Source organism: Pseudorca crassidens, chromosome 5, assembly GCF_039906515.1.
Source record: "Pseudorca crassidens isolate mPseCra1 chromosome 5, mPseCra1.hap1, whole genome shotgun sequence".
Lineage (NCBI taxonomy): Eukaryota > Metazoa > Chordata > Mammalia > Artiodactyla > Delphinidae > Pseudorca > Pseudorca crassidens.
In genome coordinates, this window is record NC_090300.1 from 75,568,002 (window position 1) to 75,712,180 (window position 144,179).

The 144,179-nt window shown below is 39.5% G+C and overlaps 2 protein-coding genes across 7 annotated transcripts; both read right to left on the reverse strand.

The window, feature by feature from the left end:
- Positions 1-11,003: 11,003 nt before the first annotated feature.
- Positions 11,004-12,713, reverse strand: GP5 (glycoprotein V platelet). The gene has a single exon (XM_067737254.1). The coding sequence runs from the start codon at positions 12,711-12,713 to the stop codon at positions 11,004-11,006; it is 1,710 nt and encodes a 569-aa protein (XP_067593355.1).
- A 4,979-nt stretch (positions 12,714-17,692) lies between these two features.
- Positions 17,693-98,162, reverse strand: ATP13A3 (ATPase 13A3). Of its 6 annotated transcripts, none has more exons than XM_067738462.1 (34): positions 98,103-98,162; positions 97,284-97,327; positions 74,355-74,453; positions 73,740-73,913; positions 72,908-73,090; positions 72,536-72,606; positions 70,507-70,587; positions 69,286-69,355; positions 67,170-67,304; positions 66,620-66,692; positions 64,161-64,292; positions 62,689-62,868; positions 62,386-62,543; positions 61,462-61,650; positions 59,810-59,871; positions 56,152-56,302; positions 53,434-53,550; positions 52,807-52,824; positions 52,508-52,661; positions 52,291-52,411; positions 48,578-48,702; positions 46,715-46,890; positions 46,073-46,195; positions 45,915-45,994; positions 45,134-45,176; positions 44,936-45,045; positions 44,530-44,626; positions 43,578-43,650; positions 41,760-41,937; positions 40,914-41,110; positions 35,497-35,585; positions 29,647-29,727; positions 27,942-28,031; positions 17,693-21,166 (listed from the first exon to the last, which is right to left on the reverse strand). In XM_067738462.1, exons 3-34 carry the CDS (start codon positions 74,403-74,405, stop codon positions 20,969-20,971), a joined length of 3,780 nt encoding a protein of 1,259 aa, XP_067594563.1. In that variant the 5' UTR covers positions 74,406-74,453; positions 97,284-97,327; positions 98,103-98,162; the 3' UTR covers positions 17,693-20,968. The 6 variants fall into 6 exon arrangements, with proteins under 6 accessions (XP_067594563.1, XP_067594561.1, XP_067594560.1 ...); XM_067738460.1 differs by lacking the exon at positions 98,103-98,162 and adding an exon at positions 80,449-80,506; XM_067738459.1 differs by lacking the exon at positions 98,103-98,162 and adding an exon at positions 80,540-80,602.
- Between the last annotated feature and the right edge of the window lie 46,017 nt (positions 98,163-144,179).

The following is a 144,179-nucleotide window of genomic DNA, read 5'->3' on the forward strand; positions in this document are numbered from 1 at the left end:
CAGGGAGAACCCAAGTCCTGGGGAGGCCCTACCGCACTGTCCCATGGGTGCCCAGTGGACCTCCCAGATGTAGTCATTCCTCACATGGAGCTCTTCAAATCACAAAGCACTTTCTCACCCATGTCTCACCATGATGGTTCCAAGAACGTCTACTCCCAGCCGTCGGCGGCGGGCGTAGGAGCAGGGCCACGATAACCCAGGGGATGTCTGGCCGTCGCACGTAGCTGCTGCTGTGTTCCTAGTTAGCGGGGAGCCTTGGACTCCACCACAGCATGGACTGAACCTGGGGCTCGGAGGGGGCCTCGCCAGGGTGCCCTCCAACCACGAGTCATGAGCACCACCAGCCAAAATGCGTTCCTACAAAGTGCGGTGCCGGCAGTAGGAACAAACATGGGCACGGGGACACCTGGACAGGCACTTAGACTGGTTCTCCACTCGTTCTGGGAAAAGGCCCTTTCTGTAGCTGATTAAGTGTTAGGAGGGAGACGAGCAGGGTCAGTCATTCAAGGGCAGCCTGAGGTGGGCGGGGAGGAGGGGACAGGGATGTGTCTTTGAAAGGACAGAGGTAAATGTACAAGGAAGGGAAGTGATTTTTTTCAGGTCCTAGACTCTGGGTTTCTGTAGCATCAGAGTGGGAGTGACCTCCTGGTCCAGACCCCCATTTTACAGATGCGGACACTACAGTCCAAGGAGGGAAAAGAACTCACTTACAGTCACATAGCTGGTCAGTAGCAGAGTGAGGACCTGATCCCTAGGCGGGGGGGCTGGGTATCTAGAAGAGGCATAGAAAGAGGGGAGAAAAGCAGACACACACTTTGGCCGGGGACCAGCCCACTAAGGACTGTGTGGGAACCTAGGATTGAGCTTTTCCAAAGCAATCTGGGAATATAAACCCCTGGGAGGCCCTGCTGGCCAGTGAGAGGTCTCCTCCCCGGAAAGAGCAAACTGCAAAAAGCCTGCTGTTGGGATGGCTGGTTTTATGTTTGAGGATGTGGATTGACCCCAGGGCATTAAGGACCCGAGCTGACACAGAGCCTGCAAATTGCTCTTCCTCTCTGTGCAGATCAGCTCAACAAGGCCACGGCCAGTGTCTCCAGCGGCCAGAGTCTGGGCAGCAGGGTACACCCATATCCACCCCGTTCAACCCAGGGCAGGGTCGAGTACTCACAGGCCGTGTGAGGGAGAAGGGGCCTTAAAGGGCACGTAGCAGCCTCACATCCGTCTCCATCAAACACTGGAATTCCTTCCATCTCGGGGCTGCACGGGCACAGCTTGAGGAGTTCACAGAGACAGTTCGTGGTCCCACGTGATGGCCATGCCAACCCTGGGACCAAGCGTCTCCTCCACCACCCACCCTGTGTTTCCTGCCAAGTGGGCCTCGTTCTGTCTCTTGAGACCCCATGGAACAAATCCCTTCCTCTTCCCCATACCAACCCTTGAACTGGCTAAACACAGCGATCAACCCCCCAAATCCTCTCCTTTCCAGGCTGAACACCCCGGTTCTCTCAACCAGCTTCCCCGTGACTGGGTTCCAGCCCTTCATCAGCTCTCCCTCCCACACTTCACTCTAGTCATTTTCTTCTACACTCTCTCTACTAGGTTAATTATGAATCCTGGCTCCCCAGGATTGAACATAACATTCAAGGTGAAGGTCAACATCTCAAAGCACCCTCCTAGAGACCTCATCCACGTGCCCTTTCTCCTTCCTGTTACCTCGGGTTTAGACCCTCTGTTCCAAGCTTCAGAGAGACACACACGAAGGCCACACTTGCTCAGAGAACAGTTATGGGAACCTGCGCTCATAATTAAATGTGTGGCAAATCCCGACTTTACAAAACCTTAAAAAGGAAGAACATTGAACTCTCTAAAGGCAGTGGGGTCAAAGGTGAGCTCCCTTAATAGCACAGCATGGGCCGCGGCTGACCTCTGTCAGGTCTGATTCCGCGGGCCAGCGTAGATATGACATATTCATTCAGGAGAGCTAACTCTGAGCACAGTAGCACCATGACAGAGAGGCTACTTAATGTATAGCTTTGACCCCAAGGAGCCCAGTTGAGCAGATCCATACACGTAGAATTATAGTAAAATGTGCTAGATGCTGGAATTGAGGCATGGAAGTGGGAAAAGTTGGTTTCCTGTTGCTCTTATACCAAATGACCACCAACCCAAAATGGGTCTCACTGGACTAAAATCAAGGTGTCAGCAGGGCTGGGTTCCTTCAGGAGGAACTAGGAGAGGATCCACTTCCTCGCCTTTTCCAACTTCTGAAGGCTGCCCGCATTCCTTGGCTCATGGCCCCCTTTCTCCATCTTCAAAGCCAATAGCATCATTGTCACATCTTCAAATCTCTCTCCAGCCTCCTGCCTCTTTTCACTTATAAGAACCCTTGTGATTACATTGGGCTCACCTGGATAGTCTTCCCATCTCAAGGTCCTAAACCTAATCACTTCTGCAGAGTCCCTTTTGCCGTGGAAGGTAACCTATTCACACATTCATAGGGGACTAAAACATGGACATCTTTGGTGGCCGCTATTTGGGCCATTATGTTCCACAGAGAACAACTAACTCTGCCTGTGGGAGTGGGTCCTTTACGGCTTTGTAGTTTCGCAGGAGCACCCTGGCATAAAAGGGAAAAGAGATTTACAAAAATGTGCTTGCACAAGGCATGGGGACAGGATAGCCTGGCTAGTTTTTGTGCCCTTCCCCAACTTTTTTTAGATTGCTTTTCTTTTTTCTTTTCCAGAAAGAGCCTGATTGCCTCTAGGGTTGTGTGATACATTACCTGTCAAGGCAGCTTGTTTCTTCCTATTGACAGATCTGAACAGAGGACCCTGACATTTTCATCATCACTGGAAGTGTTAACAGATCTTATGGTGCCCAGGAGTTACTTTAATTGAACCAGAAAGGATGCTGGGCAGTGGGAGGGTCATGGCACACAGGGGTCTGAGGCAGCCAGGAGGTTCTCTGAGGTTCATCTTCAGATAGACTGTGTTCCACCTAAATATTCCTGGGCAGGTCATCGGGCCAATACCTTATTAGAATGATAGCATTCCCAGAGCTGGGTGGGCTGCAGAGTTTCACTGATGCCATCTACTCTACTCCTGTCCTACAAATCAACTCAAAAGAGTTTAAACTGAGGTTGACTTTGACCTTGAGCTTGAAGGGGGCAAAAACTCAGAAATAGCGACATTTTCTGTTTCTCTTTTGATGTCACTGTGGCCATGAATTGCTAGGGGATTGGAGCCAGGGAAGAGGCCCAACTCTCTGCCTTCTGTCAAGCTGGGGTTCTGGCAGGCCTCAATCTGACAGCTCCTGCTGTGGCGGTTAAGGGGAGAGCGTGGGAGCTCTGGGCTGCGGGGCCTGTGGAGGGAAGACAGGACCATGGGAAAGGCTTGTGCAGAAAACACATCCTGCATCCCTTTATCTCTTTGCACCTTCTGTTGATGTTTTGCATTTGTGGGTCTTCTTTGTGCCAAGTGGGACTGTTCTGGGTTTGGCTCCGGGATGCGGAGGTGGTAGATCGAGAACCACCCTGCCCCCACGGTGTGCCAAAAACAGGGGACCCTTCGGGACAGAGCTCCAGCGTACAGTGCACTTTTACATCCATTTGACTCCTACACCACCCCAGGAGGATGCGGAAACTCAGTCAGTGGCATTGCTCAGACCCATATCTCAGACCAACTCTCTGTCTTTCCCACCACACAACGGTGCCTCCCGTGGGCTCTGGACAGCTCCTGCTGGGTCAGGGCCATGCTCACAGCCACTGTCAGAATGACCTGCCCTTGGATTTCTACCTCCTTCCTCTCGTTCCCTTCCCCTCTCAACTACCTCTCTCCCAGCCTTTTTTCTTCCCTCTTTCTCTCTCTTTATTCTCTCTTCTTTTCTCCTTCTTAGCAACCAAAGCCCCTACAAATAACTCTCAGCTCTCGGTAGCCCTTAATAGGCTTAAGGGACTAGAATGCTGAGGTCAGGATGTCTACCACCACGAATGAGTGTCCTCCTGGTGCTTGCCTCCCCCGATCAGTAGGTCCTGGTTTGAGCAGGTAACCCGTCCACACCAGGAGAAGCAGTGGGGGAGGGGGCTTGGAATAGTCTAGGCCAGAAGCCAGGAGCCAGCTCTGGCTTGAGCTCACAGACAGCTCTGCCGATCATAACCTTAGGTACATTACTGCTCCACTCTGGACCTCAGTTTTCTCATTGATAAAATGGGATAATAAATGCTACCTCCCAGGACAGTTGTAAAGGTTAGGAAAATTGATTTCATGGTACCAGGCATGTATTATATATTTAATAAAGTTTGGTTGAATGCGGCAGCAGCTGGAACACAAAACCATCCCAAGCAGTGGACTTGAAAATATCAGTATCTGTGTTGGGGTAATAAAAGCCAGGAAGCACCTGGAAGCATCAACAGAGAGGTGGAAGGGAATGGAGGAAGAGTGTCACTGGGAAGAAGCTGTTCATTGTCTTTCCCCCTGGGCATCTCAGCCTCCCCAGTACCCTGGATCCAGCCACTGAATTCAATTAATGCTTGTCTCTTCATGATGCGATGAAATCATCTTGTAACATTCCAGATGCCTAATGAGGGTGGGCACAGCTACTGCACAGCCAGTCCTGGAGTCTCCCTGCCTTCGGCACGCCCTGGTAGTAATGGTGATTTTTAAAAGCTGGGAAGCCCAAAGTGACTTCTCCCAAAACAAACTTGGTCAGTCCCCATGTCAGCAGAGATTCAGAGCCCAACCTGCAGTTGTTCCAGAAAGAGAAGCCAATTACAACATGCTGGGGTGGGGTGGGGGGGTTGGTGGTGCAGAGAGACTGGAAACTTGGAGAATAGAAATGGAAAGACTTGCAGTTAAACATGCAAATTGCTTGTCCCCAATTATCTCCTCTCCCTCCAAGGACCCCACTTAGATGGTAACAAAGGAATTGAAATGATAAGCCCACTACATCACAGGGAAGGGAAGAGGATTATCACTGGACTAGAGATTTCAACATATTTATGGAACAGAACAGTTGAAGGTAGCTGAGCAGAGAGATCTCATTTTCTTAACAGAGCCCCAGAGAGGTTTGAAAATTGATTACACCAGGTACAATGCAGGACAGGCGTGTGTGAGACGGGGAGTAAAAACCAGGGCGTCATTTGAAAGCTACTATATAGAACATTTGCCTTTGCTCCCACACCTAGGAAAACAAACAAGTTATTTTTTTAAATTACAATGTTCTAGAGAAAACAACCCTCCATGAACATTCTGGCTTGTAGAGGTTCCCAGTATAATACTCAGCCTGCTACCCCAGAACCCAAACATGAAACTTGCCATGTGTACAGAGCTCTCTGATAGTGACTTTTATTGCCTCCCTTTTAAAATATGAGCCAACAACCATGGATTTAAGGGAAGCAAACAACAATCAACGACAAATCCCAGAGAAAATAGACATAGCTCAGAAAGGAAAAGGTAACTTTAAAAACTACAAAATTTTAAACCCTAGCATCCTAAGAGAAATCCAAAAGAGACTGCATCTATTAAACAAGAGTAAGAATCTATAAAAAGGAACAAGTAAAGAACAGGCACCACAGAAATTAAAAATACAACGGCAGAAATTAAAATGTTAATTAAAGTGTTGGCAGACAGAGTTGAGAAGTCTCCGGAAAGTAGGAGAGATTTCAAAGACAAGACACAAGAGAAGATAAAAATAAATAAATAAATAAATAAATAAAGGATTAAAAGAGAGGCAAAAAATTATCAAGGAAGTAGTGTATGATAATTTCACAAAACTTAAGGACATAAGTCTCCAGAGGACCCTGGATGTTTCCAGCTGTGTGAATGAAATAAAGAGGAATACATAGCACATCATAGTGACAGCAGAACACAAAAGACATAGAGAAGATCTTAAAGGCTCCCAAAAAGAAAAAAATGAGTCAGCTGTAAATAATGACAATGAATTCTTACCAGTAATCTTGGTGCAAAAGACAATTTGAATGTAGAATTCTATTCCCAGCTAAACTAGCAACCAAGTATGAGGGGAGAATAAAGAAAATTTCAGGTAAGGACTCAGAAAAAAGGATACCCTCTGTATCCCTTCTCCTAGAAAGTTGTAAGATGGGAGAGCACACTAGAAAGAGGAAGACATGGAATTTAGGAGATAGTGGATGCAACCAATGAAAGCCATGGAGAGGAGTTCCCAGAGGCAGCTGGGTAGAGGTCCAGGGCGGTTTCCACAAATTCTAGAAAGATGAAGGAAGTGTTAGAAAGGAAATGTAGTTACAATGTACTACTTGACGCTATAGTAAACCATATTTCCAAAGAAACAATAACATCAACTCCTTTTTATTCATTTTCAGCAACCACCAAAATGTTAATTACAGTAAGAGAACATAAAAGTCATCAACCTCGACACAGTCCTTAAGGGAAATTTACACCCCGAAAAAGAAGAAAGAGTGAAAATTAATGGGCTAAGTATCTGACCTAAGAAGTCATGCAGAGAAAAACAACTAAATAGACTCAAAGGAAATGGAGGAAGGAAATAATAAAGCCAACAATGAATGAAATAGAAAACAATGATACAGTAGAGAGGAGCAGCAAAACCCCAAGTCTGTTCTCAGTAAAAGTAGGAAAATAGAAAAAACACTCGTGAAGTTTATCTAGAAAAAAAAGAAGATGGATATAAACAATATTAAGAATGAATAAAAGGGGGACGACAACAACAGATACAACAGAGAAATTAAATATTATGGAAAATGTTAGGCTAACAAATTTGAAAATGTGGGGACAAAATGAACAATTTCCTTAAAAATATATAATGTGGGCTTCCCTGGTGGCGCAGTGGTTGAGAGTCCGCCTGCCGATGCAGGGGACACGGGTTCGTGCCCCGGTCTGGGAGGATCCCACATGCCGCGGAGCGGCTGGGCCCGTGGACCATGGCCGCTGAGCCTGCACGTCCGGAGCCTGTGCTCCGCAACGGGAGAGGCCACGACAGTGAGAGGCCCGCGTACCACAAAAAACAAAAAACAAAAAAAATATAATGTAACAAAAGTGAGGAAACAGAAAATTGAACAGATTTATGACCATTGAAATTAAATCAGTAGTTAAGAGTAAACCACACAAACTTACACACCCATGGTAGCCAGGCTCCAACATGGCCCCGGTGATCCCTGCCTCCGGGTGTTCTCACTCCAGCTGGTGCCCTGACGAGGCTGACCTGCGTATACCAGTAGGTTACTGAGGAACTGACGAAATGTGGCTAGCAAGGCTAAGCTATAAAAGACACTGGCTTCTGTCTTGATATCTCTCTCTTGAACACTCGATCTGGGGGATGCCAGTTGCCTATCAGAATTCCAGCAGGGTTTCTCAGTGGAGCTTGACATGCTGACCTTAAAATATGCATAGAACTGCCAAGGGCCCAGAATAGATGAAACTTTTCTGATGATAAACAAGGTGGGGTGGTGATTCTACCGAGAATTATCAGAGCTACAACAATGAAGACAGTGAGTATAAGACTAGATACATAGGCCAATGGTTTAGGCTACAGGACCCAGAAACCAACCCATGCATATAAGGAAACTTGATAAATGACAGCTTTGCAAACCAGCGGGGAGAGAATGGACTGTGTGATTAATGGTCTGGGACAATAGGATGTATGTTTGCAAAAAATACAGTCGGCTCCCTACATCTCACCGTATACTAAAATAAATGCCATGTGGACTAAAGATCTAAATGCGAAAAACTTTACAACTTTTAGAAGAAAATAAAGGAGAGTAGTTTCATGGCTTGAGAGTAGGAAGATTTTCTTTTTTTATATATAAATTGATCCATTTTATTTACTTATTTTTGGCTGCGTTGGGTCTTCATTGCCGCGCACAGGCTTTCTCTAGCTGCAGCGAGCGGGGGCTACTCTTCCTTGAGGTGTGAAGTCTTCTCAATTCTCATTGCGGTGGCTTCTCTTGTTGTGGAGCATGGGCTCTAGTCTTGCAGGCTTCAGTAGTTGTGGCTCGCAGGCTCTAGAGTGCAGGCTCAGTAGCTCTGGCACCCGGGCTTAGTTGCTCCTTGGCACGTGGGATCTTCCCAGACAAGGGCTCGAACCCAGGTCCCCTGCACTAGCAGCAGGATTCTTAACCACTGCGCCACCAGGGAAGCCCCAGGAAGATTTTCTTAAGACAAGAGTTTTTTTTCAAAAGCCCAAACTATAAAGTTTTATTGTTAAACTTGACTAAATTAAAATTAAAGTTTCTGCTCCCCAAAAGATAGTATGAATAAAGTGAAATAAGAACAGAAAAAAGGTACCTGCAAAGCATATAATTTACAGAAGATTAGTGTCCAGGATATGTAAAGAGTTCCTAGAAATCAATACCAAAACGACAAAATGCCCCATTATAAGTTGGTTGACAGATATGCACAGATAATTCTAAGAATAAATCTGAACGTTCAATAGACATTTAAAAATAAGTTCAACTTCACTAGTTATCAGGGAACTATAAGATAAAACAACAATGAAATACAATTTCCTACCTATCAGATTGACAAAAATTAAAAATTCTGACATTATCAAGAGGTGGTAAGGATGTAGAGTAATGGGCCATAAAAAGAAAAGAAAAAACACTGGGAGTAAATGTCCATCAACAAGAGAACAGATAAACTGTGGTATATTCATTCAATAGAATATTATGTAGCTACTAAAATGAATGAACTAGAGCCACATGCTTCATGTGGCCAAATCTCAAAAATGTGTTAGCCCAGAAGAGTTGAAGAATGCTATAGGCAGAGGATGAGCTTCATGCTGTAGGTAGTTTCAAAATTTGCAGCAATGTAAATAAATAAGCCAAGGAGGCACATAAACACACACGCAACCCCTGGAGCGAAGGGTGAGCAGAACCAGTTGGAGTGGGAGGGTGCCTAGTGCCAGAGAGCCTGAGACGGGGGCCCACAGAAGGGAACGCTTTAATCTGCTAGGACAGTCAGGGAAGACTTCACCAGGAGGAGACGTGTGAACTTGGCCTTGAAAGAGAAGTGCACCTACAATGCCAGGAGCCCAGCTCTTTCTGCTCCACATCCAGTGGTTGTTGGAGGACCTATTTCTCTGGACCCTGAGCACAGAGCCTGACCACACAGGGCTGAGACCACCCACAAGTGAAGACTAACTTGAATGTTACCTCCAGTTTGAGGATGTTTGCTCTCATCTTTATATACATGGTGGGCGGGGGAACAGCTCAAAGCTCTTCTTTTGAAATGATGACAGCAGTAATAATTGCTTGCCCTTTAATAATAAGAGCTACCATTTACTGAGCATTTACTGTATGCAGGGCACTGGGCTGTCATCAGATGCTTTATTGCCTTTAGTTCTCACAACAACTCTAAGAGGCACGTACTATTTATACCTTTGAGGAAACCAAGGCTTTGAGAATTCAGGTGCCTTGCCCACAGTCCTATGGAGTTAGTTAGGTGGGATCTGAACCCTTCCGACTCTCCAGCCTGCGTTTTAACCACTGCTTCTCACAAGCAGACACCCAATGAAAGCAACAAGAGTTTTACTGCCTTCAATTGTAATAAATGAGAACGTGATCCGAGCATAATAAACTAAAACCCAAGCTTATCATTACATTCATGAACACCTGTCACTGTCAGGTGCTCCGTAAATGCTTGTGAAATGAGGTAGCGTTTAGTTTCAGGAAATGAAAACCAACCCAGTGTCAAAATGACAGTCTTCACCCCTGTAGGAAGCAAGTAGTAACTCACAGGCCCCGTGAACAAGCAGAGCAGCGCTTCACGGGCACGCATCCGTGGACACTGGGCGCTCCCAGCCCCACACTTAGACCTCCCGAACGTCCCCGCTCCTCCCCTAACCCCCGTCCCACCTGCTCTCATGCCCGCCCCTCCCCCGCTCCTCGGCGCTCAGCCCGGACCCTGCTGTAAGGGCTCTGCTCTGGGCACCGAGCTCCCAGAGGGAAGGCTGGGTTTTCTCTCTCTCAGCCTATCACACAGCGGACCTGCTCTGAAAATATACTTTTGTGTGGATGGAGTTCAGCGCTCTCCCCAAAACCCCACAGGTCAGACATACATAAAGTGAGAAGAAACAGGACAGAAAAAGAACTGGAAAAATTCTTTTTTTTGTTTTGAAAAGTTCTTTTAAGATAAATTTGTTTATTTATTTATTTTTGGCTGTGTTTGGTCTTCGTTGCTGCGTGCGGGTTTTCTCTAGTTGTGGCGAGCGGGGGCTACTCGTCCTTGCCGTGCGCAGGCTTCTCATTGTGGTGGCTTCTCTTGTTGTGGAGCACAGGCTCTAGGCGCGCGGGCTACAGTAGTTGTGGCTCACGGGCTCTAGAGCGCAGGCTCAGTAGTTGTGGCTCACGGGCTTAGTTGCTCCGCGGCATGTGGGATCTTCCCAGACCAGGGCTTGAACCCGTGTACCCTGCATTGGCAGGCGGATTCTTAACCACCGCGCCACCAGGGAAGTCCAAGAACTGGAAGAATTCTGCTTTTCAAATAAAAGTAGATAAAGCGAGCACTCCATCTTCTCCGCTAGGAAAAGCCATTATCACTGGATTCCCCTGTATTCATGTTATTCATTCATTTCACAAACATTTACCAGACACCTGCCAGGTGCGGGAGGCGGGCCCTAGACCGAAGGTGGCTGCCTCCTTTGCACCTTCCCTCCGAAAACAGTGGAGAGAACCCTCCTTCCTGCCGGCACGGCGGGCACTGGGAGGGGCCTTCACTGCCCGCGCGCCCTGATGCACACGACGGAGGAGACAAAGGCACAGCAGGCAGCCACAATTTCTGACTGTAAATGGTATGGGGCGGGGGCGGGAATGGGAGGTGAGACTGAAAGGGGAAGAGAGAGGGAGAGAGGGAGAGAGGAAGAGAGGGAGAGAGGGAGAGAGGGAGGGAGGGAGATGGGAGAAGAGGAAGAGGAAGCAGGAGGAAGACAGCGGCAGCCCGTCGGGACTCTCTCCAGAGCCACGTCTGACAATACCCTGGTCACGTTTTAATTAATTGCAAGGTTTTACCATTGCCTCAAACCAGAGCTCTCTCTCTGATTAATTTCCGAAAGAGCCTGCCGAGTCGAATCATCGCAAACACTATGATCCCGGTTATTATGGCCTGAGCAGCTAAAAGCAGAAAATAGAGACCCCAGAACAGGCTCTGGTCCTGACTTTTGCCTTCGGCCACCGGCCGGGCCCACGCCCAGGACTCGGAGCGCTTGGGTCCCAAGGAAGCGCGGGCAGGGGCGGCGGGCAGGGTGGGCTGCTGGGGGCCTTCGGAAGAGCCGAGGGCAAGGCGGCGGGAAGGCGTGCTCCCGGGGCGCGGGCAGCCGGGGTCGCCGAGGGGCAGGGCCCAGAGCGACAGGCCGGCGTGCGGCCCGGGGCCGTGACACAGCGGGGCCTCGGCTCGACCCACGAGGCCCGCGTGCCGCCGCAGCCACGCCAGGAACGGCCTCAGGCCACAGTCGCAGCGCCAGGGATTGTGCCCCAGCAGGACCTTCGCCAGCCGGGGCAGAGCCTCAAAAACGTCTCCGGGCAGTGTCTCAAGCTGATTGTGGTCAAGCTGGACCTCCTCCAGGCTGCTGAGGTTGCGGAAGAGCTCGCGGGGCAGGGTCCGCAGCCGGTTGCGGCGCAGCGACAAGTGGCGCAGCCCGCCGAGGCCGCGGAGCAAGCCGGCGGGGAGGGAAGCCAGGCCGGTGGAGCGCAGGGCGAGCACCCGCAGCTCGCCGAGGCCCCGAAAGGCGTCCTCCGGGAGCGCGCTCAGCCGCGGGCTCAGCGTCACCCCCAGGACCCGCAGGCCGCTCAGGTTGCGAAAGGCGGCGGCAGGCAGGGTGCGCAGCTGGGTGGCGTTCAGCCACAGCTCCTGCAGGCCGCCCATCACCCCGAAGAGCACCTCGGGGAGTTCCTCCAGCGGGTTCTCGAACAGTGTCAGGTAGGTCAAATTGTGCGAATGAAGAAAGAGGGCAGAGGGCAGAAACTCGAGGCGGTTTCTGGAAAGAGTCAAAGAGCTCAGGCTTCGCAGACGGTCGAAGGCGCCGGGTGCGACGGAACGGATGTGATTTCTGTCGAGCTGCAGCTCCATCAGGGCGCGCAGGCTATCCAACAGCCCCGAATCCAGAGACACGAGCTGGTTCGAGTGGAGCAGAAGCTTCTCAAGCTTAACCTGGACCCCAAACAATCCCTCGGGCAGGTGGGTCAAATTATTTCTCGATAAATCCAAAAATTTCAGGTTCCCCAGGTGTGTGAAGAGGCTAGCAGGGAGGAAAGCGAGTTGGTTTTGGTTCAAAAAGAGCTCCTGCAGGTTAACCAGTTTCTGAAACATGTTTTGGTCAAGGCTCTTTAGTTCATTGCCGTCCAGAAACAACTGTTCCAAGAGCACCAGCTTATCCAACAGCGCGCCTGGAAGATGAGTGATCTTGTTGTGCGATAACCTCAGGGTTTTAAGTTTTATCAGATCGTTGAAAGTGCCGGGAGCAATGGCCGAAACGTGGGTGTCGGACAGCATTAGGCGCTGCAGGACGGTCATGCCACTGAAGCTGCTGTTCAGCAAGGCGCCGGGGCCCATTCGGAAAAGCAGGATGTGCGTAAGGTTGGTGGGCAAGCCGAGCGCCGCGATGCGCGCCACGCTACCCTGCGAGCACTGCGCGGCGTCGCGGAAAATGCACCTGCAGGTGGGTGGGCAGGGGAAGGGCTGGGCGCGCAGGAGCCCGAGCGCGGCGCACAGCAGAGCGCTCCTCAGCATGTCTGGAAAGGCGACCGCGGCAGATCTGTGGGCAGCACACAAAGGACAAACGCTCGAATTTCAGTCTTGTAACCCTGCATGATCCTTTCGCCAGGATTACCACTGACTTTGAATGTTACCCAGGTACAAGTTAAGTCTCCCTCTTAGGAGTGCTGATTTTCCTGGGTGGTGAAAAGACGTCCATTCTACACTACGAGGCCTCGTTCGTTTTACTGATTTTCCACTCTTAGTTCAAATCGTTGAAATGAAAGCGTTTTCAAGCTATGGAAAAGTCAACACCTTTAAACCTTTACATAGAGAGAACTAATTAAAATAATCTTTCTCACAGTCAAGCTCACAGACATCACAGAGCAGTGTGCATTGTGAACATAGCCCTGCTCCTGACTTCATGACTTAGCCTGGGGTGGCTATGACCTACAGCCCTGAAGGGAACAGCAAAGTCTGTTAAAACAGCAGCGACCATCACCTGATTCCTTTTATCACAGTCATGCTGTATCTTCAGTGCCAACTTACTCTAAAACAGGACCACCCCATCATAGTGAACCACACTGAGAAAAGTAGGTAATAGTACCTATCACTTTACACCACGCATTGTTCTCAGCACTTTATTTAAATTAATTCACTTAATCCTTACAATAACCCTATGAGTTAGGTACTAATATTATCCCCAATTAAAGGATGACGCAACTAAGGCACAGAAAGGTTAAGTAACTTAACCAGGGTCCCAGAGCTAGAATTTGAGAGTAGTATCTCTGATTGAGCCATAAATAAGGAGCTATCACTTCTAAGATGCTTAAATAAAAATGAGTACTCGTGGCACTGAATTATCTGTGAAATACAGCAATACTAATCGGCCAAAACAATGTTTCCTACACGTAATTTTAAACGAATTGCTTCTTGTACTAAATTTTATTTCTTATCCGTACAGACTAACCGAGCCCTCCAGTTGCCCATACTAATTTTTAAAATATTTGGCCTTACCTGAAATGCTGCTGCACCCCAAAGCAACTGAAAGGCTTAGAGCTTTGCATGTGACCGGGCACTTTCCAGAGGAAGAGGGAAGTATCCTTGCATCCTGAGGATAAAGGCTTTCCCAGAATAAAAGTCACGTTAAGGACCCTATCTCAGAGGGCATATTCTGGTTTTTAATGACGAATCTCTTCAAACTTTGAAAAAGAGACCATATATCACCCAAGTCCTATGGCCAAAGCCGAATGATAAGAGCAGGAGGGAGAGCAGTTTCTCCCCAGAGGCACAATATGACTCTGTGATGTGTGTCCAGTAGTGACACAGCTGGGCCACTGCAGCAACCGCCCCCCTGGTTGGGCTACACTTCCTTTGGGTGTTCCTTTTTCTGCCGTTTCGCTCCAGTTCTACTCCAGTTCCCCTCTCCCCCTTTTAGGAATAAGGCTAAGGACATTCTCAAGTGCCCTACTCATTTTTTTTTTTTTTTTCATTTTAGGAGTAGTAAAGCTAAAAACATTCTCAAATATGTTCCATAATGGCCTTGCTGGGTTGAAGGAAGGGTGTCCACATGTTCAATTGAACATAGGGATGTCAAACTGCTTTGCAAAGTAGTTGTGCCAATGTATGCTGCCACCTGCTGTGTATGACAGTTCCCATACATCTCCACCCACGCCTTGGAATTGATTTTTTAAATTTAATTTTTGCCATTCGTGTGAAATAATTGTCTCGGTATGGTTTTAATTTTTCATTTCCCTATTGAATTATGAACTTGAGCATCTTTTCATATTTCTAAGGGACAGTTGTGCCTCATCTTCTGAGAAATTTGGGTTCTCTTGACCATTTTTCTATATGCAAAGTATGTATGATTGTGTCTTTAAGAAACTGAATTGTAGGCATTATTTATGTATTCTGGATACTAATCCTTTGTCAACTGTAGGTGTTACAGATATTTCCTCTAGTTTGTGCTTTGCCTTTCCACCTGCTTTCTGTCTTTTGATGGACAGAAGTCTTAATATAGGCAGAGTTATTAATCTTTAAGATTTGTTTTTTTATGTGTATTAAAATAATTCCTCCTCTCCTCTCAAGCCAAAAAATATTCTCCTATAACACCTTATTATTATATTTTAGAATTTTGTCCTTCGCATTTAGGTCTTTAATCTGTCTAGAATTGATTTTTGTGTATGATGTAAGTACAATTTTATTTTTTTCCATTAGGATAACCAGCTTTCCTATATATGTATATCCCTTCTTCCCTCAGAGCTACAATGTCAGCACTGTCATAAATCAACATCTGATGAGTGTTGTGTGGGTCTGTTTCTGGGCTATTTGATAATCCCTATACCAACACCACACTGAAATATAAAGTCTGAAAATATCCAGCGTTTTATGAAGTGTGAAGAAGTAGATATTCTTATACTACATTGGTGGGAATATAAATGGTAGCAAACTTTGGGGAGGAAAATTTAGTAGTATCAACCAAATTTTAAACATACATATTCTTTGTCCAGCAGTTCCACTGCTAAAAATATATCCTATGGGAATGCTCATTAAGACATGTACACAAAAACTTATTTGCAGGATTTTAATAGAAAAAAAAGAAAATCTAAATGACCATCAATAGGGAAGTAGTCGTTTAAATTATAGTATATCCATGCAATAGGATGCCTTGCAGACTTTGAAAAGAATGGATTTGAGCTGCAAGTACTGACATAACTTTTAAAAATTATTTTTGGCTGCGTTGGGTCTCTGTTGGTGCGCGTGGGCTTTAGTTGCGGCGAGCGGGGACTACGTTGCGGTGCGCGGGCTTCTCATTGCGGTGGCTTCTCTTGTTGTGGAGCACGGGCTCTAGGTACGCGGGTTTCAGTAGCTGTGGCACACGGGCTCAGTAGTTGTGGCTCGTGGGCTCTAGAGCCCAGGCTCAGTAGTTGTGGTGCACGGGCTTATTTGCTCCGCGGCATGTGGGATCTTCCCGGACCAGGGCTCGAAACCGGGTCCCCTGCATTGGCAGGCGGATTCTTAACCACTGTACCACCAGGGAAGTCCCTGACATAACTTTCTAAAACACACTGAATGACATAAATCAAGGGCAGCATAGCATATAACATGGGGTTCTATGTGTGTAGGATTTTTAAAAACATATGTGCATATATATTTCTTCTAGAACAATACACCCAAGAAACTTTAGTATTCCCCCTTCGGGGGAGAAACCAGGAAAAAGGTGACTTCCTTATATACCTTTCTGTGAGCTTTGAAATTTTATCAAATGTGCCTAATGTCACTTAAAATTTTTTTAATGCAAATGTAAAGTGATTTGGAAGGGAAAATGGCATTATTTAAGAAAAAAGGTAGGAATATAGGTATTTTAAAATACTGGGAAAAGTCAATGCTTGAATTGCAAAAGAATAAACATTAACCTCTGGAATCTGAGTGCAGTGGTACAACAGAAGTGGTTCTTAAATTATTTTATCGTTGGGAAAAAAGTCCCCCAAATCGACATTGTCAGGTGTTACAGAAAAGGAACTGAAATCTATTCAGCCTTTAGTGTAGCCAAATGCAGTCGAAGCCCATTAAATGCTGAAGGGACTGAAATGATCTTCTAAGCATATGCAGTCCTAAAACACAGGGAAAGCCACTGAGCGGTCTTTCCGCTTACATCAAGGGAAGACGCTCCAGAGCCTGGAACAGCTCCCCTGGTGACCAGTGAGCCAGTCACACAGGCAGACCAAGTGAAAGGCCCCTTGCCCATCAGATGCCAGAAGCCAGCATGACAGAGGCCTGGGAAAAGGCACTGTGGGATAATCAGAGTACGACTTCGAGTCAAGTTCGGGTGAAGCTTCTTTAGCCCATTTCCCCAGGAAGATCTCCTGTGAGAATTACCTCCAAGTTTTATTTTGAAGAGAGGACATTATGATGGGCCAAGAAGGGAACGCTGGGCACGGAAGTTGCAGACAGTGGAGGAGCAGAGTTGATCCAATGAGCAAACTGATGAGGTACTGAGAAGTACTTTGAGCACTGAAGTAATGACGGCACCAGTGTTTCAAGTCCTTTGGATTTTGGATCCATGAAACAAGTCGGGAATCTGCTGTCCTAAGTGGCAGCTTCTGTATCAGTCGCAGAACCCTGGCTTACAGGGTTTGGCCATTCAAAACCAGGTATCTACCGAAGGAGATATGCTTTTCTTCCTCCGTGGGAGAGACTCCAAGGCCAGGGCACAGCAGCGATCTCTCTGTACTTGTAGAGTAACCACAACCCCAACTTGGTACGGGGACAATCTCATTCAAACTCCTAGAACTCCCTCTGTCCTTCCCTGCAGTAAGTATATACCCAGAGTAAAGCACCTGGCAGTGATGGAGGGGGAAAAGGAAGGAGAGACATGCAGAACTGTATTGCCACCTGCAGGCTGTGGTGCAAGGGACACGATCATTTGCTACACAACCCACAGAGAATGGAAGGAACTTGGGCTCAAACTAGGTCTCACACCAGCCAACCATCCACATGGCCCACAGCAGAGGACACATGGCTCCTGCAGAACCTGTGACACAAGGAAAGCCCTCCCACCCAAGCACAAGGCCCAGCACATCCTGCCCTCTCCGGGATTCCTATGGCCAGTAGTCAGCTCCAAGGTCTCCTGTACCATGGAGCGCTCTTTTTGCATCCACGGATGCCGCTTCCCCTCAAACTTACATGGCTTACATGGCATTAGCTTTCCGTCTGATCTTCCCAACTACTAATAAATTCTAAGCCCCTAGTCTTCTATTTCACCATTTCCCTCAGACCTCCTGAGGCTTAACATTTGGCTCTACACTGTATCTGACTGATGGGTTTCCACGGGCCGGTCACAGACATGACGTGGTGTGTGGAAAGTTGCATTATTTTCTTGAAAAATTCAAAGTTAAAAAAAAAGAGAGAAATGGGGGAAGTATTAAGCAGGAAAATAAATCCAGAGTATTTGGGCAGTATTCATGCAACTAAAGAGCAAACAAACGTATATAAAGACACAGAAAAAAGAAATGTTATATATATTATTCAAATCTTTATTTGGAACAGCTTCAATCAAAAATTTTTCATAAGGTTATTTACAGTGCTGAATGTACAATTCTGAACGTATGCCTTTTTGACATCAGGGTACCATTCTTGAGCAGCAATACTATTTAAAAAATATAAAGATGCAGTATCATTTCTGATATAAAGTTACTTAAAAAAATCCAAAGTCTTAGGGAATTCACAAATCATAACAGGAAGTAATTATTTTATTAATTTAATGTGCACATAATTACCAAATCTTAATACATTAAAAATATGTGTAAATGCCTACAGACTGTACAAAAATTAACATTTTGTTAGAAGTTCCCAACCACCTCCCACCATAAATATACAAAAAGCCTATTTTCAGATATGTCAAAACTGCATGCATGAAATCTTAGAATGTTTTCTAAAGCTGGAATTTTGCTCTTCTCTGGACATTGGATCCATAGCCGTTTGGGGGAACAGAGTACACAAACACTGATATAATTTTCCATGCCTTTGAAACTGTGCAGTAGTTTCATAAACATGGGAAACAAAATGAATAGTAAAAACTGCAACAGTTTTATTTAAATGCAAGTACAATTTGGAAAGCTTTCGAATGTAGGGATTATAAAACTAATATAAAAAGGTTTTACTTTGTTGTTGGCTTAGCCACTTTTATTCAAGCATTATTTGCAGCATTGCTTTACAGCAGTTGGTGCTAGAAGATACAAAACATATAGTTACCACTATTTATATCTGAGGGAGGAAAAAAACCTTTAAACAACCCTGAGGGAGACACACATTAAAAATCTTGTTATTTATTTAAAAAGTTAAAAAGTTACATATTATTTAACAATTACTTTCCTGGACATTTCTGTCCTTTAGGTATGTGCATAAATAAAATTTAAATCAGCAATATTTATTCATCTTAATACGTCAAAATAACATATGTACAGATTTTAAAATTTAGATCTGTATACACTCAAATAATTTAATGTGAAATTCAGAATCAAGATTACTATGTAATGGTGACCTACAGAGAGAGGACTCATCTATCTATGGCACTAAGTAGGACCCACACCTGGACTCACAGGCGTTCTTCAAATCACATTCTGGAAGCCATCCATTTCAACCTGAACAACCCACCTTGTCTATGTTCAAATCTAACCTCCTACAAATGCTTTGTCCACCTACCTAAAAACCTCATTCCTTTGAAAACAATATGGACAGATGTGATATAAAACCCTTATAAAATCTAAATGTTAAAAAAGGGGGGAGGTTGTCAAAAATATAGCTCTTTATGATCATGCTCTTAAAGATGTTAAATACAATCTGACAGTTGGATTTTTAAGCTGCTACTTAGCAATTACTTTAATTATATGCTTCAGTATTTAAATCAGAGAATAAAATTTACAATTGTGGGAGATCACTGAAGACTATCACTCGTATGTATTGGAAGTGAACTGAATGTGGAAATTATAAAATGATAAAGAGAGTAAGTAACTATAAAAACAGTGCTAATCACAGCTCAAGAGGTCTAAGATGCATAGCTTCATAGAATCATTCATGGAATAATTGTTCTTATCATCTAATGTGTATTAATATAGTATCATACTTTTTTGATGGAAAACTTTGATTATATTTTTGTAAGAATCATCAGTGGCCACAGCAGTTAACAGTGATCCTGAGTGTAACATACATTTTTCTACAGTTAACCAAAAATCATCAGGTCTCTGCAGCATAAAAAATGAGAACCATTTGGTTTTATGGTTCTGGGTAACATTTGATCAAATTGGTAAATATGTATCAGGAAAATAATGATCAGCTAGAAGTAGAAAGCACAAGCATGCTACCGGTCAAGGAAGAGCACAGGATAAGATCACACAGTCTTAGTAGTTTAGTGTCCACTTTACAGCAGTATCAGTTTTCTTGTTTATCAGAACTTTGGTCTTTGCCAAACTGCTGGATCTTACCTATAAAGGCATTTTTAAATTACCTTAATTTTGTTTAGAATTTAAACATTAACCAGGCAAAACAGAAAGGTGAAAAATATCTTCCACATTTCTTTTGGCTCAATGAATGACTTTTCTTTTAAACTTTATTTCATTTTTTTTTTTCTCCCAGAAATTTCCACAACCGAATGTGCTCATTCGTAAACACCCAATCCAAAATAGGTAAACTCTGACCTCTGGCGCCACCTAATGGCATAGAGCAAACTCGCCAGGTTCATACAGCTTTGAAAAAATAGCAGTCATTCAAAACCACTCATTTTTTTAAGCCTCATTATTAACAGGAGAGACATACATCAAACCTTTAAAATTTTAGGAGGTAAAATTCTAACTCAAAAAACTAAAAAACAAAAAACTATTATCCTATGTCTTTAGGTAATTAAAGACGTAGGAGAAAATAAAAAGACATTTAAAATAATATAAAGCCTGAGAGGAAAAAAATAGGTATGAAGAGATATTAGAAAGGGAGATCTGCATCTACTGCCAAAAGAAATCAGCTTTTTTCCTACTGAAAAGGCTTCAACAACATTTAACTAAAGCAAATTATACTACTGACACCAGACGTAGCACAAGATCCATTTAATAGCTTTGAGGGACATCTCAAGAAGGCAGTGAAGCACCTTGCTGATTAGAAAAAATAAAACCCAGGCAGTTTGTACAGAAAATATAAAACCATAAATGGAAATTACCTGAGTTGCAACACCATAAAACTCACTCCTAACTCTATGCTATTAAAGGGAACTGGTGGTATGCATACTAAGTCTTCTTTGGGAGAAATACTGAAATCAAATAAAAACAGGCTTTGTACCTATTTTCATTGGAGGCTAATTAACACCCATTTTATTTATCAACCACAAATTTAGGGCCTGTAAATAAATGATGACTTTTTCTAATAAGGGGGCTGTGAAAATAAATTTAAAGGCATAAACTAAAGTCTTAGAAGCTAATATCTAAACACCTTCCAGATACCAACTTTCTTCTGTACCCTATAAAGAGTATCACTGAGGATAACAATCAAGCCAGTTCTGGAAATATATATAATATTTAGAGTTACTGAATGAAGGTATAGGACTTTGAAGTTTGATTATTAATTTAACTGACCGGCTAATCTCTTTTTGTTTGTTTTGTTTTTAAAAAACCCTCAAATCAGCTACTATATTGGAAGGGACATAAATTGAAGGGGTGCCATTCTGACACACAGGATCAGAGTAAGTCCTACATTTACATTCTCCTCAATGCTGCTACTAGAATGCCACTGAGACGGATTCACTGCTATGTTATGGTGATGATCTGACATGATCCATTCTCCTTTACTAAAGCTTTCGCTTCTGTTGTTGTCTGAGGTTTTGGTGGCCATTCCGGGTCAACCAAGAGCTCCTGGGCCAGACACATGTACTTGGCCTTTGGCATCTTCTTCCTACAGTTCAGGGCCCAGGACAAGCAGCATTTTCCCCACCAATCCACTGACTCCTAAGAAAATAAGGAAAAAGAGGAACACCCAGTAGATTAAGAGCTGTTGTTTTTAACAAGTTTGTTAAAGCACAGTTCATCAGCACAGAAAAATAAGAGGAAATTACTTCTGGGCACAACAAATACATGAAGGAAAGAAAAAAAAAATCCACGCTTAAAAAACAGCTTTCCATTATTTAGGAACATTATTTTTTTAAGATTATATTTCTAAAGTATCCATGTAATTTATACTTCATTTTATTTAGTTCTATGTTCCTACCTCCTCCTGTATGCAGATACATTTTAAAAATAACTTGTATATCTGGAGTCTGTGATTCCATAACATAAAACATCTGATGTATTAAGAATAACTTCGAACTATTCAGAGAAAAAATTTTTAATATTTAATATGAAAACCCTCGTTCTATCCTAAACTATCTTTTGGTACTACTGCTTCTAGCAACTTAACCACCTGATCATTTTTGAAAGAAAACACTGTAAAGATACCACTGCTACTGTTAATATCACCTTTCAAAGCATTATGTAAATACTGTTAGGTCAAAATCAGAACTTAGATCATGCTTAATGTCAATCACTTCTTTTAAAACCACATTCTCATTAACATAAAAACAATTTTATTTTATAATGATGGTTTCCCCTTGGTGCTCCACAACTGGAAAGAGGTACATACAAAACTATAAAGCAAGTACTAATTCTTAGTATTATTTCATTATAAAAAGCTCTGCTGTCACAGAATTCCTTCGGATCAATCCCAATGTTTTTACTGGATGTGATCTTAGATAAATAGTTCTTGAAGAACAAGAAAGCAGAGTCCCTGGTTATTGTACAAAAATGTAAATTCAATACAGGCCCTCAGAATTTGTCTTAATTGGAACCGGAAATAAATGAAATAAAACTAAATGACTATACTGAGACCTGTAGTTATATTCACCTCTGAAGAACAGTCAATTCTTAACTATTTTGGATGTTTCTTCTACAAAGCAAAATTTAAATCCCAGGTTGTTTTGTTTTGCCATCAACATATAACCTAGGCTACAACCAGGTCTAAGCTCAACTGAAGTAAAGATGACCCTTGAGCAACACCGGGTTTGAACTGTGCAGGTTCACTTACATGTGGGTTTTTTTAGCAAATACTACAGTACTACATGATCCACAGTTGGTTGAATCTGCAGATATGGAGGAACCCTGTATACAGAAGGCCTATAAACTATATAAATCATAGCAGATTCTTGGCTGTGGGGAGGGTCAGCAACCCTAACCCTGGCATTATTCAAGGGTCAGCTGTAATCTCACAAAATTCCGGAAGCATTCTAATGTTAACTCTCAAAATATCTTCATGATCAAGAAAGGCAAATTTGCTACAACACAGACCCTGAAACACAGGTTTCTAAATTGGCCAATGGAGAATAGCAAAAATACTTTAAAATGAAAACTCTTTAAAACTTTTTCATACTTTGACTTGGTAGGTCTCATCGTACTGAGACAACCACCAGGAACCTACTACTCTCTCCTTCTTCAAAACTGGGGGTGGGCATGCGGCAGAGAGCGTGATACACAATAACGACATGCTTTTGAAGGCCTTCTAGTTTACTCTGTCGACAAAACAGTGTAAGCTGCACCATTACCAAGAATTTAAAGGCAAAAACTGTGGTTTGTCACAAGTAAGCTATGTTAGATTAGGGGTGGGGTGGGTTAGTGGGGATACAGATCAGGGGTGGGGTGGGTTAGTGGGGATACAGATTAGGGGTGGGGTGGGTTAGTGGGGATGCAGATTTGAGGATTATTCATCTAGTAGCCTCTTTATTGTCATAGCTAAAAGCAGAGTTATTACCATCACCTCAAAGGAAGTCCACAAGAAAACATTTAGCATTAGAATATAGAAGAGGTTAGCTATAGGACTCTTCAGGTGATCCAAATAACAAAGAATTCCTTTTCGGTACAGGTGTATACATGACAAACCTTAATATTTAATCTGAGGCGACAGTTCACTACTTGGACCTATCTCTTCCCCAAGGTGTTTAAATTCTTCCGTCTAATTGCAGGGGAAAAAAAATTCATTGTTCCTAAATCAATGTGAAAGCTGTCACTTTTTATTTTACAGCAAGTAGCATTGTTAAAGGATCACAGAAAAGGGCGAATGGTGAATGCTGACTTTAAAAAAAAAAAAGGCAGAAACATATAAGCCTTGTCTGTCCAGATGAGCCAGCTGGGCTGAAAGCAATGCAAAACAGGCTGAGTTAAGGAAAGTCACAGCCAAGTGTATTCAAATGTAAGACACACACACACACACACACACACACACACACACACACACAAAATAATAAAATCCATCATTTCCCCACCTGTGGAAAATGAGGCAAGCAATAAAATTAAAATGAAATCCACTGCAAACAGAATCACAATTGAATCACAATTCTTTTCACATTAATGTGCATGCTTTTTTAAACAAAAATCCTCATGTCCCTATTAAAAGCAACATACACCTGTTATAATTTTAAAAATAAATTCAGTCACAAGGAACACTAGGGATCCCCCCCTCCACTACAATTAGACTCATATTTTGTTCTTGTACCCTCACCTCCCCCAAACAGCATACACAAAAAATACACTATAAGCAAGCATAGGCTTGTTCATTTACAAACACAAGCATACCACAGACATCCTTAAACAACATAATTCACTGGTACAGAAAACAAACAGTGCTACAGGCATGCTAGAATAGAACTAAATCGAGGGAGAAAAGACAGTGGCAACAGGACAAAGGCAAGCACTGCACAAGGAGAGGGAAGAGATGAAGCGTCACGGGGCTTAGAATGAGCACCAAGGCCTCGCCTAACATCTAGGGTAAGTCTCTGAAGCAGAACACAGGAGCCCCAGCAACTGGATCTTGTGATTTGCTCCTGAAAGGAGTGGTTAAATAACCAAGTGTATCCCTCAGAGAAGGCAAAGTGGCTACCACAGCCCAGCAGAAAAAACACAAAGAACTTTTAAAAAGATCTACAGCTAAAATTCTCCTGCTTTTTAGACCAGTCCAAGCTGCTCATTCCAGAACCCCAATGCCAGCTAACTCCTAGCAGTGTCTTTTAGGAAATGTTTTCATAGGTAGTATGTAAGATATAAAGCCATGCTTATGGGGAAAATGTCGTAATGGTGCTGTGGTTTTCATAAAACTCTTCTTCCATACCAATCCTGAATATAAGACAAACACAATCAGAATGAGCATTCTATCTAAATAAACTCGAATAATATCCTAAGTGGCATAAAGACTACAGCTAACATCTGGATTTTTCCCCCAAAAGGGAAACATAATCAGGACACATTCTCAGGCATTATCAAAATACATGACGGTATGACTCCAGTTCCACATCTAACCACTAAGCAGCCTCAGTTTACCAGACACAGGGTAGGCACAAACGCTTCTTCGAAAGAGAACATGAAGCACAGATCTCAAACACGGGTAAAGCTGTACAGAAAAACACAGGTGATGGGCCCCTCCACTGAAGACTTCTCATTCAGTAGATCAAAGGTGGAGCTCAAGGCATTTGTGATGAGTATCCTTACTTGAAAATCACTGCATCTCAAGAATGTTTTTTTTTTTTCTTTTCTTTTTTTGTCAGAGAATAAGTATTAACATCTGGAGCTGCTAAAGATCACTACAGAAAAAAAATAGTTACATAAAAGTTTTAACTTTGATTATTTACAAATGGTTTATTTAACCTGTTTTCAATTTGATTCAATGGACGTTTACTGAGGCCACTGTGCATTAGTAAGAAAAAGAACCACTGTAGGAAATAAGTGACTATTATATAAAAATCTTTCTGTATCTAAATTAGATCAGCTGTATGTATGTTCAGTGGGCCAAATAAACATAATATCTAAAATGTCTACTATTAAATAAAATGACACCTAAAGGTTTATTTCGTTTTTAAAGAACAGATGGAGGCTTTCTGTTACAGAAATATTATGTCCTGGGCCCAGATAAAACTGAACCTGAATTCCAGTTCTAATGCTGTTTCCTCATCTGTGAAGACAGGGATATCTTCGGTCTCTCTACCCTAACCTTTTAGGTGGTTGTAACAACTAGAGAGAATTTATACAAAATGCCTCACAGTATCTACCATAAAAAGTAGGTTTTGAAAACAGTAGCTGTTCTTTGTCTCCATTTTGTCACTTGATTGTTCTATTACTTTGCATCTCTGTGGCCTCATAATGTGAGACAGTGTGGCACAGTGGAAAAAACACTCCTCTTGAAATCAGAAACCTTGGCTTCAACTCCCAGCTCTGCCACTCATAAGCTGCATAACCACGGCAAGTTGACTGAATGCTGTTTCTTTATGTATAAAACGAAGTTAGAAACACCTTGAGATTGGAAGGATTCTGGAGGTGTTACATAGCTGTCTTGCAGATCACCAGATATTTTGGACGTGGTTACCTGAGATTTCTAGGTGAGGTTCTCGACTTCATAACTCAACTGCATTAAGACCTGGAGCCTAGTCCAGGGTCTTTAGCTGTGAAACTTCGAACCTTACTCAATGGTGTCTGGGTTTATATGGTAAGGAAGGAATGAAGAAATATGGCTGTTCTTCCCCCGACATTAACAGAGAAGGTTGAGAGCTGCGATCTTAGAAGACCTCATGGGACTCTTGGTAGGAAAGAGCACAGAATGGGCTCCTAGGTGTCAGGTCACTCTCATCTTCACTTGCTTTTTCACCTTATGGCAGGCTTTTTCAGCCTCGGCACTGCTGACATGTTGGCCCAGACAGTCTTTGTCGTGGGCGCTGCTGTAGGATGTTTACTCAGCAGCATCTTCAGGCTCCACCCACCACATGCTAGGAGCAACCTCACCCCCACCCCCCACCCCCCGCCAATTGTGACAAACAAAAATGTCTCCAGATACTGCCACGTGTCCCTGGGAGGATGGGGGCATTACCCCTAATTGAGAACTACAGCCTTACAGTAATCTGACTAACGGATGGGCTCTCCAAGGGTCACAAATATGAACAGTGAGAGCAAACTACAAACGGAAGTGTTGGAAGATGAAAGCACAGCATTCTGTGCTAAGAGGTTATAAGAACCCTCTTTTCTGAAGCCAATGATTTAAAAAATGCTTTCTTAAAACATGACCCTAGAAACTGAAGGCCAAACTTCTTGTCTACTCAGTGGTGCTCAGAACTGGTAAACACATGGGGCCGGTGGGAGCCTCCCTGCTCAGACCACTCTCTCCCCAGAACACTTCAGAGGTACAACCTCACATAAGAGGCACAAACTCTTAAAAATAATGAGGACACAATTTTAGAAAAAAGATGTAGCAAATTATAGAATTTTCTGCCATTTAATTTTGGTTGAAAAGTGAGGAAGGCTTTCCAATTCAAATGTTTTAAAGGAGCTTTATGATGCCCACTTTTGACTTAGGGTACAGCTCCTCTTCAGAACCTGCGTTTCCTGTTTAGACCAATAGTTGGAGATCTCTTTGGAAAAGCTAAAAACAATGGAAATGTTTTCCTTGGCCAAGGCCTTGCCAGTACAAATATTTTATATGAGGACTGATGATAGGACCCAAAGTTAACCCTTTGAAGCAATGTAGTGAGGTAACCAAGACACAGAGGAGATGTAGCTCAGGGACTTGAGCCTCTCTCTAATACAGCTCTGGTCATACTTACTAGGGACAACTGTGCCTTACACTGCTTTGAGAAAAAGAAACTAAAGCGGATTCCAGACTTATCACATTATTACAAAACTATCCTTACTCATCATCAAGCATTAGAAAAGGAAATGGTGCTCTACAGAACTTCTTATAAAGTGATCCTGTGACACTACTACACCAGGCATCAAGCCTGATGAATTACCAAAGCAAAGCTCAGGACATAGCTACTCAGGTACAAGAAGGCTAAAAATAAGCGAGTGACCCACGCCAGGGAATCCTCTTGAATTCGGAAAGCTGCTTTCTGGCTTGGGATGAGTGACAGGTTTAGAACTCATGTGTATAAAGCATATCGCCCACCTACAAACAGCAATGGGCACAATAATGAGGGAGTGGAACTTTATGCTGTCAAGTTCTCTATACTCAAAAAGCTGCTCAGAGCTGTGATTCAATGGTACTGGTTTAAAAAACAAGACTAACCTATATTTTCTATCAAGAATTTCAACATCCTAACACCAAAAAATGGGTTTTATTCATCTGCTTCTCTTTTCTTTTCACCACAAAGAAAGTCAAAAGTCCTTAAACCATGGTTTGTATAAAAACCATGGTTTGTATAAACCTTAAACCATGGTTTGTATCTCTCTGAAAATGTTTCTAAATGATGAGAGACATATGCTGGGGAAAACCAAAAAGTCACCCAAAATTAAGGCACAGTAACTGACAAGAAATCAGAAATAATTCCTCAGAATTTTGACCTTTGGACTCTGATCCATGAAGAAACAATTCCCATTCCATAACTTTATTTACATGAATCTCATTTAGCCTCTAATGGGACTCATAAAAACCGAAAACATAAAATTTAAGCCAGACAGAAATGGAAAAATTTACCACTGAGAACAAGACCTTCACACACGGAGAAGATACGGATTGGAATGGAAAAGAGACTTATGAAATTTCTGAAGTCCTAAAAAGACTGTAACAAATATTTGCCATGAATCTTCTAGGACTCCTTACAAAAAAATGAAATGCCAGGCATAGAGGAAAAGGTTGAGCAACACACAACAGAACACCACCCTACACAATGCAGAGTACACAACTGACGTGAAGAATTGAGAGTAAGGGCTGATTTCCAACCTGTGGTGGCTGTGTGGTGGTGAAGCGATATTCTCCTTGTTTGTCTCGATTGAACACAACTTTCCAAAGGACCATGTCAAGGAAGAAGTTCTGAGAGATAGTCCAGCGAGTTAAGAATTAAAAATGACTATGTCATTGTTTATTAATGCGTACATTTAAAAAGGCTCACACAATGCTGAGACATACGTGAAAAACATGATTTGGCTTTCATATAGCGGCTTTCAGTTTATATTGCAAAAGGACAAAGAATAACAACAGGACTTTTGTAACAAATATAAATCATCATAAAATTCTTGATAAATTTTCTACGAAGTATAGCTTTTATATGAATCCTCAGGGCTTTCCCATATTAAAATAATGCTTATAATCTGAAGTATTTTTCTTAAGAGTGAATTGAGTTATCTCTATCTATATACAACTATATCTATATGCATACGATGAAAAATAATTCTTTTGATAGTAAGCAAGAATAAATTAAGGGAGATTAAGAAAGGATTCCCTAGAAATTCTGTTTTATAAAAAGATTTTATCCTAAATAACATTTGAGTGAAAAGATGAACTTATACTATAGAAAAAGGAAAGCTTTTAAAGTACAGTATCTTGGACATGCTTTCTACTGTCCATAAAACAGCAAAAATACATTAAAATGGGCAACCTAAAAAGATCAGTACCGTAATAACCATGCTGTCCACTATGGCCCCAATTTAAATACCAAGTCATCTTTTAGAAAAATATCAAATTAAACATAATTTCCAAGTCTACAGCCATTATCTTTAAAGTATACATGTTTCCCACAAATTACCTAATTTTAATTCAAAAGCCTACTCTATGAAAGCCTTAACTTAAAAATCACAACTGTATCTCCTTCTTCATTTGGCATACTGCTACTGTAAGAGTGAATAATAGTAGCTCTGAGAACAGACCAAATTTTATTAATAAGCAGCAAGTGAGAACCTACTATCTCCTTTTAGAGAAGCTGACCTAAAGGAATCCTAGTAGGAGACTAACTATACAGTATAAAATGGACCAAAGAGTACTTAAGACCTCTTCCCTCTAAGGAAAACTTAGAAGTAAATACCAAGGAAGAAGTTCCAGCAATCAGGCTCAGACTGGGTAAGTTCATCATGGTCACTATTTTACAATTTCAATAAACTCTCTAATGATTAAGATTTACTATACTTCATGGAGAGAGCCCCCTCCCTTTCCTCCCTTAAATGGGAGATTTTACTGTACATCACAGGACTTGGGTGGTGCTCTGATTTCATGGCCACTGGTTTACCAGTTTATGGGCCACCTGAGCACCAATCTTCTCTCCTTTCTCTCAGTCACTAATTTTTGATTTATAACTGCTTATTTTCTCCCACCTATGACTTCAGCTAAATCATCTCTCTCTCTCTCTTTCTTTGGCCACGTCGCATGGCATGCGGGATCTTAGCTCCCCAACCAGGGATTAAACCCACACCCTCGAAGTGAAGGCACGGAGTCCTAACCACTGGACCATCAGGGAATTCCGTCCTATCTCTTAATATGACTATTATTAGCTCATGGAAAAGTTGAGAAGAGAAGGCTAAATGAATTTAACTGCAATGAAACTGAAATTCTTTATGGGCTTCCATAATGTTACCTATCCATTTCCCCCATTACCATTAAATCACCAAGAATTGCAAAGCAGCAAGGCAGCCACTTAATTATGTAAAGTGCTTACCTCTACCATGATTGAAACAAAGGCATTGACAAGAACAATGATGAGCATAGTTACACGCCACTGATATGGTACACACACTATCTGTAAGACAAAAATTGTGTTAATATAGTACGTAGTTGATATTATAGCATTATATCGTAATTTCCAAATTTATTTCATTCCTATTATATACCAAACACTTTCACATACACTATCTACTCAATCCTCAACAATGCCACAAGGTAGATACTATACCCACTTTTCAGATGATAAAACGCAAAGTAAAGTAACTCAAGGTTTAAAAGATACATTAAAGTGGTCGAACTTAAGAGACAAATCCTATTCAAACTCAAAAGCCCATGCTCTACTAGATCATGAATTTCTAACAAGTCTCTATTTTAAAAATAAAGTCCTATCTTTAAACAATGAAGTAGATACTGATCTAATAATGAAGTACTACTCAAAACTCTACACTGTTTAAAGACAAATTCATAAAAAGAACTGTGCAGATCAATTTAAGAAGGAAGTTTTCACTTTAAAACCTGTGATTAATTTCTAAGGCCTAAAAAAAAGAGAAGAAAGAAGGAAATAAATCTCCTCCATACATTCATCTCTTTAGTCAGCAAATATTTACTGAGTACCTAGGTACACACTAGTACCTGTGTCAAGTGCTGAGGAGTGGCATGATAAAGCATGTTTTAGAAAGACACTTACGGCTCAGCAAGGATTTGAGGGGTGGAGATTGCTATACTGATCCAGGCAAGAGACGATGGTAGCCTGAACTACAGTGGTGGCAGACACAATGAAAAATAAATATATCTGGTCTCAGATATATTTATATCTGAGAGTTGAGTTATATATAAATTGAGTTTATATATAAACTCAATTTCCTGAGTGGTGGGAGAGATAGGAATATCTTAAACAGAGCTTCTAAATCCCCTGGAATTTCCTGGGTATCAGGAATGTTTTCGTTCTAATAAGGCTATTTTTTTTTTTTTTTTTTTTGTGGTACGCGGGCCTCTCACTGTCGTGGCCTCTCCCGTTGTGGAGCACAGGCTCCAGACGCGCAGGCTCAGCGGCCATGGCTCATGGGCCCAGCCGCTCCGCGGCATGTGGGATCCTCCCGGACCGGGGCACGAACCCGTGTCCCCTGCATCGGCAGGCGGACTCTCCACCACTGCGCCACCAGGAAAGCCCTAATAAGGCTACTCTTGATGGGCTTTAGGATGTGGGCTGGTCACCAGAAAGACCAGGGAGAGGGGAGGGGCTAAAGATCGAGTTAATAATTGATCATGTCTATATGACGAAACCTCCATTTTAAAAAAATCCCTAAACTACAGAGTTTGGAGAGCCTCTGGGTTGGTCAACACATCCGTGTGCTGGGAGGGTGAAGCATCCCAATGGCATATGACAGAAGCTCCTGCGCTCGGGACCCTTCCAGACCTTGGCTGATGTACCTCTTCATCTGGCTGTATCCTGTACCTTTATTATATTCTTTATAATAAACCAATAAACGTAAGTGTTTCACTGAGCTGTTACAGCAAATTACCAAAGCTGAGAAGAGGGTTGTGGGGACCATGACTTATAGCTGGTTGGTCAGAAGAAGTACAGGTGACAATCTGCGACTTGCATCTGGTGCCTGGAGTGGGGGCAATCTGTGGGACCATGCCCTTAACTCGCAGGGTCTGTGCTCGCCCCAGGTAGTTAGTGTTAAAACTGAACTGCAAGACACCCAGTTGGTGTCCAGAGAACTGGCTGGTGTGAAACAACCCCACACATCTGGGGTCAGAAGTGTTTTGAGTAGGAAACAATAGTTTCCTTTTAGGTGGCAGATGGGATTGGAGTAAAGAGAGAGACAGGGATACAGAATAAGAAACCTGAGAAAATCTAGGACCAGACTGGCCATGAAAAGAGAAGGAAAAGACAAGTATACACACATACTTCTGCCTTGGATAAATGGGAGTATCAAGAAACAGAATCAAAAAAAAAAAAAAACAGAGTCGAAGCAGGGTTGAGGGAGAACATGATGAGCTTAGTTTTTTAAATGTTGACTGAGAGAACTGATGGGTGAACCATGCATATAATGTTCAGTATGTTAGTGGATATTCAGGTTAAAGCTCAGTTGTGAGACTAGGCTAAGGGTATAAAGTCAGGAGTTTTCGGGCTTCCCTGGTGGCGCAGTGGTTAAGAGTCCTCCTGCCGATGCAGGGGACACGGGTTTGTGCCCTGGTCCGGGAAGATCCCATATGCTGCGGAGCAGCTGGGCACGTAAGCCATGGCCGCTGAGCCTCCACGTCTGGAGCCTGTGCTCCGCAACGGGAGAGGCCACAACAGTGAGAGGCCCGCGTACTGCAAAAAAAAAAAAAAAGGAGTTTTCAACACATAGATGGCAACTACAGGGGAAGCCACAATTAAGGATGAGGTCACCTGAATGGATAGAGTAAGACAAGAACACAAATGTGTGGAACACTAACATTTAAGACACAGGCACAGGGTTTGGAACCACAATGGAGAATGAGGAGTCACAGAAGAAGTAGGAAAAGGTCAGAAGAAAGCAAAGCATCATAGAATTCCAGGGAGAATGTCTCAAGAACGATGGCATGGCTAACTTGTCAAATACTGCTGAGGAGACAAGTAAGACTGAGGGGAAAAAGAAAACCACACACACGTCAGGGGTACAAATCCACTGGACTTAACAAGAAGGTTGTTAATTGCCTTGGCAAGGGCCGTTTCAGTAGACTGGCAGGGGTAGTAGCCAGATTAGATTAGTTGATGAGTGTGTGAGAGGTGAGTTGCATGTAGCATTCTTTCAAAAAATTAATTGGCTGTGAAGTAGAAGGCATGCGGTGAGAGAGAAATATTATATAAATGTGTTTTATTTTCTTCTTTTGCCTAAAGTGCTTATCTAAATCCCTGAATGAAGTGTGTGGGGAAACAGATGCTCATACACTGTTGGTAGGACTATAAACTGTCAACCTTTTCAAAGTTCAATAACATAGTATTTATAAAAATTCAAATTCTAGATACCCTTGGGCCAAGCAATTCTACTTCTGACATTAACCTCTAAATATGCGTTTGTCCTTCTTAATGAAGTGTGCAAGAACCTGCAAATACAGCATTGTTTATAATAGCAAAACAGTGGAAACAACCTAAATATCCATTAAAGGGATTAGTTAAAATATGGAAAGTCCATGAAACGGAATGCTCATCCATAAAGTGCTTATAAGCTTGATGCCCAAACCTGTCAATACATCAAGAAAAGAAAACCAAGTTTGATCTCACTCATGCAACCACAAGCAAAAATCCTAAACAAAATCATAGTCAACCAAATCCAGCAGATATAAAAAAGGATGCATCATGACCAAGTTGGATTTATTCTAGGAATGGTGTTGGTTCAACATTTGAATATCAGTCAACTGTAATTCACCACATTCTCCTGGAAGAAACACTATGTGATCATTTCAACAGCTGTAGAAAGAGGATTAGATAAAATTAAACGTCTATTTATGTTAACAACACCATAGAAATAAGCTTCCTCAACCCGATAAAGAGTATATACCAGAAACCTACAGCCCACAATATATCCAGTGGTGAAATACTAGGAACACTCCCTGTAGAGTCAGGAACAGGACAAGTACATCACTATCACACCAACATTCGTGTGGTTAACAGACATGCAAAACACATAGAGGGAATAAGGACTGAAATGTCAGAAACAAAAAAAGTCACTATTTATAGATAACTGTCTAAAACAAAATCCTAGAGAATCTAAAAATTTTAAGAATAAAGTTTGACAAGGCTGATGGATACGAGATGAATATCCAAAATAACTGCACTGTTTCCACCAGCATAAAAGGACTATAAAATACAATTTTAAACAGATACTTATCAGAGGAACAAAAACCATAATACTACAGGAATAAATCTAACAAAAATGTGTATAAAAACCTTTAGGGAGGGCTTCCCTGGTGGCACAGTGGTTGAGAATCTGCCTGCTAATGCAGGGGACACGGGTTCGAGCCCTGGTCTGGGAGGATCCCACATGCCGCGGAGCAACTAGGCCCGTGAGCCGCAACTACTGAGCCTGTGCGTCTGGAGCCTGTGCTCCGCAACGAGAGGCCGCGATAGTGAGAGGCTCGCGCACTGCGATGAAGAGTGGCCCCCTCAAGCCACAACTAGAGAAAGCCCTCGCACAGAAACGAAGACCCAACACAGCAAAAATAAATAAATTAATAATCTCTTACCACCCAACATCTTCTTTAAAAAAAAAAAAAAACACCTTTAGGGAGAAAGATATTCTGAATAGAGATATTCTCCCCCTCAATTTTTTGATAAACCCAGTGTAATTCTAATAAAAATTCCAAGAGGGCTTATCCTGGTATAAACTTAAAATGTATACGGAGGAGGAAAAGCTCAGGAACAGCCAAAAAGATCATGATGAACAATGTGAGGTGGGGTAGGGGTCCTATCCAACCATATATCAAAATTACTTACAAAGTCATATCACACTTTACACCCACTAGACAAACATTGGCAAAGATGTGGAACAAAAGATCTCATACACTGATGGAAGTATAAATTGGTATAATCACTTTGGAAAACAACTGGAACCTCAGAAAGCTAAAGAGCACATGCTCAAACTTATACTAGAACACACCAGAAGACGGTCTGCCCTAGTGGTATGCCAAGGTAGGGCAGGTGGTAATGGAAGGAGTATTTTACCACTGACATTGTTTAGAATTCCCACGACAAGGTGATATTTCTAGCAGATGGACGTTTAGTGGGCTTTATTGCTGGTTTTAAATTCTCAACAGCATTGTACCACCCCCTTGCTGCTTGTACTTGGGATGAACTCTTTGATGTTACTCACTCCCTTACACTAAGAGACGTGTATAAGAATGTTTACATCAGGACCATTAATTCAGGAAAAGTCTATGAACAATCCAGTTATTTACCAGTGGAGAACTGAGAAGTGAATTATGGTATATTCCTATAACGGAATACTATATAGAATGAAAATGAAATGCATGCAGCATCATAATAAGGCTTTTGGGAAAAAGCAAGTCAGAGTAAAGCAGCAATCACCAGATACCATTTTCATAAAGTTCAAAAGTAAGCAAAACTATCTTTTAAGACTTCATACATATATGGTATAGTGAAAAGTAAGACAATGAGGTAGTGGTTCCCTCTGGGTGTTTGGAGAAAGGTGCACAATAGAGCCTTACTGGTGTTGGTAATGCTACCTTTTTTTTAGGTTACATGTTGGACTCCTAGGTATTATTTTATTGCTATTATGATTAACAACTTAAACGTGTATGCATATTCGTTTGTATAAAACAAGTATTTCATCTTTCATAAAGTTTTTAATGAGAACGAGAATAAGAACTCAATGGACAGCACGTGATGAGGCAGCACAGGCAGACTACTCAAGAAGTAGGTTGGTAAGGGACGGGTCAAATAATGGAATCAATGTTCTTTTATTTTTAAAGACCAAGGGACATTTAATTTGTTTGTGGACAAAGGGAAATGGAACTAGAAGCAAAGAATGAAGAAACAGGAAAGAAAAATATCAGGTAGTCAATAAAGGCTGCTGTTTTAATTATGCTCCCTTTGGGTTAATATAACTGGATCTTCAAAAATTAGGAAAGAAGAGATCCTGGAAAAAAGAAACAAAGACAGTTTAGTTTCTTTCCCCAGTAACATAAGAGCAGAGGAGGGGGACAGATCTTAAGCCCTAGCAATCATCCAGAAGTCTCATTTGGCTATGTGATACTAATGTGTCATTTTCCACTACTGTCTTATTTACCACTGCTATCCCAGATCCTATTACTCCTTAGACAATCAGTAATAATTGATGTGCTTAAGCCTTACCTGAAGAATCTGGTCAATAGAGGCAACTGGATGCAACATGATGAATAATATGAAAACATACAAAATAATCAGAGACACAACAAAAAAATCTGAAACAGAAAGTAAAACAATTAAATTAGGGAGTTCCTTTAAATAAAAAGGCACATACTGGTATACTGTCGATCTTAAATTTGGTTTTAAATACTTCTATTCAGGTTGATGAAGTATATAAAATGTGTGCTCTATGACATTTCCTAGAGTATGATACATCATGCAGGCCCAAAGGATTTATTTATGTAATGTGAAAATAATCAGCATTTATAAAAAATATGAGACAGACCTTTATGAATATTTATTTGTGTATCTCACAGATAGATAGCTACTTTATAAGACAACCAAGCCAATCTATAATTCATAAATAGGAGACTAGACTACGTATGGCAAAATTAGATTATCATTTAAAACATACATGCAAAGACAACTGATTGTAAAAATGCTGATAACATTTATTCTCAGTATTAGTTATGTTATAATCCTAAACAGAGGCACTCTAAGCTGAACGTAAGTATATTTCTGTTCAGTGAATCCCACTTTTTCATTAATTTCCTCCATGAAAATATTTCCACAGAAAACGCTAGCTAAAACCGAGAAACTGAGTTGATCTGCTACTTTAAATGTGGGCTAACCCTGTGACTTGCTGTGGTAGGTAGGGATGGTAAATTCCATCCATCAGCACTTTGTATCACTTTCCTAACTCAAAAATAAAACTCCCTGCTCATTTTGTTAACTGTGTACATACATGCATTCACATGCACGTATACAAGCACACCCTTATGTAACAAGCCATGGGAGTGGAGGGGCTCAGAAATAGTCTCAATTATATTGACAGACCCCAACTTTTCCCCCCTTTTTTCTTTGGTCTGGATATTTATTTCTAAGTTCCTATTTGAGGATGGCTTCAAAACTCAAACTTTACTATGACCACATATAACCAAAACTTTATCATGAAGCCTTCAGACTGAGTAAAGAAGTTTAATATACTATTTACAGATTGTAAATGAAGGAAGGGGTCTCAATATTTTTAAATGTGGGAGTCATCTGTAAATATGAAATTTGTTAATCCATCAGTTGAAAACTATAGGCCAACAGTTATTATTCTATAGAAACAATACTGTGTTATATATATATATATATATATGTTTACTGTTTTATATATATATTTATTGTTCTAGAAGCTTAGACTGAAAGTTATACTAACATTCATGCCAAAAGTGGGGAAACTCTTTTACTATGAGCCACTGACCAACAGGATGAAAAATTTGGAACCCACTTAGATAAAAAAGAAATTTTTTTCTAGATTTTTATCTTTTCCAACATTCTACTAAATTGCAAACAGGATGGGACTTCCCTGGCGGTCCAGTGGTTAAGACTGCGCTTCCAATGCAGGGGGCGTGGGTTTGATCCCTGGTCAGGGAACTAAGATCCCACATGCTGCGTGGGGTGGCCAAAAAATAAAAATAAAAATTTCACCAAATAATAAAAAATAAATTTCAAACCGGGGATACAACATTCTATTCAATAAATGCAGCAATGAAAGTAATGCATGTTATATAGCCATTCAAATATCTATATAGTCAGTTAAAGAAAAAGTGTTCGGAAAGTGCTAGTTGGAAGTACGTGAACACACACACACAAAGGCTAAATCAGAAAAAGGACCAAAAAAAAAAAAAAGTCAGAATATAAATCCCAAAGAAAGACAGAAAGGTTTTGTTTCAATAAAGTAATAGCCCATATTGAATGTTTTTCAACTCCTATTGCATTTTTATAACGATAAGCAAAAACAGACTTGCAATCTAGTCCTGACATGTTACCAGAAAAAAAATTTTTTTTTTACTCAAGCTCAAAAACTTCTTACATCTTACCTCAACAGTATTTCTCAACTCTTCATCTGTCCTTCTCCTATAACCACCCCCTTTGATCACACCTCTAAAAATCTGCCAAGATTTCCATTTGAAGGAAAAAATAAATAATTGAATCTTTCCTTTGTTTAGCTAGGGGAGAAAAAGAGGCACTATTCAAAGGAATCTGACAGGGGAGGTGGATGGCTAGCAGATTTAGATAACCACCAAAATGAAAAAAATCAATAAGGATTTCAACCAAGAATGGAAAACTCAGGGATTCATTTTGGAGAGGTATGAGTTTCTAGTAGACTGTGCTCTCAACTCTGGGATTCTCCTGGCATGGTCAGTGATTCCTTAGTGATCGTACTGAAGTGCAAGGAATGCTCTTCACCAGAAGACAGCTAGCTATCAAAACAAATTCTGTGTTGGTGGTGACTGGCGGCTGAGGGAGAATGTTCCACAAGTTAAAGAATTAGCTTCTATTTCAGATGCTGCCACAAAGCTATGTGAACATCGAGTCATTCAGAGTCAAATTATTTTAACTATAAAATGGGGATATGGTGATGATCCTGGAGGAAACAGTAGATTTAAGTTATTATTACATACATCCCAGCTATGGCATCACAGAATTGTTCTTCTAATGATACCAGTTCCTTTTGATGGAATATGGCATCAAAATAAGGCACCATAAAGGATTTCCTTCATATTCCCCTTAGCTAAGTGACTCAAAAATAAAAACCTACATGGAGTAAATAAATCCGCAATACTTGTCCATGGCTCTGATATATACCTCTCTTGTTCCTTCCTCAAAAATACTAACCAGGACTGCCTGATCTATAACACAGATTTCAAGTCTTTCGTACTTCTATTCCCTCCTTCCTTACTCAGTTACTTGTCTTTCAAAGGCCACCTTATTCTGCAGGGCCTCTAGGTATCTGCTCCAACCAATTCAGGCATGGCAGATGAACAGGCAAAAGATACATAGGCCTGGGCTTCCCTGGTGGCGCAGTGGTTGGGAGTCCGCCTGCCGATGCAGGGGACACAGGTTCGTGCCCCGGTCTGGGAAGATCCCACATGCCGCGGAGCGGCTGGGCCTGTGAGCCATGGCCACTGAGTCTGCGCGTCCGGAGCCTGTGCTCCGCAACGGGTGAGGCCACAGCAGTGAGAGGCCCGCGTACAGCCAAAAAAAAAGATACGTAGGCCTGAACAGGAAGGATACTGGCATGTCAGTAATAATGCCTTCATAAACTGAGAAAGAACCTGGATTTCACAAGCAGTAAATTATAGGGATCAAGTAAAAAAACTGTAGCAAAAATTGAAGCCAGATCTCAAGAAATCACATCTAGTTAAGAGAGAGTGTTAGAACTAAGTCCGTAAGATCATGGCCCCTGAAATGATAGCATAGTCAAACAAGAAAATATAACTGGGCTAAGCTAAAGTTAAAAATGGGTAACCACAGGCTGAAATAAGGTTTTACTTAGATTAATCTGAACCACTAGAAGACAGCAAAAAACTCTATAATGCCTTAAATGCCTAAGATTGAGGTTAATTCTTAAAAATAATCACCTCAAGATAGACTGAATACATTACACTGTTTAGATATTGAGAAGAGCAACTAGCAGGTCCCAGTGAAGACCTGTTAACTGTCTATTGTGCAGGACAAAAGGAAAGGCTAATTAATGTCAGCTCTAGGAAAGCCTTAACCTTTTCCCCACTCTTTTCCATCTATATTTATACTTTACATTGTATATCACTTTATACAGTAATACTTTATTTCTGTCATTTCTTACTTTCTTCTCTACTTTACTACATTCCTTCTTTACTACATTCCAAGATCAGGGGACGTCAATGACAGAAAGACAGACAGACAGACAGACAGGATGTGAAAATCACAAAGTATGTATATGTTGACTTTCCTGTTCCTATTGTATTTTCCGAGAGGCATGTTTTAATGACAGCATGCACTTCTGTATGCACTGACAGACATGCACAAGCTGCTTATAGTAAAGACAAAGGTTTTGTGGCTATATTTCTACTAAAATATAAGTTTTAACACGTTTAAAAAAAAAAAGTCCAGCCATCAACAACTGAGCTTATTTAAATCAATTTGAAATTAAATAGGAAATCAAAATATTTGAGCCTTTAATTTTTTTGGAAGTTTCCCAAAATAACTTAAAAGATGTGTTTAAAAACTAGGCAACTAATATTCTCTTTCTCTTTCTTAATTGGAGAAGTATGGATAGGGTGGATTTACTTAGACCTCTAAATTAACTTTCCTGGTGCAGCTTGTCTTACTTATTATCAACCAGTCTGAACACCAGTTTTCTTCATGTAAAGAAAGTTTTGTTCTTTGATAGATGTTTTAGCTACCCCTGGGCATGCTCAGTATTTCCTTAAAATTTAAAAATATTGAACTAAAAGTAATAATTAAGGTTGATATACATGTTTTAAGTTCACCTTATAATAAGGTAACTTAAGTTATGAAGTTCTCTTAAAAGTACAGTGATAAACCTTCTATGCAAGGCTTTTTGTCCCCCATGGTTTTAATATGACTCTCAGTCATACAGCCTCCATTTATTAGATAAGAAATATCAGTTCTTTTTAAAAAAGAGAAAAATCAGATTTCAATTATTATCAGCACTTACATTTTTAAACAGTCTTACCTGTCCAAAATATAAAGTAATAAAACCTTCCCTACAAATCAGAGGATAGAAGTAAAGACTAAATAAGAAAACATATGTGAATATGCTTTGTTAACTCTAACATGAGAGAGAGATGTGAGTAGCTATCACCCCTGTAACACACCAAAACCTGTGGCCTGACATTCTGCCAACTAGAACACTGGCATTTCTTTACAGCAAAAGAATAACTACTACTCATCCCAAGATACTGCAAAAGTCTACAGTTTTATGTGAAAAAAAATTTAAGTTATTCCATATATTAATTAGTACAGTCTCAAATTTTTAAAACTAGCAATTTACATATAGTGAATAATTTTTCCCCCCTAAAACCCTAATTGTAATCAATCAAAATATGCTATCTCCTATTGCCACAGGCAGACAAGCTTACATAGGCACAAGCCTCCATTCTACTGGCCCCTTAAGTGTGGTGGATGCAAAGGTGACAGAAATGAAGAATTCCAGGTGAACACTGGCTGGAACAGTGTCAAAAATGAGAAAAGACAGCTGGTGCTATGCAGACCACCCAGAAGGAAAGTATAATACCCACTGTTCCAACTGAGGAACCTCTGTTCCTGCTTCTAATTCTAACTCTCCTTGCAATGGGCTGTAAAAATAAAAGTTGGAGCCAGAAGTAATAGGATGTGAAAACCAGGAATGTTTAGAACTGCTGGCTTTAATTTTAAACTTAGGGTGGCAGCTACCATTAGAATAAAACAAGACAGTAAACATCTAAATCACTAGGTTCATTCTATTTGTGAAGATCTATTTTACTTTGAAAGGACAGTTTTAACTCTACTCTTGCATTACTTTTAAAGAAGGGAAGCAGGATGGGAATCACAATAAATGCCAAACTTACAATTCTTGTAGCAAGGTTGCCTGAAGGGTTTTCCTTTTGAAAAGGCAATTGCCACTATGAGGTACTGAAAACTGGAGATAAAAAACACTGTGGTATTTTCATAATTTTCTATATTATGTCTATCAGGATTGGTTTCATTGTACGAATGTGAAGAATTCCCATATAGGCTTCCTGTTGTATTAAAAGCTTCCTGTGTACTAAAACACACACAAAAGATTTTATATTAGTAAACACAATATGTTTCCCAAAGGAAACCAGTTTTTCTTTCTAGTCACATTCCAATCAATTAAAAAATTACAAGAAAGTAAGAAACTTCATTAATTAATAAGCCTCTCTTACTTAACCCTTTCCCCATTCTTTAAATTTGGGGAGTAATATTAGCATAGTAAAGGTAAACAGACCTTGTGTAATTGATTAAAATAATGTTATCATAACTTGTGAACTGGAAAACACTCTGCCCATAAACAAATAAAAGACCCACTTAATAGCTTTACTTAAATTTTTTTAGGTTTTAAATGTCGTTTCCCAAACTGGGGATAGAGAAGTTAGGAACACAAACATTCTGGGTTTAGAACAGACCCTAGTGATTAATTTCAACTTTCTTATTTTACAGATAAGGAAAGCAAGGCTCAGCAGCAAATTAAGAAACTGGTCCAATGTCCCCATCTTGGTAGTGATTAGGACCTGGCCTGACCACCTTCCTACAGATAAAGTCAAATACAGGCCAAATTATTTAAGTGCTTAGTCAAGCTGCATGCAATTTTTACATAAATTTTAAACTTATTTTTGCATGCATATATATTACATACACTTTACACATACTTTTTAATGGATTGACCAACTTACTCTGAATGTGGATGCGATTCCTTATACCACATCTGCTGCTTGACCCAAAAAAACCCCAAAGATTGAAATCCAATGCAGATGATAATCTGAGACAAGACGGAGAAGAGAAGAGCCCCAGATATAAGACCTGAAGGTGGTCTTTGTGCCACAAGTTCCTTCCAGGCAGGATTTAAACTCACTACATTGAGAAGAAAGAGAGGAAAGGTTTATATCTAAATTCATCTGTCAGATTCATTTGGGAACATTTAGGAAAAAAAAAACCTGTTTTTCTCTAACAAATATTTAGCATGAAAAATGTCCAAAAAACAAGCCAGATGCTATACATATCTAAATAATCTGTAAAAGTAAACAATTTAGGCTTTTTCAAAAATGGCTCAGGAGTACTTTTTACATTAGTCTATTGAAACTCAAAGGAAACACTAGTACAAGTAAAAAGAATAGTAAATATTAGCATATATCATCACCACCCTTGTATGTTTATTTCTGAATCTTTAATTGCAAAGCTACAGCTAAAATAATACATATTTCCTCCTCTTAAGAAGATATTAACGAAGGTTTGAAGCTATATAAACATAACAGTAACATAAAAAAAAAAGGCTCTGATCGCTTATTAAGGTGTTCCACCAAGTTTCTCCACTGTAGTGTTTCTAATTTTTCTCTTTGTAATTAATAAGTAATTTGTAGAAAGATACTAAGACTGTGTAAAAATCCTGTTCCTTATCAACTTTCATTCACTAGTTGTAGCATCCACTAAAGACTGTCAAACTCAGTGGTTCTCAACCAAAGTGATTTTGGCCCCCAGAGAACATATGGGAATGTCTGGAGATATTTCTGGGTGTCACAAATGGGGGAGTGTTACTGGCATCCAGTGGGTAGAGGCCAGAGATACTGGTAAGCATCCTATGACACACACAATAGTCCCCCACAGTGAAGACGCAGCCGGCCTAAGATGTCAGTAAGACAAGGGTCTTTCCATAGTATAAGCCAATCATTCCTTCTGTATTATTAGTTAGCATTTTACTGTAAGGAAGAGCTTTCCCTTCTCTCCCAATCACTTATTTATTTCCACTATGGACTTATGAATTTTCATTTGATTAAATAGATCATATCTCATTACCATTATCATTTATTTTGATGTTAACATCACCAATACTGAAACAAATCAACATCTTGTCTCCTTATATGATGTACTCAGGAGGACACAGCATCACTTCTTTGGTATTCCTGCCAAGAATGCATAGCCTGAGTCTAATGAGAATACATCAGACAAACTCGGGTAACTGGATTATCTTCTTTCATAAATGTCAACGTCAAGAAGCTCCCCCCACAAAAGGCTGACATACTATTCTGGATTAAAGATGACGAAAGAGATATGATAACTAAATGAAATTAATGAGCCTACACTAGATCCTGGACTAGGGGGGCGAAATAGGTATAAGGGACCTTACTGGAACACATAACAAAACCTGAATATGGGTATGGATTAGGTAAAATTCTATCAGTGTTAAATTTCTTGATCATTATAACTGTGTTTAGCTGTATAAGAAAATGACTTTGTTTAGGGCAATATATACTAAAACATTCAGAGGCAAAGGGTCATGATAACATAAACATATTCTCAAATATTTCAGAAAAAAATGGAGAAAGAATAAAACAAACGGGGCAAAATATAAATAACCACTAATTAAAGAACATACTTACAGGGAAAATGGAGAGATATGCACTGTGTTACAACTGTTCATGTAAATTTACCAAAGTTTAATAAGCCACATCAGAATTTCATATGCTTTAAAAACAATAACAAAGCAAAATACTCACTTGTAAATACCACTACCAAAATGATTGCCAGATCAATGAAGAGAAACTGGAAGTCTCCTAGGTTACTTAAGATCTAGAGAAGGGATTTTTTAAAAATAGTTAGTGTTCAGGAACTATTTTTATAGCACCACTTTTATACCATTTCCCCCTGGTTTTATTAGATTTTTCCTCCCTGGTTTTAAATGACAACTTCAAAATGACACTTGGACATGCTTAAAAATTGAACAGATTTGCCTTTAAATTAGTGAAATATAACATATTTGCAAAATTCAATTTAATATATTAGTATAAAAAGTAGCTCCAAAAAATTCATTCAATAAAAACTTTAAAAGTTTTTTGGCAAAAAGAAAACACAAACTTCTACTCACAAAATTTAGACATTCTTGAAAATTAGTATCCTGAAGCTTCCTTAATATCTAACACCACCCCGCCTGATACTTTCCACAAATGGTAAAAGGGGATAGTTTCACAAAGACTCCTTGGGATCTCACCAATGTTCATTTAGAGAAAAATCTAAAGTGAGATCACTTCAACTACAAAACCTATGGAGTACCTAGGGATATCACTTGTTTATACAAGTCCTAAAACTACAGCTGAAACATCTTTTCTCATTCTGGCCTTTCCTTATAAATGGATAGCAAAGTTAACTGCAATTCTAAAGTATGTCACACCTTGACATTTTGAAGAGTTCTTAAAAAGATGTCCAATCTGCACTAAAGGCAAAAAAAGAATACAATCATCTTTCATTCACAAGGCCGAATCCACAGTTAAGGAAAATGCTATTCCAGATTAATGAGATTTTCAATTTGCTACTCAAAATATAGTAAACTAAAGGAATATTTACAGATGCTAGTTATTTAAGTTCCACAATTAATGGATGCATTCAAACTGAAATATATATGCTCAATATCTTAATTTAAATACCATCTCTGTTAGCAATGTCAGTACTCACAGAATACAGTAGAGTAACACTGAAGTACTGTATAATGCTGTACAAAGCCATAAATTTAAACACACAGAAGGAAGTCATTAAAGCAGCACGGCCTTCCCTGTGAAAACAAATGTTGGCATGTGAACAGAAGTTTTCTAAATGCCTCCTCCAAACCACAATTATATCTTGACAGATGAACATCAACATTCAACCGTTACAACAAAGCACTTTTCTACCAAAAGAACTTAGCCAAAGCAGAACTGGAAGAAATGAGCAGTAGCAATCAATCTGTTGCTAGAGAGTTATAGATCAAATACACTAACATACCATTAAAACAAATTCAAATTACTTTCTATGACTTTTTTTTTTTCTATATTCTTAGAGCAAGCTACAAAAAGATAATGGGAAGTTTTTCAATGTATACTACCTGATAAGGTTTGGCACACAGGAAATACTAGGAGTTTTGGAGGTAAAGGGAGATGCCACCGAAGCCTCGAGCTCTGATAAGGAAATGCCTCCATGTGCCCTCTTCAGAGCCTAATGGTTTGAAGAATAAAATTACTTGCGTTTTGTGCATGTGATTTAGGCCACAGAAAGAACTACAAATCACAAAATCTATACTTACACCACAATCATTTGCCCCATCACCGCACATCCCAACAAAGTAACTAAGAAACAAAAATTATGTTAAGATTTTGATTAATTTCTAAAAACATACAACTTTTAACTTAAGATTTCCTCCAACACAGTATTTTGAAGAGCTGACAGACCCCGATTCCCCCAGTGGGACTAATGAATTTTTTCATTACAATGACCACAGGCATGCTGCTTTGCGAACAGCACCAGCCTGCAAGTCAAATGACCTGGGTCACTGCTCCAGTACTGTCACAAGATGGGCAACCATTAGTTTATCATTTTGGCATCTCAGTTTCCTAATGTTTAGAGCAAAGATTGGGCCTGCCTAGTCTTTAGTACGCTTACTTTTAAGGCTATCAGTAAAGATTTCTCCCTTAAAAACTTGAAACATAATTAGTTACTAAAAGTATAACATCACTTCTATCATTCAAGAGTGAAGGATATCCTCATGGATATCACCTAGAAAAGGAACGGTGGATATTGTACTTTACCTAAATAAATAAGCAGATGAGCCTCTTTTAAAGAGGCACTTACCTATCTTACAGGTGACAAGTTTATATACATGAAATATTAGTTACTTTTCTTGTTTTGAAAACAAAACTACGATTCAAAAAAAACAGGGAATTCCCTGGCGATCCAGTGGTTAGGACACTGTGCTTCCACTGCAGGGGGCACGGGTTCGATCCCTGGTCAGGGAACTGAGATCCTGCATGCCTCGCAGCAGGGCCCCCAAAAAAACCAAAACAAAAACAAAATCCACCAATACTTACTCTACATTTTGCAATGCTTCTACTAACTGTGTCTTCTGATCGGGTGCCATACGAGCAAACACAGTGCCATGTAGCATCAACTGGAAAAGATATAAATTTCTTTAAAATACTGTTCACAGTGTATTTGTATGAACACATACATAACCCAAATCACTAACCTTAGGAACAAGGTCTTGAAAATGTTCCAGTATCACCGAAAATGATTTTCCATTCATTGCAAAGTGATAACGAGTCACCTGAAGATCCTCTAAGTTATCATGGACCAATTTAACTGGAATAGCCTGTGTATAAGACATTCAGAACAATATTTAGTCAAACCAAGTAACACAATCCTATTTTAAATATATTTGATCCAAAACTAAATTCTTTCATTTGATGTTTTACACAAGACAACTGAATGTTTAACATTTATTGAAAGTAAAAGAAAATTCAGTTTTAAGGTAATCTGTCTATATTGTTTATTTAAAAAATAAAACTTAAGGAAGGCTAAATATCAGCTTCGGTTTGAAATGATCCATGAGCTAAACATTATGGATCACTTGCATCATTCACCACTACTTTTAAAATAGGATAAGTATCTGGGATTCTTATACTTTAAAACTGTGCTTCTCAACTTTGGCTAAATATCAAAATTTAAACACTGAGAGACCTACATCTGCCCCAGTCCTAATGAATCAGTCTCTGAGGAGATGGCCCAGGCTTCTGTTTTTGTTGAGTTTTTGTTGTGTTTTTAATGCACATTTTTTCAGAATAAATTAAAACAAGCAAGTTTTGTAAAAGAAAATTCTACTTGATATTACCTCTGAGTCAATTGCTGATGAATCACTACTCTGTGTTAGGGTGTCTGCATAATGCCAATTTATCTTGGCAACTTTCCCATCCTTTGGAGGTAATGCTTCAGCAATAATAACTTTATCCTGAGGTAGTATCATTCCACAGTCTCTGGCCACAGAGACAGCAGTCAACATGTTGTCACCTAATTTTCAAAATATTGAAAATACATTAACATTACAACAGAAACATGAATGCATTAAACAACAAGAATCTTACTGAGAATCTACTACAGTCCCCATTACTGGGCTGGGCAAAATGAAGTCAATGTATGGTCCTTACTCTTGGAGTTTAAAAATAATAAAATCAGGATATATATATATATCAAAAGAAGCCTCAAATAATTCAAAAGCACATAGATACTAAATATTCAGAACATTCTCACCCACAATTTTTAAAGACAAATACAGTCTCAATCTTTCTGAGTCATGGACTAGTGGTACCCATTCAACGCCTGGCACAGTGCTCAATAAATATTGTTGAAATAACCTGGGAGTGACTGGTAATCTGTTCAAGAATATGAGAGTAGCATCACAGAAAAAACTGAGTTACAAAAGTAAGATTACACAAAACAAAAAGATAAGCAAAGTAACAAGAATACAATCTTTATAAGATATAAAGAGAAGCAAGATAGACAACTTCTCAGTCACGAAAGGAAAGAACTAAAGACACTGTAAAGACAAGATCAAGAGAGGAAAATGCAGATGTACAGGAGAAGCAGGCAAAGGTCTGGGGAGCCCACTGCTACCAGAATGGAAGGGCACGATTGTCTCTTCCTTCAATTCCCACACACTATTTCCAAGCGTGTCTTCCTATGACCTGACAGATCCTTGAGACACAATGCCATATTCTGTCCGGGGCAGGAAAACAAGGGCCAGTGATACAGACAAAGTGCTCTGAAGCAGGATCATGAGAACCAAGAACTGCTGGGATGCTAATAAACTTGGTTACTTGAGCTATCTGGTAATAAGTATGGTATTAGATGGATCTCAGAGTCTAAAACATAAAAATGTACACAAGCTTTTTCCATATGTCTTACTGTACACGTAAATGCCATAAAGTGAATATCTTAAATGTGATTATTTGCTAAGAAAAAAACACTTTAAGAGCTGCCACAATTTCATATGACTAAGAAAGGAATTATCTAATATTATCCACAGTATGATAAACTGTTGATCATAACAGTATGATAAACACCAGGAGAATCATTTAGATGTAGCAGTCAAGAAAGAAACCAAAAAATGGCTCTTTTCACTGTTACACACAAACAATGATAAATGTACTATCTTATATATAAAAATATAATTATAACAAATATCTATTAATCATTTTCCATGTATGTGGCACAGTTCTAAAAATTACAGACAGTCTCAAAATAAGTAAATCATATTCTTAACCCTCAAGAATCTTATATTCTAATAGAGAAAACAAATCTACAAATAACTAACACAAGGCAGAGTAAAACAACTGCTATAAGAAATATATGATTAAAGAGAGATAACAAAAAAGAGCAGTTAAATATTTACAGTGTGCCTTTCACTACTGTATTATACTTATTATATACAGATTTGCTAGACCTCCAAAGTGTATTGTAAAGTTGTCCTCTATCTTGGAAAAGTATTCAGAGCTGAAATAGGGCAATGTAAGATGGAGCAACTATATAATAAATTTAATTACCTGAGTTATAGGATAATAGTGTGGTATTAGATGGAGCTATATATCAACAGTAATAAGTATGCTTTTATAACTAACTCATCATTCCTCAATATTAGATAACCTGAACTCTAAGAGTCATACTCGATTTTTTTCTGTGTCCTTTTATAAAGTCTAACCTGTGACCATGACAGTGCGAATGTTGGCTTTATGCAAATCTTCAAGTACTGCAGGGGTTTCTCGCTTTAATTTGTTCTGCATTATAATTAATCCCATAAAATCCATGTTGTTCTCAATGGCATCTCTGCAGAAAAAGAAATTTTAACATAATGATTTAGTCAAGAGAACAAGTATTTGTTCATTTTATGTTGATAAGGCAATTTAAAATAGCCAAAAATTATAAATTAAAACATTTTATATGCTGAATAAACCATAAATGTATAAGTTTATGAGTTCAATCTCAATGAACTTAAATCTGAAAAAACAATTCCCAAGAAATACATTTTGAAATTAAATTTTACCCTTGAAACATGGGCATATAAAGATCCTTAGGAAATGTATACCTTTGTCTAAGACACTAAATACTTCTAGTACTAAGGAATATTCATCTTGTATCCTACCTACAAAATGAATGACCATAAAATATATCTATTTTTTACCGTTCCCCATCGAATATACTCTAATTTAAATGTTAAGAGAAAAGGAAAAACTGTACACAGGCACATTCAATAGTTATACTGGATTCATTATCAAGTCTTTGAGGAATTTTATAAAACTCTTGATCAAATTCTTGATGCTGGAAGCGTGATACAAAAACTATTAGTAGTCCAACAATGAGATCTACTCAGGATCCAGAGATGGGTCTTTTAGAATATTAATATTCAATAGTTATCAAGATGCTATTTCTTCAAATAGTTGATCATCTACTGTGCACCGAGTAGTACACTCATCACTGGGAGGTCAAAGATGAAAAGGCATGATCTCTACTCTCAAGACCCTTTTGTGGGGAAACAGACATGCAAGCAAAGGGATTATGCAAAAATAATATGTGCTTCAGCACTACAATGGAGATGAAGTCTGTTCAGTGACAGCTGCATTCTTAAAAAATCTAAAGCTATCAAAATTATATCACAGAAATATTCTTTTCAATAGTGAAAATGGGGTTTGAAGATAGGGGCCAAAATTTCAGACTTGCAATAACCAAATGGTTTTTCTACACAAAATTCAAAATAAGGGTGCTTAAGTAAACAGCGACAAAATCTAAACATCTTTGAAATTATATAATTACACAATGAGTGGTAAAGATATTAAAAGAATAGTTAGAAAACTTAATATGAATTATCCTGCTGGTGGTAACAGGAGAAATAAGCCTTGAAGCCTGAAAATGCAATTCAAAGCACAAAGCTGTACCGATGTGAAAATACTGGGTCAAAGCTCTGTAACCATTTTCCTCTGAGGTTCTAGTTTCTGGCTGCAGCTGGTTTCCTAACTCTACTAGGAATGATACAGGTCATGGAAATCTTGCCCTCTAGTTAATGAACAGTACAATATTCATTTCAAGATATACAGGTTCAAGCTGTAAGAGAAATGCCAAAACCTCTTCCTACAGGTAGAATGGAAACACAGAGAAGATCCTGGTTGAAAGATGAGGAAGGGGAGTAGAGAGAGAGAAGGGTTGATAGGGAGGGTAGGGTATTCTGCACAGACGGAACAGCCTGTCCAAGGCACAGAAGGATGCCTGAAAGACAGGCTCAAGAACCATAGGCAACTCAGTTCTCAGTCTTTAAGGTGGGGGACGAGAGGTGGTAAAAGGCAAAACCGTAGAGAAAGACAACCCTTCATGTTCCCTTCGTAGGAATTAGGGTATGATATTTTACACGTGTGGCTCCCAATCACACGTATGCATGCATCAGATCATTTGGTTGCCGCTGTCTTTTTTTTTTTTTTTTTAAACGTCCCTGCTTAGACCAAATTCCCCCAGTATTCTGTTTTAATAGGTAGAATTCCTAAAGTTGTTTTTACTTTTAGTTATTATTTGGCTATCCACTCCACTCCTTTAGTCCTCATCCAGAAAAACAGGATTGTACTATAAACACTGTCCTACCCTTTTCACATAATGCGCTTAGAATAATTAACAGAAGTATTAATACTTCAGAATTTAACCACTATCATATCATGTTATTTATACTATTTAAATTTGAACCTTATGCTCACATAGAAATATTTCTTTAGGCTGGATTCCTAGAACTGCACTTGCTGGGTCAAATTGTATAAGCAAGTTGAGATTTTGATCGGTACTATGCATGTTATTTACAATAGTGCAGTAGCAGTATGTTGTTAAAATTTTCTCAAGCCTTCTCTAACACTTGATATCATCAATCTTTTCAATTCTGTAAACCTTAAGAAAGAAGTCATGTCTTGCTGTGGTTTAATTCTGTAGTTCCCCAAGACTGAAGTGTCTTATCACTTTCATGTGTTCAGTGGCCATTTGCATGTCTTTTTCTGATAATTAGCTGTTTGAATCATTTACTTTTTTTTTTTTTTAACTAAGTATGTATTCTGTTGTTTATTTCCTGATTCATATTCTTGCTTGTGAACTCCGCCAGTAGATGATGGGGAGCTATTTATAAGAATTCCAGGTAGAAGACTAGTATTAGATTTGAATGTTAAAGAGCTCTCTGTAGATATAGTGTGGTACACAGATTAGATATAGGAAAGACTGGACTAAAGAGCTGAGTCCCTGAATTAGAGACAATGGCAGCAGGGCAGGGATGTGAGAAGAAAAGTCTGTTTGATAGGCAGAATTAGCAGGATAGCCAATAAATATTTCTTTCTGCTTACAAAATGCTAGGTACCCCGTGAAATATTCCTAAACAAAAGTGTTATCTTCAAAAGGTCGGTCTGTTATCAGTTATAGTAAAAGTGACAATCCTTGAATGTGAAACCCATAGCTATAACTGGAAGTAAACGTGACACTGGTAATGGCCATCTGACCTTTGCGGGTGAGGGTGGGAGGGTGTGGTTATTGTGACTCATGATACTTGGTTTCAGCTACTGGGCAAAAGCAAGTACAGGTGACCCTTGAAAACACAAGTTTGAACTGTGTGGGTCCACTTACACATAGATTTTTTTCAATAAATACTACAGTACTACAAAATTCACAGTTGAATCCGTGAGGCAGGTCCTGGAGCCAATCCCCTACAAATACCAAGGAGTAACTGTAGATCACTGGGGAAAAATAAACTTCTGTAGAATTATGTTTACCAAAAACATAATTATGTTCCTAAAACATGCCTGACACATAGCAGGCACTCAATAAATATCTAACAAATAAACTAAAAGTAGTTCCAGAGGGACTTCCCTGGTAGCACAGTGGTTAAGAACCCGCCTGCCAATGCAGGAGACACAGGTTCAAGCCCTGGTCTGGGAAGATCCCACATGCCACAGAGTAACAAAGCCCGTTCTCACAACTACTGGGCCTGCGCTCTAGAGCCCGCAAGCCACAACTACTGAGCCCGTGTGCCTAGAGCCTGTGCTCCCCAACAAGAGAAGCCACCATGATGAGAAGCCTGCACACCACAACGAAGAGTAGCCCCCGTTCGCCACGACTAGAGAAAGCCCGCGCGCAGCAACGAAGACCCAACACGGCCAAAAAATAAATAAATAAATATTTTAAAGGTAAGGTAGCTTTAAAAAAATAAAAGTAGTTCCAGAGAGTTGTACTTTTATCTCAACTGCCTAAAACAAACATTGAACTGTTACATATTTGCATATATCCAATAAATATTTAATAAATAAATAGTAATTGAATATAAATTATTGTACAAGACTTTTATAAACATAAGTGATGCTTTATTGGAAAAGCTGTAGAAAAACCATTCACCAACCTTACCTGCTAATATTCTGCACTTTATGCCATGTCAGTTTTGACTCCAATTTTCTGTGTGCAAGAGCAATCACACGGAAGCCCTGTTTGGTGTAATTTTCTAAAACTTTTTCAAAATCAACAGGAACTTTTAAGAAGGAGAAAATAAAGGTCATTAGTAGGATTGTGACTACAAGCTTACACAAATAACAGAATCTCACTCAAAGCCTAGCTGCTTCCTTACCTGTTTCAGGTTTACAAAGACTGGCAATGACCTCCGGCGCCCCTTTCACGTAGGCGTCCATCTTCCTGTCCCCTAGCACCCTCGTAACCACACTCATACGTTGCAAAGCAGAAGAAAATGGGAACTGGCGAACAATTCCTATCTCATAAATAGCCTATGTAATTTCAAAAGATGCACAAACCATTTATTATTTTTTAAGAATTAAAACAGATACACAAGTATATCTACTATACCTCAATTTTAAAAAAAAATTTTTTTAAAAGATATACTTAGGTAACAAGTAAACATTCTTCACTTACTGGAAGTTCAAACAGCTCCTAAAAATAAAACAAGACGAAAAGAATAAAGTAATAGTATAAATTAAGTCCATTAACACACTCAAGCTAAAAAAATTTTAACTACACATCCACAAAACATTATTTGGAAAACAGTAAGGAATTCGGAGTATTTCAAAGTCAGGTTTTAAGATTGCTTCTTTACCACCTCCCATTTCTTAAAAAAGTATATTCTTGAGTATTTTAAAACATTCTGCTATCCTAGAAATATTAAAATATTAAGTTCTAACATAAACTAATAGGAACATATTTAAAAATTACCCTAAAAATAAAGCCTTTCACATATTATTTTTATTAAGTCCCAGGAATACAGATGCAATTTAAAAGTCTTAACCACCATGCATCTAAATCACAAGGCACTAAGCCACTCAGTATATAGGAAAAAAGTAATAGTACTGAGAATTGAATCTCAATGTTTTACACAGAAGGCCTGCAACACACCAGGTGTAGTTTCTGATAAATGCAGTAAACATATTCATATCTCTATTAGAGTTAGAAAAAGGACATGTGACTTCATCTTCCAGCAATATTTTAAAATGAGGACAAAATGTGAGCACCAACAGTATTATCTAGCTTAAAACAATTCTGCACCATTTCTTGGTTTCCTGCAGGTGTAGATTCAGGAAGCAGCTGTTTTGGGGGACGAACCACAGTGGGCATAATTCGATTATGAAGTGCTGTTTCCTCTTCAGTTGCTTCTTCCAGAATCTGAAAGGAAAATATTCAAAGTATTGATCCATGAAATGCATAAATTCAATTCACTGGTTCCATTTTAAAATGAAACATTACGGCTATCTTCAGTTAAGTTAAAAAAAAAAAAAGTAAAACAATATATAAACAAAGCTAGTTAGTTAAAGTCCTAGCAACTCATGGCAGAGGGGAGACAGAGATTAGTAAAGAAATAGAGAAAAACTTCTCTAATTTTGCTCCTACAACCAGTTGAGTTTAAAGACTACTTCTGCAAGATAAAGAAGGTCCTTGCAGTTCCAAAAATTGTCAGTCTATCATCCAGGGATTCCTTTCTGCCAACAGAAGAGGATTCAAAAATATGTGGAACTCAGATACGGTTAGCAGAACCACTGGGTCAAGAGCACTCTGAGGAACAAAGATGTGAATTTAGTTTCCCCACCTTGAATATGTCTAATTAAAGTACTACTATCCTAACTCCTTGAAATTTAATTTTAAAATATTTCTGGTGAAAAATTCTATCAAAAACTTGTATTAAATACACGCACATGACAATACAACTAATTTGGCTCTATAAGTGAAGGAATCATCAACGGGAAAATGAAGGGGAAGAGAGCTGTGTCCAATTTACACAGTTCTTAAGAAACATTTTAACACCTTACATGGTATTAATCACATAAAATAATAGTAGTGCCCAGTTATGTAAAAACATTCCATAGATACTCTGTGGTAAGATCAAGCATCTCAGAGTCAAAAAAGCATGCTATTATACAAACTTACTTATTTAAACCCACTTTTTGAAAGATTCACATACAGAACAAAAAATCTACTGAAAATCTATTCAGTTGGAGAACGGCTTTAGAGAATATCAGAGATGAATCAGCTGTACTTTGTTCTACTCCTTATAAATGAAGTGGGTCTCCTTTAAGGAATTAAATTTAATGAGTATTTACTGTGGGCTTTCAGAAAGTGGCAGAGTACTTCTTCACTCATCTCCCTCCCTTTCAAAATACTAACAAAACACACAAAAAGAAACAACCCTGTAAAAGTAAACAGAAAGCAAAGCAAGGAGACTGAAACATATTGATGGATACCGCAATGAAGGAAATAGTAGCCCAGAATAAACACAAAAGGACGTACAGGAGAGGTGGGAACATTTCTTATCAGCCAGAATAGCTGAGCAAAGCAAAAAGAAACAAAAAAAACCCCCAAAAAACCCAGGAGTCATGCTCTACAGATACGAACTACCTACCTGAGAGGAGGAAGGGCTGCTAATATGAGGGGCAGCATTCCAGAGTACTGCATGTGCAAGCATTGGGGGAGTGGGCGGGGAAAGCAACCTAAAGACTACTTCTGCTCCCCTGAAACTGAAGAATGCCTGCTGAAGGGGCCCCACCCTCAGTACACAACAGGCTCCCCCAGTCAGCCTTCCCATTCAGGGAAGACACTTCTCAGGCAAACAGACCAACATACATATGAACAAGGATGAAAACCTTGTTGCAGCTACCCAGAACTATCAAATCAGACCCTCATTCTTAAATATAAAAGTATCATCAAGATGCATAATGAAAACCAAAAGCATGAAGGAGATGTCAATGACACCTCAATTTTTTCTAAAAGCATAAAGGAGAAGATTAATATAGGAAGCGGGGGAAGAAAACCTGACCCAGAGAAAATTAAAAATTCAGAAGCAAGAAAGGAACTTTAAAAACAAACTATTATTACATCTATAAAAGAAGAAAAGAGAAAACAAACCAGAGAACACAAGCGAGCACTCAGAAATTAAAATAATCAAGGACAAAACAAACAGAAAGAAGTGAACAGACAGAAACCTCTGCGCAGGCGTGTGTGCGTGTGTGAGAGTAAGGACACAGGAAGTAGTACATGGATGGGGACAAAAGAGCACTGAAGACACATGCCCACTCTATACTTCTGCCCTATGCCCAACGAACTGTGTCACTGAGATCTTCTTACTGACTTAGACCTACTGCCTCAAGATACTGATACCTGCTTTCTCTTGTAAACATGAAGCGGGGCCCTGAGCAGGTCATCCTCTATTAAAGGTCGTTTGAATGAGTCAATTTTACTAAAACAGACTTTTTAGACAATTATAAATATCTCTCCAGCGATGTAACTTTAGAAATTACAGGGCTTCCCTGGTGGCGCAGTGGATGGGAATCTGCCTGCCAATGCAGGGGACACGGGTTCTATCCCTGGTCCGGGAAGATCCCACATGCCATGGAGCAACTAAGCCTGTGAGCCACAACTACTGAGCCTGCGCTGTGGAGCCCGCGAGCCACAACTACTGAAGCCCACGTGCCTGGAGCCTGTGCTCTGCAACAAGAGAAGCCGCCGCAATGAGAAGCCCGCACACCGCAATGAAGAGTGGCCCCCGCTCGCCGCAGCTGGAGAAAGCCCATGCGCAGCAACAAAGACCCAATGCAGCCAAAATAAAAAAATTTTTAAAAATAAATAAATTAATTAAAAAAAAGAAATTACATAGTTCCTTTTATGGTACAAGACAGACCACTGTCAAAACAATGTGAAGAAACAATTCTTTGCAAGTTAATTTTTACTATTTTCCTAAAGTTAATTAATTGTACTTTAAAACACTGAACTTACCCATCCAATGGCTTCAAACATCTTCAAATCAAGTGGATCGCCAGAAAGCACTCCTTCAATTTTTGTAAGTGAATGACAAGTAGCCATACAAGCGACAAACTGAGACTTTACCAACATCTCATTGCAAACCTTTTCTTCTGGCAAAAGAAAACTATATAGAAAATTCACTGAATTAGATTCATAAATCCCAAGACTGAAGACAATAGTCTAACAGGACTTTTCAGGTTTTATTATTTTAAAAAGTAGAAATAAAATGTTTGCATTTATGCATGTATTAATTTTCACTATAGATTTTGACATTCAAAAACATTTTCTTCCATGAAAATTATTATACATGACTAAAATACACTATTACCTTAGATTCTGAATAACTAGACCAGACATTAACAGTATAGAAAATGCTACATACTAAACAATAATTAAAACTCCTGCCTATGGACACATGGCAAATTAGAACACATAAAAACTCTCTTGTAAAAACATAAAATGAATGTGTAACGCCATTACCTTTCAAATGCAAAACTGGGCTCATAAGAAAGAAAAGGAAAATTTCAAGTGCCAGGAACAGTGAAAGGAAAACCAGAGGGGTGTGACCTTAAACAGATGCTGTGACTGTCTGGGGGAAAAGGAAGAGGGAGGAGAGCCATCTCAGTACGCTTAAGGCCTTGGGTTTTAATAACCACACGGGGAACAGGAGACAAAGTTGTGGCCACATACAAAGTGGGGAGTTGGAACAGAGAATATCCCTCTCACCTAAGACAGCCAGTGCTCTGGAAGAGCTACACCCTTGGAAAAAGAGTATACTAGAAAAAATTTACCCACAGACAAAGGCATAACTAAGAATAAGCTTACCTCTTTTCCCCCACCCAAAATTCAAGAAAACAGTTAATATCTATATAACATATTTACTATGCATTAGGCACTGTTCCGAGAACTTTAAATTTATTTGACTCCTCTCATCCTTATACCACAGGAAGGTGTTTTATTATCCCCATTTTACAGATGAGAAAACCGAAGCAGAGTGCTTAAGTGACTTGCCAAGTCACAGCATATAAGTGGCAAAGCAAGGATTCAAACACAAGAGGTCTGGTGTCAGTACGTAAACTCTAAACAATTACGCTACTCAGGATGGCATTTGGGCTTGAATGTATGTTACTGCCTGGCCTAGAAATCCCCAAGTTATGAAAGTAACATTACAGCTTGTCTGGCACCACTGACACTACTTTTGGCCAAAGTCTAAACTCTCTAGAGAGGAGCTCCCACAACACAGCCACAAAGGAGACTCACAGAAAAATCCTGCTAAGGATGAGTCCATAATTTAAAAATGAACCAGGAAACAATTCTCACGACTCAACAGACAAAACAAAGACCGAATTAGAATCCCATAAACTTGAGATAATAGAATGGCAATCTGAAAGAATGCAAAGAAGGCATTTTAAAATTACAGACTTAGAAAAAGAACAAGACACCATGGCGGGGAAAAGGGGAGAGGCAGATTTGGAAAGAACCAAATGAAATTTCTTGTCCAGGGTATGGTTAGGATTCCCAGATGGAGAGAAAACAAAGAATGGGGGAAAAGCCATAATGGAACAGAAAAAGGCTGCAAATTTTCCAGAATTTAGGAAAAGCATGAATCTTTGGAATCTAGAAGCAAAATGAGTACCGCACAAAGAAAAAGATCATGGTAAAACTGCAGAAATCAAGCATAAAGAAGTATTTTTTTAAATAAAGTAGAAAAAAAATTACTAAAGAAGACTAAGACTTCTCAGTAGCAATAACAGAAGAAGTTAGGAGAAATGGAATAACACCTCCAAGGTGCTGAGGGAACACAGCTGTCAACCTAGGAATCTATACAGTTACACCATCATTCACGAGAGAGAACGAAACAAAGAACTACTAATGAATGTGGTTACAGAAGATGGCAATTTAATCCAGAGGAATGGGATACATGAAGCAACGGTTAGCAAAGGTATCCGTAAACCTAGGTAAATCCTTGCATGCAGACTGTATAAAACCAAAATCATAATCATAAAATGTTATGCAACAAATACATATAAAAAGGGAGGTGAAAGTAAAAGTAGTGTACAGTGCATGGGTTTTGGGGGTTTAGAAACTAATAAAGACACCCATGGACTTTAGACTCTAAATATGAATATTAATAACTTAAGGACAAGTAGTAAAAGATTAGGATGTATAAATTCTGAGAAAATGAGAGAAATATGAGAAAATGTGTTTGGGAATTGGGGTGAGGGATGGTAGAAATAATTTCAAATATATCTGAAATCACAATAAATGTGAACACGATGGCAATAAATGTGAACGTAAAGACTGAAAAGTAAAGAGATAGAAAAAAAGATATAGGAGGCAAACATCAGGCAAGAGCAAGCTGGTGTAAAACTATACAAATATTAGATGAAACAGAATTTAAGGCATGATGCATCACTAGGGATAAGTAAGGTCACAATGTGACACGCTATTTACCAAGAAGATGTGACAGCTCTGACATGACATGAACCAAACAATAGTCTCTCAGACTGTATAAACCAAAATCCCACAGACTTTTGAGAGAGAAAAAATAAAAAGTGGCATAGACACAGCTATAGTAGTAAAACTTTTAAGCATCAAAGACAGCAAAAACAAAGTAAAAAGATGAAACAGAGACTGGTGAAATATTTTTAATGTATAGTACTGAAAAAGATGATCACCCAGAAAATACAAAGGACTTCTACCAAGTGAATAAGATAAAGACAAACAACACCATTAAAAAAATTATGATATAAACTGACAATACAGAGAATGCTAAATGACCCTCCTTCCAAAAATGTGAAAATACGCTTAAACTCCAAAGAAACTCTGAACAAAGCCACAATGAAATACCATTTCATATCTATCCATTTGGGAAAATTAGAAGTCTGACAATGGCAAGTTTAGCAAGGATATGGAGCAGCAGGGTCTCTTACCCACTGAGGGAGAGAGTGTAGGTTAGCACCATCACTTAGAGAGCAAGTAGACAGTACCTACTAGAGCTGTGGCCATGCATGTGCGGTATGACCCAGCAGTGAAACTTTTAAGAAGCTGGTTTACTGAAACTCAACCACATGCTCACAGAAGTTGTATGCCTAAGAATTTTAATTGCGACACTGTGAAAGTGGAAGGAAAAAGGGAGAAAAAGTTAAACTGTACCTTAGCTGAAGAACAAATATTATGGTTTAATCACATAACAGCATACTAAACAACAGTGAAGATTAATAAATTGGATCTATATATATCAACATGGATGAATCTTGAAAACAATGTTATGAGGCAAAAAAGCAGCAAAACACATACAGTACATAACAGTTGTGTATATTTATTTATAAACAGATCTTGTTTATGGGTAGATATATATGAAGTAAAAATATAAAAACATGCAAAGATAACAATACAACTTCAAAATGGTGGTAGGGATAGAAAAAGGGATAGGTTAAGACTTTAGCAATATCTGTAATGTTTTAAATCTTTTAGGAGATCTGAAGCAAATATGGCAAAATGTCAACTGTATAATCTTAGTGGTGGGTACATAGCTATAATATTACTTTCTATATGTTTGAATGTTTCATATATTAAAATATTTATTAAAATTAACTAAAATAAATGATCAAGTCTAGCTAATAATTACCGTGTATTTTCCACTCGTTGAATCCCCCAAAGATCTAAACCATCTTCAGTAAGAGTTCCAGTCTTAAAAAAAAAAAAAAGAGCACATTTACAAAATCATGAAAAGCTATGCTGCAACTACATAATGGAGTACAATACAGCTATAAGATGGGGAGGGGGATAAGTAAGATCTCTGTGCATGTACTAACAGAGTAACTTGCAGGACAAAAAGTGAGGAAAAGTGTGCAGAACACTCCGTATGGTGCGGTTCCTCTTTGTGGGTGGGGCGGGGTAGGGGGAGATATGTGTGGAATAGTATACTTATGTACTTATAGTATTAAATGGTGGAACAATGCACCAATCGACCTATCAATCAATGAAGGATGCCAACACAAGATGGGGAGATTAGGGCATAGGGAGCCAAAAAAGGGAAGAGGAACAAGTTAAATGACATCAAGAGGTGCAATTAGGCAAATTCAGGATATAAATAACCTGGTTTCCTCAATAAGATGACTGGGAAAGAGAGGCAAGAAAAGCAATGGTCACAGATTAATTATAACTAATGAAATCCTTATTTGGATTCTGGCTGAAAACACAAATTGTAAAAATTTGAGATATTTTTGAGAAAGGCAGAGCAACCTGAATATGAATTGGATATTAGGTAATACTAAGGAACTGTTAATTTTGTTAAGTGTAGTAAGCAGTGATAATGGTACTGTGGTAAGTTCTGTTAAAACATTATCTTCTAGAGCTATATACCGAAGTATATGGATGAAATAACATATCTGATGCTGCCACCTTCAAAATGAGGGGATAGTGAAATAAGACTGACAAAATGTTGGTAACTGTTTAAGTTGGATAATGGGCAAACGAGGATTTATTATACTTGCATCTTTTTCTCCACTTTTGTGTCTGCTTAAAAATTTTAAAAACATTTCCAAAAAAGATTAAGCAAAATTTTAAGTAAAATTTTCTGAACAGATTCATATAAAACACAGTCATGGGATATGACTTTTTTTTTCTCTTAATAAAATACATCTCATATTTTTTTCTTTAATAATGAAGATGCACAAAAATCAAATTCTTATCATGTTAGTCACCCAGAAGAGACAGATGGAAAGTTTTCTGACCAAGGTTTAATTCTCTAAACTTTTAGGAAAACTAATTTCAGGTGAGGAAAGAAGAACCCTTTGTAAGAGGCAAGGTATATTTCACACAGGTACAAAATTTGTCATTTTCACATAAAATCATATAATCAGTGTCTTTCATAATTTTGTAACACATTCAATGAAATCATAGAGCAAACACTAAATGTATATACTTTACAGCAATAACATTCCAGTAACTATATCTGTATAGAGCCTATTCTGTTAAAAAGGTGAAAGAGCAGATAAATTTTACTACTACTACTATAAGGCATAATTCTGGATATGAATGGTAGATCTGGGCAAATAAGCAATATCCAAAGTATTAAAAATTGAAAAAATAATGAGAAGAAATAATACAAAAATGATGCATGTGCCAAATAAGTTAAAAGAGAAAAATGAGAAGAACATTTCTTTTAAAACGTGTGCAAATTAGATGATAAAGAATACAGAAACCATTAATCTAAATACTTTAGACTTAAAAAGCTACAAAGTGACCTTTGACAATGATTATTGACATTGAACCAACCTTGTCAAAGCAAACAAGATTCAGTTGTCCACAGATGTTTATCCTTTGGGGACTGATACAGAAAATGCCCACTTTTTTCAGTCTTCTTTGGGCATACACAATGCCAGCAGTCATTGCGGCAGGAAGTGCAGGCGGCACAGTAATTGTAATGATATCAAGAGACTCGATAATTATATCCCCAACTTCTACCTACAGTTAACATAAAAATAAATGTCAGACCCCCAATATTAAATATTTATTAACCCAATGGGGGTATTTCTTTAGTGAAAAGTCTATAAACCATTTTTAATCTTATATATAATAAGTGTGTATGTATATTCATGTATTAACTATCTATAATTTTTTTCCCTTTAGACATTCTGCAAAATGGAAAGCTCAATGAATTGTCAGTGGACTGTGGGAATGAGCTATTTTTAAAGCTAATTCTTACTTTAATAGCCCCATATACTTCATACACTACATACTTCAAAGTCAACAAATATTATCAGATATTGACTCTTAACTACTATGCTAGTCTCTACAGGGGATAGAAAAAAGAAATTTGACAAGGTCCCTTAGAAATACCTTCAATTCAGTAATCACAAATAATTTTAATGCTGTATATACCAGAGGTTAAAAAAAGAAAAAATAAAGCTTTTGGTGAGTATGGGATCACTCCTCCCTCTTTTAAAGTAACCAGAGAGCAAATAAAAGATCATCTAAACCAGAGCTGATCAAAACTTTCTGCTTCTATGGTGATGTTCTAGATCTGTACCTTCTAACATAATAGCTACAAGTCTCATATGGCTTTTTTTTTAAGTTAAATTCATTTAAATTAAATTAAAATTTTAATTTTTCAGTCTCACTAGCTACATTTCAAATCTTCAAGAGCCACATGTGAATCAAACTAAGAATCAAACTCTATTAAGGGTCCCATGTACATACCTCATTTAAAATGCTATTGATAATAGTGTAGATAAACCCAATGCCAGCCACCGCCACAAGACACAGTAGAAATAAGTAGGCATCTCTGTAGAGTTTAAAATCAGTTGGTTTGGGATACAATATGGAGCGGACAAGCTGTCCTTTGGAAGTACTAAATCCTTTCAAAAAAATTAAAGAATAAAATGATTATATAGTATTTTTATAAGAAAATGAGAATTATCTCTCAAAACAGAATCTCTTATTAAGCATTCGATAGGCTTCAAATGTGCTAAACCATGCAAGACAAGATTAAATATTTTCTACCTGTTCTAACTACTATGGCTTTGACAAGCTCTCCAGTGTAGAAACGAGTTTGAATAACAGTTGTCCCACAAAACAAAGTGTGTCGTCTATGTGTTTCTGGACTATATAATTCATCTCCCATTCCTTTTACGTCCACTGAAGGATTTGGCAAATTAGTCTTTGTCACTGGAACACTCTCTCCTTTAAAAAAAAAATCCGTAAGTTAAAGCATAGAAATCAGTATCAAACACACAAATCTTGAGTTGTTAAATATCCTAAATGTTATCATACTGTTGACAACAGTTATTAACAGTTCTCACATGTGAATAACATAGCTTAATCAATTAGCTTTTGGTCTATCAATTTCCTTACCCAGAAATATCAAATTTTGTCTTCCACAATAATTCCTGAAAGTGATCTGTGACTCAAAGGTAATCAGTTGGAAATAACTGTGCCAAGTTTCAAATAAGAAGACGAGGTTGCTACCGTCGCCTCAGCACCTGTTCTGGTATCCCTGAGAACTAACCTAGGAAGTACTCTGCAACCCCAAGCACACACAACATGTGAAGATCCACTCCTAATCCCACCCACTCCCAGACCACAAGCGCGCGCGCGCGCACACACACACGCACACACACACACGAGTAAGAAGAGAACAAGCATCCGAGCAAGGCAGAGGAGTATGGTAATTCTCTAACAGTAAAAAAGAGCCAAATTCTTTTAACATTAAAATGTAGTGCTCTGTAGCATTCGCACTTCTTATGTCAAAGGTGACAGGTGTGTGGGGATATTTATGTGTATGAGTGTGTTTTAAGACTCTTAACAGTTCAAAAATGTATTATATAGGAATCACTTTCTTGCCAGGTTGACTATGACAATTAAAAAATAGTCATGATAAAAAGATATATACACATAGCTGATTCACTTTGTTATGCAGCAACTAACACAACAATGTAAAGCAATTATACTCCAATAAAGATGTTAAAAAAATGTTCAAAGAAAAAAAATTTTTTAATTAAATTAAATTAAATTAAAAAAAATAAAGATATAAAGCTCTACCTCCAGATTGTGAGTTTCCAAAGGGAAGCTATTTTAAAGTCTATTTCTCCCCAATTTAATAAAAATATCAACTCTTCTAGTCCCACTTTTTGCATATCAAAGTGAGAAGTAAATATGCTGTGGGCAAAGGATTTCTTTCCTCTTCCCTTACTATAAAGCATTTCCTCATGTCAAAAGAATGGACAGAAGAAGGACGAGATATCGTGAACAACAGCATTGTGCTTTAGTATCACAGCTGAGTATAATGCAGAATTTGGTTCCCTCAAAATAAAAAAAAAGAAAATCTTTTCACAAATATCTATCACATTCATGACATTCATAAGTAAAGGACACAAACAGCACAGTTAATTGTGACATAGCTTAATCAACAACTACTTAATCCTAGTATCATTATAAACAACTCATCTGGGTTTTACTCATTTAATTTAGTTTACCTGTTAACATGCTTTCATTTACAATACAAGTACCATTAATAAGTACTGCATCACAAGGCATGACTGTCCCATTTAATGGAATGACCATGACATCTCCTGGCACAAGATCTGTAGAAAAGATCTCTTCGATTTCTGAATTGAAAGAAAGAAAAGTCTGAAAAGAATATTCTTTAACTTGGAATAAGAATACAGCAAACAAAAGATCTATCCAAAGGTCACCTGATCTCAAAAATACATTAAAAATATAATGGAGTTAAATAGAAAAATCCCAATAGATGAAGAGTTTTGACAAATAAGATTATTATTCCTTAAGCTAACAAAGCATGGTGTCTAAATGTGTCAGCTAGTTTGTCCCTGGATAGGACGCCAACTGCACAGAGTTGATGCCAAGTCCCCTCTAAGCTAACAGGTAGGTGGGCTTCAACACTCATTACAACGGTGGATGCTCAATCTTAGCTATCAGCCCTATGAGTAAACAGATGATGAATCCACACAGGAGACCCCCTGCAACAGGTAAATAAACTCAGATTTCTGTAATCCCTTGGAAACAGATAAAAGCATTGAAATTTTAGCACTTTCTTTTTTAACAGCATTCTTTTTCTTGTTGCTACTATTTATAATCCATAATGTCTCATTGTTTTCTCAATATTCCTAAAATAGTCCCAAAATATCTTAGATATTATTTTAAATCAATTTATAAAATAAATTAAACTTTGTCATACCTAGTTCATTATTTCCTTAGAAGTTTATGTATTATATTCAAGTTAGTTAAACATTTCTTTAATGATCTTCCCAAGTAAAAGGTGGCCTTATATTTGGGCATTCTCTCTCTCTTCCCCTACCCCTAGATTTTATTAAACTATGCTTAGAAGAGACTTACACTGGTTTCTAAGCAAAGATGGGTGAGGAGAAAACTACTGTTTGTGATGTCAGTCTGCAGGACAAACACTCTTCCCTTTCTAAAAAAAGGTAGAAGTAGTTTACTAAGCTATGAGGAAACAACTTTTAAAGAATTCTGATGCTATTTTGCATGTAGTAAGTATAATAATCTTCATTTCTTAATAAGATCCCTTATTTTAAAAACGTGACTCAATGCCTTAATGCCACGTGAAATTCTAACCCTCTTAGGTGCACTGAGAAACTAAATATCAATGATCTGTTGGACTATACAAAGGGGATAAGGAAGCTAAACACTGAGCAGTGCATCTGTCCTAGCATCCCCAGGATCTTCAGCAGCAGCAGAGTGGGGAGAGGAGGAGCACCAATAAGCTACACATCTAAGACTGCAGCTAGGGAGGCAGAAACTATCAGCTAGTACTCTAGCAAGTGACCAGGAAGCGCAAGGAAGAAAGCAACCTGCCAGGCCAACTTGGGTTTACACCTGGATGTAGTATACTGAGCCAAGAGAATGCAGACTGATTTGGTTTTCCTGATCAATCAAAGCGGCTACTGTCTCCAAGGCCCATGATGCTGTGCTGCCTCCCCTTTATCTCCTTTACCTCTTCAATATCTCACCAAACTAACGTGTCCAAAACATTATCCTTCCCTACAATCCTGCTTCTCCTCCAGTGTTCCCTATTTAATTAAATGACACCAATATCCATGCCCCCAGCCTGACACCACTGTATCACCTTGCATCCAATGAATCATCAAATCTTCTTCAATGCCCACATTTAAGTATCTTTCAAACCCATCTCACCACTCTCCATCTCCACAACCTCACCCTGATTCATTTCATGCCTTTAATATTAATCCCCTCTAAATAAGTTCGAACATGGCAGCCAGAATGATTTTTTCAAATAGGCAAATATGATCATATCACTCTCCTACTTAAAACTCTTCAATGGCTTTCCACTGCCTTTTGGGAGAGTCCAAATCCCTTAACAAGCCTTAAAAGGCTGTCCACTATCTAGTTGCTGCCACTGAATTGCTTTCAGTTATTACAATGACAAAACTCTCTCTAATACCCAGGCCTCTGGGCACTTAGAACTCTCCTCTATCCCTCTCTCACCCCCACCTTACCACTTTCTCACCTACTTTTTATCTGTCTAATTCAATCACTTAAGAATACCTTTTCAAAGAAGGCATCCCTGACACCTACAGTAAATGAGCTCTAATATCTAACCCTGACTTCTCCCTATCATAGCATTTATCACACGTTACTGTTTCTGTTTATCATGTCTTTCCAACTAGACTGAAGTTCAATGATGGCAAGGACTATGTCCATCCACTGTATCCCAAGAGTCTAGTATAGTATGTGTCACATTATAGAAAAATACAATTTCACATAAATGAATGAATTTGATACAGAAACATGAGTACAAATCCAAACACACATTTTTATTTCTTATGGAAATAAGTGTATATGTATAATATATTGGGCTTGCTTCACACATTAGGGTTTAGTGGAAATCTTTTTAAATTTACTTTTCCAAGAGTAAACTGAAGTACTTACTTACCTTCATTTACTCTGCAAACTGAAACTCTCACAGTACTGTGAGCTGCCACCATGTCATGCAACATAATATATTGCTGAATCAGGGAAAAAAAAATTAACTTGTTAATATAAACTAACTCTTCAAGCTATTAGAAAGCAAGGGTAATATAAAATAAGGTAAGCTAAAATAATAAATTCATATCACTCTGCCTTTGAAAAGGTCAAGACCAAAAGATTCAAAGATCATTCAATATTTTAGCTCAAAACATTAGACAAAATAAGAAGCACTTTAATGAGACAGCCCTGAAAACAGCAGAATCAGCCCTCCAGTATTCCAGTCTTAGATAAGCAACTATAGATCCTACAGCCTCAAAGCAGTCAAGCGATACATTGACTCTTAAAAAGCAGCTGCCTTCCCCCACCTCAAAAAAGAGGGAAAGGGAGTACATATTCACATAACTAAAGAATAACTGTATGGAGTACTTACGTTATACCAAGCATCATTCTACACACCTTACGTGTTATTACAAAATACAAACACATTTGTGAAACCCATAATAAATTGGACTTACCTTTCTAATGGCATATAGGGAGCTTATAATTGATACTACAGACATAATCACAATGGCTATAGCATAGTAATAGTATTCATCTGTGCTCCACAGTATAACACTGAACAGCTGGAAAATGTAAAATGGGTTGAGAACCTAAAAAACAAGATTTTTAAGTCAAATTGAATGAGATATTTATAAGCATACAGATTTAAGAAATAACCAACAGGATACTTACAGGATAAGCTCTGTAGTATCCTACGGTAACAAGTAACTACCCAAAGAGCAGGGCAAGATATTACTTTTTTTTTTTTTTTTTTACCATCAAACTACTAGAGTTTGACTAAATAAGCTTAATTTATTTGCATCCATTTAGGTTCATACCAAACCCAAATACAGATTCAGCTAGAAACAGCTAACACGTGTGAATTTAGCTGTTCTTCATTCTGCTTTAGCAATAAAATACATTTACTTTCAATAATTACTGTGCTGCTAAAGGATACAAAAACTTTTAACCAACTGGAACAAACGTTTACTTATTATGAACTCGAAGCACTAATTTACTTATAAGTCAAAGGTTCACTGGAGTCCAAAGAGAAGACAAACATGAAATAAGTTACAGTTTTGCTTTCTCTAAGGAAATAATTAAGTATTAAAATCTGAATTAAAAAAAAGATAAGGAGTCCTGGCAATGGACTTTGTTTACCCAAATTTTATAGTATTTTACCAATTTCATTAATAACCCCCAATGTTTTAAAATTGATGCTTCTGTACTTTTTAAAGCACTTTCACATATATAGTCCCATTTTACTTCAATATCAAACGAGATGGGCTTCCCTGGTGGCCCAGTGGCTAAGAATCCGCCTGCCAATGCAGGGGGACACGGGTTTGAGCCCTGGTCCGGGAAGACCCTACATGCCACGGAGCAACTAAGCCCGTGCGCCACAACTACTCAGCCTGCACTCTAGAGCCCATGAGCCACAACTACTGAAGCCCATGTGTCTAGAGCCCATGCTCCGCAACAAAAGAATCCATTGCAATGAGAAACCCACACACCGCAATGAAGAGTAGCCCCCGCTCACTGCAACTAAAGAAAGCCCGCGCAGCAACGAAGACCCAAAGCAGCCATAAATAAATAAATCAAATAAATAAATAAATAAAAGTTCCCTTAAAAAAAAATCAAATGGATCATTAAAGGATTTCCTACAATTTTACCAATAAAGGAACAGCAGGGAGAAAGGTCTTCTAATGACCAAAGCTAGTTACTGATGAAGTCACATTATAAACCAGTGTTTCTAATTCCTAATCATTATTACACTTTGCTATGCTCTAAAGCAGATTATATGGCCACTCTCAGGAACTGACGGAAAACAATCTGTACCTTCTACTAAAAGTATTCACTCAATACAGCTAATTCTATACTTTAGCCCCAAACCAGAAAGACTGGAGAACCCACTCTCCTCGGCAAAACCACTTACTCCTTCCTTTACATGCCTGCAATCCCTCATTCCCCACCGCTTCTACGGCTCTTACAACTGAAGGGTCACCACAGTAACTACTGACATGTATTACTCCTGGGCTAAAGTGCAAGCTCCTCATTGTTACTCATCATGTCATGTTTTTAATTCCAAACTTCTGGCACAATGCCTAGTTCCTAAGAGTGTACCACCTGAAGAAAACATGATTAATCGCTTTTAAAATTAGAAGGAGGGACTTCCCTGGTCGTCCAGTGGTTAAGATTCCACGCTTCCACTGCAGAGGGCACAGGTTCGATCCCTGGTCAGGGAACTAAGATCCCACATGCCACACAGCGCGGCCAAAAAAATTAGCGGGAAAAAAGAAAAGACAGGTGTATACATCTGTAAAATAGGGCAAGGTTTAGATGTGCAACTTCCTGAGAGTAAAAAAACAAAAAACAACAGACTTCGAAAAGAAAAAAATTAGACAAAATAAAAAAGTAATCATGCTCCCAAATTACTGATCTATCAGAGGAATATCTTTCTGCCCTTCCAAGTAAAAAAATAAGCAAAGAGAAGTTAGGAAACAAAACACCAAGGATATCATTACTTAAATCCTGGCTCTTTTCAAATGGCAAACCTATTGATCACAAATGTTGAGACAAGTACAATTGTCTTACCTCCTTAATTAGAAGCTTAAAAACTGAAGGCACTTTCACAGCAATTTCATTTACTCCATAAAGCAATTTTCTATAACAGGAAAATACAATAATAATATTACATTATATTATATCATAATAACAATTTAGGGAAGGCATTGCGTTAGATAAGGCTCAAACCACCGACTGCTCCTTAAATCCAGGACTTAAACGTTCATGTTTCTAAACAGCTGTCTTCTACAATTTAAACTCTCTATCTACAGTATTTAAATCAATGTAGTCCATACTGGATAACTATACTGTTATCACTTTATCTTTTTGTGTGACAAGTACCTTTCCCACTAGTCTATAATAACCATATCAACAAAAGACTTTCTTTTCCACCCATGAACAAAATACATCTCAACAATTTTGAATTGCAATTAATTTTTGCAAGAGACTACGTAAGTAAATTTGAGGGGTCCTGTACTATTTTTCTAATAAGAATACTGTACTAAAAATGTTTATTTCAGAACATTATACATTTGGCTTTTTTTAATGCTTAAGTTGCTTAAAACCTTCCACTTAAATTCCTTATAATAGTACTTCCTATATGATACATTAATTCTTGCCTTTTATGAAGTAGAAGCCTGAATGAATGAATTTATATTCCAACCCTTTGAAAGAACATGCTATAGGAGTACAAGAAAATTTCTAGTGTAGTTGAAAAAGGCATTTATCTCTACGATATGTAATACACTGGTATACTTTTATACTTTAGCAAAGAATAACACTATAAGAAGGATTATGTCTCCCAATTTACAAATTTTCATTGTGGTAAATTTGAGCTCATGCTTACAATTCCCAACATTTCAGTAAATCTAAGATTTGAATTGTAAGACATTCCATGATTTTATGTACTATCAAGAAAGACAAAAATGCTGTCAAGTAAAGGATGACACTCCACCCACTGTATGACACACCCTCCTTATAGAGATGTTAAAATGCAGGGAAGTGTGCACCTTAGAACTGATGAAATACAGTACATTATCAGGGATATTCACTTCAAAATCAGCTTCAACATTTTTATAATTCTTAAACTGAGAGACAATGTTACCCAAATAAAATATCAATAAGTTGTCATCTACTATAACACTTAAATACCTGTTAATATTACAACTATATGGTAAAAGGGTAGACTATATATACTACTTTATTTAGGAATTTTGATAATAGGTCTAACTTTAGTTGGATAAAAATTACCTGTAGGCATGCATCCCCTTTGTCAGTCCTGCACTATGCTTTTCATAAATTGACGTACAAGAAACACCTTCATCCAGTCCCCTAAATAAATCCAAAGTTTTTACTTTAAACAAAGTTTAAAATATCCATATTTCTCAATGCCTCATTTTTCTATATTCCTGGTTTTAAAGTGTGACTTCCTTACAAATAGAAACCCCTAACAAAAACTGAGATATGGATGACAATTTTTAAATCTCCAATTCCTAAGATAAAACAATAATGAAAGGTCTAAGTCTCAAATATGGCAACTTCTAAATTATCCAACGTGTCACATAATAAGATGGCTCTCAATACTCAAGCTTATGTAACAATATTATTATCCTTTAAGTCTGTGCCAAAGTTTTAAGAGCAAATAATTAATAAAATTAAAGTATGACTAACTCAAGAATTCCAAACTAAAGATGAAAAAGTTTTTACTTTTTATCTAGTTTTCCCTCTTCAATTTTTAAGCTTCACTCTAAGAAGTCCTACTCATTTTTCTTTCTACAAAAGCATCCATCTAAATCCTTCCCTCATCTAATACATACTGAGAAGAGAAGTGCTGAATCTGTATGAGTCACAGGCAATGTCTAAAATCTGTAACTATTAAAACTGGGATTCAACTAGCATATCTACTTTCCACCACAAATGTCTTAATTATGCTTATTTTAACTGAGATGCTATTCAGAAAAACTCTAAAGAGAATATAACACATCATTTAACTCCAATCCTTTTCTACTTTTTTCGGATAGAAAAACCAAGCCCCATGATTAGCTGCTATCACTGGGATAAGTTTAAATTCTACAAGTTGGTATGGTTGGCAAAGGCTACACAGCAAATATATTTGACTCTTTTTTCCCACTGAGATGGATTACTTCTCCAAAGGTAGCAGGGATCAGCTCCAAGTCAAAATTTTTTTAAAAAACAAAATGACAATTTATAGGCAGTGTTCTATAAAGAAATCAATGGTTCTTAACTAGGAATGGTCTTCAGAAGTAGGCATGTGGAATTGCCCTGCTCCATTCCAGAATATACCAATTCTTTAGTGTCTGAGGAAAAAAATCCAGGCATGAACATTTTAAATGTTCACAAGGTGATTCTTTTTTTACTGCTAATATTAAGAATTCCTTTGCCACTCTCAAGCAACGATACTTAACAGTGTTTAATCACTTTAACAGCAATAAAAATAGAATCCTAGTTTAGTACTTATATCATTTGAAGCCTCCACAAAAAATAAATTTTAAAGGATTATTCCAATATGTCCTACCCAAGGCTTAACTTGTTTGATGATGTCCCATCTTTATCCACATATTAAAGTGAAATTTATGTTTGTCTATCACTCCATCCCTCAAGTACAAGTGGATGGAACTGTCAGGAAATTGAGAGGTGATAATTCAGATACGCTGACAGGCTAAAAGGTACACTCGAAATTCACTTTGAGGTGAACCCTCAAAAAGAAAAAGAACTGAAAGACTAAAAGGTATACTCAGGGCTTCCCTGGTGGCGCAGTGGTTGAGAGTCCACCTGCCAATGCAGGGGACACGGGTTCGTGCCCCGGTCCAGGAAGATCCCACATGCCGCGGAGTGGCTGGGCCCATGAGCCACGGCCGTGGAGCCTGCGCATCCGGAGCCTGTGCTCCGCAACGGGAAAGGCCACAACAGTGAGAGGCCCGCATACCACAAAAATATAAATAAATAAATAAATAATAAATAAAGGTATACTCAAAATTCACTTTAGATGAATCCTCAAAAAGAAAAGGACTCAGACTGGATTTTGGGAGCATACTGCTTCTAACTTTTATGTAAGTTTTGCCAAGGTACAAGCTGCAGATAGGATTTATTCTAAAATGGTTAGTAAGTATTCAAATAACACCAAGAAGTTATTAATGAACAAGTGAATGAAAGTTATGTAACAAAAACCTCTTCAATTTTATGTAACACTAAAATGAATTCTTTTCTAGTTAAAACATTATCAAGATACTCATAATCCAAACAAAAGAAAAGTACGTACTTTAAGAAAACAAAATTGTGAAGGGTATCATTCCAGAAGTATTTTACACTATGGTGGGTGAAATAACGAATCTGTAGAACATACATAAAGGTTATATCAAAAAGCATTATTATCACTTGTTAACAATTAAGTTTACTAACACAAATTTAGCATATAATGTAACAACTATTAAAATTAAAGCAATCACATGTGACATGTAATCTATTTCTTCTAGTAAATAACTAAAGTGTTATATACAATGATAAATAGGCATTTTATATGCATATAATCTCAAACAAAAAACTGCAAGTACAAAATTATAGACTATCCGTAATAGTATAAAATGTAACAATTCTGGTTCTTAAAGGAACTTTGAGACTAAGATCACAATACCTGTTGTGATTGAGGCTGTGAATATTTATTCATCTCAAGCCTATTCTCTTCAGCCAGATTTTCAGTTAAGTGAACTGCATGGCCATTTGAAACCTTATTAGCCATAGATTTGGGGCTTGAAAATGGGGGAGTTTCCAGAGAAAGCAAGCGAATTTTTGCACAAAACCACATTCTGAATTCATCCTTAGAAGAGAAAGGAATAAGGATAAAGAGTCAATTATGCATATTACATAACCATATATATTGGTTTCCATTCTTTACACGATATATTATTTACTTATCTCTAATTGAGAAAGTTCACTTTTCACTCACTAAATGTTAAACCATTTCGAATTACGAAGATGCATAAATTCAAACATGAAGTGCTTTCAACTGCTCACCATTTTATATGTCATACTTCACTGAGAGGATCTCATAAAAGATCATAATTTCTTAATTTATCCAACTATATACTGAGACTAGATATTAAAGCCTCTTATAAAATGTTTCCAATTAGGATTTTAAAACAAATCCTAGGGTGCAACAGCATTGCACAGTAGAAGAGATCTGGGATACAGTCCTGTCAAGAGACCTTGATAGACCAACCACTGATCCAATCTCTCAGTGCATCAAGAACTATAAAAAAGGGTAGATGTGATCATTTTTAAGATTCCTTTAAAGTCTAATCACTGGGATAATAGTCACTTCAAACACAGATGCTTTAGAAATACTAGGATTAGTATTCCTCATTGTATCCTAGCAGTGATGTTCTCTTCGTATTTTATTTTGAATACACACAAAGACATTATTTTACTCCTCAAATAATCAGCTACAAGTAAACACGTGGACTTACAGTAGTCCTCAGCAGCACCACTTCACAGTCTTTAACTGCAGCTCTAATACAGGTTGCCTTTACCCGCCACTCGGGCATCCAATAGAGGAGCAGGAGAAGAAAGCCGCCAGTACACACCACTCCGAGAGAAACTATGGCAAGCTTCCAGCGACACAAATTATAGCCATAAATCTCCTGCATGGACATAGTGATTACACATCAAGTGACATGAGAGGTAAATTTCAAAGTGAGAACCCTATCTTTCCCCCCACATACCACCAACAAAGACTTGAGTTTTATTAAGCTGACCTTAAACATTTTTTATAAATGGAAAATTAGAAAATTTGCATTTGGGATATATTTAAGCATTAGCTAATGTAACTTCTTAAATTATCAAATGAAAAAACATATCTCTTTCCTCTAAGTTTTAACAGTTCACAAGTGAAGCAGGAACTATACTGGAACCAGAGGTGTTACATAATCCCAACTCAAAAACACAGTCAGAAAGACGACAGCACACCGATTTAGCTGTTGTTTTACTGTATTTTAGTTTAGCAGTTTTTTAAATATACTTTTCTACTTCCCTAGAAATATAAATTCTTCATACTTTATAAGTATATTATAAAAGCTGGTTACCATTTCATCTTCTTGACCCTGGTTGATAGTCTTTCTTTCTTCTTTGTCCATATCTACAGTGGTTGGAAAGGTCTTGTGCTTCAGAACAATTGAAGATAACTGAGGGAAAGAGGAACAAATATTAGAACATTATCTTGTATCTTGGTAGACTATATCTGATACTAACTTCATACTACCAGATTTCTTGTTTTGATGCAAGTATAACTGATATATAAGTAGTCATTAAAGTGCTGATTCTCGTGACATTTTCAATGGTGTGCCAGTTCTTGAAACTGCCTGGCTTACTACTATCACAAAACTTGGCATATTTCATTAATTAATTTATACTAGCACTAGCCTTGCTACAAAGCCATTTAAATTCTGAGAGAAACTATTTCTACAGACTCTTCCTTTTTCATTCCCCAGACTCATCTACTGAGCACCTATCACATGTATGGCAATTGCTGGGTTAATCTCTAAGGCAGGTGTACCTCTATTGGAGACCACTCAACTGACTATGTCATTCTGATGCCAAGTCCACTGAGCAATCTTATTGTTCCTGACTACCCATAATGCTTGTGTAGGAAAAAATTCATTGAGCCCACTGACAAAAATCTTTTTCCTGTATTAAAAAAACAGATTAAATTCAAATATTAGACATTCAGCCACACATTAAAGAGAGTTGCAAAATGTAAAACAATGCCAGTTTTCTCGTTTTTTTTTTGCTTCTGGAAAATATATATATTTTTGGAAAATATGTTACTTAACATGTAGTATCTATAACTGTTCTATTAAATTAATATTCTTAAAGATCTATAAAAACTAATGTGGCGATAACAGGTATAACACATAAACAGAAGCTCCTTAGGGTTCACAACAGTTTTCAAGAATGTAAAAGGGTCTGAGCCCTGAGCCCAAAGAGTTTGAGAGCCACTGCTTTAGACTAGGCTGATCTCTGCAGAACACAGTGGGAATATTACCTCCCTCATTCCAGACGCCATACCTCCACTCATCTATATGGTGTATAGCACAAGTCTGACACATGGTAGGCACTCAAAAAATACTTGCTGAATGAATGACCTGATAAAGAATTTGTGCTAAGACAGCAATAGCCACATGTAATGTTTACATGATATGAATTAATAGCAAAGTAAAACCAACTGCAGGATTTCAAGTTAATCCCCCCCCCATAAGACTACTGAAATCTCCTGATTTATGTCATCAACAAAATGACCAATAAAAAATATTGATGCCTCCTGAATGGGCAAAGTTTCTCTACTTTCTGGTAGCCCTGAAGACGGGGTTAGGGCTAGGTAGAGTCAGGGCTTTCCACAGAAATAAAATGCAAGAGTTTGATTACAAACACACACATACACACACAATATATTGGACTCAGTGCCATCTTGGAAAAGAAGACTCAGAGATATCTTGTTTCTCAGAGGAAAACAAGACACATTATCATACAAAACCTTTTAGGCAATTTAGTAACAATTTCTTCTCAGTCTAGGGTACTGTTAGAGCCCTGAAAAGTATAGTACTAGAGTCATCCCACCATTGTAAGACTGTTCCATCAAACCAATACAACTTGAGGCAGCAGTTATTCTCAAGGGCTATACACCTGCTGCTACAGACTTTGGGGGAGAATTAGCAAGTCCAACCTCTTTCCCTGTAGAAAAGATCAGCTGTTGTTGCCTGAACCTGTAAGGTTTAGTCCAATCCTGCAAGGTTTCAAATGTGCACATGCCTACCTTCAAAGGGTAATAAGGCAAAGGAACTCTGCCCTGACACTGTCCCCACTAAAGAATCCAGTCTGGGGTTCTTAACCTTTAATCCGTGGTTCTTCCTTAAGCTCTGGACTGTGTCTCAGGATCATCACTCAGGATTTACCACTCATTTTTAACAACCAAAACATATAATTCTGATCCCCATTTCCCACCACCACCTAAAATATGTTTCTCGAGGGGAAGAACCTCTTCAAATTCTTAAGTGGAGAGACTTCTGCTTCCAACCAAGACTAGCCCTCCTAACTAAAACAACAAAATGAATAAAATATATAAAACTATATAGCCTTCAAGGAGCTGGACGTCAATGAAAGAAACTGATACAAAAATGGGTGAGCTCTACAATTGTCCCAGTTTACAAACTGAATAATTTACAGGATGCAAAAAAAAAAAAAAAATGTAGGACAGGAAACCCAGGGGGAGCCCAGCAATCTTCCTGAGTTGAAGAGATGAAGCTGGGAGTCTGGGGAGGCACCAAAGTGACTGGGTTTGCAGGGCAGATTACCAGAGAAGAGGTATGTACAGAGAAGGAACACTGAAAATCTGCAAAGTGGTCCCTTCTCAAGTCTTCAGCTGAATACTGATCAGCACTTGTGTGTGAGGAAACTACCAAGACCAGGGGAAAATCCACCCAAAAGGTTTAAGGGGAAAAATGCATCAGGGCTCACACAGGGCTGGGCAGAGTACCTGTTCCCACCAATCAGTGGGAAAACCTCATTAGCTGCATGAAATCAGGCGGAGTACTCAGAGGGTTTTGCTTCAGTAGTGGGTTCAAATTAACCTGAAACTAAAAGCTACTCTGTTCCTGCCTAACAAAACTTTTAAGACTTGAAAGAATAAAATTGTTTCCAAGTAACTTAACTGCTTCACAGAACACAGTCCAAGGAGATTTACAGGAATACAAAATATCCAGTTACAATGTCTGATATCCAATTAAAACTTAACAGGCTTGGGCTTCCCTGGTGGCGCAGTGGTTGAGAGTCCGCCTGCTGATGCAGGGGACACGGGTTCGTGCCCCGGTCCGGGAAGATCCCACATGCCGCGGAGCAGTTGGGCCTGTGAGCCATGGCTGCTGAGCCTGTGCGTCCAGAGCCTGTGCTCCGCAACGGGAAAGGCCACAACAGTGAGAGGCCCACGTACCGCAATAAATAAATAAATAAATAAAAACAAAAAAACTTAACAGGCTTGCAAAGAAGCAAGAAAATATGACCCACAATGAGAAAAATCAAAGGACAGAAGAGGACCTTGAACTGACAGAGATAATAGAACTGGTAGACAAGGACATTAAAATGACTGCAAAGGAACTCTGCCCTGACACTGTCCCCACTATAGTTCATATGTTCAAAAAGCAAGAGGAAAGACTGATCATGTGAAGCAGAGACATGAAAAATATAAAAAAGAACCAAATCAAACATAAAATAAAAAGTACAATGTCTGACATGAAAAACACACTAGATGGGATTAACAGCAGATTCGATATTACACAAAAATAATCAATGAACTTGAAGACATAGTAATAGAAATATCCAAAATGAAAAATGGAGAGAAAAAAGACTAGAGGGGGAAAAAAGCTAACATAACAGCATCAGTAAGCTGTGTGACAATCTCAAGCACCCTGATATACATGTAAGGCAGGAGGGAATAAAAAATATGTAATTCTATAATGGCCCCAAAATTTCCAGATTAGATGAAAAACTATAAACCCACGGATCCAAGAAGTCCAACTAACACTAACCAAAGAACATAAGAAATTAAACCAAGGCATACCATCATCAAAACCCATGATGAAAAATGGGTTATATATATAAATATATATAAATATACATACACACACACACACACACGTATATATATACATGTATATATATGTGTGTGTATATGTATATATATATGTGTGTGTATATGTGTGTGTGTGTGTGTGTGTGTGTGTGTGTGTGTGTATATATATATATCTTGAAAGAAGCCAGAGAAAAAAGACATGTCACATACAAAGGAAAATAAATAAAAATGACATTAAATTTCTTGCTTAAAAACAATGCAGGCGAAAAGACAGTAGGGCAACATCTCTGAAGTACTGAGAAAAAGAAACTATTCTGAGAATTCTATACCCAGCAAAAATATCTTCCCAAATCAAAGGTGAAATAAAAGTCTTTTTCAGATACAAAAGCTGGGAAAAATTCACCAGCAGTGAACCTACACTATTTAAAAAAAAAAAATTGTTAAGAGAATTCCTCAGATGGGGGAAAAAAAGATAACCAATGGTAATAAGGATCTCCACAAAGGATTGATGAGCACCAGAAATGGTAACTAAGAGGGTAACTATACACAGCAAAAGCACAAAGAACATGGAGAAATGAAAGTACACTCTTACAATGCTCTTAAGAAAGTAGAAAAAGAACAGCAAGTTATACCCAGTGTAGGCACTTAAGGGAAAGACTAAAACTCAGAGAAGAAATAAATGAAATTTTAAAAAACAGAAAAATGATGAAAAAATCAATGAAACCAAAATCTGGTTCTTTGACATTAATAAAATTGATCATTTCTAGTTAAACTCAAAGGGGGGGGGCACAAATTATCAATATCAGGAATAGAACAGGAGACATCGCTATAGATTATGCAGATATCAGAAGGATAATCAAGGAACCAACAAGCAACTTTATACAAACAAACCAACTTTTCTGCAGGTTTGAACTTACTTCCCAATAAAAAAACTTAAAAAAAAAACTTTATCAGTCAGGGGATGGCTGTGAGTTGATAACTGCTAAAGCTGACTTAAAAGCTGAGTGATGGAAAAAAATTAAAATGAAAAAAAAGAAAAAAAAAGCTGAGTGATGGTCCATGAGAGTTCATTATACTCATCTTTCTACTCTTTAATATGTATAAATTGTCCATAATGGAAAAGTTTTCTTAAATAAATAAAAGCCATCCATTTGCTAAAATATGACACAAATGAACTTATCTATGAAACAGATTCAGAGACACAGTGAATGGACTTGTGGTTGCCAAGGGGGAGAGGGTGTGTGGGAGGGATGGATTGGGAGTTTGGGATTAGCAGATGCAAACTATCATATATAGAATGGATAAACAAGGTCCTACTGTATAGCACAGGGAACTATATTCAATACCCTGTGATAAACCAAAATGGAAAAAATATGAAAAAGAATGTGTGTGTGTATATATATATATATATATGTGTGTATATATATATATACACACACACACACACAATTGAATCACTTTTTATACAGCAGAAATTAACCCAACACTGTAAATCAATATACTTGAATTAAAAAAAAAATTCACCCATCTGAAGTGAAAATAAAATTTTCAGAGGATAGTCATTCCTGGCACAAAGGGATATGAATCTTGAGGACTCTGAGTCCCAAATCTACCGACTCAACCTATTATGTTCAGGTATTATCCATAAACTCTTACCCCTGGGTTTTGAATCTAACTCTTCTTCACTCTTGTCTTTCATCCATTGCCTAGAAATATAGATGTACTTCCCCACTTCTGTAAATTCTAAGTTTTCAATGTAGAATATATTTGCAGATAAATAAGCATGCTTTTCATAATTTTAGAAAAAGAACTATCATTAAAATTCAATGTTTTCCTTAATTCCATATGCTCATAACTATTTAAAATCTTTTCCCCAAATATCTCTTGACAGAGTTCAAATTAGTCCAAGATAACTATATTTTCATCTCATCTTCTACAGGTAAAAACTGACCACAACAAAAAAATACTCAAATTATTTTTAAATGAGCCATTACACATGGTGCACTGCCTACAACAATCTATGTTCATACTTTTCTAAATACAATTCTTGACCGTATTATCTCATTACTCTTTTTATAAGTGTTATTTCTCTGAAATTTAACTTACTTTTTGAGGCAAAGTTCTACTTTTTAAGGCAAAGTTCTTAAGTCTTACCAAACTTTACCAAAGATGAAATGTTAAAAATAATTTAAGTAATTCAAATTAAAAGTTGCTCTAAAAGTCACCAATTATTGTTCTCTATAAACATATTATACTTCATAGGAAATTACTAAGAATTCACTCGTCACATAAACTTTTAGTAAAACCCAGTGAGACAACTGCAACAGCTTACATTTAAAACATATACATATCATAAATGTATAAATTTTAAAAACATGTACATATATAGAAAGCCCTTGACATTTTTATGACATCATGAAGATAAAAATCTATATAACATATTTCAAAATATATTACTTATCAAGATGAAAATACATATTAAATACTATCCTACCATTTACCCAATTAGATATTTAAAACATTAATATCGAACTTCTAAAATCCATTTAACTTACAGAAGTATAACTTCCGGTGGTTTGCTTGAGGGCATGTGCTTTTTAATCAAGTCAATTTCTAGATCATAAAAAACAAAGAAATTTTTCTTACCAATAGCACTGTATCATCATTCCTTCCAACTGTTGATATTAGCAGAGCTTTCAAAAGCCGGCTCTTAATAACAAAAATAAAATGAAACTAAGCATAAAAATCCATTCAAATGACAATTTTCTGCCACATACTTGTTTGGGTTCTTTTTGAACTGTTTTCAAAATGACTAAGACATTAAAATTTAGGATTTTTTAATGCTCCAATTTTAAATGGGTTTTCAGAAGACATACCTTCTGCCATCTGACTGTCACTGCAGAGCTCCTATTACGTGAATAAATCATATCTAGCTAGCATACTGAAGTCCCAATTCCACGGTGCATGACTGAGTCTTGATGTTATCTAAATAGCAAGCAGCTTATAGGCTATTGTGCTTAACCAAACCCTTCCTTGCATTTACAATGAACCTGATTTTTTTGTGTGAGTAAAAACAGCAGCACAGGACAAAGTGAAGCTATCAGGAATAAATCACACAAAATCTAATGCTAATTTTTGTGAAAGTTAACTCATTTTTTCATATTACGTAATTACTAAGAACCATTTAAGGTACAGTCTTAAACCTAGGGTTAAGAGTCAGATCTCATTTCCTAAAACAAGATGAGCTGGACTTAACAAGCATAGAATCCCCACACCTAAGGCATCTTTGCTTCAAACCTGAGTTTCGCACAAGCTGTAACAATATTATAGTATTATATGTGGAGGGTTTTCTTTGAGGATACTCAATGTATGTGCTTAGATTTCCAAAGTAGGTAATTTTATGAGGTGAATTAGGGAATGAATGATCTGCCACTCAAGTAAAACCTCAAGCAAATTCTGAATAAATATTTTTAATTTAATTTTTTACTTCTGTTGGTATTTGCCAACTTCAGGGAAACTGAAGTTAAAAAAATAAAATTAGGGCTTCCCTGGTGGCGCAGTGGTTGAGAGTCCGCCTGCCAATGCAGGGGACACGGGTTCGTGCCCTGGTCCGGGAAGATCCCACATGCCGCGGAGCGGCTGGGCCCGTGAGCTGTGGCCGCTGAGCCTGCGCGTCCGGAGCCTGTGCTCCGCAACGGGAGAGGCCACAGCAGTGAGAGGCCCGCGTACCACACACACACACACACACACAAAATTAAATTAAAAATGTACTATTCAATATTTGCAAAACTAAATAAGTATTAAAAATTCTCAAATGATATTTTTTGTAAGTTTGGAACATGCACTTCTTAAGTTTTAAAAATTAAAACTGCACTAAAACTTTTGGGCCACCTTGTATTGTTGAAAAACAAAATGAATCATCCCACTTTATTTTGTAGTTCTAGGTTTTTTCCTGAGAATTAAACATACCTATACATGTTAAATAAAGATTTGATAAACACATCTTTCAGAACCACAAAACAAAGGGTGTTTCAAAGATTCTGAAGTATAAACAGCAAAGCCAGCATTCTGTATTATTTCATCAATATTTCAATCAATATTATTTCATTGTCAAATTTGTAGCATCCACAGCAATTAAGATGACTTTCTGCAATTCAAAAGCGTTCTACCTTTACAACTGAAATATGCCCTATTAATATAAAATCCTAACTCTACTCACTGTCCAACCTTAATTTTAGTATCTATACAAATATTTGTGTAAAAAGAATGACAAAATCTCAATCTCCCAACAACAGTAACCAAATTGTGACAACTTTATGAGGGCAAAACTTAACACTTCAAGTCAGCTCCTAACAATAAGAATGACATAATATAATTTAATGAATACATGGAAATTTTACGAGGATACCAGCTAAATCTTAACAAAGCTCTACTCAATACCCATTTTATCACTTCCCATCTTGAACTTTCTCTTATAATACATGCTTTTGTTTCTGTGTTTAGGCTTAAGGAAGACCATTGTATCCAATATACACCAAACTAAAACTGTATTTACATTTGTAAAATGCAGTCTTTGTAAAATTATTTTTTTTGTAAGTTATAAAACAATGTGATAGCTGTAACAAAATAAGTTATAATTAGGAAAGATAATGCAATTTTCTGTCTTAGGGTCAATTCAAGAACATTAAGAGTCATAACCTAACCTACACTATAACATACATGCATACATTTTTATCACTTTTATTATATTCGCTATTTAAAGAAAGAAATCAACCCATTTATTCAGAGAAACCCCATGTGGTAAGACTATCATTAGACAAAATAATGGCTTTGAGTATTACAGTCAATTGTATAGTATTTAATCAGTAAAAACTGGGAGAAGGTACCTTTGGACTGACAAATGGTATCTATGCTTTATTCTCATTATTAAAAAAAGGAAATGAGTAAAATATATAATTTATATACAGCATAATTAAGTTTGTCTACTTAATATGAATGAGAGATTTTTTTCATTTATTCAACTTACTTTGAACTTAAAACTTTTATACTTCCCCTTAAACCTTCCTCATGTATGTGACTTTCTAAAACTCCATACTCAAGGACTGAGAGTTATGAAAGTATTATAATTGCTAGATTGATTTCAAAATCTTACCATCTATTATGAAAAATGCTACAGCAGACAACTGAAAGCAGTAGAAAGGCTCACTATGGTAAGACCAGTCCTAAAGAGTGAATATTCAAAACTGGCAGAACCAAAAAGGCCTCAAAAGAAAACTGGCACCCACCCCTAAGACAACCAAAGGATTAATATAGCTGTAAATTGGTGACGTAACTATCAGGGGTAACAGTGTGTCAGGATGGGAATGAGGGAGACTTTCGTGCTCTTTGAATGCTTTCACCATCTATGTGCAATAATATTTTTAAATAGTTAAAGAAGAAAGTAAAGGAAGAAGACTGAGCATATGTACAGAATTCTAATTCTACCACACGTGGCCAACTGTGGGCCTGAACTTGTAGGACCCTCCAGATGGTCTCTATCAGACCATTCCACTCTCTTTGCCTGGATGCACTCTTATTGTTATTTTACCCCAGACAAGGTAAAGTACCATTTTGAAGGCTCCTTTAACAAGCATATTTCAAGAAAGCTACAGTTAGCTATTTTTATTTTTCTGTCTCCTCCATATTTTGGCTCCACTGAGGAAAAGTACTAGCCAGTGATACAGCATAAGCAACAGCAAATTCTAAATTATTTTATCAAACTAATTCAACTATAAGTATTAAGTGAGCATATATGACATATTCACTACTATGTTAGGAACAGTAGGAGATATACAACTTTATCCCAAAATACAAAAAAACAAAACAAAAACAAATGAAAAGAGTACACAACTCAAGAATCAGCTTCAATTTGTTCTTAAATGTCAATTAATTCAACACGAACTATTTTGCAAGTTCCTTCACCCATCTTGGTTTCAACTTCTCCACTAAAATGAGACGGTTGTAATACTGAGTTGGCCAGAAAGTTTGTTTGGGTTTTTCTGTAACATTTTACAGAAAACCCGTACGAACTTTTTGGCCAACCCAATAACTCATGATTTACTCCAACCATGAAAGCTTCTGAGCTACACAAGTATCGCCTGTGTATACAGCCTTCTCTTGCACTCTTTCACCACTAGGTGACGTTCCAACATTGGTAAGAAAAGAGGCTGACAGTTTTCACAAGCCTTAGCAAGGCAATCACTGATCAAGAATGATTAAAGGTAAGAAATTTTATATAGTTTTTTTTAGTACCAATGGAAATACTAATAAGAGAAAGTAGGAGTTGCCTATAATAGATATTCTATTTCATGTGTCTCAATGGAAAAATAAGACATGGCAATAAACATAAAACATGATAATGGGAGGGAAAGGCAGGTATATTATTCCCTTTATAAAGATTACTGCCAAATTCACAATCATCTGAAACTAGAATTTAGGGATCTTACAATGCTATAGAACCAGGGAGGGGGAAAACAGTAACAATTAAAGAGCACATGATCCTATTAGAAAACAAGATGAGGTAAAGTATGAAATTACGTGATAAAACATTATTTGCCTATTAAATTGGCACACACACACAAAAAAGAGCACCTTTATACACTGCTGTTAAGAGTGCATCTGTACTAGCTTTTTGGAAAACCAACTGACAGTATACAAAAATTTAAACTTCCTATATACTTTGATCCAACAATCCCAATTAGAAATCCATGTCACATGTACCTATACATGTATGTTACTACTAACAGTTTCTTCAAATTCCTCTCTGCATTGTTAGACTTATGAAATAGACTATAAATGTTTTGTGCTTTTTTTTTTTCTTTAGGGGTGAAAGTGGGTACCTACAAACAACCAAGGCTAGCTGAAACAAATGAGAGTATTTTAAAACACGCACAAAAGAAATTGTGTGCCATGGGCATTTAATACAATAAGAATTGACAAATCAAGAGTTCTAGTAACAGGGTCCAGTGGTTAAGAATTCACCTTCCAATGCAGGGGACACGGGTTTCGATCCCTGGTCAACCCTGGTTGGGGAACTAAGATCCCACATGTCGCAGGGCAACTAAGCCCACGAGCCACAACTAGAGAGCCCATGTGCCACAACTACTGAGGCTGTGCGCTCTGCAACCCACGTGCCACAACAAAAAGCCCGTGCACCGCAACGAAGATCCCATGTGCCGCAACTAAGACCCAACGCAGCCTAATTTATTTATTTATTTTAAAAAAGAGTTCTAGTAACAACTGTATAAATAAACCAAATTGTTTGTGCCTAAGTCCCCAAACTAAAAGTTACACGTTTAGGGGTAAGGGATTAAGAGGTACAAATTATTACGTATAAAGTAAGTTACAAGGGTATATTGTATAACATGGGGAATATAGCCAATGTTTTATAATAACTATAAATGAAGTATAATCACTATATTGAATCACCATATTGTACATCTGTAACATATAATATTGTACATCAACTATACTTCAACTAAAAAAAAGTTACACTTTTCAGAGGTAAGGTAAGGGTTTTTGTTAAGCAACATATACATGAATGTTTCTTCCATTTTAATGCAAATTAGTGACTATTTCTTCTAAAATGTAATGCTATTAATCCAATCCCTAATAACTTGTTTGACATTTCAATCAGCAATTTAAAAGATGGTCTTTGAAATTTAAACATTCATTAATTCTAAGACTCGTATTTTCCACATTTTAGCATAGTTAAAATTGGGATATAACTTATAGATGAAATCTTACTGCTGCAGTTGACAGGTAACCATGGTGACGCAGTGATCAATGCATGCACACACTCAAAGTTGGTGTCAACTGGTTATAGCATTGTCATTTCAGTTGAGTAAAGTGCATTATTGGCAGTACAATGCTGAGTTTAAATTGATTATTAAAAATATTCAAAAAGATTACACTGTAGTTGCATACTGAAACAAGAAGTAATCATTTGCACAGAAAAGTATCAAAATAGAGCAGCAGAGTGAAAAGGAAGAACTAGGATCAGAAGGGGTGGGGGGATAGGGAAAGGTAGAGAAGGAAAAAGGAAGAACAGAAGAACTTTCCAGAGAATTATACTTCTAAATCTTCAGTATGTTAAGGAGTCACACATAGACTACAGATATGTTCATTTTTCTTATAACAACAAACTCCAAAATAATTTTTCTTCACTAACTCAGCATATGTCACTTCAGGATTATTGTATTATGCTTACAAAAAAACAAAATTAGTTTTACTCATGATCTATACTACAGTATGGTTCACATTTCATTTTTCCAAACATTATAAAGGCTCAACCTCAAAGAAGCACAAAATCACCAGGAAACCATTCTGTACAAAAAGTACAATCCTGCAAATTTCCACTTACAACTGATAGGCACTTGGATCAATTTTTTTCAGTTACGTGAATTTTTTTCCACTTTACTCCTTTTCCCCAATTTGAAACCTACTCATGCTGATTCAGCATAGAAAGGAAGTATAAAGGCCTTAACATTTTCATTCAGCAAATATTTCAATAATACAGAACTTTAAGTTACTACTGAAGAGGATAATGGCCTTACTCATGGTACAACCATCACAGAAATCTAAACTTCCTCATTTCCTATGGTCATTCTATAATCCACTATTCAGGATTAAAAAAAAAAAATCAATGTATTTGGGTACTATGTCAACCGTAATAATAGTGACTGACATTTGAAAAGGGATTTTTAGTTTACAAAATATTATCATTTACCAGTTTTCAATCTATACTGTCTTTTAAAAACAGGAAAAAAAATAATCTTCACTTAACTAAGATTAGCATTTTTCACCTTCCCTAGAAAGTCAAGCATGGGGTGACATTATACCGAAAAGCCTTGCCAACAAATTAATGTAGACAGCACCACCCATTTTCCACAACTTCATTTGAAAGCAGCGTGTACTTGAAATACACGCTTTCATACGGAAAACAGCGTAGGTTCCTAAGACAGCCCGCAAATGACCTTTTTACCTCTCACAATGCTGCTGATCTACTTCTTATTACACTAGCCTGGGTGTTGAGGCAGGTAGCCAGGTTACCAAGCCTCTACCTCCTCTGTCCACTTCTTAATTATTAATATTCCCCAAGCCTCTACTTCCTCTGCCTACTTCTTAACTATTAATTCCTCCATGCTCCTCTCTCTGTAACAATATCATGGGCAAAGGGTGGCACCACTGGCCCATCTACAGTGGCAACCACCAATCAGTATTGTCAGCACTGCTCTCTCAGGAGTTCCAGACTCACGGATTCAAACATCTACAGTCCATGTTTGCAGACAGCTAATTCAAATGGCTTGTTTCAACTTTCTTCCAAAAACCTGCCCTCTCACCTGCTGCTGCCACTACCAATTCCCTCTACTCCTTTAACGAATAGGACTTGCCTAAAAAGCCATGCTAGGAAATTGGAAGTCATCCTAGACTCCTTCCTATCCCACACCTTCTACATCCATCTGGGCACTAAGTCTTATCATTCCTACCTTTCTCAAACCCACCTCACCCCACCCTACCTGCACTGGCATGCCTCACCTTGGGTCCTGACCCCCTCTCCAGTCTCCCTCATTCTAATCAATATACGAACCTGATGTGATCGTTTCTCTCTGCTTAAAATTTCAAGGGCTTCCTATTGTCTGCAGCATCATTTCCCAACTGGTACAAGTCCCTCCAAAATAATTTTTTTTTTTGGCGGTACGTGGGCCTCTCACCGCCGTGGCCTCTCCCGCCGCGGAGCACAGGCCCCAGACGTGCAGGCCCAGCAGCCATGGCTCACGAGCCCAGCCGCTTCACAGCACGTGGGATTCTCCCGGACCGGGGCACAAACCCGCGTCCCCTGCATCAGCAGGCGGACTCCCAACCACTGCGCCACCAGGGAAGCCCCAAAATAAAAAAATTTTAAAGGCATTGACTGCTCATATAAATTGAAGAAAAGTACTGCATTAAACAAAGTTAAGTAGCCCTCTTACCAGGAAGACTTTGGAAAGTCTTACAACACACGATACTATTATGTGTTTGCCTACCATGGGAAACTGGTGCAAAAGACAGACCCAACTGGGCTCCAAGGACAAAGTCACAACTAACTGGGAGACATAAAATCCTTCAGAACCTGGCCCTGCCTAGTTGTCAACACCACCTTCCATTCATCAAAGGTTATTATTCACCTCCTACAAACCTTACATCCCATCTATACAGAACACAACTTGCAGTTTCTCAAAGAGTCCTACTGATTCCTGATTCCATTCTTTTACATACATCGTTCCTTCTGCTAAGAATGCCGTTCCCTAATTTAGGCTGGCTGAAGAGCTCCTGTGAGTCCTTCCAGCCCCTGGTCAGTTATTTTCTCTACTAAGCTTTGATTGTCCCTTCCACCCCGCAGCAGACTTGTCCCACCTCTGTCCCTCCTCTACACGTGTCAGAGCAGTCAGCACTTGTCTCACAATATTGGGCTTACAGACTAAAAACAGACTTAAAGTTGGGAAGCAGGCCAGCACCCAGCAACATAGCTGACTGAATCAGACAGGGCAAGACAGGAGGTGAGTGTGAGGAAGGGGTAAAATCTTTCCTTTTTCTGGGCAAAATTTCACAACAAAGTAAATTTTATTTTTGCCCCACTCCCACATCTCATCCTTATGCCCCTTTCGCTTTCCTGACTCTCCCAATACCCTCTCCCCAGGTCCTTAGTGACCTCACCTAACTCTATACAACCGCCGCCACAAGACTATGCTCATCAGTATCAACTACTTCCTCGTCCAGTTCATCAAGAGTTATTCTGTTCAGAAGTTAATACATAAATGGGTTACAGCTTCTCAAAGCTGGCAAATCCAAGATGAATCTCTAGGCAACAATTTATTTAGTTACTTATTTATTTTGGGCTGCACCATGAAGCATGCAGGATCTTAGTTCCCTGACCAGGGGTTGAACCCATGCCCCCCTGCAGTGGAAGCGTGGAGTCCTAACCACTGGACAGCCAGGGAAGTCCCCAAAATATTTTTTCTTTAAGCATGAAGGAGATACAGGGAGTGGGCATTACAGTTCTACCACTCAGAGAGGCTGGCCCATAAAAATCTGGGAGTCCTCCTGACTGAGTCTCCCTGCTTCCCAGGAGCAGCAGTGGGCACTACTAGCAGAGACAGATGGAGCTGGTGCTATGGCAATCCTACGGATCACCCATTCTTTTTGGGTTGAAAAGTTTTATTTGCTTTAGAGACCAGTGACGGTCAGTTTTTCATTATTATGGACAGAAAGTCTCACCAACACGGTCACCGATGAACTTAAAACAGTGCCTCTAGGGCTTCCCTGGTGGCACAGTGGTTCAGAGTCCACCTGCCAATGCAGGGGACACAGGTTTGTGCCCCGGTACGGGAAGATCCCACATGCCGCGGAGCGGCTGGGCCCGTGAGCCATGGCCGCTGAGCCTGCGCGTCCGGAGCCTCCGCAACGGGAGAAGCCACAACAGTGAGAGGCCCACGTACCGCAAAAACAAACAAACAAAAAAACAAAGCAAAAAAAAACAATGCCTCTATTCTAACCAAGTAATATCTTAAAATCCAACCCTAGACCATTGTTTGATTTAGGAAAAGGCAAATTAATTGAGAAAACCAAGATGTTGCCCAAGTACCCTTAATATTTCAAAATAAATCTGTAATTATTAAATTAGCATTCTAGAAAGAATCAGTATGGTTTATCACTACTTCCTATTTCATAAAAAATCATTTGTTACAATGTCATTGTCTACACGTGCCAAGTACGTGCTAAATGTTGGAGATTACAAAGATTAAATTTCTAACCTCAAGAAGCCAAACCTAGGCTAGACAAGTAAACAAACCTATCAAAGCGGTTGCACACTGCAGTAAAGTAAGTATCATGCGAGCACTGGGAGCACGGAGAGGCACAGGGAGGGAGGAAGAGGCAGGCAAGGGACAAAAGAGTCTTCAGAGAAGAACTCTCCCTTGATCTAAGACCTGACGGGTGTGAAGTTCATCAAGCAAACAAGCAGTAAAAAGGGGAAATAAGAGAGAGATGGAATCCAAGTAGAGGAATTACCATATGCAGAAGTGCTAAGGTGAGAAATCCCAGAAAATGTTAGGAATACAAGTTACTTGAACTAGCTGGAGCACAGGATGGCCTCTGGGGAGTGGCTGAAAATGGAGCTGAAAAAGATGGAACAGAATCAAGTTATGATGAAAGACCTTGTTTGATAAAGATATGGATTAACTTGTACGTGATGGAGATTCTGAACTTTTCTCTACTGAAAGAGACCCAAGGACGTGCCAAGAGGCCACATTCCCAAAGAATACAATGTGAATGGTGTGCAAAGCAGCAGTTCTGTGTTCCCTTGCTAGACTGTTTACCTCCAAGAAGGCAGAACTCACTCATCAACATATACCCAGCATCTAGCCCTGTGCTTGGCACAGACAGGAACTAAAAAAGTATCCAATAGTTAGATGTGCCAACACAATCTTAGGGCTCAACTAAGTGGCCCTAACCCAGCCTCCTTCCTTACTGCCTATAAAACTCACAACTCTTACGCACTACAACAATTGGTAATTGGCACAACTTTTAAAGTAACATGGGGAAAGGTATGGGCTGCACCAGAGATTAGAAAGGATTCTGAGAAAACACACATTAAGATGCTTTTGAACCTGACAAAATTAAGCAGTTTTTCTACTCTTCTCACCAAAAACTGAACAGAAAACAACTGTAGATTAGCTCAAAATTATTCAACAACTAACTCTAAGACAGTGGTGATAACTATAAAAAGTATATTTTTATATAGGACCCATGGAATAAAAATCTATTTTAACTAACAATTTGCTAGACTAGTGTTTCAAATAATTAAGTGCTACTCAGGTTACTTGCCTGCAGTACTTTACATTTCACTTAGTAAACTGAATTATATTATGATAATTAGCATGTAAGTAAGAACTCCATCTCAGGTGCTTGGGAAAACAATAAGGAAAAAATATTTGGTCTACAAAGAACCAGTGACTACATCTAATCAATCCAAAGGCCAGAGAAGTAAAACAAAATTTCAAGACTTCTTTTTAAAGAAAAGATGTAGACACATTTCACTAACCAGAATTTCTAAATGAAAATAAGGGAAAATAGGGCTTCCCTGGTGGCGCAGTGGTTGAGAGTCCACCTGCCAATGCAGGGGACACGGGTTTGTGCCCCGGTCTGGGAAGATCCCACATGCCGCGGAGCGGCTGGGTCCGTGAGCCATGGCCGCTGAGCCTGCGCATCCGGAGCCCATGCTCCGCAACGGGAGAGGCAACAACAGTGAGAGGCCCGCATACCGCAAAAAAAAAAAAAAAAAGGAAACATAAAATCCTATTAAATAAACATATTTTTAAATTTTATAATGCAGCCAGGGAGAGAGACAACAGGTAACATTAACACAGAGGATGGGGGAAAAAGAGACTGCAAACACACCCAGAAACATCAAGATAAAAATATACATCAAATGTACATTAGAGACCCATGAAATTAACATCTTGAGCTTTATAGGATGTCACTACCAAAGATGCAAAATCATGGTATTTTTGCTATAAAAGCCGGAATTAAACAGTATGTCATTATTGCCTGCTGCTCCAGTTGAGAAAAAGCAATCCTCAATCACAACCCACACACACACTCTCTCACGACACACAGATACACACAGGAGTGTGACTTGTTTTGAATACGTTAAATGTTATTAAACTAATAAATAATAGTAATTTACCAATTACTGAGCCTCTTATCCTCACAATTCTCTATGTTTTATTACCTCCATTCAGCCAATGAAGACGCTAAATAGGGTTAAGGGACTACAGAGCTAGTAAGTGATGAGGCTAGAATTCAAAATCACTTGTATATGGCTCTGAGGCCACATTTTAACCAATACACATGCCCTCTCCCAGGGCACAGGACTGTTAAATCTTTAGTCACCATAACATTTCTTTAACGACTGGTGTTTTCTTACTGTGCTATCCCCAGAGCGATATTTAAGTTCAAATACTTTAAATTTCATGGAAAACATTAACAACTTACAGAGTTGTTTTTAAATAAGGCAAATCTTGCTAGCAGTAAGGAGACATTAACTCTTAAAAACACTGATAGTCAGGGCTTCCCTGGTGGCGTAGTGGTTAAGAATCCACCTGCCAATACAGGGGACACGGGTTCGAGCCCTGGTCCAGGAAGATCCCACATGTCACGAAGCAACTAAGCCCATGTGCCACAACTACTGAAGCCCGCGCGCCTAGAGCCCGTGCTCCACAACAAGAGAAGCCACCGCAATGAGAAGCCTGCGCACCGCAACAAAGAATAGCCCCCACTCGCGGCAACTAGAGAGAGCCAGCGAGCAGCAACAGACACAACACAGCCAAAACAAAAAAAACAAAACAAACAGAAACAAAAAACACTGATAGTAGCTGAATATCCATCTAGAATTATAAAAAGTACCAACAGTGCCCCAATAATCCCAACTTTATTACTTAGCCCTTTAATTATGCTAGGTTTTTTGTGTGGTATAAAACACCCAGTATAACCCTAGGGAAATAGCAGATTTTCCTAAACACCTAATTTCTTTCTCCATTATTCACACTGTGGAATCACATCACATATGGATTTAATTACAATTCAACTATCTGTGCTGCAAGAAAAAAGAAAAACAAGAGAGAAAAATACTCTAAATAATGGCGGCAGGACGCTTGCCCTCACATCCTTGTCCCAGAGTGAGCAAGCAACGGAGACTAAATCTGGTGTTCCTTGGTCAATCCAAAGCACATAACCGATTATGATTCCAGAAAAAAGTAACCTATACTAATAGCTGAAGAAAAAACTAGCTGTGAGAATTGAAAAACCATATGTCAGTTAACCAGTTTTCAAACTGGTGCCTTCCTAAATGACTTTTTCATGGGTAATTTTGACTTCACAGGATTTTTATCTTAAATGAGAATGTAGGCCCAAAGCCCCTACATAAAAGGGGATTTCATTTTACTCAGCTGTTTAGATCAGACAGAATTAGGAACCAAAATACTTGTCTTTTATATATCAAAGTAAGTTACTAACATATTTTTCATCCTACTTTACAAATAGGAAAAAGAGAGCAATAGGGATGCTGTAAAGAAGCCATGCTAGACACATGTGGGAGCTGTTCCATGACTTATTTTAAAATAAACTAAAAATGTAATAGAAGTCTGTCAAGTGATCAAAATCAATCCTTTAAAGTTGGTTCTCAATAAGAAAAAAAAAAAACACCCCACAAAACATACATTGAGTTTTGAGATGTGCCATTACTACAGAGTACAAACTAAAGACAAGGGTGAAAAGAACACCCAACTAATAGAAAGCTTCTCCTTTACCAACATGCTGTCACTTACCTCTCCAGACATCAGTTTCCTTTTCTATAAAAAGAAGGGGCTAGTCTAAATAACCTACAACCACTCAGCATTATTATTTTCCAATCTCATACCTCCTTATTTCAATGTCCAACTCATAAACTCCTTTGTGAAAAAATTAAAAAACAACAAAAAAATAGCAGTCAATTAATCTAGCTTGCTATCACTGAGGCAGACCTGTCTTTCACCTCATCACCCAACAACAGATATAAATAAATTTTATTAATAATTTCTGAGGAAGATTATATAGATATCAGCGTGTTCCACATCATGTAATCAAGAAATTCTACTTTATAGTTAACTCACCTTTCCTGGAAATTATGCTTCTAATCTAACTAGTATCTGAGTGTCATTGGATATATATATATTTTTTTGGCCACGCTGTGCTGCTTGTGGGATCTTAGTTCCCCGACCAGGGATCGAACCCGGGCCCCGGGCAGTGGAAGCTCAGAGTCCTAACCACTGGACCTCCAGGGAATTCCCTCAACGGGTTATTTAAAAGCAAGATCCACAGCGAGTAAGTGAAAGAGTCAACAAGAGAGAAATTTTGATTAAGAGATTAATTACAAAAAAAAAAGATTAATTACAACTCACTTCATTCACCCCATCTTACATACAAAAAAACAGACTTCAAACACAGGGTACTAATTTCTTCCTGCATTCCCAGCTCATACTAGCATTAGTGGCCTTTGGTGATAGATAAGATAAAAGATGCATTTTCACCTGTAACTTCAAAGATACGTGCCTCTGAGAAGCTCCATTTTCATAAATCTATGTGGACCCTTCCCTTGGGGAGACACATACATAAGGTACATAAGTCCTTTTTTAATTTGGACAGCCTCAAAGTTTGCTATTTGAGTTAATATTTTACAATCTCAGACCTAGCAAAGGTCCCAATACAAGCCTGTGGGTTGAAGATATTATGAGGCCTGGTGTTGGGATAGCTCTCTGGAAACTCTTCAGCAATCCTCATCCTCAACTTTCCTCTGTCTCAGATATTTGATTATTTGGACAACTCTCCCTTTCCTTCATTCCACTTTTCTCCCTTCTTACTGAGGACCAAAAAATCATTTTCAACTCACCATTATAACAGTGATCGTTTTTTCCAGTTACCATTTATTCATAACATTTCACATTACCTCTATTTTTAATCTAATATGTTTTTAATGTTTTTAACTCAATTTTTATAATTACTAGTTACCATTAACTTCAGGACATTCTACCTTGTAATTGATATATACTTTTCTCCAGATTAAATAAGCCTAGAACCTTTTACTTTTTAACCTAAATCTTAAAATATGTAGCCCAATCCTGATCCTCTCTCATTTCTCTACTCTCAAAATATGAAGATCAACAACATTCAAGTAAGACTGTAATGATAATTTCCTTGCTTCTTGCTTGTTACCTGGACTAGTTCAGTGGGTTAATTAGAATACGGTTTTGATGACTACAGATTTACTCTCTCCAACAGGCCAGTTGGCTTCATTTCACACAGAAAAACTATGTTCTAAAACCAAAGACTAAATCCCATCAGCTAACTCTTAGATCCAGATTTAACCAGATGAGCTATACAGCACATTCAGAACACATTCCATCACTGGAACAAACCTTCTGGTTATGTACCAGGTAGACATCAGACACTAGATTATCTTCCTTTAGCATACCACTGTGAGTTGTTTTAAGAATGTTGTCCAGTTAGTGATAAGCTGCTAACTCCTATTCAACTTAGGGTCTGTTCACAAGGTCCCCTGCTTAGGTTACCCAGTATACCAGTGAACAAAAGCCAGCTTTAGATGAACCAAGTAATCAATATCATTTTGAAATTCTACTTCTGTCTTCTAAGATTTTAGAAACTACAACCACCACCTCATTGTCATTCACAAGCATGAAGTTCCTATTTCCACCATCACCTAGACCAGTGGGAAAAAATACAAAAACTAAAGACAAAACTCCACAGCATGCCCCATTATCATTCAGCATTGCCCACTTCCTAGGACTGCTATCCATTTCAGCAATAAAGTATATTCACATTTAAAACCTTATATTCACAGTGGTTACAAAACCACCATGCTAAACAAGCACAGCCCTGATTCAGTATATGGAATGGAAGGGGGAAAGGAATATTTACTATGTGCCAGGAAGAGTGCTCCTTTCTTTACATATGCTCTCAGCTAATCCTCAAAACTCTCTGACGTAAGTACTAGTATTCTCCTTTGTTAATTAAAAAAAAAAAAAAAGAAAGAAAAAGCAGAACAGGGAAGTTAAGCAACAGTATAAGGGACTTTCAACACAGCCAGAATCCTAGCTCTGTTACTGTATGTGACATAGAGGTTTCTATTTCTAGGTTTACCGGATTAGCTGCATGTGACTTTCAGCAACTTAACATCTCTGAACCTCAGTTTCCCCATCTGTAAAATGGGGTTTAAATGAGACAATTCACATCATGTTTAATTCAAAGCATAGTATACAGTAAGCTTACTCAATAACTATCAGCACTGGTCAAAGTCAATAGCTAGTTAAGAAAGTCAGATCAAACTCAGGTCTGATTCCCAAGTTCATGCTTCTTCTACTACAATATTCTGTAGCAGCAAACACACATTATTATCCACATAAGAATCCATACTCGAAATACAACAGATGGGAAACTGATGTTACCTAAATGAAATAACTATTTAGGGCTAACTAAACAGAAGGATTTTAGTTCCAATAACTAATAAGCAGAACCAAGTAGAAAACTCATCAGAAAATACTATTTAGACATTCAGGTTATAGAGTTTTGTTTTAACTACTGTGAAACTATTTTCCTATCTATATAGGAATTTATCCTATTTATCTCAAATCAGTTGTAAATTAAAACTTTAACAACCAAAGCTACCCCAAATAAAGCTTCCTGGTCAGCCTGGACGAAGAACTCTGCCCTCTTACTACATAATTTGAACACAGAGTCAAAGTGAAGCCTGTCAACTTTATTGCTACTTAATATTTTTATTTTTTTGTAATTGTACTACTTAGGAAATAACGCAACCAACCAATGTCAACATTCTTCCTATCCAATCCCCTGACCAAAAACAGGCTTTGCTGTTCTAATAATGTTCAAAAATCTCACTTAGCCGTCTCATCCTCATCTGCTTTAATGGTGGATAATGCAAAAACAAGGATAGCAGCAAAAGTAAACTTTCTTAACAATTATTAATAATAGGCTTACTATTTCAAGCAACTTCCAGGAACTGACTTGCCTTTAAAAAGGGTCGCTAAACCAGAATGGGATGCCCGCATACATTTATTTTGGCAACTGTAGCCTATTCAGCAAAGCAACAATCCTCCTAAGAAAAGAATACCACATATATTCCAGTGAAACAAAATTAATAAATGTGCCTTGGTACTAAAAGGCTGAATTCTAAGCAAAGGTAGAGCTTTTTTTTTTTTTTTTTCTGTGGTACGCGGGCCTCTCACTGTTGTGGCCTCTCCTGTTGAGGAGCACAGGCTCCAGACGCGCAGGCTCAGCGGCCACAGCTCACGGGCCCAGCTGCTCCACAGCATGTGGGATCTTCCCGGACCAGGGCATGAACCCGTGTCCCCTGCATCGGCAGGCGGACTCTCAACCGCTGCGCCACCAGGGAAGCCCGGTAGAGCATTTTTAACTAAGTAATCGCCCTTCAAAAGACAATCAAATCAGAACACCTTCACTTTAGCAACAAAGTCTTTAGAAAAGTATTCATTTTGCAATTATCTTAAACGTCCCTGCATTTCTTAGATTTTTGAAAAATTCTAACTTCCTGATTCATAGATCTAAAATAGTCATTACATACATAAACGTTCTACTCATTTCGTTTGGAATCATGTAGGAAACATAGGTTTCTGTTTCTAGGTTTACAACTCCATACCCATTCATTTTACACTAATGTAACCATTCAATACAGCTCTAAAACACTGATGAAAAAGTAGTTAATTATCTGAGTGATTCATACCTCCTATGTCCAGACACCAAGATCCAAGGATGTTTCTGTCAGATCTGTGGGAAGAGGAAATGATAAACACCTGTCACAAAAGCTTTCCAAACTGGGAAGCTCTGAATTACTACTGTCAATCCCCAGTCAGATTCCCTCCGCTCCCCCTCCTCCCGCCCCCCGCAAAAAAAAAAGAGGTCACATATCCACCAGAACCTAACTTTGCGAATGATGTGGGGAGAAGGAAAGGCTCTAATGAGAGCGGTCATGGAGGTACTGGAGAAAGGGCCCCGGGTTTTTCTAGAGTCAAAGTGAGAGGCCTTAAGCAAGTCATAAGTCACTTTTCCTCTCTGGGCCTCAATTAGCTTAATGCGGTGACTGGCCAGGAGCTCCACTACTCCGTGGCTAAGGACAAAATGAAGATTCCTCAGTCAGCACCCGCACAAACCCATCAAGCGCCCTGCCAATACCCCTACCTTCGATCTCACCATCTCCCGTACTTTCTGAAAGGGCTGGACCACCATCTCACTCTCAAACCCAACACACTCGCCTTCCCCCCAAGCGGCGTGTCCCAACCAGGCCTTCACACCCACAACGTGGTGCCCTCCTCCGCGCCTCACCTGTCCCAGATAGACATTCCGCAGTCTTAACGCTCCTCTCCCCACCCCACACACACCTTCCCCGAGAAGTGATGCCCAATTCCGGCTCGAGGAGGCCGACCACGAGCTCACCTGGTACCCGCCACCCCCGACAATACCATTCACCTCCTCCAACCTCCCACCGGCTCCACGCCCTGCTCACCCAGCCCTCCGACGCCTCGGGGAAGCTGGGGCCACTCACCCGGCACCGCCGCGCCGTCTCCTCGGCGGCCTCCCGGCCGGAGCAGCCGAGGGGCCGCGCAGGGCCGGGGCCCACCGCTGTCGCCGCCGCCGCCGCCGCCGCCGCCTCGCCTCAGCCCAGCCCCATCGCCCTCGGCCGGCGCTGGCGGCCGCGGGTCGCTCGAGCTCGAGGCGCCGCCGCCGCCGCACGCTGCGGCTCGGGGTGAGGGGAGGGAGGAGCCGCGGCGGGGCCCGGGCCGAGGCGGGCGCTGGAGCGTCCGCGCTCTCCTCCTCTGCGCCCGCGGCGGCGGCGTGTAGCCGGAGCAGGGCGAGAACAAGGGCGGGCAGCAGGGGGAGGTAGGCAGGGGAGGGGGGCGTTCTGCACTCCGAAACGGCCTTCCGCCGCCACCGACGTAGCGAACCCCCCCTCCCCTCCGCGGTGGCGCCTGGATCACGCTGCGGGGAGAGCCGGCGGGCTGCGGGTGAGCGCGCGCGGCGAGCTCGGGACTCCCGAGCCGGATGTGAGGTCACGTGATTGCCTCATCCAGCGCCGAAGGCGGAGGGGCGCAGAGGGGAAGTCGGGAGGGGAGGGGCGTTGTGGGCGGGGCGAGGGGCGGCCCCGCCCACCTCCTCCCGTTTGGTCCCGTCCCCCCGGGCAGGAGGAGAAAAAAAAGGGTGAGGGAGGGCACTACGGAGGAGCCGGCTGTTGGGGAGGGGATGTTCCTAATGGAGGACTTCATTTTTTGGGCGGGAGGAGGTGGAATTTGCCATCCTGGCCCTGCAGACCAGATCACAGTCCAAATCCCCATTTTATGAACAGGGAAACTGAGTCGCAGTGAAGGGCCTAGCTTAACTTGCGCCGAGTCAAGGTCACAGAGGTAGCTTGTACTAGAATGATGGAGAGGAGGTCAGATCCTGGCTCGCAATCCAGGTACCTTTCATTCCTTAACAGCAGACTCCCCCCTCCAAAAACAAACCAAAAACTATAAATTGCATTTAACAACCTGCTAGGCTCGCCCGACCTTGGGCTGAGGACTGGAAGACGTACCCAAGAGAAAGCTCCCACGTACCCACTACACCGCCTCCAGCGGTAAGGAGTTTCTTCCGACAGCGCTGGATGCAAATTAAATACTTCCCTCCGCAGAAGATTTATCTCGGAGAAGGGCCCCGGCCGGATGAACAAATCGCGAGTTTGGTTTTCGCGACGTCCCTTCGGTGGCTCGCGCGAGGAGCGCGCTCAGCCATCTGCCTCCTCTGGCTCCCGCCATCTGTCGGCCGTGAGACTACCTTGCCCGCGCCCTTAAGGCCCGGCTATCACTGTTACTGTCATTCACCTTACGGCTAACAGAACTCCCAGCTGCTGGAGCGTAAGAAAGGAGGAGACTCAACGACCTCTGGTGCACAGCACTTGGGCATATTTGCCGAGGGCAGGGAGCGTTCATGCTCCGGTTCATAGCACATGATAACACTAGGCGGGGGGCTGCCACCCTTGGTCCGTGACACGTATTGACACCTCATCTGGGGGCAGCACACATCCCCAAGTCCGCGGCACCGATGTCACCTCACCGGGAGCCAGGAACACGCTGCTCCTGGCCCGTAGGTTGTGTGGAGCTGGACGGTTTCCGCGCACTTCCTGGTACCACGTGGCATGGACTGCGCACTGGACCAGGATGGATCTACAGCTCTACTCCCCGATTCCTGGGCTCAGTCTCACCGTTTGTTTTCCCCCTCAAATGATTAAATGAGATAAGGAGCGTGGAAGCGTTGGGCAAACTCTAAGAAGCTGTCTTGGCGGCGTGGAGCCCTTAAAGCCTCCTTCCTCACCTCTCTGGGCTCCTTGGCTCGTCACTGTTTTCCCTCAGCCTTTAAACAAGCTTAGGTTCTAAAAACAAAACTATCTCTCTTCCTTTCATACAGACCTCTTAAACGGTGGTCTATCCTGCTGACTGCACTTCCTCCCTTCTCAGCACTAGGCACTCAAGCTTCCCCTCTTCTCCGCCCACCCCAACACCTTTCCTCACCCTGTTAGGGCAAGAGTAACCCATGACCTTCATTTTCCCAAATCTAGCAGGCATCCTGCAGACCCTTATCTTTCTGAATCTCTCTGCTACATTTGACAGCTCAGATGACTTCCACCTCTGGAATCTCAATACTGTCTTGGTTTTCAGAAGATGTGAGAACTCTTCCAGTTCTCACATCAGTAAATAAAGCCTCTTCCTCCTTGGGTGGCACCTTAAGTGCCACTGTTGCCCGTGAATTTAAGGTTCCTTCTTCATTGTGAAAGAATTCGGAGACGATGTGGTAGGTAAAAATCAGATTTATTTAGAGAGAAACGCACTCCACAGACAGAGTGTGGGCCATCTCGGAAGGCAAGAAGCAAGAGTCCTTGAAATATGGCATGGATTTCGTAAGCGAATGAGTGGGAAGATTATTTCAACTGTTTCGGGGAAGGGATGGGGATTTCCACTTTTTGACCTTTTATGGTTGGCCTCAAAACTGTCATGGGCCTGTGGGTGTGTCATTTAGCATGGTATTACAATGAGCGTATAATGAGGCGCAAGGTCTACTGGAAGTCGAATCCTCCACCATCTTGGACCTAGTTGCTTCTCAGTAGTTTTTGTCATGTACTATGGCTATGTCATTTTTTTAAAAAGTTGTGCCCTGCCCCTTTCTATCCTGTTTTACCACCAATTGTGAGTCTGCACCTTATATGGAAGACTCCACTGCAAGCCCACAGCTCGTCTCATTCCACTCTTAGGAAATCACCTCCATCCTCACAGTTTCGATTACCAAATCAGTGATCACCAGCCCAGACCTCTTCCACAAAAGTTAGACCCAAATATCCAACTGCCTACCGGGCAGCTCTATCTAGATATCACAGGGGCGCCCCGAACTCAGCTTGTCCAAAACCGAACTCATCCTCTGCCTTCATAGCAGCTCCTCCCTCAGCTGTTGGCACCACCATCCACAGCCATCAGAATTAGAAAGTTGGGAATGAGTGTGAGTCATTCTAGATTCAGCCTCTTGTGTTATCCAATCATCCAGTCATTTCTATTTCACCTCAGTAACCCTCAAATCTCTACCTCCATTCCCACTGGCAAAAGTTCCAGCCATCCTCTCCAGCCTGAACTATTACAGCAGCCTCCTAACAGTCTCCTTCAGACAAATTCATCCTCCACGCAGCCTCCAGAGTGAACTAAAACACATACCTATCTAAAATCCTGCAGGGGTTCCCCCGTGTTCTGGCTGTTGCTTGTATCTCCAAGGAACCCAGCATGAACTTATCAATGCACTCAGGCTTTTAAAAGACCACGCAAAGCTCCAGACTTCAAAAAGCAGCCAACATCCCCAAAATAAGTCAACACACAACCAAACAAGGGAAAACTATAGGAAGAACAAGAGCAATTGAAGATTTCATAAAGTTTCCTGTTACAGATGTTTTGGGTATGGAAAGAAGAGAATTTGGACAGTGATGAGAGGAGTTGCTGAGTCACTGGGTAAAGCTTGAGCATGTTTATAGGCTGAGGGGAAAGACAAGCCAGAAAAAAGAGAAGCCCAGGATGAAGAGAAAGGGAGTGGAGCAAGCCTTGAGAAGTTCTGGAAGCCTGGCTGGCTCTTGGCCCACAATGATTCTGTGCCCACACTTCTGTTCATACTGAGCCCAGCCCTTCCCTCCTCTGATCCTACTCGCTCTTTAAGACCCAACCCCTGATCACAACCCCAAATAGGTAACAGTCCTCTTACTAAGCTCTAACTTCACTTTCCACCCTTGTTCTCAATTGTCTTCCTCTCTCACCGTCACCTTACCTTCTAGTTCACTGAAAAAAATGCAGGCCATCAAGAGGGAACACCTGCAAGTCTACACATCAACCCACCTCTGCATCCAGTATCTCTCCCTCACTCCAGTTTTTGCAGAGGAGCAGGCAATGCCTCCTCCCGAGAGCTCTAACCCTTCATAAGTACAGTCCTGGGCCTCCCAAAGGTCACTGCTGTTGCCAACCTCCGTGGACACTTCTCAGTCTTTATCTCTCAGACCTCTCAGCAACACTTATCTCCCATTCTTGAAAGGCTTTTCTCTCAGTTTCAATAAGTCTCTTTTGGAATTGCTCCTCTGTCTTTGTCTGCGCCACCTCAGACTCTTGTGGATACTTCCTCTGTCTCACCTCTAAATGGTGCTGCTCTCCAGGGCTCAATCCAGGGCCTGTTTTTCTGTATATACAAGTCTTATTGCTTGGGTCTTTTTTTTTTTTTTCCCATTTGTCATCTATGGACCTTACAGGAGTTGTGGATGGGCTTCAGGGGGTCTATAAATTCCTTAAACTTGAATGAAAATACTTTAAACGAAGAAGTATAGTGTCTATCAGCTTTTCAAAGACATCTGGAACCTCAAAAAAGGATGAGAGCCCTGATCCACATTCACTCCCCGTGATGACCTCAAATACCATGGCTGTAGCTATTGTCTGCATGTACATTAATAACTCACAACCGTATATATATATACCTGCAGCCCAGGTCTCACTTCAGAGTCTCTGGGCCATACGTCCATATCATCTTCACATGTCTCACCGGTACCTCATAAATTCACTTATCCAAAACCCAGCTCTTCCCCTTCTTCTCCAAACCAGCTACGTTCTCAGACTTTCTCATCAGCAAAAGACACTGTCACCCACCCAGCTGCTCAAGCCAGAAACCTGGGTATCATTCTTTCCATTCCAATATCAAATCCACTTCAAATCCTTCCACCTCTCTCCATCTCTACTTCCACTAGAATAATCCAAGCCACCTCTCAAGTTTCTCTCTCACCTGGAACTACTACCTCAGCCCCCAACTGATTTCCCCACTTTCACACTTACCACCCTCCAATCCATTCTTACACAGCAGCCAGAGTGTATTACTGTGTGTGACTCCGAGCACAGCTTCTGATAAAAGTTTTCAACTGCTTCCCATTTCACTGAGATTAAAATGTGAACTTCTTTGACCTACAAAGTCCAGGGTTAGACGCGGCCTGCCCATCACTCCCCCTTCAGTGGCATTCCTGCACCCTCACCTTCCCCCCACCCTAGATCCTTTCCTACCTCACCTCATTCCAACCACAGTAAGCCTTCTTTCAGCTCTTCAAACATGCCACACTCTTTCCTGCCCCAGGGCCTTTGCACAACCTTTTCTTTCTCTCTTTCCCTTGTTTCCTTGCCTGGCTAACTCGTACAAGTTCAGCTCATGCCTTAAATACGTGTACCTCAGTTCTTGAAAAAGGCCTTCCCTGGCTATTTATTCTTTCCTTTATTTTCTGATGACCTCCATTTATTTTCTTTATAACCATTACCACAATTTTAATTACCTGTGAGTTTATGTACATATTTAACACCTGTCTCTCCCACCTGATTTCAATTCTGTGAAGATGAGGACTGATTACAACTCAAGAATTTTTCTAGAAGGGGCTTAAAAGTAGTGGTCTTTTTGGATGAAGGAATGAGGGTTTGTCTTGCGGCTATGCTTCCATGACACTTTATATAAAACTGAAAAAGGATCAGTTGTCCATGTTTGTAAATGGGGAAAGGATTTTTGGAATTAAGGGGAAGGGACACAGGAAGCACTTCCCCTGCCTTCCCCAGAAGCCATCTTTTGGTGCAGCTACTGGCAAAGACGGAATCGGTTTGGTTTATCACTATATATCAAGCACTAGATGAAGCCTGGCATATGGTAGACTCTCAAATGTTTGTTGTCAAATGAATGAATGAATGAATGAACTTACATTCCCAAACGTCATCTCTGTTAAATGCCTTTCCTGACTCTCAGGCTAAGCATCCCTATTCTGTGCATCTTTTTTACTGCATTTGCAACCTTGAACAAGTACCTGTTTAGCGTCTGTGTCTTCCATTAGTCTATGTTGAATTTGTGTTTTTGTTTCTACAGTTCTAAGTACTTTTGTGTGTTATTTGATCATCACAACAATGCCAATACTAAAAGCAGCAGTAGTTACTATTATCTGTATTTTTAAAGAGATTTTTATTTGTATTATCTGTATTTTTTAATAGATTTTATTATCTGTATTTTTTAAACTGAGGAAGTTTACATGTATTATCTCATTTAATCTTTGGAATAATCCAGGAAGTAGGTACTATTATCATCTCAATGTTTAAAGATGAAACTGAGGAGAGCTTAAAACTCCCTTTTACAGAATAGGAAAAGATACTAAATAACTCACTCAAAGTCACAGAGCTAATAAACAACACACAGCCAGGATTCAACACAGGCAACTTGGCTCCAGGGTCAAACTCTTCATCAGTACGACCAAATGAAGCCACAGGGATCCAGCCTCTGGGATCCAAACTCTTTGGATTATCTGTTTAAACACCCAGATTCTGACTTTCTCATGAGTAGGGACCCAACTCACCCATCTCTGGATCCTTACCACTTAGTGGAGGACCGGGCTAATGATGGTCCTCAGTAACAAGTATGTCGACTAAATGAATAACAAACTGTCATTGATTTTCACAACCACCATGTCAAACTAACAATGGCATGATTAAGCTTCCCATTTTATAGAGAAGAAAAATGAGATTCACAACTTCATAAGAGGAAGTGATTTGTCTTACTGTCCTTCTGACTGACTCCAGCCCTCTTTTGTATTTCTTCCGCTGCTCCCACAGTTTAGAGGACAGTGTTCAGGAAGACTTCACCTTAGAAAAGACTAGAAAAGGGGCTTCCCTGGTGGCGCAGTGGTTAAGAATCTGCCTGCCAATGCAGGGGACACGGGTTCGAGCTCTGGTCTGGGAATATCCCACATGCCGCGGAGCTACTGAGCCTGGGCTCTAGAGCCCGCAAACCGTAACTACCAAGCCCATGCGCTGCAACTACTGAAGCCTGCGCGCCTAGAGCCTGTGCTCCGCAGCAAGAGAAGCCACCACGATGAGACACCTGCACACCACAATGAAGAGCAGCCCCCGCTCACCACAACTAGAAGAAAACCTGTGCACAGCAACAAAGACCCAACACAGCCAAAAAAAAAAAAAGTAAAAAAAAAAATTTAGAAGACTAAAAACAAAATGCCACAGCACTCACTGCCTTTCCTATAAAAAGTGACCATTAAAAGTACTTTATGATGTTTGCCTAACAAGCTCTCTCTTTCCCTTAGCCCCTCTTAGGTCGTTTTGTCCCTATTTAGCTTGAACCACACAGGCCTCTGTGTGTGTGTGTGTGTGTGCATGCACACGAGTGTGTTGGAACAGGAATAAGAAGAGAGCTGTGAATCAGATGTATAGAAATCAGAGTCCAGGGGCCACCACTGACTCGTTTCTGTTGCTAAACAAAGCATGTAATCTTTTCTGTCTCTGCCACGAGACAGAAAGCCAGGGATGCGCATTCTTCTCAGGCCATGGTACACTAGGATATGGTGGGTCACATGCCGCTGAATATTGTTTACAAACTCGCTTAGATCATAGGACCCCTGCTTGGAGGGGTGCTCACTGCTGGCATGTAGCCACTCATGTGCTAGTGCTCCAGGCCTCCTGGAGGAAAAAAGCCCTGATTTGGAGCACCTGCCAGTTTCATGGTGTAAATACTCCCACCACGGCCATTTTCAAGCTACCAACAGTTTATACAGCTCACAGATTCCTGAAAATTTAGCAGTCTGCTCTAATGAGCCAACACAAATCAGCTCCAGCACACTACTGCCTATAGGGCCTCCTCCTGTGGACAGGGAGAGGAGAAATGCAAGCAGCTCTTTAAATGACGGTTTTAGGGACAAAGCCTGCCCCCTTAGGCTGTTCCCAGGATTTCTCTGTGTTTAGAGGTAATGATTTCACCTCTGATGAGAAAAGAACAATTGTACTGGAGATGGGAAAACTAGGTTCCAGTCTTAGCCTTCTTAGAAGTAACATATTTATTTCTTCAAATTTCAGTTTTAATAGGAATAATATTACCTACTTCACAGGATGGTTAATTATCTAACAAACACTTGTATAACACTTACTATCTGCTAGGCACTGTTTAAGTACTTTACACATTTACTTATTTAATCTTTATAACAACACTGTGGTGTAAGTACTATTATCAATTTAGAGATGCGAAAAGAGCAAAGCACAGAGAGGTTAATTAAGTTCTTTAAGGTCACACAGCTAGCAAGTAATAGTGCCAGGATTTGAACCTGACTCCAAAGTCTGTACTTTTACCCTTTAGGGCCCCAAGTCAAAGCCAGCTGCCTGATTTTAAAAACAGAGTTTTATTGGAACACAGCCATACTCATTCATTTACATATTGTCTATGGCTGCTTTTGTGTTACAACAGCAGAGTTGAGTAGTTGTGACAGAGACCATATGACCCACAAAGCCCCAGATATTTATAATATCTGGCCCTTTACAGAAAAAGTTGGCTGATCCCTACTCTATGGTATCCTGCCTCTTTATTCGGGGAGAGGCAATGGTTATTATTGAGCCTAGTAGTTCCCAGGGTCAAGCTGGTTCTGAAATTGTGTTCTTGGCCAATGAGACAAGTGAAAAGTAATGTCAAGATTGTAACTGTACCCTGACATTTGTACTATAACAATTTTCTCAGTGAAACAGCATTAAGGTATAAACTTCAGTAACAAATGATCCATGAAAACAAGTATTAGTAGAAACATATACCTGATGTCATGGGATCCCAACATCTCAGGGTTGGAATTAATTCAGAGATTGTTCATCGCAACCTTGACTCTCCACTTGGGGCTATTGTGTTGGGTTTCTGCAGTTAATGCCGTAAATCCTTCCTGATCATCCTTTGAGTCCTGAAAGATGATTTCCCTATACTGTATATAGTCATAGGCTTTTTGTACAACAGAGCAAAGGCACCTCCTTCATGGGGCTTAGGCACCAGGCTCACATCTCCACACCTGTCAGTCTGTCTCCGAGGCAGCTCCTCCACGTGGCTGTTCCAGATGCCAAGCAGAGAAACACCTGTAGGCCTGTCATTCACTGGCCTCTTAGATAATCTTTAAAAACCTCCCCTGACCTTTGCAGCTACTTCCTGTGAGCCTCTCAGGGACTGCTAGTCACTTGTGACCTATTTTCAGTGCTGGCAGTTTTGGCTTCTAGAGCAAACAAGGAACAAGCCCAGCTATAGGTGATTGTTTCCTTTAGGCTCCCGGCAACAAAAAAGAATTGCTCAGTAATGGTGAAAGGATTGCAGGCCAGTAGGTGGGTATGATTGTCTCACTCAAGTCGACAGATGTTCATCCCACTATAAACTACGGGTCCATATCTCAAGATCTCCAGGAGGTTGTTTGTTATCGTCTGTTTGCTGAAGGCTGTTGCTTCTTTATAGTAATAAAGAAAAAGAACCCATTTGTTCTTCTTGTTTTGTTTTTGTCAAAGGAAAAAATGCCTCACCAAAATTGGCAAATTAAGGCAATACTGATTGAGCTACTGTATGGAAGTCCCATTACCAAAGAATTTCTTTCAGAAACGTTTCAAAAGTAAGTTGATCCAAAATACACCTCCACCATGAGGTTACCTGTAATCTAATCCAGTCTAGAAAGCAGAGTCCAAACAGCTCAAGGTTCGGCAAATTGCACAACAGCTGCAGGCACAAAATGAAATAGAACCAGGTGTTCAAGTGGAGAACAACAGAAACGTCTCACTATTTGCACATTGTTCTTTGTCACTGGACTCTTCAAATACACTTAAATAGTTCATATTGCTCACAAAGAAAGCCAAAGTGAAACCTCTTGGGGCTTTACTAAAAATTCCCTTTATAATTTTTTTAAGCTTATGTGATTTTTTTAGGGTACATCTAAATACACTTATGAACTTAGTTTCATTTTTAAAATATAATTTTATTTGTTAAAGAAGTCTCAGGACCCTAAAGATCTCAAATATCCCTTCAAGAGGTACCTCATCGCTCCTCTGAAATACCTGATTTTATCTCTTCATTAGAAATTATGTGTTCCTACAATTAAAATTCATGTTCAGTGCCACGCTCCTTCATACCAATTCAAATATTCATGGACTAATTACAAGGTCCAAGAGAGAAGGTATAGTTCACCTTTTTATCCTCCACATGTGGATGCTGTAGCAGGTGGTCAATATTGTTACGGTTGCTATGTAACCTCCACGAAGACAGGCATTTTCTCTATTTTATTCATTCCTATAGTCCCAGCAACTAGAACAATAAACATTAGGTAGTAACCACTCAATAAATTTTGAATAAATTAGTCTACAGCCTTAATAAATGTAGTATAAGGAGGTTTAGAATTTTTAACTTTTTTCCATTAAATTTGGTCCTCCTTGTAAGAGTCAGTGATCAATCAGAGAAGCAGGATCAGCAGGATATATCTATTAAGAGGTTTAGTTCAAAGAACTGGCCTACATGATTGTGGAGGCTGACTAGGCAAGGCTGAAATCCATAGGGCAGACCATCAGGAAAGGTCGGCTGGAACACTCAGGTGGGTTTCTTCTTCTCCAGGAAAGAGTCAGCCCTGCTCTTAAGACCTGTCAGCTGATTGAACCAATTGATTGTCTAGGATAATCTCCCTTATTTAAAGTCAACTGATTAAGGACTTTAATCATATCTACAAAATACCTTCACAGCAACAGCTAGATCAGTGTTTGACTGAATAACTGGTCTAGCCAAGTTGACACATAGAAAAGACCATCACATCCCTCAGATACCTATCTTGGAACTTTGGAAGTGGCTCCTTCCATATCTGTATTTATTTCCTTTTCTTATTTCATATAAGAAGGAACAACAAAAAAGTATTCCTTTATGTATCAAGTTTTTTAAGAAATGTTCACATCCTCTGCCCAAGATATCTCAATCATAGAAACCTAATAACATTACCTAGGTGCCAAGAAAGGATTAACATCCTAAAGGGATGTTAATCTCTAAAGAAACCTAAACTTGAGTAAATTGTTCAATGTCAAATAGCTGGGTAAATTAAAGGACCAGCATGCCCCTCCAAAGCCATTTCTCCTCTATTAATGTATATAAGTATTTGAAACAGAGAAAATGCTTACACAGAAATGGTCACTCAGATATCATTTATAATGGGGGAAAAGGGAGGAAGAAAAAACTTAAAGCCCAAAGATGGTCAGCAAAATGAGAATGTAGTTTATAACACATTATGCAAACATTTAATAGTATATTTACCAAGGAGAAAATAATAAAGATTAGAGTGACAATAAATTGAAAAGAGAATAAGAAAGCATTACAGAAAACTGATGTCCCAAAACTTGATTCTTGGAAAATTTTGACAACGTTGACAAATCTTTATCCAGATAATCAAGAATAAAAGAGGGAAGACTCAAATTACCAAAGTCAAGAATAAAAGAGAGGACACCATTACCTACATTACAGAAATTAAAAGATTTATAAAGGAATACTATGAATAATTGTATGCCAACACATTAGATACCTAGACAAAATGGATACATTTCCAGAAAGATGCAAAGTATCAAAACTGACTCAAGCAGAAATAGAAATCTATATAGACCTATAACAAGTAAAGAAATTGAGTTAGTAATTTTTAAAAGTTCCCTCAAAGAAAAGCCTAGGACCAGATAGATGACTTCACCGATGAACTCTACAAACATTTAAAGAAGAGTACCAATTCTTCACAAATTCTTCCAAAAAATAAAATAGGAGGGAATATTTCCCAACTCAGTCTATGAGGCCAGTATGAACCTGATAATCAAAACTAGACAAAGACAATGCAAAAAAACTACAGACCAATATCCCTTATAACTATAGACACAAGTATCCTTAACAAACTAGAAAACCAAGTCCAGTAACATGTAAGAAGTGTTTTATACCATAACCAAGTGGGATTTATCCCAGGAATGTAAAGGTTGATCTCACATATGAAAATCAATAAATGCAATACACTATGTTAAAAGAATAAAGAACAAAAACCACATGATCGTCTCAATAGATGCAGAAGTATTTGACAAAATTCAATATCTTTTCAGGATAAAAAACATTCATGCCAAAGTTCATAGCAGCATTATTCATAATAACCAAAAAGTGAATAAGTGTATCCATATCATGGAATATTGATTGGCAATACAAAGAATGAAATATCAACACATGTGACAACATGGATGAACCTTGAAAACATTATGCTAAGTAAAAGAAGGCAGTCACAAAAGGCCACATCTTGTATGATTCCATTTATATGAAATGTCCAGAATAAGCAAATCCACAGAGACAGAAAGTAGACTAGTGTTTGCCAGGGATGGGGGAAGGAGGTTCAGGGGGATGAAGAGGGAGTAACTGCTAATGAGTACAGTGTTTCCTTTTGGGCTAATGAAAATATTCTGAAATTAGACAGCGGTGATGGTTGTACAACTCAGTGAAAATGCCATAAGACACTGACTTCTATGCTTTAAAAAGGTGATTTTTATGGTACATGAATAATATCTCAATAAAGTTATTTTTTAAAATAGTATATTTACAAAGTGTTTTTAAAAACATAATAAGGGCTCCAGGCCATGGTTCAGTTGTGCCTTTACTTAAACCTTATATTCCTCCAGGTACCATAATCCAATTCTTTAATCAAATTAGACCATCAGAAGGCTCCAAATGGAATCATATTAATCCAGTGCCTCACAGAATCACCCTAAAGGCATTTCATCTGAATATTTTCCCTATAGCTTCTATCTAAGTCGTTAAAATAAATAGCCATATGGAACTTACTTCTGCATTTTTTGCATGAGTACTGAGACTATTGCCCATCCCATCATCAGGTCACTCATTGCTCCCTGTATTATAAAACACTTTTTGAAAATTATATTTTATAATTTATTTTAGGAAAGTCAATGTCCTTTAGGAGTTACCCTTTTTAATAATCAAAATTATACAACTGATTGTGATTTCTTTTTAGTCTTGGAGGAAGCTCAGTTGAACTGTAGCAATTATGTTAACTGAAATGATTAACATATTTGCATCTCCATTTTTTTCTTTCTGTTTTTCTTCTTCTGTTCATAATTCGCTATTTCATGGCATGGAATTTCAAATTCCCAATACTTATTTGAAGGATTGGTCTAGGATTTTGGACTAAGGTTCAATATTTAATTGTGCCTTATATGAAATCAAGGTTTCTCTATATTGGCACTATTGACATTTTGAGCAGGATAATTCTTTGGCTGGGGGGTGAGGGGGACAGTCCTGTTTATTGTAGGATATTCAGCAGCATCTTGGCCTCCACCCACTAAACACCAGTAACTGCTCCCCAGTTAAACAACCAAAAGTGTATTCAGACATTGCCAAATATCCCCTGGAGGGCAACATTTCCCCTGATTAAAAACCACTGTCTTAAATCATCTTGAAAAACTGACCCCCACCACACTTTCTAGTCACTCTTGAGAAATATCAAAAATTCATTACTCTAGATGGATAGGTGGGTAGGTAGGTAGGTAGGTAGGTAGATAGATGATGATAGACAGATAGAGATAGATAGATAGATAGATAGATAGATAGATAGATAGATAGATAGATATAGATAGATAGATAGATAATAGATAGATGATAGATTGATTGATTCATACTTTGCTCACTTACTTGAGATGAATCAAGGATGTCTGTGAACTGGATGTCAGTCCCTGAAGCAGAGCTGCTTCCACATAGATCTTCTTATTTCACTAAAAAAAGACTTTTCTGATCTTTCATTTGAAACCAACAATCCATTAAAAAGAAACTTATTCTAAATTTTAGATGAGAAAACTGAGAAAGGGATATGATCAACTTCAGGGCTAAACTCCAAATTCAGTGCTCTTCCTCTTACTGCCAGGGAAATCTTCCTCTCTCTCTCCCTCTCTGTCTGTATATAACCATGCATCCCTCCCTAGGTGGGTAAAGGATAGGAATGAGTCCTATAAGGCTAAAGATGATCTTTTAAAGTACCAGCAACTTAAAATGGTATTTAATATTTATCATTTTTGGCTGCATTGGGTCTTAATTGTGGCTCAGGGGCTTAGTTGACCCGCAGCATGTGGGCTCTTAGTTCTCCCACCAGGGACCGAACCCACATCCCCTTCATTGGAAGGCGGACTCTTTACCACTGGACTATGAGGGAAGTCCCCCAAATGGTGTTTAATCCAGTCAATACCCAGAAAATGGATCACCACTTCCCAGATTACACTGTACTTTCATCTAATTAAAACTCACAAATTTCCATTAGATCTAACTTCCAGTTTACAGGGAATGCAGGGGATAGAGGAGTGAGTTAGACACTAGTAGTACTTTAATCTAATTAAAACTCACAAATTTCCATTAGATCTAACTTCCAGTTTACAGGGAATGCAGGGGATAGAGGAATGAGTTAGACACTAGTAGGAAACAATCAATCAAATCCAAAAGTGGGAGCATTCTGTAAGACAACTGGTCTGAACTCTTCCAAAATGTCAATGTCTTGAAAATAAACAATCAGAAAACAAAACCATGGATAGACTATTTTAGAATAAAACAGACCAGCACATCATAACAATCAAATGCAATGTATGAACCTTGATTGGAATCCTGGTAGTATGTAAAAGGATTCTTAGAAAGAAGGGAATTTTGAATTTAGATTTCATCAGTTTTAGTTTTCTGAGATGTGATATAATAGGAGATTATTTTTGAGGATAAAGTGCCATGATGTCTGCATCTTTCAAATGGGTTGACAACAACAAAACAACAAAGATAAATATATATACAGATAGATAGATAAAATAAATATAGTAAAATATTAACATTTTTAAAAGTTTAGAAGGTGGAGTCAAGATGGCAGTGTGGGAAGACGCAACGTTCATGTCTCCCCACAACTAGGGCACATGCCAGATGCTGGTGGGGACCCTTGATGCCCAAGAAGATGGAAGGAACCCCCAAGCAAACTGCCTACAAACCCCAGCATTGGAAGCCTCAGGCCAAACAACCAGTAAGACAGGAACACAATACCACTCACCAAAAAATAAATAATAATAATGAGACAGCAAAAAAATATGTCACAGAAGAAGGAGCAAGGTAAAATCCTACAAGACCAAACAAATGAAGAGGGAATAGGCAAGCTACCTGAAAAAGAATTCAGAGTAATGATAGTAAAGATGACCCAGAATCTCGGAAATAGAATGGAGGCATGGATAGAGAAAATACAAGAAATGTTTAAAAAAGATCTAGAAGAACTAAAGAACAAACAAACAGAGATGAACAACACAATAACTGAAATGAAAAATACACTAGAAGGAATGAATAACATAATAACTGAGGCAGAAGGACGAATAAGTGAGCTGGAAGACAGAATGGTGGAAATAAACTGCTGAGGAGCAGAACAAAGAAAAGGAATGAAAAGAATTGAAGACAATCTTGGAGACCTCTGGAACTACACTAAATGTACCAACATTTGAATTATAGGGGTCCCAGAAGGAGAAGAGAAAAAGAAAGGGGCTGAGACAATATTTGAAGAGATTATAGTGGAAAACTTCCCTAACATGGGAAAGGAAATAGTCAATCAAGTCCAGGAAGCACAGAGAGTCCCAAACAGGATAAATCCAAGGAGAAACACACCAAGACACATATTAATCAAACTAACAAAAATTAAAGTCAAAGAAAAAATATTAAAAGCAGCAAGCGAAAAACAAAAAATAAAATACAAAGGAACCCCATGAGGTTATCAGCTGATTTTTCAGCAGAAACTCTGCAGGCCAGAAGGGAGTAGCAGGATATACTTAAAGTGATGAAAGGGAAAAACCTAAAACCAAGATTACTCTACCCAGCAAGGATCTCATTCAGATTCAATGGAGAAATCAAAAGCTTTTCAGACAAGCAAAAGTTAAGAGAATTCAGCACCACCAAACCAGCTTTACAACAAATGCTAAAGAAACTTCTCCAGGCGGGAAACACAAGAGAAGAAAAAGACTCACGAAAACAAGCCCAGGGGCTTCCCTGGTGGCGCAGTGGTTGAGAGTCCGCCTGCCGATGCAGGGGACACGGGTTCGTGCCCTGGTCCGGGAAGATCTCACATGGCGCGGAGCGGCTGGGCCCCGTGAGCCATGGCTGCTGAGCCTGCGCGTCCAGAGCCTGTGCTCCGCAACAGAAGAGGCCACAGCATTGAAAGGCCCATGTACCGCAAAAAAAGGAAAAAAAAAAAAACAAGCCCAAAACAATTAAGAAAATGTTAATAGGAACATACATATCGATAATATGTATAGATAAATGCCCCAACCAAAAGACACAGACTGGCTGAATGGATACAAAAACAGGACCCATATATATGCTGTCTACAAGAGACCCACTTCAGACTAGGGACACATACAGACTGAAATTGAAGAGGTGGAAAAAGATATTCCATGCAAATGGAAATCAAAAGAAAGCTGGAGGGCTTCCCTGGTGGTGCAGTGGTTGAGAGTCCGCCTGCCAATGCAGGGGATACGGGTTCGTGCCCCAGTCCGGGAGGATCCCACATGCCGTGGAGCGGCTGGGCCCGTGAGCCATGGCCACTGAGCCTGCGCATCTGGAGCCTGTGCTCCACAACGGGAGAGGCCACAGCAGTGAGAGGCCCGCGTACCGCAAAAAAAAAAAAAAAAGAGAAAGCTGGAGTAGCAATACTCATATCAGATAAAATAAACTTTAAAATAAATACTGTTACAAGAGCTAAGGAAGGACACAACATAATGATCAAGGGATCAATCCAAGAAGAAGATATAACAATTATAAATGTTTATGCACCCAACATAGGAGCACCTTAATACATAAGGCAAATGCTAACAAACATGAAAGGGGAAATTGACAGTAACACAATAATAGTAGGAGACTTTAACACCCCACTTACACCAATGGACAGATCATCCAAACAGAAAATAAATCAGGAAACACAAGCTTTAAATGACACAATAGACCAGATAGATTTAATTGGTATTTATAGAACATTCCACCCAAAAGTGGCAGAATACACTTTCTTCTCAACTGCACACAGAACATTCTCCAGGATAGATCACATCATGGGTCACAAATCAAGCCTCAGAAAATTTAACAACATTGAAATCATATCAAGCATCTTTTCTGACCACAATGCTATGAGATTGGAAATCAATTACAGGAAAAAAAACCTGTAAAAAACACAAGTACATGGAGGCTAAATAGTGCGCTACTAAATAACCAAGAGGTCACTGAAGAAATCAAAACATACATAGAAACAAATGACAATGAAAACATGACCCAAAACCTATGGGACACAGCAAAAGCAGTTCTAAGAGGGAAGTTTACAGCAATTCAATCTCACCTCAAGAAACAAGAAAAATCTCAAATAAACAATCTAACCCTACGCCTAAAGCAACTAGAGAAAGAAGAACAAAGAAAACCCAAAGTCAGTAGAAGGAAAGAAATCATAAAGATCAAGCAGAAATGAATGAAATAGAAACGAAGAAAACAGTAGCAAAGATCAATAAAACTAAAAGCTGGTTCTTTGAGAAGAGAAACAAAATTGATAAACCCTTAGCCAGACTCATCAAGAAAAAAAGGGAGAAGACTCAAATCAACAGAATTAGAAATGAAAAAGGAGAAGTAACAACTGACATGCAGAAATACAAAGGATCATGAGAGATTACTACAGGAAACTATATGCCAATAAAATGGACAACCTGGAAGAAACGGACAAATTCTTAGAAAAGCACGACCTTCCGAGACTGAATCAGGAAGAAGTAGAAAACATAAACAGACCAATCACAAGCACTGAAATAGAACTGTGATTAAAAATCTTCCAACATGGGCTTCCCTGGTGGCTCAGTGGTTAAGAATCTGCCTGCCAATGCAGGGGACATGGGTTCAAGCCCTGATTGGGGAAGATCCCACATGCCACAGAGCAACTAGGCTCATGTGCCACAACTAGGACTTAATTTCAGCTTAAAGGGAACCACAAAGAAGGAAATAAGTAGGAAAGGTGAAGGAGGGAGGTTATACCGGATGTTTTTGTTATTTGAAAGGTGAGATTTGATGAAATATATGAACGGACATATGACCAGAAGCCCTGTCCTGGTTTGCACAATGTCAGTTAGCACCGCTCGGTACGTGGAACAGATTAGCAACATCTTTTCCTGCCTGAGGGTTTACATGTTGCAATTCTCTTGTAATAAGTTCCTAAATATTTAATGCTTGAATGACTTCCTAATAGGGTGTTGATTTACTACATCACAGGCATAATTAAGAAGCATCAATTCAGGTCTGACGGGATTAAGTTTAAAGCTCCAAAGCTTAGCTTTCAGAGCCAAGCAAATAAGAAAGCAGCATGGGCACGACAGAGAGAAACATTTACACACATGCTAACACTGGCAGCTGTGTTTTTCTAAGATCCCACCTTTGCTTCGGGCCCACTGAGTTTTCTCCTGTTTTGAGTGTGTGAGTGAAGCTAAGATGAACCCAGAGTGCTGAGCTCACAGTGGGGCTCTACGGTAAGTGCCACAAATAGTCACTCTGCTGTTTTTAAGCTTCAGAAGGAAACCTTGACCTAGTATTTATGAGAGAGGTCCACTCCCATCTACAAGTGTGGATGTAGATATTCATTATTAAATTTCACCAGAAACTGAGGCTAAACTTCAGAGAGCAAAAAGTGTTAGCTGTGGCAACTAGACACTCCATGTGTTTTGCTAGTAACTTTTCATTGTAAACACTCCTGTGTTATCTTACCATGACATCAAGTTTTAGATGAACAAAGTGACTGACTGGTAAGGGATTTTGAAGAAATCTGACAAAATATAGTCAGGTTTTCTTTCTCCACCCTCAGCATGTCGCACATCTGGGCCTTTCAGAAAGTTTTCCCAAATCACAAAACCCTTCTCTGCTCTGTGGACCCATTTTATCCCTTTTTTGGATGCAAGGTTACTTGAATCATTACTGGCCTCCATTCATAGTGAAAACTGTCATCTCTGCTCACATATTTCTGGATTGCCAGACATAAGAAAAAGAAGTTTAATGAGAGTTTCCTTAAAAACAACAACAAAAAACTTTCATTTTTGTGGTTGTTACTGCCATGATGCATTGAAGAATTATTTAGTGAATGACTAAATGTTTAGTGTTTAATACGATATGCCAAGCACCAGAGAAACCTTAGTACAAAAACGCTGCTCCGGTTGCAAGGAGTATATAATCTTGACTAGTAAAACGGTGGAATAAGAAACCAGAAAACTGAAATACAGGAGAGTTGCAACAAAGGAGGTAAGTACAGATTGACTTTCAATAGGAAATACCAGGAGTGCAAATTTCCAAAATAGGAAGCAAGAACTAAGGCAAATATCCATAACGCCACTACCCAGGTGAGGCACTAGGAATATTTTGCATAATTCCTTTGAGTTGCCTTTGATTCATTTTAATATAGTTGTGCCCATCCTGAAGGTAGAATCTCTTATCCTACCTTTTTTTCACTTACTATAAGAACATAAGCATTTCTCCCACATTATTAAAAATTGGTTGTAAGCATTGTTTTAGTCATATGAATGTAATTTGCGTATCCTGTTCCTCATTGTTCCTCATTTACATTGCATATTGTTTTCATTCAGAGGAATTAATTCATTCTGCATTTATTGAACCCTTGGCATTCAGGAGTCAAGCACTGGGCTTGGTTTGAAGATATAAAAGTGAGTAAGTCTAGACTTCCAGGAACTCAAAATGTGGAAGAAAAATGACTGGGAAGAGCAGACATATACAATTAAAGTAAGATGACAAGAGGAGGCACGAGGAGTGCCATTAACCCAAAGGGGAAAGGACCTACAAGTACCACAGACTGGGTGGCTCAAACAACAGAAACGTATTTTCTCACAGTTCTGGAGGCTAAAAATCCAAGATGAAGGTGTCAGTAGCTTTGGTTCCTTCTGTGGCCTCTCCTTACCTTGCATTTGGTGGCCTTCTCACTGTGTCCTCATGTGACCTTTCGTCTGTGTGTGTGCACCCCTGGTGTCCGTACGTCCAAATTTCCTCTTCTTATAAGGACACCGGTCAGATTGAGTCATCATACCCATACAGTCTCGTTTTAACTGAATCACCTCTTTAAAGGCCCTATCTCCAAACACAGTCACAGTCTGAGGCTTTGAGTGGGGTCAGGGCCTTAACACAGGAATTTTAAAGAGACACAATTTAGCCCCAAAAATTTAGCGACAAGAAAATGCTGGAAGGAGGTGACCCTTAGCTCATTCTAGAAGCGTGATAAAGAATAAAAAGTGAAAGGAGATAGAAATATTTTATATATATAAAGTAGGGATGTGAAAAAAAATGCAGCAAGTTCAGAGGAACTACAAGTATTTCAGTATGACTGGTGCAGGGAGTGGAGAGAGAAATAAGGAGAACAGAGGCAATTATAAATAATTCTGGAGTGTATAAAGCTTTGTCCATATTTCACTGAGACTATTTAACAGTGATTATTTCACTGAGATTGACTCCAGTGGAATGACTTAGCCAAAGGATGGGTTCTCGCCACAACATGCCCTACTTTCCCCATGGTTTCTCTGTTGATACTTAGCCAATAATTGAAGTCTCCTGCGGGTGCTGCTTAAAAACAGAGTGCCCCCCCACCCACCCCCCTGCCAGGCCTCTCCCTAGAGATCAGGCACTTGTCTCAGGGTGGTCACCAGCAGTCTTCAGCAGCCTGCCATCTCTCCAGGGGGCCATGGATATACTTCTAGTCACTTCTCTTTTAGGTTTCACTATGGTCTCTCCAAACTTGCATGGAAGATGCAGCCTCCTAGGTCTCTAGTTCACCCTCAGAAGCATTGGGCATTCTATTGGGCACAAACAAGGAATTAAACACCGTGGGTTCCATTTCTTAGTGCTATCTCTCTTGAGCTAGATTATCAATTACTTGCATGTCTCATCTCCTTAAATCCTCACAGCCTGGCACTATATTTAGAATAGGGAATGATCATCGGTAAGACTTTTTGCTTCCCAGAACCTCAGTTTCTCTATCTGTAAAATGTGGGGCATAAGGTTTTTGAAATCTATGAATCTGCTAAGCACACGAACATTTTTGCACAGTGCTTTAAAGTGTTTAAAATACTTTCGCCAAGTAGGATTTTATTTAATACAAAAATGCCCAATAAATATTTGCTGACATGAGTAACAGTGATGACTCTGTGTGAACTGAAAAGAGCCTACTTAATGTCAAAGTTCCCTCTAATCATTAACTCTGAGAGCCAATTAAGGTTTTGTAAATAACTCCCAATCACTATATGTAAGAATTAATTTTAATTCCTAAATATTGTCCAATCTGAGGAAAATGGTCTAAGCACAGTTGCCAACTTTAAAAAAGGAGAAGACACCTCCTCTGTGTAGTACTATGCCACTACGTTGTGGAAGTAGTACTTTATTTGAAAAAACATTTTTCTCCCGGTGTTTGTTTCTGTCTAAGTTGATTGGCATGCGTTCAACATGTTCATTATTCAACCTAGGTTTTGTCATTCTATTTTACTTTATGTGAAACTCCGTTTCAAACTGCAGCTCTTCTCAGAAAAGCGCCTGCCCATTCTCCCACAGCCCTTCTGAATGGAAGGCCCGCTGCACGCACCAGCCTAGGGCCGGTTCCGGGTGCACCTGGGCAGGTAACGCTCCTCCCCCTCAGGTGTGCCATGTGGGTAAACACAAGCTCTCCTGGGCTGCTGCCACCACCAAGGGTTCCATTTTCACTGTCGCTGTGTTTCTGATGTCAGTGCTAAGGACAGTGAACTTTTAAAAACAACCTCTCCTTTCTTCTCTAATCTGGTAGCAAAACAAAGCCTGAGTCAGGAACCAGTCAAGTGGAAGACGGTGCATCTAAATCAAACACTGACCTTGACTTTCTCCAACACTGCTCCCCAGAATCTCTTGAGAGGTGCAGGGATCTCTGGGACAGGCTGTTTTGGAGAGCCTGTCCCAGAGATCCCTGGGATCTCAAGAGAGGGGGCCTTTGCAGGATCGGAGGTGCAATATTTAAGGGGGAATGAAGAAAAATAAGGGAGCACCACCTCACACCTGTCAGAATGGATGGCTATTATCAGAAAGACAGCAAATATGTGGAGAGAAGGGAACCCTCATACACTGCTGCTGAGATTGTAAATTGGTGCAGCCACTATGGAAAATGGTTGGAAGGTTTTTCAAACAAATTAGAAATAGAACTACCATATGATCCAACAATTCCACTTCTGGGTATTTTTCCAAAGAAACCAAAAACACTAATTTGAAAAGACATATGCACCCCTATATTCACTGCAGCATTATTTACAATTGCCAAGATATGGAAGCGACCTAAGTGCCCACTGATAGATGAATGGATAAAGAAGAGGTGATATATATATATGGAATATTACTCAGCCGTAAAAAGAATGAAACCTTGCCATTTGCAGTGACATAGATGGATGTAGAGGTATTATGCTCAGTAAAGTAACTAGACAGAGAAAGACAAATACTGTTTGATTTCACCTATATGTGGAATTTAAAAAACAAAACAAAACAGAAGCAGACTCATAGATACAGAGAACAAAAATGTGGTTGCCAGAGGGGAGAAGTAAAATAAGTGATGGGGATTAAGAGGCACAAACTTCCAGTAACAAAATAAGTGAGTCACGGGGATGAAATGTGCAGGGTGGGGAATATAGTCAATAATATTGTCTCAACTTTGTACGGTGACAGATGGTAACTAGACTTATCGTGGTGACCATTTCGTAATATGCAGAAATATCAAATCGTTATGTCATACAGCTGAAACTAATATAGTGTTATATGTCAATTATAATTCAATTTGAAAAAAAAGAAGAAGGGGGGAGTCCCCTTCTTCTGTTATTGCCTTCCTCTTATCACCTACCCTTGAACTTCGAAAAGCCTGAGCCAGGCCATCGGCATCAGTCTCCCTTTAGGGCACTCCCAGGTGAGATAGGAAAATACCTGAGCTGGGAGAGAAGTTTGAGATCTCAAGTGTGAAAGCTTCATTTTGCTGATGGGAAAACCCAGAGGAGGAAGGAGGCTTTTGCCAAGCTGGTGGCAGAGCTAGCGATAGAACCCAGAGTCCTCTTGACGTGCCCCCCATGCCTTCCCTAAGTGTGGTCTTGGCCCCCAAGAACTACCTCCTCTCCTAGTGTTCCTGTTGCTATTAGAAACCCTTTTCCTCCCAGTTAATGACACCAGGAATCATTATTGACTATTCTTCTTTATCCCACATTTCTAGTTAATGAACCTTATTGAATCTTACTTTAAAATATCTTACTCTTTATTCCAGTTGCCATCACCCTAGGCAGTGCTGCTTCAGTCCTTGCCTCCTGCTGGCCCCCTGCCTCTGACTTCTCTCCAGTGCATCTAGCAAATAGCTAACATATTGATAGTAGCTAACAGTTGTCATACAGGTATGTGCATCACTGTTTCTAAGTGCTCTACATTTATTATCTCATTTACTCCTCATAAGACCCTAAAAGCGGGATGCTTTTGTTACCCCCATTTTATAGATGAGGAAACTGAGGCACAGAGCAGTTAAATAATACATCTAAGATGGCACAGCTAGCAAGTGGCAGAACTGGGATTTTAGAAAAACAGGTAGTTTGGTGCCAAAGTCCCAACTCCTAAGTATTACACCATACTGCTTTTTTCCTGAAGCACCCATTTTACTGCTTCAGCAACTCTCCCCTGCCACTGTGGGAGTTCAAAGTCCTAGTCTGGCATTCAAATCACTGCATGGTTTGGCTTTCACTAGACTTCAGGTAAGTTAATTAACTTCTCTGCATCTCAAAGTCCTGATCTATTAGTTGAGGATGATTATAACAGTAATCACCTCATTGGGCTGTTGTGAGGATTAAAGGAGGTCACCCATGTAGAGCACTTAGCTGAGTGCCCAACACGAAGTGACTCTTGATCAGTGCTAGCTATTGCTGAGTTACCTTTACATACAATTTCCTTAGAGGACTCCTCGGACCAGAATGTTGCTGCAAATAAATAGTGCTTGTTGCTGAACTGAATGCTGGTGCAGTTTTCCCCTTCTAGTTATTTTCCCCACGGCCACTGTCATTTCCATATTCCAAAGTAGCCAAATCTTCCCTTCCTCCAGTCTCCCTTCCTCAGTGCCCCCCCCACCCTACAGTAATCTGAATTCCTAGAACACTTTTTCCCATCATACTTTTTTTCACATCATCATTTGTCTAATCATTTGCTAAACTTTTGTCAAGTGCTCACTCTAATAATAACAAAAATTGTATTTGACAGTATAATTTAAAGAGCTTCGAGTGACAACTATGCCTCTGTAATCTTTACAAAATTGGTGGACGGTGGTTCCCATTTCAGAGCTGCTCTGGTTTCCCCAGCTGTTGCATGTCAGTCCCAGGGACCACGGGGAGCAGGGTGGTGATGAAACCAAGTCCCCCTAAAACTGAGTTCCCCTGCTAAGTTGATAATTAACCTCTCTATCCAAAACTGTATTCCTTATCTTGTCCTGCCCCTGTTCCCCCTCAGGATTGAAGAGTCTTAAAGAAAAAGAGAGCCTCTGGGATACAAAAGCTCCTCTGTGTCCCCTACTTCTTGTTTGGCCTTCCCCAAGTTTCCAAAGAACAAACTCAAGCAGTTTATGATTAGAATGAAAGAGTCACAAAACTCCTAGCTCTTCCTGAAGGGATACAGATTACAATCTGATGCATAATTTTGTATTGTTCTGCAGAAACTGACCACTCCCCCCACCAGGGTCACCACCACTAGGATGGTGACTACATGCTGACTGCAAGCATATAGACCCCAGACTGATTAGAACCAGAAGGTTGACGATTAAGATCCCAAAATACCACCCTGTTACCTCACCACCAACCAATCAGAAGAATGTCCCCGAGCTGATCACACACCCTGTGACCCTCACCCCTAAAGGTTACCTTTAAAGACACTTCCCTGAAAGCCATTGGGGATTTCGGGTCTTTTACGCATGAGCTGTCCATTCTCCTTGCTTGGTGCCTTGCAATAAAAGCTGCACTATCCTTCACCACCACCTGGTGTCAGGAGACTGGCTTTGCTGCATATCAGACCAGCAAACCCGAGTTCATTTTGCTAACGGTGAGGCAGATGGGACTCTCAGCCTCGCAGGCAAAGCAAGGGCCCTGCACATGTGGTTACAATCCAGGGCAGATGGTGGCAAAATCTGGCAGAGTGGATGAGAAGGGGTGCTATGACTTTTCAGGCACAAGTATGGCTTCTGGCTGGGCAAATCTACACCTCCCCAGACAGTGCCTGCAGCAGAGGTCAGCACACCCTGCTGAGGGGAGTCCCTCTGCACAACAGGGTCTGACTGATGATATGGCAATAGCAAGGAAGATGAATTCATTCTGCAGGATGCAGGAACAGGCTTCCTAGGAGCTGCCCCTACTGAGAAGTTTAGTCCTTCGTTCTTTCCTTCATTTATCCATGTACTGACCACACAAGTATCAAATGTCTGCTATGTGTGTGCTTGGGTACACCACAGCATCACAAGGCCTTAAAACACAGGCCCAAAGCAGCCATGTAGCTTAGAAGAAAGATAATGATTTTGAAGTTAGAGTCAGCTCCAGACCTGGCTCAGCCACTTTCTAGCGGTGTGACCATGATGAGTCCTAGCTCAGAACCCAGTTTCCTCAGGAAAATGGGGCTAACACTCCACCATTTTGTTGTTATCAGAATTAGAGATAACAGCTGGAGAATGCCGGGCAGCGTTCCTGGCACACATTAGCTACTTCATTCATTACTGAAGAGCAGGGTGAATGCCCTTGGCCATTTCTCTTTTTGGAGTAGCTGGTACACAGAGTCCAGGTGATAAGTCCAGGGTAGAGGGACCCTGGAATTCTCTCTTCCTGTGCTAAAAGGGAAAAAAACAAAACAAAACTTCACCTGAACATCCTTCCCATTCTGCAGAGCTTTCAAATTCACCTCCAGGCAAAATTCTTTTCCCTCCTAGGTGCTGAGCATAGCCTCTGGCACATTGCAGGGCCCTCGAAAACTGCTTACTGCTTTGAAAACAAGTCCAACAAGGGCCAGTTATATGGGAGGGTGGAGGGGGGAATGAGGAGAGCTTACGTTTCTCCTCCACTTTAAGCTCTCTACCATACTGTATACACAAATGGAGACTGAATCCCTTAAATTTATACAGGTATAGCATTTTATGGTGTATATATACAAAGCTTTTTAGTTGTTATTATTAATCTTACCATTTAAACCTTTCAAGAATCCAATAAAATTCCTCATTGGAATGCATTCCATACCTTCTCTCCCTTTTCCTTGATACTGTAGAGGTAATAGAATTTTGTCTCAATTCTCTGTGGCCTTCAGACAGCACTTGTCTCCTGGATACAGAGGGACAGGGATTCTTAACCTGGAGGCTACAAGTTTCAGCTGTCAGTGAACCCCTCAGATTGCAGGCAAAATTTTACACGTGTGCATGTGTGTGTGTGTGTGTGTGTGTGTGTGTGTGTGTGTGTACATAGTGCATTTTTGGGTGGGGTGATGCCCCCTGGTTCTTAAGCGGGTTCTCATATGGGTCCCTGACCTTACAATGGAGAGCAAAATAATGGAAAATGCTAAGTGTTCACTGAAAACTCTCTATTTTTAAAAGATGGCACAGGCCATATTCACTTCTGTTCAGCAAATAAGAGGAAGGTGTGATATTATGATATAAGAAATACATTTATATTTGGTCTTCATCTCTGGTTCCTTGGTACAAGAACTTCTAAAACCCCTGAAATTTCTTGAGTGATAGAAGTGTCTGTTGTTATTCATAATAAGCCCCTTTCAACCTTACCTGAGTTTATGCTAATGAGGTGGTTGGTGGGCCCCTAGGTAACTTTGTGTGGGCTGGTTGCAATGGGAACCAACCCTGTGATTTGAGGTTTGGAATTTTCAGAACTCCCAACTCTGGGGAGAGGAGAGGTGCTGAAGCTTGAGTTAATCACTGCTGGCCAGTGATTTACTCAATCACACATGTGTAGTGAAACTTCCATAAAAACCTAGGGCTGGAAGAGCTTCCATGTTGGCAAACACAGCTCTGTTCTGGGAAGGTGGCACAACTTAACTTGACAGGGACAGAAGCTCTGTGCTCAGGACCCTTCTGGACCTCACCCTATATACCTCTTCATCTGGCTGTTCATTTGTATCCTCTATAATAAACCAATGGTAGAAAGTAAAGTGTTTTCCTTAATTCTGTGAGCCATTCTAGCAAATGATGGAATGTGAAGTTGGTGGGGGAGTTTGGGAACTCTGACTCTGCAGCCAAATTGGACAAAAGCGTGGGTACCTGGGGGACCCAATACTTTCAGCTGGCATCTGAAGTGGGACAGTCTTGTGGGACTGAACCCTTAAAACTGTGGAGCCTGTGCTAACTCAGGGTAGTTAGTGTCAGAATAGAATTGAATTGTAGGACACCCAGCTGGTGTCTGGAGAGTTGGAGAACTGGTTGTTGGCATGGGAAAACCCACAGAAGTGTTGTGAGTAAAAACACCCCAAGAGAAGGAAACATCTTTTAAAATAATTTTAATGTATTTTATTATTGTATCAAGAATGCTTCAATAATGAACCTCCTGTGGAAAAAGGAGACCCAGCAGACAGGAGAGTGAGCATGAAACATAGTGATAGACACCAATGAAGAAACTTGAGTACATATTCTTAAAAGACATCATACTATGCCATCGACTTGGCTTCTAGAACTTTAAATACATCCATCTTCAAGGTTCTGAAGGCAGATTACCATGAAAAGAGAATGTATGTCATGGTAAGGAAGAAAATAACTTTCCTGCGAAAAGGCATAAATAACGAGGCACATTCTTCCCTCTGGTTTCTCGTTTCTGCTTTATTTTGGTGAACCTTGTACAGAACTGTGACGTAAGCGCTAACCTCCTAAGTTGTCTCTCTGACTTGGTTATCTCTTTTGTTCCAGATTAATCATCAAACAAAATCACCTTATTCAAGTTGCTCAACACTGAAAAAGACAGAATGGCCCTTTTTTGTCCACAAAGATTTAAATTCAAATTCCTTAGCCTTGCATGTAGGACCCTTCCTAATTTGACCTTATGCACCTTTTCTAAGGTTCTCTCATATTCCCTGCACCCACCCACCCTTTGGCCCAGCAGGCTTACTCAGTCTCTTCCAAATATATATATATGTATAGGATATATTCCATTTGTTTATTCTTGGAATGTCCTATACAGAAGGCTAACTCCCTATCACCTTCCAAATGGCACCCACCCTTCAAGACTCCATTCCGTCCCCTGACGCCTCACTATCCCACCTCCCCAGCCAATCGTCTTTCCCTCCCATAAATCCCAACATTTCACATTTATTCCTTGTTATATGTGGCTCTTTATCTTTGATTGGCTCCCTTATATTTGCTCATGTCTTACCTTCTTAGCTAGTCTGGGAGCTTCTTAAAGGCAGTCCACATCATTGCATCTCCCTTGGCCCCCAGGACAGGGCCTACCTAGAGTAGATATTGGATCATTTCTTTTTCATTGATTGATTTTGGAGTCACCATGAGTTTTGAGAACTCCTTAATGCAACCTACAGCCTCTGCATGAGTTGGGCTCTGCCACTCTCTTTGGCCTCGCTAATGGCTCTTCTCCCTTAACACTTCATAACTAGCCATCTCCAGTTCCAGTCAGTTTCTTAAGTGTTCCAGTCATGATACCTTGTGTCACATTCTCTGCCTGAACACTCAGTTCCTCTTCTTTGTTTGGTTGACTCTTACTCAACCTTTGGGTCTAATTCCAGGCATTGCTTCCTTTTAAAATTAATTAATTAATTAATTTTTGGCTGTGTCGGGTCTTTCCTTGTGGCACACAGGATCTTTCTTTGCAGCGTGCAGGCTCTTTGCTACGGCACAAAGCCTTCTCTCTAGTTGCGGTGCACGGGCTTAGTTGCCTCCCGGCATGTGGGATCTCAGTTTCCCAACCAGGGATTGAACCTGCATCCCCTGCATTGGAAGGCGGATTCTCAACCACTGGACCACCAGGGAAGTCCCCAGGCATTACTTGCTAATGAGAAGTCTTCCCCCAGCCTCCACTAGAAGCCATAGGTTAATAAGGTGGGGGCAGCCAAATGTAGGGTGTGTGTGTGTGTTTAGCAAGAGGAAATGAGAAACATTTCCATCCACCCTCTCGTGAACTCTCTCCAGCTTCGTCTTTTCCTGTGCCCTTTGGGTGACAGCCACCTGAAATTACTCACAGGACTGCTGAATTGACTTTTCTTTCTTTCCCGGTACCTTTATACACACTTTTCATTCTGACTGATTCCATTTAATCCACAACCTTTCTTCACCTAGTTAACCTAGTTAATTCATCATTCAACGCCCAGCAAAGGAGTCTATAAAATGGGAACAGTAGAAATAGTTTCTACCTCAGAGCACTGTTGGGAGGATTTAATAAGTATATATATATAGATCTTAGATTACTTCCTGGTACATAGTAAGGGCTCAATAATTTTTAACTATTATTATTACCATTATCATCATCTTCTCTCTCATCATTATTATCAGTGTATGACACATACACAAGTATCATGTTTCATGTTATTTAACATGCTATATAGTATTGCTTTTTGTGTCTATCTCCCCACTATCATATGAGCTCCTTGTTGATTGGTCAACAAATGACTAGATCATTCTACAAGACCTAGCAAAGCATCAACAGTCAAAACTCAGAGGACTTCCCTGGTGGTGCAGTGGTTAAGAATCTGCCTACCAATGCAGGGGACACAGGTTCGAGCCCTGGTCCAGGAAGATACCACATGCTGCAGAACAACTAAGCCCATGCGCCAGAGCTACTGAGCCCCCGTGCCACAACTACTGAAGCCTGCACGCCTAGAGCCTGTGCTCCACAACACAGAGAAGCCACCGCAATGAGGAGCCCGCACACCACAACGAAGAGTAGCCCCTGCTCGCTGTAACTAGAGAAAGCCTGTGCATAGCAACAAAGAACCAACATGCCAAAAATAAATAAATTTATACAAAAACAAACAAACAAACAAAAAAAACAGTCAAAACTCAGAGCTAGAGAAATCTTATGGGAGCTGTGAAAAGGAAAATATTAACTGCACGAAAAAGCTGTGGGAAAAGGAACAAGTAAATGAGCTTAAAAAGAATCCCTTAGATGGAAAGTAAATAGATGAAATAAACTCTGAAAGCATGAGTTAAAAAAAAAAATCCCTTAGAAACAACCACAGGACTCTTACTCACCACTGACAAGAATGCAACTTGGCACCACCCTATTCTGTAGGGCAATTTGATACTTACTACTACACTTTTAATTGTATATAACCTTTGACCAAGAAATCACTTTTAGGAATCCATTCAATAAAAATACTCAAGTATGCAAAGATATATGATAAAGTTGACTATTACAACTTTATTTGTAAAGTAAAATATTGGAAACATCCCAAATGCTCATCAAAAGGGGACAATTAAATTAACTAAATTAACTCTGGTATTATGGGGCTCCATACACTGGAATACTATGCAACTGTTGTGGAAAGAAGGTAAGGTTATATGCCCTGAAGCTAGAGTCCATAATACACAGGTAAGTGAAAAATTTGTAAATTCATCTAAATGTATTAGCCCCAAAATGGGGCTTGGCTTTATGAAGGTATAATTTAAATACAATAAAATTCATCAATATTAAGTGCACAATTAGATGAGTTTTAACAAATATATAATGTCATAAAACCACTACTGCAATCATTATATTGATAGAACAACTCCATCACCCCCAAAAGTTAGCTGGAAACCATATTCAGTCATTCTGTATCTTCACCCTCTTGGCCCTGGCAACCACTGATCTGCTCTTTATCATTATGGTTTCTTACTTTTCTAGAATTTCATATAAATGGAATCGTAAAGTATATACTCCTAAGTCTGGCTCCTTCCACTTAGCATAATGCTTTTGACATTCATTCATATTGCTGTCTATCAATAGAACATTCTTTCTTATGCTGATTAGTATTCCATTGTAAGGTGGTACCACAATTTATTTACTATTTAACAATTGATGGACATTTAGTTTGTTTCCAGTTTTTGATGATTATGAATAAATACACTATAAACATTCATGTGCAGTTTCATTTAATTAAACTCTTTATTTTGAGATAGTTGTAGATTGACATGCAGTTGTTAGAAATAACACAGAGATCCTTCTATCCAATTTCCCCCAATGTAAAATTTTATAGAAGTATAATACAATATCACAACCAGGGTATTGACAATGATATGGTCAAGATACAGAAGAGTCTTATCATCAAAGGGGCCTCTTATGCTGCCCTCTTATAGCCCCATTCACCTCTGTTTTCCCCTCCCCAGACCCTGGCAACCACTAATCTCTTCTCTGTATCCATAGTTTTGCCATTTAAAGGATATATTATAATGGAATCATACAATATGTAATTTGGGGGGAGTTGACTTTTTCATAAAACATACTTCCCTGGAGATTCATCTAAGTCATTGAATATATCAACAGTTTGCTCCTTTTTATTGCTGAGTAGTGTTCCACGGTGTGGATGTACACAGTTTGCTTAACCATTCACTGGTGGAAAGACATCTGTTTTGTCTTCAGTTTTTGGCTATTTTGAATAAAGTTTCTTTGAACATTTCTCTACAGTTCTTCAGCGGGAGCATGCGTTTTCTTTTCTCTGGGATAAATGCCCAGCAGAGCAATTGCTGAGTTGTATGGTAGCTACATGTTTAGTTTTTTAAGAAACAGACAAATTGGTTTCCACAGTGGCTGTTCCACTTTACGTTCTCACCAGCAGTTTATAAGTGATCCAGTTTCTCTGCACTCTAGCGAGCATTGGGTGTTGCCATTTTTTTATTGTAGCAATTTGCTAGGTGTGTAGTGATAGCTCATTTGCTTTAATTTATATTTCCCTCATGGCCACAGATAGTGAACTTCTTTTCATGTGCTTATTTACCATTTGTATATCCTCTTCAGAACGTCTGCTCATGTCCTTTGCCCATTTTCTAATTGGATTTTTCTTTTTTTTAATTCAGCTTTAGTTCATTTGCCAGTGGAGTCTTGGTTTTGTTCCTTTATTTTTTTAACAACTTTATTGGACTATAAATGTTTTACAATGTTGTGTTAGTTTCTTCTGTATAACAAAGTGAGTCAGCTATACATATACATATATCCCCATATCTCCTCCCTCTTGCGTCTCCCTCCCAACCTCCCTACCCCACCCCTCTAGGTGGTCACAAAGCACCGAGCTGATCTCCCTGTGCTATGCAGCTGTTTCCCACTAGCTATCCATTTTACATTTGGTAGTGTACATATGTCAATGCTACTCTCTCACCTCGTCCCAGCTTACCCTTCCCCCTCCCTGTGTCCTCAAGTCCATTCTCTGCGCCTGCGTCTTTATTCCTGTCCTGCCCCTAGGTTCATCAGAACCTTTTTTTTTTTTTTTTTAGATTCCATATATATCTGTTAGCATACAGTATTTGTTTTTCTCTTTCTGACTTACTTCACTCTGTATGACAGACTCTAGGTCCATCCACTTCACTCTAGGTCCATCCATTTCACTTCACAAATAACTCAATTTCGTTTCTTTTTATGGCTGAGTAATATTCCACTGTATATATGTGCCACATCTTCTTTATCCATTCATCTGTCGATGAACACTTAGGTTGCTTCCATGTCCTGGCTATCATAAATAGTGCTGCAATGAACATTGTGGTACATGACTCTTTTTGAATTATGGTTTTCTCAGGGTATATGCCCAGTAGTGGGATTGCTGGGGCATATGGTAGTTCTATATTTAGCTTTTTAAGGACCCTCCATACTGTTCTCCACAGTGGCTGTATCAATTTACATTCCCACCAACAGTGCAAGAGGGTTCCCTTTTCTCCACACCCTCACTGGCATTTATTGTTTGTAGATTTTTTGATGATGGCCATTCTGACCGGTGTGAGATGACACCTCATTGTAGTTTTTATTTGCATTTCTCTAATGATTAATGATGTTGAGCATCCTTCATGTGTTTGTTGGCAATCTGTATGCCTTTTTTGGATAAATGTCTATTTATGTCTTCTGCCCATTTTTGGATTGGGTTGTTTGTTTTTCAGATATTGAGCTGCATGAGCTGCTTGTATATTTTGGAGATTAATCCTTTGTCAGCTGCTTCATTTGCAAATATTTTCTCCCATTCTGAGGGTTGTCTTTTCGTCTTGTTTATGGTTTCCTTTACTGTGCAAAAGCTTTTAAGTTTCATTAGGTCCCATTGGTTCATTTTTGTTTTTATCTCCATTTCTCGAGGAGGTGGGTCAAAAATGATCTTGCTGTGATTTATGTCATAGAGTGTTCTCCCTATGTTTTCCTCTAAGAGTTTTACAGTGTCTGGCCTTACATTTAGGTCTTTAATCCATTCTGAATTTATTTTTGTGTATGGTGTTAGGGAGTGTTCTATTTTCATTCTTTTACATGTAGCTATCCAGGTTTCCGAGCACCACTTATTGACAGCACCACTGTCTTTTCTCCACTGTATTGCCTCCTTTGTCGTAAATTAGGTGCCCATATGTGTGTGAGTTTATCTCTGGGCATTCTATCCTGTTCCATTGATCTATATTTCTGTTTTTGTGCCAGCACTATACTGTCTTGATTACTGTAGCTTTGTAGTATAGTCTGAAGTCAGGAAGTCTGATTCCTCCACCTCCGTATTTCTTTCTCAAGGTTGCTTTGGCTATTTGGGGTCTTTTGTGTTTCCATACAAGTTGTGAAATTTATTGTTCTAGTTCTGTGAAAAATGCCATTGGTAGTTTGGTAAGGATTGCATTGAACCTGTAGATTGCTTTGGGTATAGTCATTTTCACAATGTTGATTCTTCCAATCCAAGAACATGGTATGTCTCTCCATCTATTTGTATCATCTTCAATCTCTTTCATCAGTGTCTTATAGTTTTCTGCATACAGGTCTTTTTCTTCCTTAGGTAGGTTTATTCCTAGGTATTTTATTCTTTTTGTTGCAATGGTAAATGAGAGTGTTTCCTTAATTTCTCTTTCAGATTTTTCATCATCAGTGTATAGGAATGCAAGTGATTTCTGTGCATTAATTCTGTATCTTGCTCCTTTACCAAATTCATTGATTAGCTCTAGCAGTTTCCTGGTAGCATCTTTAGTATTCTCTATGTATAGTGTCCTGTCATCTGCAAACAATGACAGTTTTACTTCTTCTTTTCCAATTTGGGTTCCTTTTATTTTTTTTCCTTCTCTGATTGCTGTGGCTAAAACTTCCAAAACTGTGTTGAATAATAGTGGTAAGAGTGGGCAACCTTGTCTTGTTCCTGATCTTAGTGGAAATGGTTTCAGTTTTTCACCATTGAGAACGATGTTGGCTGTGGGTTTGTCATATATGCCGTTTATTATGTTGAGGTAAGTTTCCTCTATGCCTACTTTCTGGAAAGTTTTTGTCATTAATGGGTGTTGAATTTTGTTGAAAGCTTTTTCTGCATCTATTGAGACTATCATATGGTTTTTATCCTTCAATTTGTTAATATGGCTTGTCACATTGATTGATTTGCATATATTGAAGAATCCTTGCATTCCTGGGATAAAGCTCACTTGATCATGGTGTATGATCCTTTTAATGTGCTGTTGGCTTCTGTTTGCTAGTATTTTGTTGAGGATTTTTGCATCTATGTTCATCAGTGATATTGGCCTGTAGGTTTCTTTTTTTGTGACATCTTTGTCTGGTTTTGGTATCAGGGTGATGGTGGCCTCATAGAATGAGTGTGGGAGTGTTCCTCCCTCTGCTATATTTTGGAAGAGTTTGAGAAGGATAGGTGTTAGCTCTTCTCTAAATGTTTGATAGAATTCTCCTGTGAAGGCATCTGGTTCTGGGCTTTTGTTTGTTGGAAGATTTTTAATCACAGTTTCAGTTTCAGCGCTTGTGATTGGTCTGTTTATATTTTCTGTTTCTTCCTGGTTCAGTCTTGGAAGGTTGTGCTTTTCTAAGAATTTGTCCATTTCTTCCAGGTTGTCCATTTTATTGGCATAGAGTTGCTTGTAGTAATCTCTCATGATCTTTTATATTTCTTCAGTTTCAGTTGTTACTTCTCCTTTTTCATTTCTAATTCTGTTGATTTGAGTCTTCTCCCTTTTTTTCTTGGTAAGTCTAGCTAATGGTTTATCAATTTTGTTTATCTTCTCAAAGAACCAGCTTTTAGTTTTATTGATCTTTGCTATCATTTCCTTCACTTCTTTTTCATTTATTTCTGATCTGATCTTTATGATTTCTTTCTTTCTGCTAAATTTGGGGGTTTTTGGTTCTTCTTTCTTTAATTGCTTTAGGTGTAAGTTTAGGTTGTTTATTTGAGATTTTTCTTGTTTCTTGAGGTAGGATTGTATTGCTGTAAAATTCCTGCTTAGAATTGCTTTTGCTGCATCCCATAGGTTTTGGATCGTTGTGTTTCCATTGTCATTTTTTTCTAGGTATTTTTAAATTTCCTCTTTGATTTCTTCAGTGATTTCTTGGTTACTTAGTAGTGTATTGTGTAGCCTCCATGTATTTGTATTTTTTACAGTATTGTTCCTGTAATTGGTATCTAGGCTCATAGTGTTGTGGTCAGAAAAGATACTTGATTTCAATTTTCTTAAATTACCAAGTCTTGGTTTGTGACCCAAGATATGACCTATCCTGGAGAATATTCCACGAGAACTTGAGAAGAAAGTGTATTCTGTTCTTTTTGGATGGATTGTCCTATAAATAACAATTAAGTCCATCTTGTTTAGTATGTCATTTAAAGCTTGTGTTTCCTTATTTATTTTCATTTTGGATGATCTATCCATTGGTGAAAGTGGGGTGTTAAAGTCCTCTAGTATGACTGTGTTACTGTTGATTTCCCCTTTTATGGCTGTTAGCATTTACCTTATATACTGAGGTGCTCCTATGTTGGGTTCATACATATTTACAATTGTTATATCTTCTTCTTGGATTGATCCCTTGATTCTTATGTAGTGCCTTTTTTGTCTCTTGTAATAGTCTTTATTTTAAAGTATATTTTGTCTGATATGAGAATTGCTACTCCACCTTTCTTTTGATTTCCATTTGCATTGAATATCTTTTTCCATTCCCCTCACTTTTTCTGTATGTGTCCCTAGGTCTGAAGTGGGTCTCTTGTAGACAGCAATTTATTGGTCTTGTTTTTGTATCCATTCAGCCAGACTATGCCTTTTGGTTGAAACATTTAATCCATTTACATTTAAGGTAATTATCGATACGTATGTTCCTGTTACCATTTTCTTAATTGTTTTGGGTTTGCTTGTGTAGGTCTTTTCCTTCTCTTGTGTATTCTACCTAGAGAGGTTCCTTTAGCAGTTGTTGTAAAGCTGGTTTGGTGGTGCTGAATTCTCTTAACTTTTGCTTGTCTGTAAAGGTTTTAGTTTCTCCCTTGAATCTGAATGAGATCCTTGCTGGGTAGAGTAATCTTATTTGCAGGTTTTTTCCTTTCATCACTTTAAATATGTCCTGCCACTCCCTCCTGGCTTGTAGAGTTTTTGCTGAAAGATCAGCTGTTAACCTTATAGGGATTCCCTTGTATGTTATTTGTTGCTTTTGTCTTGCTGCTTTTAATATTTTTTCTTTGTATTTAATTTTTGATAGTTTGATTAATATGTGTCTTGGCATGTTTCTCCTTGGATTTATCCTGTACGGGCCTCTCTGTGCTTCCTGGACTTGATTGACTATTTCCTTTCCCATGTTAAGGAAGTTTTCAACTATAATCTCTCCAAATATTTTCTCAGTCCCTTTCTTTTTCTCTTCTTCTTCTGGGACCCCTTTAATTCGAATGTTGGTGTATTTTATGTTGTCCCAGAGGTCTCTGAGACTGTCTTCAACTCTTTTCATTCTTTTTTCTTTATTTTGCTCTGTGGTAGTTATTTCCACTATTTTATCTTCCAGGTCACTTATCTGTTTTTCTGCTTCAGTTATTCTGCTCTTGATTCCTTCTAGAGCATTTGTAATTTCATTTATTGTGTTGTCCCAATGTAAGGACCACTATGAAAAAAGAAAAAGAATTTCATGAAAGCTTAACTGCAGCTACACCAGCAGGTGTGAAAATATTGCACTTTTTGTGAAATAACTTTTTATCTTGTATTGAAAATGCAGCTTTTATGTGGGTGCAGAATTGCTATAGGGAAGGCATACCTATAGACTTCAATATGATTTAAGAGAAAACAAAGTCATTATATGACAGCTTAAAGCAAAATGAAGGTGAAGGATATGAAGCTGGAGAAATCAATGTCAGTAAAGGATGGTTTGATCATTTTAGAAAAAGATTTGACTTAAAAAATATCAAGATAATAGGAGAAGCATCTTCTGCTGACCCAGAGGCAGCAGATGAGTTACTAGGTGCCATTAAGAAAATCACTGAGGGGAAAGGATACCTGCCTGAACAGGTTTTTAATGCAGATGAAAGTGTCTTATTCTGGGGGAAAAAAAAAATGCCATGAAGGACATTTATTAGTATGGAAGAGAAATGAGTACTGGGATTTAAGGCAAGAGAGGATAGTCTAACTCTTCTGTTTTGTGTAAATGCAGTCAGGTTTATGCTCCGGATTGCCCTTATCTACAAAGCTGCTAACACCCGAGCTTTGAAGGGAAACGATAAACACCAGCTGCCAGTCTTTTGGTTGTACAACGAGAAGGCCCGGACAACAAAACCCTCTTTTTGGATTGGTTCCATCAATGCTTTGTCCCTGAAGTCAGGAAGTACCCTGCCAGTAAGTGACTGCCTTTTTAAGTTCTTTTAATATTGGACAATTCCTCTGGCCCCTGCAGAACCCCATGAGTTCAACACTGAAGCTGGCAAAGTGGTCTACTTGCCCCCATACACAACATCTCTAATTTAGCCTCTACACCAGGGGATCATAAGGATCTTTAGGGCTCATTACACGTGGTACTCTCTGGAAAAGACTGTCAGTATGACGGAAGAGAACCCCGACAGACAGAACATCGTGAAAGTCTGGAAAGATTACACCATTGAAGGTGCCATCATTGTTATAGAAAAAACTGTGAAAGCCATCAAGCCCAAAACAATAAATTCCTGCAGGAGAAAACTATCCAGATGTTGTGCATGACTTCACAGGATTTATGACAGAGCCAATCAAGGAAATCATGAAAGAGATTGTGGATATGAAAAAAAAGGTGGGTGGTGGTGGTGAAGGGTTTCAAGATATGGATCTTGAGAGTTCACACTCCAATGCAGGGGGCCCGGGTTCAATCCTGGTCAGGGAACTAGATCCCACACGCATGCTGCCACTAACAGTTCACATGTGACAACTAAGGAGCCCATGTGCCACAACTAAGGAGCTGGACAACCAAATAAATAAATATATATATATATATGTACACACACACACACACACACACACACACACACACACACACACACATAAAAGATATGGATCTTGGAGAAATTCAAGAGCTAATAGACACCACACCAGAGTAATTAACTGAAGAGGACTTGAGAGAGGAGTACTTCTAAACCAGTGCCAGACGATGCGGAAGACGATGTAGAAGAAGCAGTGCTAGGAAACAAGCGGACATTAGACAATCTGGCAGACGGTTCTGCTTATTCAAGACTGCTGTTGACTTTTACAACATAGACACTTCTATCATTCAGGCACTGAAACTAAAGCAAAAGGTAGAAGAAGGATTGGTACCACATAGAAGCCTTTTTAGAGAAATGAAAACACAAAAAAGTCAGAATTTACAAGGTATTTCTGTAAAATTAGACTGAGTGTGCCTGCCTCTCCTTCCACCTCCGCCTCTTCTGCCTCTGCCACCCCTGAGGGAGCAAGACCCACCCCTCCTCTTCCTCCTCCTCAGCTGACTCGATGTGAAGACGATGAGGGTGAAGACCTTTATGACGATCTACTTTACCTAATGAATAGTAAATATTGAAAATCTAATAAGTGCATGGCAAAACTGTGAGACATTTTTGTGTCAGCATCATCACCATTACCTAAGTATTCATCATGTAGAACACCATGTACAAGACTTGTATTGAAGTGGAAGCCTATCCTTACGTTGGCATAAGGTGAGTGATACTTAATATGAAATCAAGAATGTGTTCGTTTCTTACTATTTTATAGCTCTGCTTTCAATGAATTACATTACTGTAAAGTACGCCTCTCTCTCTCTCCCCTACTTGGAGAAACTGTGCTTCAGCCTATCATCACAGGAAAGTATTTTTTTTCACAAAATGTAACAAAGTTCCAATACTGTATTATGAATATGACAGTAATACTGTATGCCATAAAAATTTTATAACGAGGGACTTCCCTGGTGTCACAGTGGTTAAGAATCTGCCTGCCAATGCAGAGGACATGGGTTTGAGTCCTGGTCCTGGAAGATCCCACATGCCTCAGAGCAACTAAGCCCATGAGCCATAACTACTGAGCCTGCACTCTAGAGCCCGTGCTCTGCAACAGGAGAAGCCACCACAATGAGAAGTGCACACACCACAACAAAGAGTAGCCCCCGCTCACCGCAATGAAGAGTAGCCCCCACTGGCTGCAACTAGAGAAAGCCACAGCAATGAAGACCCAATGCAGCCAAAAATTAAATAAATAAAAATAAATTTAAAAAAATTTTATAACGATTCATTTGTTAGTGTGTAGGCTAGGCTACCATGAAGCAATTATATTGCTGTTTCTTCATTATCAATGCATCAGTTGTTACACCTGTAAATAAATATGGAATTCTTTTTCACATTGTCTTTCATTTTTTATGTCGAGTGTTAGTAATATGTGTAACATCTACAGTGTTTTGCATCACATAAGACGATACTGATGTAGGTACTGACAGACAGACGATTCATCTTGTAAACAGACAATGTAAACTTATGGTATCAATAAATACAGTACAATACTGTAAATGTACTTTCTCTTCTTTATGATTTTCTTAACAACATTTTCTTTTCTCTAACTTACTTTAATGTAAGAATACAATACATACAAAATAGGTGTTAATCAATTGTTTATGTTATTATTAAGGTTTCCAGTCAACAGTAGGCTATTAGCAGTTAAGTTTGGATACAAATACTAAGTTTTATGTGGATTTTCAACTGCACAAGGATTGGTGTCCCTAACCTCCATATTGCTCAAGGGTCAGCTGTATTTTATCCCAGCCTGTGGTTTGCATTTTCATCTTCTTAACAGTGTCTTTTGAAGAGCAAAATGTTTTAATTTTGATGAAGTCCAGTTCATCATTTTTTCCTGCTTTTTGTGGTCTATTTAATATATTAATATATCCCAACCCAAAGTCACAAAGATTTTCACTTATTTTTTATTTTAAAAATGTTATATTTCTAGTTCTTACATTTATACCTATGATCCATTCCAAGTTAATTTTTGTATATAGTATGAGGTAAAAATTTTGTTTTAATTTATTTCAACCTCTTTCTTTTTACCTTTTTTTTTTCTTTTTTTGGCCACGCTGCACAGCTTGCGGGATATTAGTTTTCCAACCAGGGATTGAACCTGGGCACTCAGTAGTGAGAGTATAGAGTCCTAACCACTGGACTGCCAGGGAATTCCCTAAGGTAAGTATTGAGGTTCACTTGTTTACATATGGATATCAATGATTACAGTACCACTTGTGGAAAGAGTTCCATTTTCTCACTGAATTGCCTTGACATCTCTAAGGGGTTTTCCAAACTGAACACTCAGAGGGAACAGTCCCTATAAGACTGCCCTTACTTCAGACAACAGCTGCAAGTTTGGGGTTTTCCCAAAACCACCTTCAGATTCGATACTTTGCTAGAATGACTCACAGAATTCAGGAAAGCCCTATACTTACAATTGTTTTATTATAACAAAAGCATACAAATTAAAACCAGCCAAAGGAAAAAAATGTATGGGCAAAGTCTGGGAGTGTTTAAATACCATGCTTCTCTCATCATCAGTGATGTGTTACCCTACTGACATTGATGTGTGGTAATATGCACAGAGTATTGCCAACCAGGGAAACTCACCTGAGCTTTAGTGTCCAGAGATTTTACTGAGATTTCATTACATAGGCATGATTGATTGAAACACTGCCCACATGGTTGAATTCAATCTCTAGCCCTCTCCTCCCTGGAAGTTGGACTGATACCATCTGACCCAAAGCCCCAAACCTCTAATCTCGTGCTTGGTCTTTCTTACATGACCAGCCCCCAACCTAAGTCATCTCATCAGCATATAATACCAGGTGTAGTCCCAGGGGCCCACCATAAAAAAGAAAGACATTCCTATTGCTCAGGAAATTCCTAAGGTTTAGAGGTTGCTTCCCAGGTACTGACACAAACCCAGACCTCTCTTTGGAGGCCACATTTCTTACTATACAGCATCTTTGTTGAAAATAGATATAAAATGTGGTTCATCTACAAAGGTTTAGGCTATTATGCATGAGTCTACTTCTGGACTCTATTCTGTTTCATGATCTACTAGATGGAACCATAGCAACCTTTTATTTTCTATGTAAAGTATTTTTGTAATAATTGTTAAATGATGTGCATATAATACTTTGTAGTTAGGAAATATGATAAGAATATATGAAAGGAAAATTATCTGCCTACGTAAAAATAAAAAATTCAACACAGTAGTTGGAATATAACATTGGGTCAATTCCCCAGCAAATAGAGCAAAAAGGCAAAGCGATAGAAAATAAGAGAGAAGAAGTAAGAAATTAGAGTACAAGTTCAGGAGGCCTTACATCTGAATAGCAGTGTTTCCAGAAAGAGAGCAAGAGAAAAAAAGGGGAGGAACAATCAACGGTGTAATTCAAGAACAGAATGAACTGTCAGATTGAAGAGCCAATAAGTGGCTGGTACGATTTGAGGGACCAGGAGATTTTACTGCTTCCATTAAGGAAAAATAAAGTGAGTCAAATACAAAGTTTAGGGATCAGAAGGGCTTCTGACTTCCCATCAGCAACACTAGAAGCTAAAATACCATGAAGCCTTTAAAATTCTGAAGATTGTCATTTCCAATCTAGAATTCTATACCCAGCCATACTACCGAGTATGAAAGTGGAATAAAATTTTTTTTCAAGTATGCAAGTATCATGCATCTTTAGAAAGCTACTGAAGAATATACCTCACTCAAAGATAGAGTAAATCAAGGAGGAGGATCTAAAACAGGAGAGAGACAAAGATTCCCTAGGAGGATGGTGAAGGGAAATCCCATAATAATAGCCGTGTACCAGACGTAGAGATTAACCAGCTCCACTTGGAAAAGTGGGACTCAAGAAACAGATATGAGGGAATTCCTTGGCCGTCCAGTGGTTAGGACTCCGCACTTTCACTGCCGAGGGCACAGGTTCAATCCCTGTTCTGGGAACTAAGATCCGATAAGCCACATGGTGAGGCAAAAAAAAAAAAGAGAAACAGATATGATGAAAACTGTCATCACCAAAATCCCCACTGACATTATACCCTCATTTAATTTTGAGGACAGGTTTATCTGTGTCTGTCATGGCTTCCTCATCTATTAAGGAATTTCCTGCTCATCTCTCTATGCCCCGCTTCTAGAATCAGCTGAGAACCCTCATGTCACAAAACATCTCCATTTCTGAAGTGTTCTTCTTTGACCTGTTCTTGAGAGATGGAGATAGGCTATGATGAGCTTAGAAGCAGAAAATACAAAGCAGCCCTTTCCCTCTGACCCTATTTTTACAGGGTGTTCAGTGCCTCACCCATACTGCAGATCTACCAGATGCCTGGATGCAGGTGAGCCCTCATGGCTAGAGACTTATTTACCTGAAGCCAATGAAACTTAAGCCTCTTACTCATACTTGTCGCTCGCAAAGCCCTGCAGCTAACTCAACATTTGTAATTTTGAACTCACACTCTTCTTAAAGAGTCCCCCAAATTATATAATCTTCAGGCCCCACAAATCCTAGACGTGCCTCTACTTACGGTTTTGCCCTCTGACTTCCCCAGAAGAGGCTTTTGAAAACTCGGGAAAGCTGAAACCATACTGTACCCCTTGAAAACAAGTCAGCTTGTTTTTCTGGGAAATCCCGTCTGATAATGGCAATAGTGCTCTTTCTTTACACAGCTTTTTGTTTGTTTGTTTTTTAATTTGTGTTATTCAAATCCAAGCAGTAGATTTCTTAGGGACATGTAATATGGGGAGTAAAACTGTAAAGAAAACTGGAATGATTAACATAAAAGTCAGTACATTGGTTACGTAGGGCGGTGGGAGCAGTCAGGGGAAGCAGGGACTGGACAGAGCCACACAGCTGGGATTCAGGCCCAGCTGGGTAACAGGTGTTTCTTTTATTATTTATCTTTAAACTGTACATACACTCGTCTGTGAATGTGGAACATTTCATAATTTTAAAGGGCAGGGGAGGTGGCAGGCGAGGTGCCTAAAGGACATCGTTTCCTTCCTTCATTGGAAACCAGAGACAATGAGTGAATAGGTACAGAGTCATCGTCAATAGCAAGTTAAATACAAAAGGAAACAATACATTTCTAACATTCTAATATATCTGTGCCTGGTTAGAGAGGAAAGTGGTTCTTGCAGTAAAATCCACTGACTGCGCAGAGAAGGGGCTAAATCCAGCTGGCTTTCCAGGCCTTTCTGGCACAACAGCATCTAGCTGGGGCCAAGTGTGTTAAGGATCTGGTCCTCAGTTTTGCATATCCAGAAGCGTGATTTTGGATGCTCTCTTGGGGCTTCCCAGGCTTAGAGAGAGCTTCTGTTAAGGACCAGACACCTGTGAGCTCCTTGTGGACATGGATCGTGTTTTATCCACCTCTAAATTCCCTGTGCCTGGCAAAGTCCTGCCTTCAACAACAGAATTGATAGACTTTCCTGGTGAGAAATAAAAAATCGCCTGACATATCAGCAAACAAAGGATGTCCCAACGGTGAGCCCTAAGGGAGTTCAGGATGGAAAAAAGGAATGCCTGCCATCTAGCAGCCATCAGACTGCAGTTACCTGCAACGGTGCAGCCTGAGGAAACTCAGGATGAGAAAACACAGGATGCTGGCCCCAGATAGCTGAGGTGCATATCAAAAGAAGGATTTCAGTGAGCCCAGACTCTTGCATCTTCCCATATATAGGAAAGCGCTAAATTCCTTAACTTGAGATATTTGGTTTTCCTTTATTAACAGTAGCCTTTTGTTCTGACTACCTGGTGGTGTTGCAAAAACTCCTATATCTCCTGGCTTCCCCCCCTTCCTCTACGGAACAGTTTTCTCAGCGTTTATCTGAGAGGCTGTCTCCCGGCTTGAAGTCCTAAGAAAGTGCGCCTAATAAAACGTAACTCTCAACTTTTAGGTTGTGCTTTTTTTTTTTCAGTCAGCACTAGAAACCTAGATACTCATGTGTTCCAGATAGAATACTCATTCCTACTCTGGAAGAATAGCTCCCTTCCCTGGATCTGGTAGCCTGACCCTGTGGGTTAGCCTGGAGACTGGGGGCCCCTCAGCTGAGGATAGAAATCACCCACCTTTCTGCAAGCTCCTCGAGCTCTCATCCACCCTGGCCTGGGCCTGCCTTCCCAGCCCTGGTATAGTCCCTTGCTCATGGTAAAGGCTCAGGGGCTCAGGAAATGCAAACAGATGCACAGACAAGACTTTTTTTCCCAGTCAGGTTACTTTTTGATATTTGCCATATCTTCACATATATAATCCCCTAGCCGAACCTATAAAGAAGTTCAAACGTGAAGTTTCTTAGAAACATTGTTCAGTCATTCCTGCTCAGCTGTTAAAAAGTGATAGGGATTTGTCTTTCTCTTATGCTAACACATATATATGGAATTTAAGAAAAAAAATGTCATGAAGAACCTAGGAGTAAGACAGGAATAAAGACACAGACCTACTAGAGAACGGACTTGAGGATATGGGGAGGGGGAAGGGTAAGCTGTGACAAAGCGAGAGAGAGGCATAGACATATATACACTACCAAACGTAAGGTAGATAGCTAGTGGGAAGCAGTGCATAGCACAGGGAGATCAGCTCTGTGCTTTGTGACCGCCTGGAGGGGTGCGATAGGGAGGGTGGGAGGGAGGGAGATGCAAGAGGGAAGAGATATGGGAACATATGTATATGTATAACTGATTCATTTTGTTATAAAGCAGAAACTAACACACCATTGTAAAGCAATTATACTCCAATAAAAAAAAAAGTGATAGGGAATATTTACCGCCACTGAGCTAAATACACTTATCAGTTTACCCTGCATTACAACGCTGCAGGGCTTCTGGCCCTGGAACACATAGCCAGGACCAGACCCAGAGCCCCTGCAAGTTGCAGGGGAGCTATTTAACCACTGGGACCAAGCTCCTATTCACTAATACGGACTGCATGGAGACAAGCGGCTGGTTCCTGTGCCTGAGGGGACATCAAAGCCCTGTGAGGCCTGGACCACAGCCAGAAATAGTTTACATTCCAAAAGTTCTCACTGTGTCAGGGCAGCAATAATGCTTCACTTTATCTGGTCCATCAAGAAACGGAGGCCCAGAATAAGTGATGGAACCAAGCCTAGAGCAGAGGTCTCCTAACGGCTGCATGCTTACCGTTCTCTCTATTACTCTCTCTGAACCTCTGATTCCAACATCTGAGTGTTCCAAGGTCAGGGGCCTGCCACCCACCAGAGCCAGGGTATGAGTCTTCCATTGGCATTTGTATAGGGTTACCTCTATGTAACCGGAAAAAAAAAAAAAAAAAGTTCAACTAGCCTGTTGAGTGGGTAAATAGTAATTACTCCTTCCTGATTCTATCTTTATAACGTGACAAGTATTTTGGGGTGGGAATTCTAATGTGTCATCTCTTTTGCATTCATTTACATAAATGAGTTCCTAAGCCCCCAAGGAAATACCATGAATTAATTAGTAGAATCTGTTAATAGCCAAATCCAGTTATGTGGAGCATTGGGACATCCACAATAAAAAGAAGGACTTATTATCTTTTTAGCAACTGATACACCCTAGGAGCATTAAATCTTTTCCAGAACAAGGTGAAGTGTACATAAGTAAATACGTTATCCATGTCCCAGTGTAGGAAAGCAGATATTGGTGTCTGTTTTGGTGTCCGTTACCCTAAATGACAAAGAGATGCTCGTTCTGTTCTCCCCTTGGCTTTTTCTGAAATGGGGGTGAGTGAGCAAGAAAGGAATTATTATACATAAGGGAGGGCTTCCCTTTAAGAAAAGTGAAACAGGGAATTCCCTGGTAGTCCAGTG

Excerpts from the sequence above, each read along its gene's own strand:
- ATP13A3 (XM_067738462.1), bottom strand. The coding sequence starts at position 74,405 with ATGGACAAAGAAGAAAGAAAGACTATCAACCAGGGTCAAGAAGATGAA. Across the intron at positions 45,995-46,072 it reads TTCAAGACCTTGTTCCTAAG|TTGATGCTACATGGCACTGT; the intron begins GTTAGTGATTTG and ends TATCTTTTCCAG. Across the intron at positions 45,046-45,133 it reads ATGGGGCAAATGATTGTGGT|GCTCTGAAGAGGGCACATGG; the intron begins GTAAGTATAGAT and ends TCAAACCATTAG.
- GP5 (XM_067737254.1), bottom strand. The coding sequence starts at position 12,713 with ATGCTGAGGAGCGCTCTGCTGTGCGCCGCGCTCGGGCTCCTGCGCGCC.